The 117592-nt window shown below is 43.5% G+C and overlaps 2 protein-coding genes across 2 annotated transcripts; both read right to left on the minus strand.

The window, feature by feature from the left end:
- Window positions 1-487: 487 nt before the first annotated feature.
- Window positions 488-27075, minus strand: ahr1b (aryl hydrocarbon receptor 1b; the record flags this gene model as incomplete). The annotated part of the gene is made up of 12 exons (XM_083987539.1): window positions 488-753; window positions 8104-9036; window positions 9573-9915; window positions 10795-10936; window positions 12789-12898; window positions 13638-13864; window positions 15336-15472; window positions 17372-17498; window positions 19872-19961; window positions 22074-22213; window positions 26406-26593; window positions 27035-27075. The coding sequence occupies 12 exons, from the start codon at window positions 27073-27075 to the stop codon at window positions 598-600; spliced, it is 2634 nt and encodes an 877-aa protein (XP_083843665.1). The 3' UTR covers window positions 488-597.
- A 1189-nt stretch (window positions 27076-28264) lies between these two features.
- On the minus strand, window positions 28265-101799 carry ahr2 (aryl hydrocarbon receptor 2). The gene is made up of 12 exons (XM_083985482.1): window positions 101365-101799; window positions 91045-91232; window positions 41407-41597; window positions 40433-40522; window positions 37694-37820; window positions 36774-36913; window positions 36468-36670; window positions 35627-35736; window positions 35390-35531; window positions 34100-34922; window positions 32283-32996; window positions 28265-31529 (listed from the first exon to the last, which is right to left on the minus strand). The coding sequence occupies exons 1-12, from the start codon at window positions 101421-101423 to the stop codon at window positions 31443-31445; spliced, it is 2874 nt and encodes a 957-aa protein (XP_083841608.1). The 5' UTR covers window positions 101424-101799; the 3' UTR covers window positions 28265-31442.
- Window positions 101800-117592: the final 15793 nt, after the last annotated feature.

Here is a 117592-nt window from a genome sequence, read left to right on the forward strand (position 1 = left end):
AGAAACACGTTTGAAATACTGTGAATGAATATGTAAATGAGGTGTTTGAGCATGTTTCAGCCTGTTCACTGCATCGGTCACTGCTCTGAGCATCGCTGCAGACGTCGCCACGGCAACCTGTCCCTGTTTACGTCTGGAAAACGACTGTGAAAAGGTGCAGGAAGCTTCAGGGAACGGTCTGCAGTGATGAAACCAGTCCCACCGTCTTCACCTTAAAGCTTTCTATCATATCATATGGCACTAAAATATCTGTGACACGTCGATCGTCAGGGTTTTATCTACACATAAACGCGTTGTCTTCTCTTCTTCAGTGTATTTCTTTACACGTCAGGAGCTGGCGAGTTTTGGCAGGTTGATGTTCAGGTGAGTCAGTAAAACTGGACGTCTGACTGATGGTTCAAAACAAAACAAAACAAAACAGATCTGAAACTTTCAGTGAGCGCACGACTAGTTAGTAACATCATAACCCACAGTGTGACATAAAAAAAGAAAAAAACACACTTTCTTGTTGGTTTAACTTCTGATCATTTCACTAAAATAAAAACCCAGTCCAGTTTGTGCTCTCTCTGTCTTTCCTCCTGTACCTTCTCTGGACCCTCAGAGGAAGAAGCCGGACTTCGGCGGCTCCTGGAGAGCAGCGAGTCCTTCGGGGCCCGAGACGGCCATGTTGTCTGCCGTCACTCCGTTCCCATTGGGCAGCAGACAACCGGTCTTCATGTAGGCTGCTGCGTTCAGGAGGCAGCCGTTCTCCAGCTGGAGGGAAAACAAGAGAGAGAGGACACGGTTAAGTCGTAGAGGCACGAGATGTTTTCTGAACTGGGCTCTAGGATAGTTTCATTGGGATTGTTCCCCATAGTCATTTCTTTGTGTCTTTCCTTTTAGGTTATGGGTGACGTCCTCTTTAGTTTTGGAAAGCGACAACCTACTTAGTTGGAGAACGGGTGATTTTCTTTGTTTAGGGATTTGGTAGGTACGGTGAACATTGTAGGACATCAACCTCAGGTGTCAGGCTTTAGCGTCAGACCTTAGATGAAAAGGGATATGGTCTCAGGAAAACCTCAGAAAAGGGCATCGGAAAAAATGACATTGGACATTGGATTCCCTGTTAAAGAGGTTTTCTATGGAGTTTTTCCTCAGTGGATGTGAGGGTCTAAGGGCAGAGGATGTTGTTATGATGTCATATGAAGTAGGGCTGGGTAAAAATATCGATTCAGCAATGCATTGCAATTCTTTTCTCTGCAATTCAATATCGATTCAGCAATCTTCTGAATCGATTCAAGCCCCTGGCCAGTGGGGGCGCTGCGAGCAACACCCTCGTGTGATTCGCGCTGTACGGACGGGGGCCGCACTAGACCAAACCATAACAATATGGGAGTGAGTAGCAGCAGCAGCGTTAAGCCAGCGCCTTCAAACCTGAAAGCAGATGTGGGGATTCATTTTGTATTTATAGGCGCCGATTCCGTGGGTGCTCCGGTGCTCAAGCACCCACTGACCAGTAGAAAAAGACGGCCACCGCACACTGATAAGACTCTGCTGATATACTTTATTAATGAACAACGCGTTTCGCTTTCAGCGTCGTCAGGTTGAGCCACCAGATGCGCATTTCTCCGTGCCGCGAAAAAGCTAAAGTCAGACCGACAACTGCCCCTTGTGTTAAGCACACGTTGTTATTGATATTGTAGCGTCAGACCCGACGACAAGTCAACAACATAACACAAACTTATCTGACAGCTGCTCTCACTTCTTCCTCTGCTCCTCCTCACTCACTCACCTACACACAGACAGGACTCTGTCTTCCTCACACTCACCCCAGCCCCTCAGTTTCTCATCCCACCTGCCTGTACCATACACATTGACAGTCAGTCAGAAATCACAGAACTTAAACATCATAACAAGAACATTACTGCGGGGTCGCTACAATATTTTCAGTTGTGCAGTAGGCTATTATTAATAATATTGTTTTGTATTGTTTTATTACTCAAAATGTTATGAGTTATTTTCCAAGAGGAAAGTAACACATGGCCTAATTTAAATTTAGCTGCACTGTAGTTCAGTGTTAAAGCAGTGTCATATTTTGTTATGCTATGAGTTATACTATGGCTGTTCATAAGGCATGAAACTAAACAAATAATTATTTAAAAAAAAAAAAATCTGGTACTCTTATTTGTGTATTTCTGCTTGATACTGAATCGATATCGAAGCATTTCAATCAATATCGAATCGAATCGATATCGAATCGAATCGTGACCTAATGAATCGAAATCGAATCGAATCGTGAGATTCTCAACAATACCCAGCCCTAATATGAAGCCCTTTGAGATAAACTGTTTGTAAAAACGGGCTATACAAATAAAATTGCCTTGCCTTGTCATCAGAAAAAAAAGTCGTCAGACCAAAAAGCATCAGAAAAAAGGTAATCGGACTAAATGGCCTCAGACTATTTTTGTTTCTTCAAACTTTAATTTAAAGTTTGAAGAAACAAAAAGAGTCAGTTTTCATATGAGACTGGTTTTTCTGGGGCCGTTTAGTCTGACAACTTTTTTTCTGATGCATTTGGTCCAATTACTTTCTTTCTGATGCCATTTAACTAATAAAGAACAAACTAATTTAGCGTGATGTCTGACAGAGGTTTTCCTGAGACCTTATGCCTTTTCATCTGAAGCCTGACACCTGAGGATGTCTAAAATGTACACCGTAGGTCGGGAGCTTTTGTTCTATTTGGTTTTCGATTTGGCGTCACCCGCTGCCTATTACCTATTATTTGGGGTTTGTGTCCCAGATTGGGTCCCGGCGTCCCATTTTTTGTTGCTTCAGTTTCCCCCCTGGACGTTTTCAGGTTGTAATAAATTTAACTTCAACACCTGTGGAGTGGATGTGCCATCGCTCAGACCTGTTACTATATGTAGACGTGGAGCCGCTGCTGACCTTAATCACATGAAGCAGATCAGGTCAGGAAATAAGAAGAGGAGGAAGACGATGTACAGCATGTAGGTAGGTGTTATACTTCATCACAGTGACTGTTAATCTCCTCCAGTGAGTCTAAACAGATTAGGTGGTTTTGTCAGGAGCTCATGTGTACATCAAACCAACATCTCAGTTCAAACCACATGAAACACAGAGAGTTAAAGCTCAGTTTTGATATTCACCAGCTAATGTTTATTTAGCATTAGCTAGGATGATATTAATATCATTTGAATGATATTAATAACATTTGAAAATCCACCTGGAAATTGAGTTATGAGTTATTTGTGTTTTTTTTAATGTTTTTTTTAGACAGTTATAATATATTTGTTCAAGTTTATATTGTCAGTATAATTGTTTTCTTTTTACAATTTCAGGCTTGGGAGGCTCTGATCTTACAAGGTTGGTTTTCAGCCAAGAGACGCTACAGTAGGTGGAAGGCAGAGAGCCTCCATTCTCCCTGGAACAAGTCATTTAAGATACAAATCCTGCATAGTTCCTCTTTAAATATAGACATTTTTTTAATTGATTTTAAAAATTTTGAGTACTTTTTGCTTCGGTGTGTTTACAGTATATAGTTTGAAAAATAAATAATTTCAAATAATCAGATTGCATGGGTTGTGCTAAAAAAAGAAGAAGATATATATATAGCATATGTCTGTACTGCACATTCTTATGTGTAAAACATATATAGTAAAATAATAGGGATGGAAAAAGCAACGTCTGCAGTTTCACATCCAGACTCCCAGTTGGAGAATTATCAGATCTCCTGTGATTTGTGCAGACGCTCTTTAATGTGAGTAGATCAACCTACAGTAGTAGTCCTGCCTCTGTGAGCTGAAAATAGTCTCCTCCCCCCCTCCTCCTCCCTCCCTCCCTCCCTCCCTCTCCGTCCTGCGTTCACAGCATTAGGTAATGATGACAGTCAAATTGTAGGTCAGCAGCGCTCATGCTTGACTGCCCAGCCTGCCAGTATTTTTCTTTCAGCGACAGCCACTGACCCTGAAGAATAACAGTGGAGGCTGAATGGGGCGGATATGAATGGATGCCTGCCGGGGTCGCCCATCTCCGGGGCCGACTGCGGCCCGTCCCGACCTTATTCTATTCATTATTGTACTCTTTCTCACTGCTGCCTCTTTGCTCTCCTGTCCTCTCTCTGGCCCGTCCTCTGCTCTTTCATTACATCTCCTTTGTGATCGCCCGGTTTGTTTTTTCGCCCTAAACACCAGACATGCTCTTCGTCACCAGAGAAACAGATGGAGGACAGGTCTAATATGATATGCATATGACAGCAGAGCTTCATTATGAGTGTTTCTAACAAACAGGAAGTCTGTTAGTTTGATGAACAAGGTCGACTTGTTCTACTGGTGCAGGAGTATCAACCTCCTCAGACGCTCCTGGTTTAAATCCGGCTTCAAACTTCACTCCGCCGAGGTCTCGTTACCTCGTTATGTTTTTACGATGGGAATCTCTCTGGACCTCCGACCGAGCGCCTCTTTGTTCTCTAAATAATTCGTGATTTTAGGATGACATTCCCCAGCAGCTCACAGCTCTGTCATTAGTGGAAAGAGTTCTTGTTGGCCCTTAAAAGGTGAATTCCTGATCATTATCCAGTCTCATTAAACAACCTATTGGGAGCTGAGTTCCCACAATGCATCGCTGTATTTAAATCACTGGATCTAGCAGTGGTGTGCATCTTCACTGGCCTCACGATTCAGTTCCATTACAATTCACCGGTCAAAATTCAGTTCGATTCGATTATACGAAGCATCTCGATGCATTTTTCATTATTTAACATGAATAGTCAGATAGATATGATAACTTTTTAATGCATTTCCACAACACAGCAGCTTCCTTGGAGTCTGAACACACAAAGAAAAAGAAAAGGCCCAGCCTACTTAAAGGTGTTAAATCTTGGCATTGTGCTTTCAAATAAAATAAATCACCGTCTCTGTGTGTGAAAAACATCATCAAACTTCATCGCTGCATCTACAGTATGAAACGATTATTTTCGGCACCCCTAGTCTCTACTAGTGACGTCATGTACAAATAAGACCAAGTGTTACAGCCTCAGATTCTAGTCGACCGTATTCTCAGACTCTGCCGCTCTGACCCATCTCCCCCTTGTCTTATTTACATGGCATGTCTGGTCACATCATCACAGTTTACACTGAACCCCATGCCAGCCCTGGGCCTCTGTGTGCTGACTCGGAAGAAAATCCATTTTCACGGCGGTGAGAGAGAGATGGAGAGAGAGAAGGAGCGGTGCAGGGCTGTGGATTCTGCAGACAAACCCTTGGTCTGTTGGTGGTCACTGATATTTGAGGGCCACACATGGGCCAGAACCAACGGCTCTGGGCCCCAGAACAAACTGTTTTGAGGACAGCTGGCAGCTTTAGTTTGTTCTGAGACGAACTGAACAGATCGGACACAAGACAGAAGATCTTAGAGGGAGTTCATCTTCAGCAGGACTGTGAGACAAATTCACCCTCGGGCTCTAGTTTCCTAATATTTTAGGTCTAAAAGAATGAATCTGAACTGAGCGCATCAACTTGACACTTGCAAGATTTTGAATTACAGCTGCGTTCACAAACATGGCGGCTTTCTTGAAGTAAACAAACCCCTTGGTGTAGAGAAACAGAAAAAAGGAGTGCTGTTTTTGTCGAATGTGTGGTTTTGAAACTCTCCCAGTTTTTATTTGACTTTGATAGACTAGGTAAAACTGTAGATATGAAAAAATGTATTGGGGCGATGGGAGGGGCAGGCGTTAAAGGGGACATATTATAGAAATATCACTTTCTGAAGGCTCTTTAACATATATTTAGGGTTTTGTCTTGCCTTTCAGCCTCCAAAATGTGAGAATTGACCAAGCAATCTGTAATTTTCAGGCTCTTGAGGTTAAAATCCATGCGGTTTTATGAGCCTAACTCTAACCCTACACCTGGGAACTATTTTAATTTGTGGAAAAGGGGCAGAATATGTCTCCTTTAAAGGAAAAGTTGTCGAATCAGCTGACACTATAGACCCTTTCAGAGAGTATAAACAAAGACAGGTGTGGCTCATTAGAAAACGCTCTGGTACACTAAATGGAATGGAGCCTTAATTAGTATCCTTGGTAACACCTGTATTTGTTTATACTCTCTGAAACGGTCTATTGATAGATATCACATGACGTCACACAGCGTTCGCAGCCGGTCACAGCGCCATCTTGGGTACCGACTTCCAAAGGCAGTCTATGGGCTGTGACATCAAATCTCACAAAAATAGTGGATAAACCTTTTTTTTATTACATGGCTCTATTGAATGTCGTATTCCGATAATTTATTGATATTTCTGATATTTATTTACATCTTGATTTTGCATTTAACAGTCTGTTATTCCTGTTTAACAGATCGTTGCTAAGTAAAATACACTAGGTAGGGACGCCGCTCTGATCAGCGCAGCACAGAAAAGAGAAACTATGCAGGATATTTACTTTGTTTCATTTTTACCGTCATTAAACAGCTTGGGAGACGTACGCCAAGGGAGGCTGCCTCACTCTACTGAGTGTGAGCGGCACGTAGGCCTACGTTCACGTTGCTTTCGTGAATTGTAAACAAACAGACGGCCCCTCGGTTTTAGCGTCCAGCAGTTTAGCGGCTAATTCAACAGCAGTGATGGATAACTGTACCGGAGAGGCTCAACAACTTAATGAGCTTAATTTGAGGAATAAACGGCAGCTTTTACCTGACGGGAGACCGACGCCTGAGCTACGGTAGCTAACAGCTAGCAGCTAGCAGGTTTTACCTACTTTTTTCTCTCTCCCTCCCTCCCTTTCTTATACACGCACACACACGGCCCAGGTTGTCTGTCATATCTGTTGTAAACCTTGTAATAATAGCTTGTTGAGTACAGTTAACACTATTGTTGCCTCGGTTTGAGTGTGGATTAATTGTTAATGGTTTGTTTAATGTGAGTGGTGGTCATCGCGTCCTGATGAGTTGGGTTTTAATAACAGCTGATAACGTAACTGTGTAGATGGTGGATTGTGATGAGAAGGTGTTGCACATATTTTAAGACTTATCTGTGCAAACCATTGTGCAAAACCTGTTTGTTGTGCCTTTTTGCGTTATAAGATGATTTGCCGAATTCTTCTTCCATTCCTGCAGCCTTTTGTCTCAATGTTAACGATGGCAAAATGTCCAGATATTTTATTACTTTATGAAAATAAATGTCTGTGAGTTAAAAAGAAGTGCATTTCTGATTTGATTTGGCTTTTCGTGTATTTGGAGGAGAGAGAGAGAGAGAGAGAGAGAGAGAGAGAGAGAGAGAGAGAGAGAGAGAGAGAGAGACGAGGAGAGAGAGAGAGAGAGGTCCGCTGGGTGAGCTAGATTAACTTTTAACGGGAGAGAGAGCGGCGCACCGCGCTGTCAAAGATCGTCTCAGCAGAAATGGTGTGTGCTTTCAAGGCAAGGCCATCAAAATGAGAAATGTCCATATCCAAACTACATCAGGCAGCAGTCTTCTGGTCAGAGAGGATGTGGCTGCACTGATCTGAATAGAGGTTAACTCAGTGTTCGGTACCCAGCATGGCGGCGGCCAGGTGGAACGCATCGTGACGTCACCTACTGATAAGTATCTATACCAGAGATGCCTGACATGGTTTTTCAATTTAGATTGTATGATTTCTGTATGTGTATTTTTGGGGCCAGTGTGTTAAAGCAGAAGTAAGCGATCCGGTCGTTTTGGCTAACTTCTCGTCAGCCGATGGAGTTAGCAGTCCCCGCCCTCGTCATGGATCTATTGGTCCTCGTCCCTACGACACCACATTCACACGCATCCCTTGGCTGCACACACAGAGAGGACCGCCCCTTTATGCCGTTCTCTCTCCTCATTGGATAAAGGTTGTAGGATACAAGGAAGTATACAAGAAGTTTTCTCCTCTGCTTACAGCAGAGCAGAGTGACTGACAGACCCGTGTTTCAGACCAAACACTCTATATAAGTGATTGCTGTCGGAAGATACAACTATTTAAGACTTATATTAACACACATATTCCGCTTACTTCTGCTTTAATAAAGAAGGTTAAAGTGAAATGGGCATGCTAAACATTTTTTATGTGATGAATATACAGATAAACTCAAAAGTATTCTGGCGTCTCACCTTGCCGTGCGCCTCCTCTGCGCTGCTGTTGAACATGTTGTAGGCCTCTAGCGACGGCGTCGACGACAGACCTAGGAGCTGCTCCAGGTCCAGCGCGGCGCTCTGGGTGGGACACCGCGGCAAACACGGCGGAGGAACCTGAGTCTGCTGCAACATCTGCTGCAGCTGCAGCTGGTGGTGGTGGTGGTGGTGCTGCGGCCGCTGGTAGGAGCCGGAGCCTCCTGCAGACACCGCGGTGGAGACACCGTACTGTGTGTGGCTCAGCTCCATGTTGGGCGGAAAGGCCGTCGTGTGTCCGTTTGGGATGTAAGATCCGAGCTGGTTCTGGTAACCGGGCAACAAAGCTCCCTGCTGACACTGCTGCCACTGCTGAGCGGCTCCCAGGACAGAATCCAGATGTTTGTGTTCTCCGTTCACCTGCGAGGCTTTGACAACAGAGTGGTTGTTGAGATGATGGAGGTTCTCTGCCGCCCACTGACCGCTGGCGTCCACAGGTCCAGGCGGAGGGGCGGACTGAGCGCTGACGTGTTGCTGCATCTGTTGAGACAGCTGGACGATGGGCTGTCGGCTGCTGGGAGGAGGAGCAGGAGGAGGAGGAGGAGGAAGAGGAGGGACGGAGGCTCCGAACCCGCCGCCGCTCCCTCGCTCCTCTCCGTCGGCGTCCGTCTCCAGCGAGTCGTGGATGTAGGAGAGGATCTCGTTGTTGGTGAGCAGGTCGCTGAGGCTGGGGATGTGGTGGGGGTCCAGCTCCACCTGGATCATCCTCTCGTCCAGCAGCAGCAGCTCCAGGTCTTCGGCGTTCAGGCCCAGGTTCTCCAGAGCGCTGAACAGCTCGCTGTTGGAGCACGGCTCGTCCCCGTCCAGGGACAGCGAGTCCAGAGTGGCCAGGAGCGGGTCGTAACCGGACGTCTTTCCGTTGCACCTCCCCGTCCCCTAGGGGTGGGAGAAAAAATCCATTCACATAAGTATTGCAATATTTTTTTTGACAATTTTTAAATCGATTTTTTTATTGTGCAATGTGCATTTGTTCTTCTTTTTTACAAACAGAGAGTCCAGGTTTAAGTTCACTTTATAATGGAGTATGTTCATTTCTAGGCTCCTACGGTGTTTGTGTGCAGATAAATGTTAAAATGTAGCAGTTTACCTCAGTCTATATCTCATTTTGTCAGATTTTTGCCTCTTTTATGCAGTCCAGGCTTTTGAAAAGAGACTAAACATATATATTGCTGCTGAATAAATCTGAAAAACTGACTTACATGTGGTGTGTATTTTTTGGGGAAATATGGCTCCTGGAATAGTCTGTAGACTCATAATCATTCAACTGTTTCACTGGTGTTAAAAATGCAGACTAAAAATCGAGAAAATCGGCAATATCGTAGAATCGCAATTTAAATCGAATCGGCATCCAAAAAATCATAGAAAAATCGAATCGGGAGAAAAACATATGGTCCCAGCCCTACCGTCCCCTCCCCGTTAGAAACCACCCGCCAGCTGTCGGCGCTCAGCAGGCTGCAGTCGGCCTCGCCGTGGTACGACATCTTGGGCTCGGCGGCGTCCGGCTGGCAGACGTACACCGACTCGTCCTGGCTCATCAGCGCCCCCAGCAGCGACTTTGGGTCCAAGTCGTCGTCGTTGGCGCAGCTCTTGTCCCGTTTGCCCTTCTTGGACTTGCTGCCTTTGGCTTTGCCCTGGAAGGCGTCGGGGAAGCCGTGCAGCGGGTAGCCCGTCTGGTACAGCATGGCCTCTCCGGTGGCGAAGGTGAAAGGGAGGTGCATGGATCGCTTCCTCAGGTGCTCGCCTCCCTCCTCCTCCCTGACAGAGACAGAGAAACGTCACAGAGAGGAAATGAAACAGAGAAACGACTAGAGATGCACCGATCCGATACCCGGATCGGATACTGGCTCCAATATTGACTAATTGGCTGGATCGGATATCGGATGAATGAGGCCGATCCAGCATTCCGATCCAGTCATTTCTTTTATTAATTTTAGGGGTGGGAATCTTTTACTGTCTCACGATTAGATTCGATTCTGATTTTTGGGGCTACGATTCAATTCAAAGCGATTTGATTCCTAATGATTTCTGCTTCAGTCTATCGGTGTCAAAGGATCCTCATGATCTACTCCAGTCTGCTTTGCAAGACAGAATGACTAAAGTGTCTTTTTCACATTTATTGAGTTTTATACATTTGTCCATGCTTAGATGGAATTGTTGAAACTGTTGCATAAAAGCAATATCACATATTGCTTTAGTAACAAAATTAAAAGTGCCTCAAACAAATAGTGCAGTTAAACATGCTGCCTTTTAAATTCTAAGGAAATGGAGGCCGACAGCCAGCAGATTTGTTTCATTATTATTATTTTTTTAAATCGATTTTGGGACATTTTATATCGATTCTGAATCGTATTAAATGAGAATTGCATGTGAATCGATTTTTTGGCACAACCCTAGTTAATTTGTTACCTTTTTTTAACAAGGCTAAATGTTTCTGTCAAGCCTGATGCCTTCACTCACATGGCAAGGTATACGGTTCATTCATTCAACAGTAGTATCGGATCGGTATCAGGTATCAGGTATCAGGTATAGGCCGCTACACTCAGCCCAGGTATCGGTATCGGATTGGATCAGAAAAAACTGGATCGGTGCATCTCTAGTCTAGAAACGAGGCCGGCTCGGCTCGGCTCTACTCACGCCAAAGGCCTCTGTGTGGCGATGATGTAGTCCGGCTTGCCGTTCTTGTAGACGAGCCGGGCGTTGGCCTGGACCCACTTCCACCGGTTGTCCTTGGTGAGCAGCCTGAAGACGGTGAGGCCGCTCTCGCCCGTCTTTATCACTAGAGGAATCATATCAGACGAGACATGTTGAGCCCCCGCGGTTCAAACACACACTCACTCTGCATCTAGCTCAGCCGGCCGTGTGCTGCTGTGACGGAGGCTATACGCTGATGTTCACTTGCACATGTTACAAGTCGCTGTTTGCATACTTACACAACCCAACAGCACACACACTAACACACTGACACATCTCCAGGCTCAGTGCTTCTGTGTTTCTGTGTCGTCTGGTTTCTAAACAAGCTCCACATTGTCAGGAAGCTGCTCCCTCACAGAAACACTGATACCGACCAATCACAGCTGCCTGTTTCTATTTCTAACTATTACAAATGACATTTACTGGGTTTAAATGGAGGATTTTCACGTCCATATTTTTGCACATTCACCACGCTATGAGATAATAACACAACGTTACCAGACAGAGTTGTTTTAGAGGTAAATACAGAGACTGCTTGATGAAAAACTGCCCCCGATGAGAACACGCATCAGTGGTTTTGCATGAATTTCCCTCTAAAACAACTCTGTCTGGTAACGTTGTGTTATTATCTCATAGCGTGGTGAATGTGCAGGTCACAACTTGTCCACCAGAGCGTTGTGGAGTTGTTGGATTGTGTATTTGAGGAGTTTGATGAGGGAAAACAAAAAATCCCATGAGCCTCCGTAGTGTAGCCCTGAGCAGCTCACGGCTCTGCTCCGCCGTTCTAAAAATAGTTGCACCGACTATTAAAGGTAACGAACCTACTGCTATGACTATAGGGATTATGGCAATGGGCCAATCCCTTTAATTAAGCAGCTCCAGAGTCCTAGTGCTGGTTAAATCAATGACTTGTAACTAGTTCCAGGGAGAATAGAGGCTCTCTGCCTTCCACCTAGCGTCTCTTGGCTGAAAACCAACCTTAAGACTACACAAATATACACATGGTAACATGGTAGATGATAAATAATGTTATCCACCGCTCCATGGATTGATTTCTCACCGGCTTCTTCGTTGGAAACAAATGCACATGGAGGAGAGGAGGGTTAGAGACACAGAGGAGGAGAGACCAGACCTGGAGAGTTCATCTTTAAAAGAATAAAATCTCAGAGCAGCTTGGACTGAATCCTTCAAAATAGTTTCTGTTTTTGTGTGTCAGAGTCGTCTCTGTGTATTTTTAGCTGCTGACCTTTAGGAGGAACTACAATATTTATGTCTGAGGACAAACAGTGAAGCTGCAGAGACTCTGCCAACTCTAAACTTACTTATCACTTTCTTTTCTGTCATTTTTTATTCATCACTATCTAATTATATTTTAAAGAAACAGAGAAAAACACACATAATAACAGACCATGTGGGTTGTGCCCTCCATCTGTGTGTGTGTGCATCAGAGCGTGTTGGACATGTATGTATCTGTATTTGTGTTATACGTTTCCAAATTCATGTATTTCTGCTTCTGTATGCATGAACACATACAGCACAAACAGTGTGTGTGTGTGTGTTCAATGCCAACGTGTCTGGTAGCAGTGATGATGTGGGTGTTGAGGGAGGGGGGGGGGCATGGTTACGGCTAACCGGGTCATCCGGTACACGGGCTAAGTAGGACATCTGACTCCCGCTCAGAGATTTTCTCCATCAGCAGCAGAGACATTTGTTTGTTTGTGTGTTGCATCATGAGACCGAGGGCGACGCGCTCTGACACACTCGCCGTTTTACTGGTTTTAAGGAACGAGCGGCTGAAGCCTGAGCACCTCGGCGGGTGTTTTGTTGACGCATCCGTTCACCTACTGACATATTTTAATTCCACTCTCTCCAGTAACGTGCACTCGTGCAGCCATCTGTGGCGTGAAGCGTGTGGACAGGAAACAGCTGGGACTCACTGCGGACGTGGTTTTCGGCGCAGTACAACATGTCGGCGGCGTGGATGAACTGGTAGCCGGAGCCTCGGACTCTCAGCTCCGCCTCGGTGTAGCCCAGGACTATCTTACCCCTGCAAGACCAGACACAGACATTAGTCACAAACCCAAACACACTAGTGATTATATAATTATTATAATATATATAAATATATGAAGATTTAAAGGGATAGTTCAACATTTTTGGCAAATTGGCCCATTGCCATAATCCCTATAGTCATAGCAGTAGGTTCGTTACCTTTAATTGTCGGTGCAAGCTATTTTTAGAACGGCGGAGCAGAGCCGTGAGCTGCTCAGAGCTACGCTACGGAGGCTCATGGGATTTCTTGGTTTCCCTCATCAAACTCATCAAATACACAATCCAACAACTCCACAACGCTCTGGTGGACAAGTTGTGACCTGCACATTCACCACGCTATGAGATAATAACACGTTACCACACAGAGTTGTTTTAGAGGGAAATTCATGCAAAACCGCTGATGCACGTTCCCGTTGGGGCCCGTTTTTCATCAAGCAGTCTCTGTATTTCCCTCTAAAACAACTCTGGTAACGTTGTGTTATTATCTCATAGCGTGGTGAATGTGCAGCTCACAACTTGTCCACCAGAGCGTTGTGGAGTTGTTGGATTGTGTATTTGATGAGTTTGATGAGGGAAACCAAGAAATCCCATGAGCAGCTCACGGCTCTGCTCCGCCGTTCTAAAAACAGCTTGCACCGACAATTAAAGGTAACAAACCTACTGCTATGACTATAGGGATTACAGCAATGGGCCAATTTGCCAAAATGTTGAACTATCCCTTTAACATCACGCACTTGGCGTCGCAGGCCATGGGGGTGAAGTCGAGCTTGTGTTTGGTCCTGAAGATCATGTTCCTTGTTCTGATCTCCAGGATGGCGGGGGGCTGCAGGGGGGTGGCGATGGCAAAGAGAGCGAGCTGAGGCGGCGAGGCGCCGTCCTTGCTGTCACAGTGCTGCTGCTGCTGCTGCTGCTGGCGGCTCTGACCGTGGAGGAACTTGAGCCGGCCCTGGATGTTGAGCGCCTGCGAGGACGAGGAAGGACGATGACATATTATTTATTTGCATCATAAATAAAGAGAAGGGTGTGGATGTTTTCTTCCTCTGCTCTCTCTCTCTCCCGGACGGCGGCGTGGAGCCTCCAGAGCAGAAGAGCGAGTCTTTTCTCCCTGTCAAACACCATTAGTCTTATTTATCCTCAACACACTGGCTCCACTGGGATTTACTCCACCTCTGATCACGCTGCTAACAAACATGCAACATGCATCTGATGCATCTGGTGGATTTTTTTTCTTTTTTTTTATCCTCTGAAGAGAAATAACAGAGCAGCTTCAGGTTCAACTTTTGCATCGACCACCAGGAGAAGTCACTGGGGAAATCTTTACAAGCTCAAAAAAAAGACAAAAAAACTTGAAAACACTTTCTCCTGTCTGATGTCCTCCCACCACCCTGTGGCATCTCGTGTAAAGACCCCCCTCCTCCTCTATGTTAGCTCTGGTTAATTGACTTTGGTGGGTTTAAGAGCCTGCAGCCGTGATGTCAGGAATCTAGCCCTGAATAGCAGGAGGGATTACCAAATAACAAAGCCATAGCGACCAGTAGAGACAAGTAGAAAACCTGGCTTACTGCTCACGCAAACGCACTGGGAGGGAGGATGGAGCAGGGTTATTATCGTTAACCACAACTACAACTAGCAGGGGAATAATCATTTAGTTAACTGAAATCAAAATAAAAAGGAGAAGTAAATAAAAACTACAATGAACAATGTTAAATTAAAGTAGAGTCAGATAATATCGACTTGGAGTACGACCCACCGGGAGATAAGAGTGAATGGAACCTGATGAGGACTGATGGGAACGTTATGGGATTATGGGATGGGAACAAGTTCATCTTCAGAGGTCTGACAGAGGCTTTCTCCTAAAACCTGAAAAACTACAACTAAGACTAAATAAAAACTACATAAAAACTACAACTAAGACTAAGACTAAATAAAAACTAGTAAATTCCTCTAATATAAAAACTCAACTAAAACTGCTTCATCACTTGTTGAACTCACTAAAACTAAACTAATGAAATAAAAATAAAAACTAACTAATACGAAGGTTGTTATAGTTTTAAAATGTTCAGTAGATGCAGGTTTGATGTCCTTCATGAAGCCCGTAACGCTCCAGACCTGCTGTGTGGGCCTAACAGTGCCTTGCTCATGGGGGGGTCTGCTCCGTTTCCCTCTGCAGAGGCCGGTCAGGAGCTCCCAACCCTGACTAAGCAACTTCTCCCTGCGCTCTCTGGGATTAAAACCTTTTTTCCCCACGACCCCGAGGCTCTCTTAAGGCGGATTACAGGAGTAAATGGTGGCTTCTGATCCCCGAGGGGCTCTGAGGTGGCACGCCATACCGCCGGCCGGCAAAACCAGCAGGCCTCACAACAACACTAAAACCTTTTATGTTTCACACAAACAAAGGCACGCGGGGGGGGGAGAGTAAGTGAGTGTCTCACCAGGAAGCCGGAGGAGTTGTCCAGCAGGCAGCGGAAGCGGCAGACGAAGCCGCGCTCCAGAAAGGAGGAGTTTTCAGGCGGGAGCTGCTCGGGGTTGTAGCTCACCAGGCAGGGAGGGGTCGACGCCGAGTCGCCATCTGAGGAAACCAAGAAGAATAGTTTTGGTTTTGATTAATGAAATTTAAATAAAGTTTTGATTTCAAACTGACTGTGATGCAGAGTCTGGGGGATTCCTATGCACACTCCCTCAATACTGAGATTCTCCGACACCACCCTTGGGAGCAAGGGCTACCCAGAATGCACTATTTTCTTTGTTAATAGAGATATAAATATTAAAGGGATAGTTCACCCTAGAATGATATTTCGCTCATTATCTACTCACCCTCATGTTGACTAAGGGCTGGAAGAATTATCAGAGTCCACCGTCCCTTCTCTGAGTTACAGGGGGTCTCGGCGTAGCAGTGAATTTCAATGCCACGGTAGCAAAGGGACACCGGAGCTCTTCGTAAAAAAACACACACAAAAAAACATCCAAATACCTCCATGATGCTCGTATGTAATGTCCGTCTTGTGCTGAAGAAAAAAATTAAATAAGTCTATATTTTAAGCTTGTTTGTAGCGGAAGCTTCTCGTCTTCTTCTTCTTCTCCTCTTCCTGGTCCGTCCAAATATCGCGTGATTCGCAGTAACCGCACTGACGCCGGCGCAAATCACGCGATATTTGGACGGACCAGGAAGAGGAGAAGAAGAAGAAGACGAGAAGCTTCCGCTACAAACAAGCTTAAAATATAGACTTATTTAATTTTTTTTCGGGACAATTACGCAATTTGGGGCTTCAGCACAAGACGGACATTACATACGAGCATCATGGAGGTATTTGGATGTTTTTTTGTGTGTGTTTTTTTACGAAGAGCTCCGGTGTCCCTTTGCAACCGTTGCATTGAAATTCACTGCTACGCCGAGACCCCCTGTAACTCAGAGAAGGGACGGTGGACTCTGATAATTCTTCCAGCCCTTAGTCAACATGAGGGTGAGTAGATAATGAGCGAAATATCATTCTAGGGTGAACTATCCCTTTAAGAAAACCATTGTTTTATCTTAGTTTAGCCCCATTTTATGGATTATTTACCTCATTGTTGCGTATAATAACATTTATTTTGTATTTTACGATCTTCTGTCAATAGCCATCCGGTGCTGACACCATGTTGCTGTGGTTTAGTTACTAATGGTCATTTAATGTAGTTGTTAAGTTGTTTTATCAAGATACAGCCTACTACGTTAAATGTTTGAGCGTTTATCTAACCATAGTTCCAGCTGCTGTTTACCTTTCAATAAGCCGTGGTATGTGGAGACTTTCAGCTGAATGTGTCCCTGGTTGTGGTGTTTATACACATTATTTGTTTGAATATCAACTTAGAACTAACTCAACTAACTTATAGGCTACAAAAACAACTAATAACTGACTGACAGTCCACAACAATTTCAAAAACATGTCGATGATAGCTGCATTTGTGGTTTATGATTAAACTAAACATATCTGCATTTAAGGGGCGTCCCCTTTCTAGGTCACAGAATATCCCTTAACAGTTGGTTTTAAGGGGATACTAAGGTTAAGGGTTGAGCTTGAGGGTTAAAATAGGAATTGGAAGTGTGTACCTTGACCTTGATCTGTTGTTGGTGTGTGTGCAGTTTGTGTGTCTTGTCAACTGCTGACCCGTAACTAATTCAAAATGACAAGTGTGTGTGTGTGTGCTGGTGAAACCCACTGTGAGTTTGTTTTAGTTGCTGATGCAGTGTAATATTTAGACCGTATCTCAGGAGGCTTCAGTTAAAGGTCACCTCTTGTCGTCCGTCCACGATGCTTTTTTTCCACACTGATCGACTTGCAGAACATGATCTATAAGTCTATTGATCTCTGGTTCGGTTCACTATCAGCGACTTCTAGTAAATGTTGTAGTTTCACGGGAATCCAGAGGTTTCTGCTGCTGCAGCTGCTGCATACAGTACAGTAAGTGGACTGTTATGTAGGAAACAGACCTGTGGAGGGATCCATGGGGGGTCCGTGGCCAGCGGGGGGGTTGAGAGCCCAGTGCAGGTTCCTCCTGAACTCCTGCTGGTCTTCAGTGTGGATCAGCTCAAACACACTCTGATGCATCACATCAGTCTGGCAGCAACAACAGGACAAAACAGAGCTCAGGTTCACTTCTATCGCACATACACACCAGAGGAAGTATTCATTATTATAGAACCATCTGAATATGAGACAAGATGAGGGAAGGTGGATCAATCAATCAATCAATCAGACTTTATTTATATGGCGGACGAACAGGAAGATGTAATGGTGGTTGTTTTCGGCCTTTTACTGTCTGAAAAAACGCACACAAAAAACCAAAACGACTGTGGAAAAAGTCATCAAGACGGCGGGAATGTGAGCTGCTAGTCGCAAATATTGAATATTGAATGTTCATTATTTACGATCTCTCCTTCCGAGCGGATCGGACCGGACCGGACAATATCACTCTAAACACACCCCACGCCACGGGAACATGAGACACGATGCCGTTTGCAAACACCAGACAATCGGGGCTTTGCTGGCTTTGATCGGAAGGGGAGATCGGGACAAAAATCGGCCAATTTGCTGTGAGGAAACACCAGAGACTGGATAAAACCAAATAAATAAAAGGAACTAAAAGTAGCACAAGTGCAAAGACATGATAAAAATAACTAAAACTATACAATAAATAGTTCAAGACTAAAAAAACTAAATGATAAAAATCAATAAGTAAAAGGATAAAAAAAGGAAAATTGAATGAAAATCCAGGCTAAAAGGTGTGTTGGATGTTTAGTCGGGGCCGTTATACTGTCAGCAGCTCCTCTCGGGGGTGCGTTTGATTCAGTTTTCCTTGAAGTGGAGCCAAGAGAAATCAAGTGTCGCTGAACGTTTTATTCAAACGGCCGAGACAGAGCCAAAGACCCGCTGTGACCCCCCCTCCTCCCTCCCCGATATCTGTCGTCAGGACGCAGCATGACCTGGCCGTGGACCAGAGTGGAACCGCCTCCTCCTCCTCCTCCCACAGTGGGCGGGGTCAAAACCAGGTCACCGCCGAGGAATTTCAGCAGGCAGAGGTGTTGGGTGAAATATGTGAAGTGAATATGAAAAGGGGACGAGGGGGGTGGGGTGGGGGGATATTTTTCTCAGCCTGGACGTTAACTCCAGAGATGCTGTGCTAAGATAATCAAAGGCTGTCGTGACCCTAATTTCCAGACTTCTTGGTAAAAAAAAGTTCAAATATTTGAGCAATTACTGTAGATGTGTATCCTGTAAATAAATTATGCAGTTAATCGTTTGTTTTTATTATTCCGAATTTATATGCTATTATGTCACCAAATAATTTCCAGGAGATTGAAGCTAATAGCTCATACGAAATTAACCCAAATACCTTCAGATAAGTATTAAGATAAATATATTTCCATACAATAGTTTCCGTTTTCCATATAAAATCAAATTCCATACTTTTTCATACTTTCCATACTTGTTGCCTATTGACCCTTTGCTCGTGACGTCACGTTCCACTCGCACGAAATATGAGCGCCATGACGGACAGCAGGAGAACAGTGGACGTCAATTTAAGTAAGATACTAAATGAATGTTGTATGAAAACAAGAACTAGACGCAAAATGACAGTGACATTGATGACGTACCGTACGACTCGCATCGGCAGTAAAAGATCCGATCTGTCTGTTTGGACGTACATATCAGATTTGTATCAGATTTATTTCCACATCTAACGGGGCCTGGATCCGATCTGACAAAATCACATTTCTTGAGTTTTTATCTCGTTTACACGCTCATGTCACAGATCCGGTCTGAGCCACACACTGGCCTTTTCCATCCCTCTCCTCCCTCTGTCTGTGGGTCTGCTGTGTCTTATTTCTTGGGTGCTGTAACAGCTGTTGACACCCTCTATATGTGTGTGTGTGTGTGTTATGGTCTCCCTGGGCGTCCCACTGCGTGTGTTGTTTCCAAACACTCCCTGTGCGCAGACCGAGGCAGCTGTTTCACCAAAGATTTAGGTTTGTCTGGAAAATGAGAGGTGACGCGGCTCAGGTGGACGGGGAAATGAGGGGTGAGAGGTGATGTTCACACCCCCACCTGGATACACAAGTGTGTGAGTGTGTCTGTGTGTGTGCATTTGAGCACACAGACACAGTTTTATTGTTTTATTCAGATTCAGACTGGAGGCGGTGGATCAAACCTCTCTCTCCGTGTGTGGACGCTGACGACGATGTGTTCACTTGTTGCTCTCAGCCTGATTGATTGATTGATGATTGTGCAGCTGAGACACTGAATTTCTATCTCTCTATCTCTCTATCTATCTCTCTCTCTCTCTCTCTCTCTCTCTCTCTCTCTCTCTCTCTCTCTCTCTCTATCTATCTATCTATCTATCTATCTATCTATCTATCTATCTATCTATCTATCTATCTATCTATCTATCTATCTATCTATCTATCTATCTATCCATCTATCTCTGTTTACCTGGTGGAAGCCGAGGTAATCCTGGATGGTGTGGGAGCAGAAGAAGATGGTTCCCTCGGCCGTCACCACGACGACGAAGCCGTTCAGGGCCTGTGGAGGGAAAATATACGGTTACTTCCTGTTTATTAAGATGAAATCCTGATTATGATGCACGTTGAGAGGAAAAGGAGCCACATCCAGCTCCCATCCTCTGATTGGTAGATATTTATTTACACGGGACAACTTGAGGATGAAATCCAGCAGAGAGTAGAGGAAGGAGAGGAGGGAGAGGATAAAAGACAAAGAGGAGTAAACAACAGGGATGAGACTTCTCCCCCGGGCGGAGAGAGGAGGACGGGGAGGAAGCGAAGGAAAGGCTGGAGCCGAGGAGAAGGAGGTCACTACTGGATGACTAACACCTCCATCACTGCTGCCCCTCTCCACTCCTCTCCTCTCCACTCTTCTTCCTCTCCCTCCTCGTTTTCCCCGGGGGCTTGGCGAGGAGGTGATGACACCGAGTCCTGTCGCTGCACAGAGTCGTAATGGCATCCCGCCAGGATCCGCCCACACCTCACTGACGAGGGCAACCATGATGATGATGATGATGATGATGATCTTGCGCTGACAGACTTTTATCAGGCTCAGACTCACTTCGTCGCTGCTTTAATCAAAACCCAACTACGTGAAGTCAGATCTGCGTCAGCATCAAGCCACAACGAGGCAGCTGTTAAATGATTCACAGCTCAGAGAAACACTCACTTCACTTTTATTTCTGCTCATTTTATGTTTTTTATTGAATCCAGAAACAGGTACGGGTTTGGATTAAAGGGGTAGTTCAACATTTGGCAAACTGGCCCATTGCCATAATCCCTATAGTCATAGCAGTAGGTTCGTTACCTTTAATTGTCGGTGCAAGCTGTTTTTAGAACGGCGGAGCAGAGCCGTGAGCTGCTCAGAGCTACGCTACGGAGGCTCATGGGATTTCTTGGTTTCCCTCATCAAACTCATCAAATACACAACCCAACAACTCCACAACGCTCTGGTGGACAAGTTGTGACCTGCACATTCACCACGCTATGAGATAATAACACAACGTGGGGTTAGGGTTAGGGAAATTCATGCAAAACCACTGATGCACGTTCCCATCAGTAGCAGTTTTTCATCAAGCAGTCTCTGTATTTCCCTCTAAAACAACTCTGTCTGGTAACGTTGTGTTATTATCTCATAGCGTGGTGAATGTGCAGGTCACAACTTGTCCACCAGAGCGTTGTGGAGTTGTTGGATTGTGTATTTGATGAGTTTGATGAGGGAAACCAAGAAATCCCATGAGCCTCCGTAGCGTAGCTCTGAGCAGCTCACGGCTCTGCTCCGCCGTTCTAAAAATATCTTGCACTGACAATTAAAGGTAACGAACCTACTGCTATGACTATAGGGGTTATGGCAATGGGCCAATTTCCCCAAAATGTTGAACTATCCCTTTAACTCTGGATCCAAGCTTCAAAAACTGCAGCCTGCAGAAAGTGACCACACCCAGCGCTGTCCAACACACACACATGGACACACACACTTCACACAGTGTGCAGCAGCAGCATACAGAACATGCACTGTGTATAAATATTTACTGTAGGAGACGCATCTCGCTCTCTCTCTCGCTCATGTTTGGTGAACCGCTCTCTCTCCTGAGACTCAGTGTGTGTGTGTGTGTGTGTGTGTAGCAGAGAGAGAGAGAGGGAGAGCAGTGATGTTTGTTTTCTGTGTGTTTAAGACGACTGTGTTTCTGTCTCTGCATTTAGGATGAAAGAAAAACCTCCACAAAACATTTCGACTGCTCGTTGTGTTTCCTCGCACACAAACACACACAGACACACACAAACACACACAGTGGATGATATGAAAGCATGGTGTGTGTTTAACATGTGGTGATTTAAATGTTTCTATTTTAAATGGGCTTTTAGTTTATTTCCACAGTCACACACACACACACACACGTCCTTCATCCCTCCCTTCAATAATACATGTGTTCACCGGCTCTGTATAATTCATGGGTCTCTGTCTGTAATGGCGGAGAGCAGCCGCTGCCCCCCACCCACCCACCCACCCACTCTGACGCTGACCCACTTCCTCCTCTGGGATCCAGCGTTCAACAGGCTCCGCCCCCCTCCAGGCGCTGTGGGAGGAGCCAACAGGTGCAGCGTGTGTGTGTGTGTGTGGGCTTGGACCCACCTGCAGCAGCAGCTCCCCCTCAGGTATGTGGCCTTTGTGAACAGAGGCTGCCGTCTTGCTGTCGCCGTCGTTGTCGTTGTCGTTGCCGTGGTCGCTCCTCTTGGTGACGCCGCCGTTGGACGTCTGGTTCTTCAGAGCCACTGTGGACGGAGGACAGAGAGAGAGGACGAGTCAGTGACGACGGGGATTTAGCTCATGTTGCGTCTGATTGGAGGATAATCCAAGGAGCCCAATCAAAGTCCTTAGAGGCGAAGAAGACCAGAGCTCTATCTAAATGAATGGAGACATGGTCAAACCCACGCTTTAACGTGACAACGCCAGTGAAATTAGATCCAATCTGAAAATATCGGCAAATATCGCTACATTTTTATTTTTTTAAGACGTTAGTTTAGGCGGCAGCTCTTTCCTGTTAAGGCGGCCGCCTTAACAGGAAAGCGCTGCGGGAAACCCTGGAAGCCCATTTCCGCCACTTGATGAAAAAAAAAGATATAATAACCCAAAATAATGAGATACTAAATCAAAATGATGAGATAGTAAGTCAAAAGAATTAGATATTAAGTCAAAATTATGAGCTACTAGGTCAAAATGATGAGATACTAAGTCAAACTTATGAGATAGTAAGTCAAAAGAATGAGATATTAAGTCAAAATGATGAGTTACTAAGTCAAAATTATGAGAAACTAAGTCAAAATTATGATTGCTGATGGCTGTTGAATGAATATGCGCCATCTTTGCCGTTGTGGATCTCCCCATTCAAAATGATGCGAGTGCTCTGTCTCTACAATATAGAACATCTCTGGCCGAGTTGCATCACATAGTAAAAGAACAAAACGACCAGAGGGAGTAACACCTTCAGAGGAGGAGGAGAGGGAGGGGATCTGAGGACGGAGGATGGAGTAACACCCTAACAAGGTGAGAAGAGGGATGGAGTGCAGCCTGGAGCAACCAACTACAGTTGTAAATCACGACAGGTTTTCATATAATGTGTATCGACAGTTATTGTGAAAAAACCGTCTCTAAGGGTCCTGAGTTTGACCGCTGGGCCTGGACGGCAGCGTGCCAGCGACCCCCGAGGACAAAATCAATTTCCAATGTTTTTATTACAGAAAAGGGAACTAAGAATAATACATTTGGGATTTGGGAACGCTGTTGATTGTATATTAAGCAACATTATGGACTTTTACCTGCAAATTTGCAGAAGTATTTTGTTTTAGTTTCACAAAATGTCAGTCATAGAAGGAAATTGAATTTCAAATATCAAATGGCAAGGACCAAGGTAAAACAAATGTGCATTTCTGTGGTAGGTGTGAGGAGTTTATAGAAACATATTGTGATGGAAGGTACTAGTTGTGGATTTTATTTTCTATATTTCTTTGTATATTGTTGGCTGTAAAACTGGCATTTCATCTGATGTTAGTGTTCTTTTGTTTTAAGAAAGGAGCAGGTGTTGTAAGTTTTCTTCATCCTGCTCCATTGAAGTCCTAGGATTGGAACGAATAATAATTGAAAATGAAATCTGAGCGGGTCGACTCGAGTCTGACAGAAACAAACGCTGACGTTAATGGGAGAGGAAACCTCAGACAATACACCGGCTGAAGGTTCGACCTGTTCTTCTGATCTCAACCCAGATTCTCCACAGGGACCAGAGGAGCTGCGTCCGTCCTCAGAGGTCACTGCAAGTCTGGGGTGCAACATCATCAATTCATCACCATCATCATCATCTTCAGACGTGCAGGAAGCTGAATAAAAATAAATCTTGACTGCGCTGGCTGCTGCACCCAAACCTTTTGTCTGTTGGTGACAGAGCTCAGTGTAGTGGAAGCTCGCAGGGCCGAGAGGGAAGCAGGAAAAGCATGTCGACTATCAATAATTAAGAGCCAGGAGGGGCGGAGGCGGAGGGTTTGTGCGCTGACGTCATGACCAGGGGCCGCCGGCAAGAAAAAACACCCCGGGGCGACCGAGTGGAGGAGGAGGAGAAGGAGGAGGAGGAGGAGGAGGAGGAGGGGACATCTGTTGGCACAACGGAGGGCGATGAGGACACCAACAGCCGATAAAAACATCACAACAGACACTCCTCAGTCCTCCGAGTGGCTTTACACCGGCTCAGAGGAAACAGAAAGGCTGCAGCCGCATGACTGAGTCCACATCTAGAGGAGGAGGAGGAGGAGGAGGAGGAAAAACAACTGCAAGGCCTCTCTGAGGAAGAACTCACACAGTTTATATCATAACCGTGCTAAATCGTAACGTTCAGGATGATACTGAGTCATTACTGTAGGACCAAGCATCCACCAGACTAAATGATTATTCTATCTGTCTGAAATATTGTTTGAATCCTTTAATTTATTGGTGTAAAGGTAAATATCATAAACACACACTCATGGTAGAAGAAGATTGAGAAACACACTGCTGTTGTATTGCATAAGGAGGAGGCACTAATCTGCTCTGAGCACTGGACAGATGGCTTCATGGAGACAGATGTGGAATAACACACACACACACACACACGCACGCACGCACGCACGCACGCACGCACGCACGCACGCACGCACACGCACACACACACACACACACACACACACACACACACACACACACACACACACACACACACACACACACACACACACACACACACACACACACACACACTCTGTAATGACACCAGTCTGACCACAGTGATGCAACATTTACACAAAAACACAACTGTTCAGGTGCAGCAGCAGATTGTTGGTTTCCCCAGGCTTCCTGAACGCAGCACAGACAGACACCAAAACAAAACAAAGTGTGGACCTCTCCACATCCACAGACACATTTAGCTTCACCAGGTGGAATAATAAAACAAAACAACAGACGGTTGTAGTCCTGTGACCCCACCTGAACCTCACCTCACTCTTTCATCTTCACCCTGACACACACAGATCCTGGATTAACACTTCAAGGACTCTACGTGTGTAAAGAAAGAAATGAAAACCGGGGTTTCTCCGAGGCTGCGGGAGTCAAAAGTTGAAAAGTGGGCGCCTGTCTCCCCCCTTCCTGCTTCAAAAGGTCTGTAAAGCGTCGGTGAGTGGATTATCCCGCCGTGTTTTTATTCTCAGAGGCTTTCATCTCCTCCTCCTCCTCCTCCTCCTCCTCCTGGATGCAGCGCGGCCGTCTCCTCAGACCTACATTACTGTGCGGCTGAGACTTTGGGACAAGTGTCGCCTCATGGCCACAGGCAAGAGGAGCTGACCTACAATACGTTGCGGCTGCATGAAGACATTATGATAAGAAGGGGTCGTGGTGGGGTCAGGGCCGGGGCGTGCTGGCCTGTTTCTGCAGGGTCGGCCCGCCACACACACGTCTGATGGGTTTTTAATCACAGTTACGGTCCGTGCTGTACAGTTGGAGTCTATAATAGGCTGCTGCTGAGCTGCCTAAAGGAGGACAGTGGGTGGACTGTACGTCTGCTGACCGCTTCATTACTGTAGCCCAGAATAGTCCAGTCAGTGGAACCAGCATCGGAGGAAAGAAAAATGCAAATACTGCACATTTAGGTCCAAGCCAGGCCTTTAAAAGGGAATATTAGTATTAAAACTTAACACCAGACATCAGATTTTGTTGATTTCAGAATCTTTTTCAGCTTTAAGATGCTTGTGAGTGGTTGAAAGGTGCAGAGACTTGTGCAGGAAGCAGTTTGAGCTGTTAATTGAATCAAACGTTCCCAGTTTTCCCTGTAAACGCTGCGCTGAGCCTCCGACGTTAAACAGGGACTCAGATATTCCAGATGTGCAGCGTCGACTCGAGCTTCAAGGATTTCTTTTTTTCTGAGCAGATTTCTGAAGGCTGCTTGTTGTTTTTGGACAGACTTGCAATCAGATTTTAATAGTAAATCTGTGAACACACTGAAGCCTGCCAAACACACACACACACACACACACACACACACACACACACACACACACACACACACACACACACACACACACACACACACACACACACACACTCCTATATCCCCCCAAATCCATCTGCTATGCCTGTAAGCCTGCTAACTCCCCAACAAAGCCACCACTTCTTAAACAGAGGCTGAAGCACAGACGGGTCACCACCTCTGAAACACCGTCCAGCTCCAAATCTAAAAATATATTTACATGAACACATCTCCCTCACCCAAAAGGCACATGTTGTTTTTCCTGCCTGTGTGTCTGCAGGTCCTGTGTGTGTGAGGTGTGAAAAGCTATTTCAGTGTTTCAGCGGGCGAGAAATAAAAGGGTGAGCAGCTGCTTGGAGACATTTCCCTGCTTCTCCGTCCTTTTACCCGAGCTGTGTGCATCCCACCTGTCCTCGTCCTACCTGAGAAGAAGCTCTTGGTGCGGAGGAAGCTGACGCTGAGCCTCAGGATGGACAGTTTGTCCAGGCTGGAGATGACGTCCTCGGAGAAGGGCAGCAGGCCGGCCAGGCGGTCCAGCTCTGAGTTCAGACGGTCACGGTGGCGTTTGGACGGGTTGGACTTGGAGCCTTCAGCGGGGGTCGGTTTGACTCTGGACACGAAGGGAACGCTGTGGCATTTAAAATGACTTTTTCATCAACAATCAACAAGATTATGCAAGATATCAAACCTTCAAATATGTTCAATCAGTTATATCCTCACAGCTATTGATCAGGCTGCAACACTTCCTGCTCTATCACATGTTTTAACAGCATTTAATGCAGGTACATGCACATAAGAACATCTCAGTGTTTAGTGAACTAGTCTAACTTTTACTGACACAATGGTTTATATTATTATAGATGCATGTCCACTAACTTACAGGACAGTTATAGGTATTTGACTACTAATCTGCAAATGTCTGTTTCTAACTACTTTATTAGTCCATCATGTTTACAAGCTGCTAGATGTGTGTTATTGACTTAAGTGTCACCAGTTTGTCTTAAATAAGCTGTATAACCACTTTATTCCTATGACCCGAATAAAGACTCACCCCTTCTGCGCCGGTTTTCTTCTCTTCCGTCCAGCATACATGTTGTTATCGTTGTTGTTGTCGATGTTGTTTTATTTAATTATTCACAGTAGAAGTGCAGGACCATCCATAAACCCTGAACTGACACCAGCTCCACACAGGAGGATCCAGGTCCAGGTCCAGCAGGAAGCCAACAGAGAGCAGCAGCCGAGCTCTACGTTACCGCCAGGGCTGGCTCCGCTTGTCCCGTCCGCGGCGGTCGCTCCGCCGGCTCTTCTTCAAATGACATCCCTCCATGGAAAAACACCGTGGAAACTTCGCATCCCGCGGCGCAAATCCTTCGCAGAAAACGGCGGAATTAAACCGTTAAAGTTCGGTGTTCCTCCTCCTCCGGCCGGACGTCTCTCCTCTCTCTGCTGCTGCTGCTCCAACCCTCTCCTCCTCCTCCTCCGCTCCGTCAACAAGCCCGGAGCGCGCACAGCAACGGCAGTGATTGAGGTCGGGAGCGCGCAGCAGGGTCAAAGGTGACGTAGTAAAAAAAAAAAAAAAGGTAATGTCTGCAGTTCAGTTTGAAATAACGGTCGAAATTCAAACTAAATTCAAATTTCAGTTGTCCGATATGAACATTTAAAAAAAAACGGTCGACTTTTACATAATGGAGCATCGACAGTAAAAATAACGTTTGAATTTTAAATCTGAAGCAATTGAAATTTAAAATAACCGTCAACTTAAAATTATAAATTATATTTATGGTGGAAGATATAAGTACATTTAACTGGATATTGAAGGTGATAGAGCTACTAGTAGTAATTAGTGCAGCTCCATCTTGACAGCTACAACACATTGTTGTTTCAGTTACAATTACAGATAATTTATTTATTTGATGGTGTTGTTTTTTTTTTTTTGTTTTTTTTTACCAGCTGCAGGGATTGTTCACTTGCTTCAACAGTCATGCAGGACAGTGGAAACCATTAAAGGTTTAACTGGGAGCAGATTGTCAAACAGGAGCAGATGAGTGAAGCCATTAGCAAATACAGGCTTACACTGACATCTGGTGGACTATAGAAATCAAAACCACACAATCAGGTTATATATGCCAATTAAAATATTTGTAAGTGAGTTGTTTTTCCCCTTTTTGACTAATGTAAAAATATGTGAACTACTCTGAGACAATAAGAAACAGACAACAAACTGTGACAACAATCAAAAAACCCTATTTTTTCAAGTCTATTTATAAATAATTGCATTATGCAGCTTTTCCTTTTAACAAACAGACGTTGAAACCACAGTGTAAGCTCTGACCACCTTTAATATGGTGAGCATGAACATATTGTCTCAAACACTCAATACACTGTTAGAAGCAAAATATTGAAGGCAAATCCACAAGATATAATATGTTGATTACAAAAAAAAACATCATAACAAGAGTTTACATATGTATATGCTGTGCAGACAATGTACAAAAAAATTATAAGAGTGAGACAGGTTAAGCCAATATGATATTAAAATACACAATATATGACAATACTTTTTTTTTTTTTTGAAAAATAAAGAAGACAAATATATTTATATACATGTACACAAAGATACTGCATTTGGGGGGCTTGGGTTTGAAAAGAATATTGTAAGTAAAATGGCTTTATTTTATTCAAAATCAGAAGCAAGCAACAAGATACATTTATATTTCTTAATGCAGAATACTTTGTGAGAAAAAGGCTCTGAAAGTACTCCAGATTTAAAGAGAGGAGACGTTAAGGTGCGCTGGGAGAGAATAACACACACCTTTAATATTATGCTTCATTTTGTACTGAGTATTAAATATTCAGCCTGTTCTGTGATGATTTTTGATCTAATTTATGGTTTTTGATTAGTAACACTGTCAAATCTATCATCTTAGAATATATTATAGATATTCAGTTCATTAAAATTATTCGACCTGGAACAAGAGAGTTTGACTTTTTCATATTAGATGCTTTAAATTTGATTGAAACAATTCATTGGGTATTTATCAGCTGGAATAAAAAGGTTAAATGACTTAATAGTTGATCGTTTGAGGGCTGAAAATACTGTGTAATGATAATATAACCCCGAAATAATTACATTTGGGTTGAATTATCTCAACTGTTAATTAACATGAATGCATTAAAGTTGTAGCTTCTCCACGTCGAAGCACAGCAACAATCATTCTGGTCTGGTTTTTGGTGTCTTATGAAGAAATCATTCTTTGTGTTTCCATTTCTGAGTGGAAAATCTCCACACAACCATGAAAAATTATAAAAAATTAGCCACAAAAAACTGGGATTTTCCACCAGTGGATCTGCATTCTGACTCATCCCTTTGGTATCCTGGAGAATAAAAGCATCACAGATGGCTTCGCTGACTAGTTTTTGGTATTGAAGTCAAGTATTCAAGTTTGTCATCACTGCTTTTGTCGTTTGCCGCTTCTGCAATCTGCTGCAAATGGTTTCTTTAAAAAGAAGTGTCGTTTAAAAAAAAGTTCAGAAGTGCTAAAAATGAAAAAACTAGCCTAAGAAATAAAGCAGATTTTACGGCTCAGAACTGGATGAAGCGACTGGGTGCAACTTTCTTTTCAATCTAAGTGCTGAATTTAAGATCAACAGACAATCAAGAAGAGCTCATTTAAAGGCACTTTAAGTTTCCACCCTTTTTATTTTTATGTTGTTGTTTTTTTTACTTGTAAAGTGAAGACTTTTTTTCCATTTTTTTCCTCATTTAAAATATACAATAGCTGCCTATAACTGTTTTACTTCTGCGTTTCGCTGCGGCTCCAACAGGAGCACAGATAAATTAACCAAGAGACAGAGAGAGGAAAGAGGAAGAGGACGGAAATTTGTTGTGGAAGATATGATTTAAAATAAATCAGTACAATCAGCATCAGACTGATGAAACATTTTCAGGCTTAGTGTGAAGTTTAGATCCTGGGTAAGGCAGTGAGTACGTCTATTTATTTATTTATTTATTTTTTAATCTTACCTAAAATATATAATATTTTTTAAATTGTGGCTTCTACAAATAAGCCGTGATAATGAATTTATAAGTCATTATCTATGAACAACATTGTGCTCATTCCATCATGAACAACCTGCTTCGGGAATCTCTTGTAATAAAGCTGTTAGTGTCCTGCAAGACAAATGACTTTCTCTTCACGACGCTTTGGCAACACTTTAAAGGAATAGTGCAATAAATCTTTAGAAACTGGCTTGGTGGCGTTAAGGCAAGGGTTAAGAGTTCAGCTTTGGTTTTTATATACATCAAATATGATTTCCACTTCGCCTCGTTGCTGATATTCCTGATGGAAATGTTTAGAAAATGACAACAGACTGTCCCTTTAAAGTTTCAAACAGGTCTGTCAGTTTAAGGCACTGTCTGTAAATGTTTTTTTTCCTCTACAACAGGAAAACAACAATAAAAGAAACATTAAAGAAAAGAAAAATAAAGAGAAGAAGAAGAAGAAGAAGAAAACTGGCTCAGTGACGAAGCTCGGACTGCTTTTTAAAATATATAAGAGATGCACTAACAAGCAGCTGTTTTCACTGAATCATCTCGTGTTTAAAACAAAACATTGTCCATTAGTAGGATGACTGTGATTCCATTGTGCGTTTCTTTTTCTATATATATGTATATATGCACGTACATACATATATACATATATATAAATATATATAAACCCTGTCTACAAAGCAAATCTCCCTCAGCGGGACAGTGAGCAGTTGAAATGAACTGAATCAAGACGCAAATTTCAAAAGGCCAAAAAAAAAAAACACCAGCAAAACGTCAAAGTCGATATATTTCATCCTTCTGAGAGCTCAAAGTGGAAACAGGCGTCTGTGGATCAGGTGTGAGACGGACGGCGGAGGACACAAAGCAGCCATCTGTCCCTCAGCTCGGAGTTTAAGTCCTGTTCATGTTCAGGTGTCACTGGATCGTCCTCACAACCAACGTCCATGTTTGCTTCCTCTCCTCTCCGTTTGGGCACTCGCCACCCACAGGTCAAACTACAGACCATAATAATGTCTCCTCAGATTGCAGAGACAGAGATTTAGAGCTGCAGCTGCCAATGAGAGGAGAGAAATAAAACAAACAGGACATTTTGTTGAGACGTCAGTGATGAAGGACTGATTGGTTGTTTTAACGTCCGTCTCCATTGGTCGAATCTGGTGCCCAAACAACAAAACCACCGGCGTAGTTTCTCAGTCTTTGATATCCAAACAAACTCCACATCACAATCTGACTTTCTTTCTTTCTTTCTTTCCGCCGTCCGACACCAATCACATGAAGCTGTTTCAAATAGGAGCTCATCTCTGTTCTTCAGTCTGCTCCTCTTTCACGTTTAGAGACAGGAGTCTTTTGTTTTTTTTTTTCTCTAAAAAGCTGCTGTTTTGAGTCCACAGTCCAAGGCAGCCCGGTCCTATTTGTTCTCTGAGAAGTATACGGTCCCATCGGGCAGCGAGGGGAACGGGAAACCTCCGTTCCCGACGACTGGATGGCTGTTGATCTGTGGAACATGAACACATCCACAAGTTAGAACGTCTCACCGCACAAAGAGACTCAACTCTGACATTTATTCTCCTCATCGTTTCTGTGGAGGAAGCCAGGAAATAACTCGCCACAATCGCCCAGTCAGTGTTTAGTAGTTTACATGCAACAGGGGAAAATCGAATAATAATAATTTCTGGTGGACTTTACTGTCACCGAGTAAAAAAAATGGAAATAAATTAGAGAAAACTTAAGAGTTCTCTGAAAAAAGGGTTTTGCCTGTACAAATAACTTGGGTCAGGTCGGTCCATGGGCTTCCTTTTAAAATTATTTATTTATTTATTTGGTTATTCTGGTTGCACTGTGTGAAATGCACTCAATCGGCACTGACAACGTTTTTTTTTACTGTCTTTACTGCACACATGCATTGCCCAGTTTAACTCCAATTAAAGCGTTTATACATGCGGAAGAAAATCGATTTCCAATCACATTATCTGGGTGTCTTAGTCGGATTTTGAGAAATCCAGTACTGTATTACGGTAGTTGGACTAACGCATTTAAAACGATAGATTCTTGAACAAAAACAAATATAAACATCCACACGCTGCAGTTGGGAGTATGGATGGTATGAAATGAACTGATCGTATCTGAGGTAAACATTGATTACGACTGGAAATGCCCTTTAAGGCCATAATTTGGTTTTTCCAAGGACAAACAGCCTGAAAACAACATGGCCGCCACACCAAGCAGAAGGAAGTGTTGCTGTTTTTACCTGCGTCTGTTCACTGAAGTTGAGATACTGCTGCTGCTGCTGCGGCACCAGCAGCTGGTTCTGGTTCAGACCGGCCGTCATCTGGTAGGACAGCATCACCTCGCTGGGGGTCGGTATGGACACCATCCCCGGTATGGCCCCTCCCCCCCCTCCTCCTCCCCCGGGGAGACCCTGGTAGAGGCAGGAGGGCTTGGAGGAGATCTGGTTGGGACCGGCTGCGTTGATGCGCTGGCTGAGGTGGACGCCGTTCAGCGGCACCGAGGCCGGGCCGTTCCTGAACATGCAGCTGCTGGACGGCGCCTGAGCCGGCGGCGTCGTGTCCTGCGGGACGGGGAAGGGGACGCCGGGGGTCTCTGCAGTCCTGAACAGGGGCCGGCCGTTGGCGGCGGGCTGCGGGGGGAGGTTACCTTGGAAACCTGGCATTTGGTTGAGGCAGGTGCCGATTGGCTGGTGCAGCTGCTGCGGAGGCCACGCCCCCATCGGAGCCTCGCCGCTCTGAGTCTGAAGTGCAAAGTGTCCCTGAAGGCAGCTGGACGAGGGGGGGTCTGCGGCGGCGAAGCCCGGCTCCTTTGAAATACTCCGGGGGTACAACTGCACGAAGCCGCCGTCCACGTGGTTGGCGCTGGGGGCGGAGCCGCTCCACTGGTTACCCTGGAAACTGAACAGAGGGTTGGACTTCCTGTCGGCGGTCTGGTTCTGCATCGGGCCCGTGACCTGCGGGAGGGGGGGGGGGGGGGGGGCGTATGGATAAAAATTCATATCAGAAATAAAATCACAATTTCAATTTATCACGATGTTAAATTGAAAAAAGAAAAACAGACAGTTTAGGCCAAAAATCCTTTCTGAACTAATTTTTATCTAAATACAAACAACGTAAACATATTAAAAGGTAAACAACAACAACACCCTGATGAAGTGCACTCTTGCAACATAAAAGGTAGCTTTCAATAAACATGAAAGTAAAATATCAATGAAGACATTACTGTTTGTTTTATTCAACACAGTCATTTTTAAGAGGATTTAAAGGGATAGTTCACCCAAAATTCAAGTTTCAGAGTCCTCCGTGCCTTCTCTGAGTTACGGGGGGGGGGGCGTGCAGCAGTATTTGTCCATATAATGGTTGTGAATGGATACCAACTTTCTTCATCCAAAAAGACACACCAAAAAACATCCAAATACCTCCATACTGCTCGTCTGTAACGTCCCTCTTGTATTGAAGCCCCGACATGAGAAATTGTTCCGAAAAAAATTAAATAAGTCTATATTTTAAGCTTGTTTGTAGCGGAAGCTCCCAGTGTCTCAGTTCACTGCTCTTCCTGTGTCAGTGCAAATCCAGCGGAACAATTTCTCATGTCGGGGCTTCAATACAAGAGGGACATTACAGACGAGCACTATGGAGGTATTTGGATGTTTTTTGGTGTGTCTTTTTGGATGAAGAAAGTTGGTATCCATTGACAACCATTATTTGGACAAATACTGCTGCACGGACCCCCCCCCCGTAACTCAGAGAAGGAACAGAGGACTCTGAAAATTCTCACTGCTCTTAGTTGACGTGAGGGTGAGTAGATAATGAGTGAAATTTGAATTTTGGGTGAACTATCCCTTTAAGTATATCAAAACACTACATAGCTTATTGAAAAGGCTAAAATAAAAATGCAAACTAAAGTAACTGTGGTTAAACTTTGCAAAGGACCTTTGTTTGCGCTTTGTCATTTGGGGAAAAGCCGAAGCAATTCCATATACAATGGCAGATCAATGGCAGATGGTCTACACGCTCTAATCCTTCACCATCTAACATGGTCATGGCCCAGCCCTACCTGCAGGCTCCTCAGCTTGTTCTGCGTCTGAGCGCAGGAGTCCACCAGGGAGGGGTCGAAGCTCCCCGCGGCGACCACGTCGTCAAGGAGACCGGGAGCGGGCAGGTCCATGTGGGTCAGCTTCAAGGTGGGCAGCCCGTTGGCGAGGAGCTGCGGCTCCAGCGGCCAGCGCTCGGGGCCGTGGTTCTGCAGGTCCACGGTGAGGCACGATGGGATGTCGTCCATGTCCAGCCCGGCCGGCAGCTTGAGCCCGTCCTCCTTCTGCAGCTGCTCCTCCACGTAGGACAGGATGTCGTTGCTGAGGATGTCGTTGAGGTCGTCGCTCATCTCTCCGCTGCCGGAGCTCATCCTGAGCAGCGTGCTCTCCCAGCTCTTCAGCTCCTCCGGCCCCACGTCCACCGTCTCCACCAGGCTGTTGTCCCCCAGGATCTGCTGCAGCGTCTCCAGCACGTCCTGCACCAGCGCCTCCGACTTCACCAGCCCCGCCGCCGGCTGCTGCCTGCCGGGCGAGGCGGCGTGCTGCCAGACGTCTCCGGGGACGCTGACGGTGGCGTGGCTGTCGTCGAAGGCGGCGTCGTTGAGCGAGCTGAGCGCGTTGGCGTCGTTGTGTTGGCAGTAGATGGACTGGTCCTGCCTCAGCATGCAGCCCAGCATGGAGTCCGGGTCGATGTCGTACTCCTCCACCTTCCTCTGCTTGGGCGCCGAGCACGTGTCGGGGACCTCCACGGCCGGCGTGACGTCGTACAGCATCGCCTCGCCGTCGGCGAAGTTGAACGGCAGCTGGAGGCGTCGGAGCCGGAGCTGCTCCTCTCCTTCTTCATTTCTGAGAAAGGAGCCGTTAGATAATAAGTTCATTCATCAATCAGCTGAAAAAAAGACAATTTAGTCATTTTTCAGTCATTTATTTTGGCGTCTCTCTAAACTTTTATTTATTTATCAATAAAAATGTAAAGGAATGAAAATAATTCTTAGTTTCAGCATAAAATAATTTGGTAACTTCAATACTCGTGTATAAAATTATCTGTTGATTCCTGAATAACAATGAAGATTAGTCCACGTAACTAGTTTCTATCATCATTACCATCACTGCTCAGGTTCATTCACTCAACATAAAGTTAATTTAAAGGGATAGTTCAACATTTTTGCAAATTGGCCAATTAAGGGATTATGGCAAATGGGCCAATTTGCAAAAATGTTGAACTATCCCATTAATTTAAGGATAAAATTCAATCAAATGATGATAAACTGATTGTTTTATTGTCTATTTCTAGTTCTAGTTTCTTCACTTACGTCAGAACTCTCTGCCGGGCCACGACGAAGTCCGGTTTCCCCGCTTTGAAGACCAGCCGGGCGATGGCCTGGACCCAGACCCACGTCCTGGACTTGGTGAGTAGCCGGAAGACGGTGAAGCCGCTGTCTCCGGTCTTCATCACTGGAGAGAGACGACACAGACATTGAATCAGACACATCCGTAACTCTGCAGAAGAGGGTTAGTAGCATCGTACTCTTGTTTCCACGGTTACTGACTTCGTAGGTGGTTGTCGGCGCAGTACATCATGTCGGCGGCGTGGATGAAGCTGTAGCCCGAACCCTTCATGCACAGCTCGGTCTCCGTGTAGCCCAGGACCAGTTTACCTCTGTGGAGCAAACACACCTCATGTCACACCTCTGAGTCCAGTTCCTCTCTTAAGAACCAGAATGCAGTATTTTCTTTGTTATATATACACTGTAAATATTAAGAAAACCATTGTATTATCTTAGTTTAGGCCCATTTTATGGATTTTTTTTACCTCATTGTTGCGTATAATAACATTTATTTTTTATTTTACCATCTTTAGTCAACAGCCGGTCGGTGCAGACAAACCATGTTGCTGTGGTTTAGTTACTAAATGCTCATTTTTCTGGGTGGTGAAGTAGTTGTTAAGTTGTTTTTATCAAGATACAGCCTACTACGTTAAATGTTTGAGCGTTTATCTAACCATAGTTCCAGCTGCTGTTTACCTTTCAATAAGCCGTGGTATGTGGAGACTTTCAGCTGACTGTGTCCCTGGTTGTGGTGTTTATACACATTATTTGTTTGAATATCAACTTATAACTAACTCAACTAACTTATAGGCTACAGAAACAACTAATAACCGAAGTAATAACTGACTGATAGTCCACAACTACAAAAACATGGACCTGATGGAGCCGTCGATGATAGCTGCATTTGTGGCTCATGATTAAACTAAAGGGGTGTCCCATTTCTAGGTCACAAAATATCCCTTAACACTTGGTTTTAAGGGGATACTAAGGTTAAGGGTTAAGATAGGAACTGGAATTCACCCTTAAACAAGTCAATCATAAGTGTGTGTGTGTGTGTGTGTACCTGGTGTCGATGCCCATGGGCGTGAAGTCCAGCTTGTGTTTGCTCTGGAACAGCAGCGTCTTGGTGCGGATCTCCAGGATGGACGGCGGCTGCAGCGGCGTGGCGATGGCGAACAGAGCCAGCTGAGGGGGAACCAGCGTCCCGTCGTCCGACACCCGGCTCTGACCGTGGAGGAACTTGAGGCGTCCGCGGAAGTTCAGCGCCTGAGGAAAACCAACGAACGCACAGTCACAGAGTTTAGTTAGAGCTCTGGCTCCTTCGGATGGTCTAGAAGGAAACGAGTGGTCTGAGTGTTTGGTTTGTTACCAGGAAGCCGGAGGAGTTGTCGAGGAGGCAGCGGAAGCGACAGCAGAAGTTTCTCTCCAGGAAGGAGGAGTTCTCTGGAGGGACGGTCTGAGGGTCGTAGGTCATCACGCCGCTAGTGATGTCTGCAGAGCTCTGCTCACCTGTGGTCAAGCAAATGGTCCCATCAACACCTTTGGATCCATCCATTTATTCATGCACTTCATCTATTTAAACCTGCACTTGCACTTGAAAAACTGGCACTTTATAGAACTGTTGACATTACTGCACTTAATGTCTACGTATGAATGTTTATATGATGTGAATCACTGTTTAACTCTTTGTGTATTTTTTATTTATTCTTAACTCTTATTCCTCTGTCTGTTTGTCTATTACCTGCCAAGGGACTGCGGATGTAAATTAGCAGGCTTGCTAACTCCGACACTGCAAAAACTCAAATATCTTACCAAGAATATTTGTCTTATTTCAAAACAAATCTACTTCTACTTAAAATAAGACTCATCACATTAAAAAAAGTAGATTGTTTTTAGACACTTTTTACTTATTTCAGGGATATTTTCACTTGAAATAAGTAGAAAAATCTGATAGTGGAGCAAGTTTTTCTTCCTTATTACAAGCACAAAAAACTTGCTTTCACTGGCAGATTTTTCTACTTATTTGAAGTGAAAATTTGTTTGAAACAAGTGAAAATGATCTAAAAACAAGTTCATTTTTTAGGTGATGAGTCTTATTTGAAGTGAAAAGAGTTTAGTTTTGACTAGAAATGAGACAAATATTCTTGGAAAGATTTGGAGTTTTTGCAGTGGACACATTTACCTTTGTATACTCGTACTGATGTTCATTAATGAGTATTGTCCCTTTCAAATAAATAAATAAAATAAAATAAAAAGGACTGAACCGGTTCCTGCTGGGTGTGGACTTACTGGGGCTCTGCGCCGTGCCGTCAGGGAGCGTGGTGTCGGGCTTGAGGGCGAAGTGAAGCTGCCGTCTGAACAGAGCGCGGTCGTCCGTGTGGATCAGCTCGAACACGCTCTGATGGACGACGTCCGACTGCAAACACACACACAAACACTCTGATGTCACATCTTTTCTCTGTGAGTCTGTCGCCGCGAGAACAGGATCATAACAAATATTAAATAACGGCTGTGCAGAGCCTGTGTGTGTGTGTGTGTGTGTGTGTGTGTGTGTTGGGACAGGGAGCCGAGGCCTGGCCCCGCTCCAGCTCCAGCTCAGTCCCCGACCAAGTGTTTGTCCTGGCGAGCTGCGTTCAAGAGCGATGATGCAAGTGCAAACACACATGCGGCGCGAACAATGCTCCAGTGGATGAACGCCGCCGCAGACTGGAGGCTGGAAAACACAGAGGGGCCGTTGTGCTGCACCACACCTCTCCACACAACACCCTCCTTTGTCACAGAGGGAGCGCAAAACAAGCCTCCACTCAGGATCTGTCAGGTTGAACTTTTATTTACTTTATTTTTTTGCTGCTTCCAAGTTACTTTCACATTTCAACTCCTCAAAATAAACCCAGTCAACAAACCAATCGGCATCATCTCAATCTTCCCTATCAGGGAGAAACATAGAAGGTCATTTCAGTACCTACACACATACAGAGCTAAACAAAAACATGTATTTGGACAATTGTGTTAAAGGGATAGTTCAACATTTTTGGCAAATTGGCCCATTGCCATAATCCCTATAGTCATAGCAGGAGGTTCGTTACCTTTAATTGTCAGTGCAAGCTGTTTTTAGAACGGCGGAGCAGAGCCGTGAGCTGCTCAGAGCTACGCTACAGAGGCTCATGGGATTTCTTGGTTTCCCTCATCAAACTCATCAAATACACAATCCAACAACTCCACAACGCTCTGGTGGACAAGTTGTGACCTGCACATTCACCACGCTATGAGATAATAACACAACGTTACCAGACAGAGTTGTTTTAGAGGGAAATACATGCAAAACCGCTGATGCGCGTTGCCTTCAGGGACAGTTTTTCATCAAGCAGTCTCTGTATTTCCCTCCATAGTGTAGCTCTGAGCAGCTCACGGCTCTGCTCCGCCGTTCTAAAAATAGCTTGCACCGACAATTAAAGGTAACGAACCTACTGCTATGACTATAGGGATTATGGCAATGGGCCAATTTGCCAAAATGTTGAACTATCCCTTTAAATAGGAACATTTGAACAAAAGAAGTCACATTTACTCATTTTTCCATCAAGGTTAATAATAGACTGGTACTTCAAGCCATGTAATAGAGCTACTTAAAGCAGTTCAGGTCTCTGTGATCTTATATATCTGATCCATTTTGACCACCAACTCTTACATTTCAGTCCCTCCAGTTGTAGCTATTTCCTTGTTAGAGCTTTCTTTGCTCCAATTCATTTGCTCTCTTATCTGGTCTGGTCTGCTCTTCATCTCTTCGTCTTCTGCTCTGTGACTGTACGTGGAGCTGCTATAAATAAAGTTTATAATGGTAATAAACAGTGGGAGCAGCTGGGGCATCGTGGGCTTCAACAGCCACCGCCGCCGCCTCCACAACAAAACGTTTCCTTCCCTGATCAGCATCCTGACTTCACATCGAGTCGTTAAAAAGGCTGCGGTTCTCTGTGTGTGTGTGTGTGTGTGTGTGTGTGTGTGTGTGTGTGTGTGTGTGTGTGTGTGTGTGTGTGTGTGTGTGTGTGTGTGTGTGTGTGTGTGTGTGTGTGTGTGTGTGTGTGTGTGTGTGTGTGTGTGTGTGTGTGTGTGAGAGCTTTTTACCACGTGCACTCCCCTCCAGGCTACGTTTTTTTTTGTTGTTTAGTTTTTTTGTTTTCCTCCCTCCTCCTCCCACTGCAGACATCTCTAACCCCGGTTCAAACGGATGTGTTTACAAGTCAAGAGTTCACAGCCAACAAAGCAGTTCAGTTCTCATGCATGCACACGCACACACATGCCAAACGTGTTTCTGTGTGTGTGTGTGTCGGTCCGTTAAACGATGCACACATGGAGCAGTTTTAGAAGTGGCACGTTAAACTCAAGTATTTCAACATGATGCAGCTTTTTTTCTCTGACATAAACACCAACTCAGAGTTTGTTTGTTTTTTAACGTTTTAGCTCCAGTGTATTTCACACTTCCTGTGTTTTATTTTGAAGGGTTGATCCAAAAAAACATCTCAGTGGGAGTTTTCCATCTCCTCTCTCTGCTTCTCTCTGGAGCTCTAGTAACAACAGGTAGGGTTCAGCCAATCAGAAGACAGAACATTTCAGGTAAGGAAGTGGAAGCCTCTTCATCAATTATTTGGCCTTTTAAAAGCTGGTATTTTCTATTTTATATATGAATGAATGAATGAATGAATGAATGAATGAATGAATGAATGAATGAATGAATGAATGAATGAATGAATGGCCCATCCCGTACAGTATGGGACCTGCCACACATATATCGCTCTTCGTCTCATTGCCCAAGCCTTTTCAAGAAATAAAGAAAATGCAAATATATTCAACTGAAAAAGATGTTTTAGCTTCTCAGCATCGTCTAACCACACAAATTCGTTATTTGGTTCGACCTTACTAAACAATTTTTGTCTTGCAGAGTCATAGAAAGGACAGTCGAACACAAAATGTCAAAACGAATGTCATATCTTTTGTGTTTTGACTATTCTGCTCAGAAATCAGCCGTGCTCTCACCTGGTGGAAGCCCAGGAAGTCCTGGATGGTGGGCGAGGTGTAGAAGACGTAGCCCTCGGGCGTCACCACCAACACGAAGCCGTTGAGGGCCTGCAGACCAGAACAAACACAACAACAGCTTCACTTCCTGTTCCTTTGTTCATGATGTCATCACCCTTTTTATTATCAAAAATCAAATATTGCTTTCATAAATACGTATTTCACTGAAGTGGAATCACAGCCGCATACAAATGAAAGCTTTCTGGTTCCTTAGAATGAGTTGTTACAAGATGCACCGAACCGAGGCGGCCATGTTGCATCGCCATTTTTTTTTTTTTTTTTTTTTTTTTTAAAGTATATTTTTTGTCGTTTTTGCCTTTATTTGATAGCACAGTGAGATAGACAGGAAGGGGGAGGCAGAGAGAGGGGGAATGACATGCAGGAAAGGTCTGCCCGACGCGGGATTCGAACCGGGGACGCCTGCGTTGAGGACTGTAGCCTCTACATGGGGCGGCCGCTTTAACCACTGCACCACGCACCGCCCCATCGCCATTTTTTTTTACGTTGAGTGGCAGCGTGACCGTAAGTAACCACGGAAACTGAGCGGAGCTGTGGGCTCGGCCTGTTAAAACTGTCACCACTGTGTAGTGTGAGGAAGGACGGAGGCACTGGTGTTGCATTCAGGTGCAGTCAGACAGACGGCCGTCGGCAAACCAACCGGATGTCATTTTACTCAACGAGAGAAAGACGGTAAAACAATACCACATCACCATGACAACATATTGTCACGCCTGTATTGTTTTGCCTCGTGCTGGCGGACCACTTGTTTACATAGACGCTTGTTTATCCTGTTACATGCAGCGTCTGTTGTCTGTCTGACGGCTGCCCCATTTCACGTGAATGCAACATCAAGAATACATTCAGATATGCAACCGCACCGCTAGATGGGGGGAATTCCTACGTACTATACCTTTAAGGGTTGTTTTTTTTTTTACCTGGAGCAGCAGGTCGCCCTCCGAGAAGCTGACCCCGTCGATGGAGGTCACCGGGGAGGCGAAGGGGGAGGCGGCGTTGGTGGCGGCGGCGGCGGCGGCAGATGGAGTCAGAGCGCTGGAGACGTTTCCCCCGAACATCAAACTCCTCTCGCTGGTCCAGCTGGTGCCATTTTGGCTCTTCTTCATGGTGGCTGCAGAGGAAGAAGAAGGCAACGTTTAATTTTCAACCTTAACATTGAGATTTATTCGACTTTTATTCGACTTTCTCCTGTTGGTTTTCTTGTTTTACCCAAAACACGAAAAAAAAACAGGAAGTGGAACTAATTTGAGAAACAACAACAGCTGATTGCGTCTGAATGTACATTGTACATGTGTTGAAATATATATTTTTTTAAAAGTGAGAGAAGTGAGAGGAGGAGAAAGAGGAAGAGCAGCAACATCTCTGCCTGCGTCTATCAGGGTGGAGCTGCCTGGTGTTTCCTGTCGTCTTACAACACCGTCGCTCGGCTCTTCCTCCTCGAGCTGCTCTTATCACGGCCCAGAAAACAACCGCCCTAAAAATATCCTCTCAGGGAGGAAGCAGGTGGATGTGAGAGGAGGACAACAGTTAGAGGTGATGACTGACAGGCTGATGGACGAGGTTCAGACTTTTTATACGTCAGAGATAGATTTTGCACTATTTTCTGAACAAAAAAATGTTTAAAGAAAGAGTCCATAGTTTGTTTGAGCTTTTTGTTTTCTGCTCGGATGCAGTGAAACGCTCATATTGCTTTAGCTTTATTATGGTTCTGGTCCATCCTCTTCTTTCAGGGGTTACATCGTGAACTAAGAGTTGTTGGCGTGTGCACGTCCTCGGGGGTTAATACAGAAACATATGGAAGCATCTGAGGTGAAACTGCAGCTGTTTTAAATATTGAAGGGCAGAAAAATTAGGAAATTTAAAGTGTAGTATCATCTGAGAGTTGTAAAGTGAATGTAATACAGTTTATGATCAGAATAATAAGAAAATTCTTCTACTTCGTGTTTATTTGATAAAGAAAAACAACTAATCTGACTGTTTCTTTGTTTTTGTTTTTAGAAATACCTTTATTTATGTATTAACTTTTAATAAGCACTTTCCCCAAAATGTTAAAGTCTCTCTCTCATGACACTGTGGATGAGTCAGATGAATGAAACAACCACAGAAACTGCTTCATATCATCAAACAGACATGAAAATGCCCAGTGAGAGAGCTCGGCCATAAAAGCCAGGAAGATGCCAGCGAACAGCTAAACCAGATGGGCTGGTTCAGACCATTAAAGCACAAAGAAAAAGGCAGCACTGTGATTAAAAACTGGGAAAATCTGCCTCCAGAGTTGAAGTGCGTGAGGACGACCAGGTGGTATTATAGTTTGAAACTGTTAGAAAATGTTACAACATTTGGTAAACAAACAGAAACATGGAGGGAGCTCGAGATCTGAACCGGTGCAAACAACAAAGTACAACAGAGTCTGGTTCAAAGAGACGCAAATCACCCGGTTAAAGAGACGGAGAGAGAACTGCACAATGCCCTTGTACCTCTTCTTCTTCTGCTGATTGTCGGTGCAAGCTATTTTTAGAACGGCGGAGCAGAGCCGTGAGCTGCTCAGAGCTACACTACGGAGGCTCATGGGATTTCTTGGTTTCCCTCATCAAATTCATCAAATACACAATCCAACAACTCCAAAATGCTCTGGTGGACAAGTTGTGACCTGCACATTCACCACGCTATGAGATAATAACACAACGTTACCAGACAGAGTTGTTTTAGAGGGAAATGCAGAGACTGCTTGATGAAAAACTGCCCCCGACGGGAACGTGCATCAGCAGTTTTGCATGAATTTCCCTCTAAAACAACTCTGTCTGGTAACGTTGTGTTATTATCTCATAGCGTGGTGAATGTGCAGGTCACAACTTGTCCACCAGAGCGTTGTGGAGTTGTTGGATTGTGTATTTGATGAGTTTGATGAGGGAAACCAAGAAATCCCATGAGCCTCCGTAGCGTAGCTTTGAGCAGCTCACGGCTCTGCTCCACCGTTCTAAAAATAGCTTGCACCGACAATTAAAGGTAACAAACCTACTGCTATGACTATAGGGATTATGGCAATGGGCCAATTTGCCAAAATGTTGAACTATCCCTTTAATAGTGATAAATGGTGTCATTAATAGTCTCAGACTCTGCAGTTCACACTCCAAATATTCAAGCATTGTAACGTAACATAACATCCAGATTGGAAAACACAGTTCAGACCAAATCCTCTGACTTCAACAGACTTTTACTTCTAAATGCAAAGATATGTCACTTCCTGTCACAGACGACATCTTTTTCTCAGCAGAGACTAAATGTAAACATCCACCTCAGAGGAAAGTGACACTTCCAGTAATAAAACCAGCAGCAGTCCAAACAGAAACTGGGCAGGACGCAACTTGTCGCTGGTTGTCGACTCCATCATCAGACGCTCTGACACGTTTCCTACTGTACGACTGATGTGACGATATAGAAGCTCAAATATAAAACACAACACAACACGACGCAGACGAGACGACGTGGTGGAGCGAGGGGCTCGTTCAATCCCAAATATCAAGTAAAGATGTTTGTGACCCAAAAATGAGACGCAGGAATTTTCTTTGTCTTTGGTTTCACTGTGGTTTTAGTGTAAGTGTGTGAAGCGTGGGGGGAGAGTGGGGGGGGGGGGCGGGTGGTTGCTGTTGGGACATGCACGATCATATACACTCATAGCTGCAGGCGATGGGGTTTAGTGTCGGTCTCAGCTCGGCAACAATGAGCTATTTTAGCAGCTCAGAAGAAGAAGAGAAGGAGGAGGAGGAGTGGAAGAAAGACAGTAAGAAAGAAAGAAAGAAAGAAAGAAAGAAAGAAAGAAAGAAAGAAAGAAAGAAAGAAAGAAAGAAAGAAAGGACTCTACAAATCAATCAATAACAGAATAAGTAAGAAATGAAATAAAACCTGAGGGGACCCGTGTCGGCGCCCTGGGGAACTCCCCTCCTCTGGTTTCTAAACGCCGAGGTTTTAACGAGGAGCAGCTGAGTCCTGCTAACGAGCAGAGGCCTCGTAAAACAGGAGAAACCCCAAAACCACCACCACCACTACAGTCCCCCTCCTCCCCCGTCCCCCCTCCAGCTCCTCTTCTCCTGTGGCTTCACAGTCAAGACGAAGACGAAGAAGATGAATCTTCGTTTGATCGGGAAAACAAAGTCCAACAACTGTGATTCTACAGTGAAGTTTAATTAAAACAGAGCTCAGGTGGTTTGACGGAGACTTTATGAGGCCGTAAAGAAGCTAAAAGTGCTCAGCTGTTCTGCTGCCTCACCTTTGACCTTTGACCTGGAAAAAGTTATTTTGATTCTTTACGCCCAAAATTTTGCTGCTTCCTCTTTCTTAAAAGTGACCATTTGATGCCTTACTGCGTCATTTGTTGTAATCAACTGAAACTACATCAATATTTTTTGTTCTGTTTTCACGTTTTATGGGTCAGGATTATTATAGTTCACTAAAACTAAGACTGAAACTACAATGAACAGTGCAAATATTAGTTTTCTTAGATATGTCTAAAGATGGATTATTCTATTCTATTGGATTATTCTGCTATATGTATTTAAGTGACATTATGTATGTATGGGTTATTGAAGTTTTTAATGGTATATTTATGTTTATTTTTTGTATGTTGTCATTATTTTGAGATTGATATCCTGTATCAGATGTATTTTCATTAAATTTCATTAAACTAAAAGGGAAAAATCCCACAAATTTGGAAGTTCATCTTCAGAGGTCTAAAACCTGAAGAACTAAAACTAAGACTAAACTAAATAAAACTAGTCAAACTAAAACTAAACTGAAAAACTAAATAAAAATAAAGACTAATGAAAATTTGAAAACTATAATAACCTTGTTATGGGTGAAATAAGTAACGAAAAATAGGAAAATAATTGATAAAGGAAAGTAAATCCTTCATTCTGCGTTGGCTGCAGAGCCGGTTTTCTACATTAAGATTTTTAAAAAGAAGCTGCACTTGTTGACCCTGTAATCAAACCCACAGTACATGAAATCATTTTAGGCTGGTGCCCCCCCTTCCCTCCCTCCCTCCCTCCCTCCCCTCCTCCCTCTCCTCCTTCCTTTCCTTTCTATCATATATGCAAACACCCCCCACCCCTCCTCCTTCATCCCTCCATCCCTCAGCCTCCCACTCTGAAGCACTTTGTGGTTTCTCTCCACTTTGAAACTCGAGAGCTGAATGGAGTCATTGTTCTCCATCGCTTTGGACAGCAGGATGGAGGGAGGAGGGAGGAGGGAGGGGGAGGAGGGAGGGAGAGAGGGGGGGTGACAGGAGATCGGCATCACTGACACTCATGCTCCCTCGCATTTCATTCCCAGCAATGCTTGTTGCTCTCTCTCCCCTCTCTACGTGCGATCCTCTGGCTGCAGGTCTGGACACGACTGCTGCAGAGAGGAAGAAGAGAAAAGACCTCTGCTCTGAGAGACGAGGGGGGGGGCCGGGGGGGAGGGAATCGAACTCACAGCCACAGACACGGTCCGTGTGGTGGTGGTGGTGGTGTCTCATGTGTGCAGTTTCCTGTTGCCTGTTTGATCCAGGAGAGTTTGTTTGATTTGGCCCACAGAGCTCCGACCACATGTCACTGCAAAAAACAAACGGTGGCGGCGTCTGTCCAGCAGGGGGCGCCGTCACGGACCACCACACACCTGCACTGCATGAAAGGCACCTTAAATTTACCTTTTCTTCTCTTGTAATGTTTCTGTTTTATGTTTTGTCGTCGACTTCTGGATAATAATTCGTCTAAAATCAGGTTTGGCGTCATTTTAAAGCACATTTCTCTGAAATAACCTCATGATATTGGCAAAATATTTAATCCACAACTATACATTTCTAAATTGAAAGAGCTCTCTATATTTTGTGACTCACTTAAAAGTATAAAGTCTTAAAATGCACATCTATGTTAATATTTAGTTACCGGTAGATCTTTCCCTTCTTCAGACCCCAGAAAACTAAAATTGATTCATGTACAGTATTGTGATATTATGATTCTAATTTGTCATGTTTGTGTTTGTATTTAGTTGATTTAGTAATTTTTTTATTTTATTTTACGGCTGTGTAATATTTTACTCAAACGCTGATATGTTTTGCTTAGTTTTAAAGTGCAATTCTTATTGAAAACTACAGCATTAAAGGTGTAAATTGAAGTTGCTGTGATCCGAGTGGTAAAAATAAAACGTAATTGATGTTTTTTACGTGTTTCAGGGTGAAAGTGAAAAGGTAAACAAGCGGACCAGGCCTGGGTTTAGGTGAGTGATGATTCCTCGTGCTGTCGCTCGTTTCCTACGACGGCGCCGGTGACCTCTGACCTCTCGCTCGCTGCGATAAAGGCTGCAGAGTCTGGAGGAGACGTCTCAGCGTTTACATTCCTGTGTCTGAACGGCAGGTCGACCCACCACACCCACACACACACACACACACACACTGAGATCATACCAATCAGTCATGAAGCAGAGGGCGACTTGAGGAGTTCATGTGCAGAGCGCTCGCTGCTCCTGACTGTCCACAAACGCATCACGCTGTCGGTATTTAAATGATTTATTATCATTAATCCAACGACTAACGATTGTTTCTGGTATTTATCCACGTCATTATGAAGAAAAACTGTCGTAATAATAATAATTAATTTCAACTGATTGATTTCATTTGAGGAGATTCTGCAACTTCACTCAGCTTTTATTTTGAAAGGGTGTATTCAGATAACGTCTCTGTGCCCCGGAGCGCCGACGCAGTGAACGCAGCTCGCTGTGGTTTCTGTGGAAACAAAGGGATATTTTTTTTTATTGCTACAAGTAAAACTGTGACTGTGTGTGTGTGTGTGAAAGTGAGAGAGAGAGAGAGAGAGAGAGAGAGAGAGAGAGAGAGAGAGAGAGAGAGAGAGAGGTTGAGAACGACTGAGCAGATTTTTTCACACGAGGGAAAAACAGAAGCAGAGTTTGGCAACAGGTTGGAGAGAGAAAAAAAATGTTTACACAGAGAAAGTGCAGAGAAAGCAGAAGGTCGGTCGACATCCACACCCACAGAGAGAGAGAGAGAGAGAGAGAGAGAGAGAGAGAGGATGAGGAGGGTCGAGCATTAGACTTCAACACAACAGATGGAAATACGGCTAATTTGCTGTAGTTGCTGCTTTAATGCACACACACACACACACACACACACACTTACTCACATACACACACTTACTCACACACACACACTCAGCCTCGCGTGCGAACTTTCAACCCCCGGCATCCTGAGCCGAGAAAGGAGAGGAAGGAGGTCGGCGGAGGGAAAGACAAGGAGAGAGAGAGGGAAACATTTAGCATGATTATTATGAGAACACACACACACACACACACACACACACACACACACAGAGAGAGACACACACACAGAGACACACACACACACACACGGTGGCGGCGGCTGCCAAAGCGTCTGATGCTTCACTGTGTTTGGAACGGTTCACATGATTACATGTTCTCCACTCTGGAAACTGGTAAATGTCATTATACAGTAGAAACTGGTGAGGGAGGGGGGAGGTGAAGGGAGGGGGGAGGAAGGGGGGAGGTGAAGGGAGGTGAGAGGAGGAGGAGATGAAAGGGGGGAGGAGGAGGAAAAGAGGAGAGAAAGGAGAAAGAAATTGAGGAAGAAGAGGTGAAGAGGGACAGGAAGGGGGGAGGAGGAGGAGAAGAGGGGGAGAAAGAGGCTGGAGGTGAGGAGAAAGAGGTAATGGGAGGTGAGAGGAGGAAGAGATGAAAGGGGGGAGGAAGGAAAGGGGAGAAGGAGGTAAAGAGGAGAGTAAAGAGAAAGAAATGGAAGAGGAGGAGGTGAAGAGGGAGAGGAAGGAGGAGGTAGGAGGAAGAGAGAGGGAGAGGAAGGGGGAGGAGTAGGAGAGGGGGAGAGAGAGGCAGGAGAGGAGAGGAGGAGAAGGGGGAGAGAGAGGCAGGAGGTGAGGAGTAGGAGGTAATGGGAGGTGAGAGGAGGAGGAGATGAAGGGGGGAGGAAGGAGGTAAAGAGGAGAGAAAATATAAAGAAATGGTAAGACGGGTGAAGAGGGGGGAGAGGAAGGGGGAGGAAGAAGGGGAGAAGAGGAGGAGGAGAGGGGGGAGAGAGAAAGAAATGGAAGAGGAGGAGGTGAAGAGAGGGGGGAGGAGGAGGAGGAAGGAGCAACAGCCAGTAATCTGTAATGGAGTTTGAAGCATAATGTAGCTCCGGTGCTCTTATCGCTGTCGTGCCATGGAGCCATTGAGGACAGGAAACCCCCCCACCTCCCTCCCCTCCTCCCCTCCTCCTCCCTTCTCCTCCTCCAACACACACACACACACACACACACACAGTAATGAGCTGGGAGCAACGAGCGTCTGAACCGAACCTGCTGCAAAAACCCACAAATTTAACACCAGAGCTGCAACAATTAATCAATAACCGATAATTAACTGAGTCGTCAACTATTGTGATAATCTAATAATCAGTCTGAGTCGTTTTTTAAAGAAAAAAAAGTCCAAATTATCTGATTCCAGCTTCTTAAATGTGAATATTTCTGGTTTATTTGTTCCTTTATGACAATAAACTGAGTCTCTTTGGTTTGTGGACAGAACAAGACTTCGATTAATCGTTTAAAGAACTGATTGAATTACTGTAATCGATAATGAAATTAATGGTTATAGTTGCAGCTCTAGTGAAGACTCGGTTCTGCAGGTTGTCTGGTTGTGTGTGAGTGTGTGTGTGTGTTGTAATTTGTCTTGATGCAAAAACATGGTGACAACTTCAAGTGCTGCAGCCGTAGCAGGTTCTTATGACCGGTGGCAGCTCTGATGTTAATCCACTAAAGCTTATTAGCTGCAGGAGAAGGAGAAGGAGAAGGAGGAGGAGGAGGAGGAGGAGGAGGAGGACTTTCTAAAAGTCACTCATTCTTTTATTTATGAGGTTTTATTTATATAAAACTTTTATTTTGACAGATTTGATCATCCTTTTTTTCAACTTCCCGATGTCCTCTTCTTCTTTTTTCATATAATTTAACAATTTATTTGATTCTTCATCAGGGAAAAAAGCAACATATTTGATACAATCTCATCTAGAAAAAGTGGTTTCGGTAACACTTTACAATAAGGGTCCCTTTAATTAACCTTAGTTAGTACATTATTAAAGCAGAAGTAAGTGGTCCGGTCGTTTTCGCTAATGCTGCGTTCCAGGCAGGCTTTTGAAATCGTAAATTACAGCTTCAAGTCACAACTTACGACTTTGTAGCGTTCCAGGCAACCCACTCGTGTTTTCCCGACCTGTTTTACCGGTGAAAGTCACTATAACGGCCACTCGTAACTTCCGACCGGTGAACTCGTACCAGATCGAACTGGTACCACTTCACGGTCGGAAAAATACGAGTTTCCTTGAACGCACCATAACAGTCCTCGTCGCTACGTCACCACATTCACGGCGTTCCTTGGCTGCACACACAGCCCTGCATGCCGTTCTCTCTCCTCATTGGATAAAAACTGTAGGATACGATAAATGTTTTCTCTTCGGCTCAGAGCAGAGCAGAGGGACTGACAGACCCGTGTTTCAGTCCAAACACTCTATGTAAGTGATTGCTGTCGGAAGATACAACTATTTAAGACTTATATTAACACAAATATATCACTCACTTCTGCTTTAATGCTTACAGTAATAATGTTAACATTAATTAAGGGACCCTCATTGTAAAGTATACCGTGGTTTCACATGAACGGCTGTTAACAGGACGTACCAAAATATTATATATACAGTATTTCTTTAATTATTTGCATATTAGTCATTTGATAATTTACATAAAGCTCTTCAAGACTTTATTGAATAAAAATAGAATTTGTTTTTAGTCATTGTTCTGCATCTAGCAGCTAAAATGAAAAAACCAAACATCATCTTTATCTCTGTAAAGGTTCATGTTTGTAGTTTTAAGAAGCCGGTTCCCATCCTCTTAACGTTGTTTACAAAGCGCTTCATGAACAAGGTTGTTACCATTGTTATTATTATTATTATAAGAAGTTATTCAGGAAGTGAACCGACCAGCCAGCCAGCCAGCGAGGCAGCGAGGCAGCGAGGCCGTGGCGTGGTAAAGCTGCTGGTTATTGATTACAGCAGCAGCAGCGGTGGGCACCGTGCCCTGAGCGCTGACTGACAGGCGCTGTTAGCAGCAGCAGCAGACGACAGGCTCGGCAGGCCGCCAGCAGAGTTGCGTGTAAAGAGTTTATTTAGACAAGAGAGAGAGAGGGAAGGAGGGGGGAGAGAGGGAGGGAGAGAGGGAGAGAGGGAGAGAGGAGGAGGAGGAGGGGGAGGTGTTCAAACCTGATGGTAAAGAAACGAAAACTCAAGAACCAAACCAAACGTTAGAGCCAAAGCGAAGCAACTGAGCTCATCAGATCTGAGCTTATATAAACTCTGAGTGTGTGTGTGTGTGTGTGTGTCAGTGTGTGTAATGGAGCAACAGACACAGTTTAAACAGCACTAACACACACACACACACACACACACACACACACAACTCACTGTACAAACAGACGTTGCATCATGTGCGTCGACACAAATTGTACTAATACGCATCCGTGCACATGTATAAATTCATGCACATACAAACTGGTGTACAAATGAGTTGCACTTCTAAGAGGTGTGTGTGTGTGTGTGTGTGTGTGTGTGTGTGTGTGTGTGTGTGTGTGTGTGTGTGTGTGTGTGTGTGTGTGTGTGTGTGTGTGTGTGTGTGTGTGTGTGTGTGTGTGTGTGTGTGTGTGTGTGTGTGTGCGCGTGTGTGTGTGGGTCAGTGTGTACTTTGCTTGGAGACACTATCAGCTCCATCAGAGCAGTTGGCTGGATCTAATCAGTTTTCTTCAGTGTGTGTGTGTCTGTTCATGTCTGAGTGATACGTTTCCTCTGCCAAATGTTCTTTCTTTCTCTCGCTTTCTTCTCTTTATCTCTTTTTATCTCTCTCTCTCTCCGTCTTATTCTGTCGTTTCTTATTTGCATTCGCCCCGTTTTCTTGTCCGACTTTCCACGCGACGCAGGAACCAAGAGAGAGCGAAACACGAAACCAGAGAAGGAAGGAAACAGAAACGGAGATAAAGCTAATAAATAATCAGCAGAGTGATGAATGGATTCAGCTCTAAAAATCAATGAAACACGGCAATAAACTAAACAAGCTGCAAATCAGTGATTAAACCAGTCATTATTTTACTATTTGATTATTTATTCTATTGATTAATAATCAAAGATGCCTCCTGTCGACGAGGTTTTCACTTTATTTTTTATCGAGGACCAAGAAAAGCATCAAAAAGTTTAAACTAATCAATAATTTCGCTAATTTTGATAATCAATTAATTGTTTTAGTGATTCATCGGGGGAGAAAGTTCTTCATTTTAATTATTATATAGGTGTTGAATCATGCTGCGTTCAGGACACGTCAGAAAGTGGGAAACTACACGCTCCGACTTTGCATAAATGATCCGAACCGAATGATTTGGACTTATGGGAGGAAAGAAGGAAGGAAAGATAAATGGATGGAGGGAACAGATTGGGTCAAAAAAGAAGGAAGAGGTAAGGACGAAGGGAAAGAATGAAGGAAGGAAGGATAAAGGAATAGAAGGAAGGAAGGACAAAGGGAAGGAAAGAAAGAAGGAAGGAAGGAAGGAAGGAAGGAAGGAAGGACAAAGGGAACGATGGGAGGAAAGAAGGAAGGGAAAAAGGAAGGAAAGATAGATGGAGGGAGGGAATAGATTGGGTCAAAAAAGAAGGAAGAAGTAAGGACGAAGGGAAGGAAGGAAGGAAAGAAGCAAGGGAAAAAGGATTGTGGAAAGAAGGAAATGAGAAAGGAAGGAAAGAAGGAAGGATGGAGGAAGTGAACAGAGAGAAGGACAACAGGAGGGTTAATTATTATATAGGTGTTGAATCGTGCTGCGTTCGGGACAGGTCAGAAAGTGGGAAACTACACGCTCCGACTTTGAGTAAATGACTTAGAGAGAATGAATGATGACGATGTTTCGCGCCCCAGTGCATCATGGTAGCTGTAGTTAACGCGTGTCTCATGGTAAACCAACCAGGTGGATGAGGAACCGTCTTCCCGGTAGGAGGAGTGACGTAGCGGCTCCTCGGAGCTCTGTTCTTGCGTCACTCATGCGCGGAATGAAGTGAATCAGAGGAAAACCCAGACGACCTCAGCAGCTTCCTGCCTCGGCTCGGCGGTGGGCGGTTAAACTCAGAGCAGCTTCCTGTCTACGGCGACGTGATTCACCTGCACGTGGCCTCACACGTCGTTAAGGTGGACCGAGGAGTTCTAAAGATGGTTTCCTCTGACATGTTACACCTTTTTTTTTATCAATTAGAGTCAATATTTTGATTATTTTATTGATTACGATCCTGTTTGGACTCAAACATCTGCAGAAACTTGCTGGAATCAAGCTTTCTTTTAATTTTTTTTACAGTTTCAGTCAGTTTCTCTTCACCAGACTTGGCTGTAAGAACGCTGTTAAGAGTTAAATGACAGAATCAAGCAATAAAAACTGGTCAAATTGAGTTTTTTCAAAATAAAAGCCGGCGTTCAAACCCAAACTCCAGCCAGCGGAGGTGTCTGGTCGCTGCGCCTTTAAAACCCTCAACCGAGCCGCTCTCCTCACAGAGGACACGCCACATGTTGCGGGCGCCACGAGGCGGAAGTGGTAGTACTTGGCTGCCACTGTGGTAAAACACACACACACAAACACACACTGATACACACACATTCACATTCACTATGTAAATGTGAGTGATGGTTCATTATTTCCCCTGATGCTGCATCATGGGCGGTTTGACTCAGAGATGCGGGTTGAACATGCACCTGCTTAGAAATACTGGAAATATCCCTTTAAAATGAGGAAAATATCAGTTTTAATGTTTAAAAAAATCAAGAATCAAGTCTGAGATGTCATTAGTTCGTCTTTTTTGGTTGTTTGAGGCAGGAAAATTAAAAAAAACTTAGTGTGAAGAGTGAGTTTTTTCAGCAGACTGACTCTAGATCAGTCGCTATCACAGCACAGCTGCACATCTGCACAGCTGCACATCTGCACAGCTGTGGAGAGAAGAGGGGAATCTGATCTGTGGAGGCTTTTATTGATTTACATCAGAGACAGACAGCTGGACGCAGACGGAAACCAGATCCTGCTGCTCCGTCTTATTCACACATCGCTCATTTAAAACCATTTTCCTGCGAACAATCACAGTTTTATTCTGGAGTTAGCGTTCATTCATCAGCCTGAGGTGGAGAGTAATGAGGTAGAAGGAGTTTTCTTGAGGATCTGTACTTTACTTGAGTTTGTTTTTGTTTTTTTATCAGGACTTTTACTTTTACTCTACATTTAAAGGTTAAAAAATATACTTTTACTCAATTATTTTGACGTTTGCCACCTCGTTACTCGTTAGAAATTAGATTAGAAATAGAAGTATAATTAAACATCATGATTCCCTCACTCTACATGTTTGCTCAGGTGTTTTTTTATATTTCATTGACCTGAAAGTGGAATAAAGAGAACAAGGGGAGAAACATTTTTGGTTGTTTTGCTTCTTTTTATGCATACAGGTACTATAAAAAATGCTTTAGTACTTTACTTGTACTTTTGATACTGAAGTACATTTAATGTGAGCTACTTTAAGACTTTTACTCCAGTGATTTCATTATAGGTGAATTTAACTTTTACTAAAGTCATTTCCAGTTATGGTATTTGTACTTTTACTTTAGTGAATTGTAATGTAATAAGTTCTTTATGTGGACTCTCTGGTTGACACCACAGTTCCTCTTTCTGGACCATTTCCTTTCAAAGTTGTGGACGACTTTTTTTTTTTTTTTTTTTATGTTTTTTTTTTTCTACTTCCTGTTTCACATAAAAACGTCTTCTTGATGTATGAAACTGTCATTCCTACAGTACGCCCCTACTGTATGTGTACATGTCGTATTATGTAAATATACATCATACATGCAAATATGATGTGTGTGTCTGTGTGTGTGTGTGTTGTTGTGAAGCTGTGGGACATGTGAGGACACACTCGGCGTGACACGGCTGAATGTCGACGAACTGGTTTGTTCCAGCTCGTCTGCAGGAATGTGCAACACACACACACACACACACACACACGCTGCATTAAATATTTGCAGATAAATGTGTCTCCTACACGCTGGTTTATGGTCTGCGCTCACGTTTCACCTCCAGTCTGTTGACATGGCAACAGGAGGAATCAGGTCGATCAGTTGAACCACAGTGACCCGGTGACTGACACACAGGTTTTAATCGGTGACGTATCATGATCATTTCAATCGTTTTTCTGGCTCAGTTTTCCTGTTAAATTATTGTTTTTTTTAATTATTGCTTCTACATTATCTACTTTTACTTTATTTGTCTTCATCTCATCTTGCTTCATCTCTACGTCTTCTCTATGTATTCACACAGCTCTTGACTCCTCCCTCCATCCCCACGCTGTTGTTTTCTCCACAGGTTGTGTTGACTGTCTGATGTGTGAATAAATAAAGTTTTCTGAATTGAACTGAACTAAATGTAAATATTTCAATGTCTGAAATCAAATGATTATCAATAATTATTATTAATACGACATGTTGTGTTGGATGAGACGGTGAATGAATGTTGATCTGTTGACTTTGGGTTGTGAGTGAAGACAGTGGGAATCTCTCACCTCCCCCCTCCAACGCCGCCATGTGGTGGGGGGGGGGGCAGGTTTTATATGTCGATCCCCTATAAATACACACCACTCACCACATGGTTAAAAATATTCCTGCTGCTGCTGCTGCTGCTGCTGCTGCTGCACACGAGGGACGGACGGCGACGGCTTCAGCAGCTCCGTCAGCTGCTCCCAATAGGAAACACATGATGAGATGATGTCTACAGCTGCTCTGTAACTCAGCACCTTTACATGACAGTTGAAAAAAAAAACTAATTATGGCCTGAATGAATCTGACTATAACTGGACAACTGGTCGCGTTAGTCCGACTACAGTAATACCGGACTAAGACATCCAGATAAGATGTGATTGGAAATCGATTTTCTTCTGCACGTGTATTCGCCTTAATCGGACTGAAACCGGACGATGCATGTGCGCACGTTTCACAACAGTGAAGATGAGACAGAAGTCGGCCCGAACCCAGCAAAGAAAATTAGAAATAAAGCAGAGTCAGCGCCGATTGAGTGCATTTCACACAGTGCATTTACAAAACAATACAACATTTCACACAGTGCAACCAGCGAGAAGATGTGTTTTATAAATAAAAAATAAATACATAAATAAAAAAGCAAGTCATTTCTACAGGCTACAGCGCTTTTTTTCAGCCCGAATCTGGCACGTCCAGTCGGAAACTGGAGTTGAGAACTTCCATTTTTCTACTCGGTGACAGAAAAGTCGACTGGACAGAGGTCCGGTCCGTATTAACCCGCTGAAACGACGCATGTCGACACCGTCATGCAGGTATTAGATTTTCCCTGTTGCATGTAAACTGGGACAAGGACAAGACTCAAACTGAGCTGAGAGCAGAGCTGGACACTCTGCCTCTACATGGAGGCACTTTGCCCCTAAAATCTGAGACAGTGCAAGTCAATTTTTCATCTACTTGCACATGTGTAACCAGTAAATAAACTCTCGTCACTACAGGTGGCAGCTCAGCGTGTGTGAGGATCATGAATGGAAAGGAAAATGAGATTTTACAGTGTGCGCCTCTAAATTTTCAGCTTGCGCTCCTAAAAATTTTTTTTATCTGCTGTTTGTCATCAGACTCTGAGCTGGTGCATTTACAGAAACAGCGGCTGTGCAACGACGTGAAGAGGAAACACTGGAGAAGATGTTTCCCTCAAAGAATAAAGATTCGTTTTCATTTCAAGAGTTCAATTTGACAGTTTTTAGTGTCAGTGCTTCTAGGAACGCGTGTATGTGTGTGTGTGTGTGTGTGTGTGTGTGTGTGTGTGTGTGTGTGTGTGTGTGTGTGTGTGTGTGTGTGTGTGTGTGTGTGTGTGTGTGTGTGTGTGTGTGTGTGTGTGTGTGTGTGTGTGTACGGTTGATTTAATCAAACACACCCGAGCCGTCTCTGGCAGGACGCCCACAGCAGGTGGAACCACAAGCAGATAAATGTTTTCAGATTTTTCTGCAGCGTCAGACCTGGAAAAAATATATAAACTAAACTACCGTCACAAATTAGTTCCACTTGTTCTGCACAGAGTCTAAAGGGTTAAATCCCCTTTACACTCTGTTACACAACCAGAGCCATTGTTTTGGTGCTGGGCCCGGCGGCGGCAGCAGCGGCGAGGACGTCCAGTTCATCGACATGTCTGAACCAGCTGGAGGAGGCAGCGGCTTCTCTTTCATCTACAGCAGCAGCTCCAGTATGTAAACACACACACACACACACACACACACCTGACAACCCCACCGATCAATCACCGACTCCAATGATCGATTATTGATCAGCTCACACACACCCGCACATCTCAAATCTGAGCCGTCCGATGGAAATAAGAGCAGATTTTCAGAATAAAACAAATCCTGCACGTGTTGGATAGTTGTGGGCGGGGCTTTGTTGTGAACTTGTGACATCACAAAGTTCAGGAAGTGCCGACTGCTGTTTTTGGTGCATTTCTCTGTCGACTGCTGTGCTTTATAATCACACTACACATGGACATCTACTTATAAATAACTTTTAAATGTTTTTCTTTTCTTTTTGGTAACACTTTATAATAAGTACACACTATTAAGCTGAATTCATCATAGTTTATAAACAGTTAAAAATGTTTTACTCATCATTAAGCACTAACTGTATTTATAACTCAACTCAACTTTATTTATATAGCACTTTAAAACAAAGTGCTGTACATAGAGGCATATAACAATTAAAAGCAATAAAAGACAGTAGAACAGCTGTTTCATTGTTTTTAAAAGCAATTAGAAACAATAAAACAATAATAAGAGTCTCATGCTGAGTTGAAAGCCAGGGAGTAAAAATGGGTTTTAAATGGTTTTAAAAATGAAATACTGTACATACTAATGAGTATTTATGGGTTATAAATGAAGAATTTAGTATTTATTGATGCTTAATAGTGTGTACTTATTATAAAGTGTTACCAAAGAAATAAAAAAATGAAGAAAACCTGCAAATATTCACATTTTAAAGTACCAAAGTTTCCCCCTAAACGTGTTACATTTCATCAGATTTACAAGCGTAAATGTTAAATTCTGCCGTGCAACGTGTTGAAAAAGCAGATTTCAGGTGTGAGACGGTGACGTGCACACACACACACACACACACACACACTGACTCAGGGATAATTTATGACACAGTGGATCCTTGTTTCTATTAATCATAAGCCACTGATGTGAGGTGTTGATTTTATGTGTCATGGTCGATCCTGCAGCAACACGCCGGCACCTACAGCCAGGATTATCTACTGTAAACCATCACACACACACACCTCTACAGCTGCTTCCTGAATACCTGCAGTGTGTGTGTGTGTGTGTGTGTGTGTGTGTGTGTGTGTGTGTGTGTGTGTGTGTGTGTGTGTGTGTCAGGGTTCCTACAAGTTTCTTTAAATTAAATTTAAGACTATTTAATACCTTTTTAAGACCATTTATACATGAAATTAAGACTTTAGTCGGCCTGTTTTACAGCCATATCGGTAAAGAAGAAAAATGAAATTCTTGAATTTCACAGTGTGCGTTTATTTGAAAAACAGTTCACAGTAACCGTGCAAATGAACAGGGGGTCTTCATAAATGAAGTCTGCAGTGACGTATCTATATATCAGGGATGTGATTGGCCAAGGACAAAAAAGCAGGAAATTATACGGACCCATAGCGCGACATGGCAACAGTGCAGCCATTACACACAATGACATAATTTTGACACTTTATATTAAACAATTAATTTAAGGAGAAAAAAACCCCTCAAAAACAGCATGTCAATCAATAGGTGCAGATATTATTACAGTGTGTGTGTTGTGAATATCTCACACACTGTGACATAAACTTCATCATTTTGATCATTCAATGTGTCTTAGAGCGAGAGAGACAGGAGAGAGAGCCAGTTATGACAGGTGGAATTAGCACTTGATATTGAACTTATTTAAAAGGAAAACAAACATGCAGTAGCCTACTTAGCTCCATTTTTTTAATTAATGATGGAAAAAGAGTTCTTGAACCATTGAGACCTTCCAGCCAGATGTGTGGTACATGTCTAATAGCCTATTTTTTGTAGCTGCTTAAGTAAATAATCATTTTTAAAAAGCAGATTTAGTACTGACTGAGGTTCCTATCATTGTAATGGCAAGAACGGCTGGAGTGTATGAAACTTAAACTGAACTCAGAACTGGTCTAGTGGGGAGCTGTGGCTGCAGAGCCCCCTCAGCAGGTAGCACACGCACGCACACACGCACACACACCTGTTGCTGCGCTGTCTCTCTCTGTCCCTCGGCTCTCTGGACTGTTCTTTTGGGCTCTATAAGTAGCATGGACGGCCCAACCCGTCCGGACGCGCTGGTTCGAGCCGGGCTTTTCTTTTCTTCTTTTTTTTAACGGGTTCGGACATAGAATTAATGCTCGTCGAAACACATTAACCGCTCCAACAAACACTACCGCGGCAAAAAAAAAAGAGAGAGAGAAAACTACCGACTACCGCCGCTACGTCTTCTTGTTACTGCTCCGTGGTCGGGGCAACATCAACACCTATGGCTGTGTGGGTTAACGTCTCTGGTTAAATGGTGGATAATGGCGGTCCGGCGGTCCACCGGTCCCCACCCCCCCACACCCCCTCTCAAAAAAAAAAAAGAAGCGGATTTGCATGATTTACGAGGGTCGCATTTTCATGTCTACAAATCCGGATTTCCGGATAAATCCGGAAAAATCACATCCCTGATATATATATTGCAGTGCGGTCGAAATGATTAGTTCCGCCTCTCTGTATTTACATTATTTTTTATTAAATATTCGCGATTGACAAATAAAAACTTAAAAATAGAGAGAAGTTACAAACAGCACAATTTTTAAGACCCAAATATAAAAATTCAAGACTTTTTCAAGACTTTTTAAGGTATTATTTTCAAATTTGAAATTCAATGCTTTTAAGACTTTTTAAGACCCCGCGGGAACCCTGCTGTGTGTGTGTGTGTGTGTGTGTGTGTGTGTGTGTGTGTGTGTGTGTGTGTGTGTGTGGTTTTAATTTCCTGACATCAGAGCTCATGTTCGGTCTCAGCAGTGTCACCGCCACCGAGCTGTGTTTGGCTCCTGTTTGTGTGTGTTGCCAGTGTTTCTCTGCTCATGTGTCCCTGCACACGTTTAACATGATCGCAGGTTCGATTCCCTGCAGCTAAACATGAGCGGCGGCGATTAAAGAAGCTGATTATCGACTGAACAGGCACTAAATGTTTGTTTTTTTTCTGTTGATGGACTGAACGGTTGCAGCTCTGGCGCCCGAGGGCATTGTTTTTCTAGTTTCTAGTCTCATTTGAATAACCTTTATTTGAACCGACGGTGACAAAGCGGATTCAGAGTTAATTCAAACAGCCAGTAACGGAGTAAATTTACTTATTACTTAATACGAGTATTAGATTTCTTTGGTACTTATTACTCTTACTTGAATACATTTCCAAGACAAATATTTTTACATTTACTCAAGTTAATTTCTAGAAAGGCTGAAAAGTACTAGTTACTTTCAGGTCTGCTCTTTTTTTTCTTTTTTTTTCCTAAAATCCTATTGGACACAAGCTGTGTTTGTCAAAGAAGGAAACCCTAACCCCTAAAAGCAGCACATCAGTGCAGCTGCTTTCAAAGAGTTCATTCTCAGAAACAAGAGTTAAAAGCTCCTTAAATTCATTTAGTAAATTTAAAAGCAAGTACTTTTTTACTCTTACTGGAGTAACATGTCGACTGAGCTACTTTTACTTGTAACGGAGTAAATTTTGACCAGTAGTATTTGTACTCATACTGGGGTGGAGTACTCTGTCCATCTCTGCAGATGGATACAGAGCTGCAGCGACCTTCACGACCTTCCCTCCGACCTCGGGCCTGTTGTGTGTAAACAAACCAACATGGCTGCCGACTGTGAAGACGCTGGTTAATACGTTTCTCTCTGTTTTTTCGAGACGAGACGTTCAAAGACGCATTTTCCCGCCGTTTTCGGCCATACGCATCACGGACTGTTCCTGTGAAAACATCAAAGAGTGAAATAGAAGAAGCGAGAGGAGATAAAAGTGGATGTTTGGAGCCGTTGTGAAACTCTGCCGTGATGTCAAACGCCTCTGTGGCGATTTCACAACGACGACGGCTTCCTTTGTGTTCGTCAAAGATAAAAGTTCGTCTCACCTCACTCACACCTTTCTGCTCTGGGGGATCGTTACTTTTCATTTTCTCTTTTCTCTCTCTCTCTCTCTTCGTCCCTGGCAGCCGATCACAGTGAGTTTTTCTAACTCTGAGGCAGAAACATGACAAAACAAACAAAAAGAAGAAGGAGAAGGAGAAGAAGGAGAGAGACGGAGGAGCTGTGACGCAGGCTTGGCCCGACAGGCCTCTTCTGACTTTAAACCATCTCCCTTTGTGGCACACATGCCTATCAATTACACAACTTTGATTTCAGAGATTATAAATGTTCTCAGAACCGACCGCAGGGAGAGACGGAGGAGGAGGAGAGAGGAGGAGGAGGAGGAGGAGGAGGAGGTGGAGGAGGAAGAGGAGGCTGGATGCTCCATTAAATATGAAATATTCATCCTCTGAAGAGCCACAGCTCAGCTGAGCCGCCTAAACGTCTTGTTTCTGGATCCTTATCAACCCAGAACCAATAATATGTATTGATTCTCTTCTAATCGCCTTAAACCTTTAAAGGGGTAAATTGGCCCATTGCCATAATCCCTATAGTCTTAGCAGTAGGTTTGTTACATCAAACTCATCAAATACACAATCCAACAACTCCACAACGCTCTGGTGGACAAGTTGTGACCTGCACATTCACCACGCTATGAGATAATAACACAACGTTACCAGACAGAGTTGTTTTAGAGGGAAATTCATGCAAAACCGCTGATGCACGTTGCCTTCAGGGACAGTTTTTCATCAAGCAGTCTCTGTATTTCCCTCTAAAACAACTTGTTGGATTGTGTATTTGATGAGTTTGATGAGGGAAACCAAAAATCCCATGAGCCTCCGTAGCGTAGCTCTGAGCAGCTCACGGCTCTGCTCCGCCGTTCTAAAAATAGCTTGCACCGACAATTAAAGGTAACGAACCTGCTAAAACTATATGGATTATAGCAATGGGCCAATTTGCCAAAATGTTGAACTATCCCTTTAAAGTGACTCGTGCAAAATCAAACTGAAGTTTACAGCTGAATCTCTCAGATATTTGCAGCCGATTGCACATTAAAGTGAACTTAACTGCGAATACGTTTGAGTCAGATTTAAACCTGTGATTAAAATAAATTATCAGCGAGGAGATTAGATTCTGTCAAGTTCCTGCAGCACCGAACACGACCGACCGTGCTGCTGAAAGAGCCTCATAACTGTCAGAAAGCAGCAGCAGCAGCAGCAGCAGCAGCGTGGGATCAGAGGTGGATCAGTAATGGGAGATGAGATGAGTGGCTCTGTCTCTTTGCAGCTTGGCAGCTCCTCTGCTCCTTAATGACCCACACAGACTTCTCCTCCTCGCTGCCGCCTATGTAAACTCTCATTCATAAGGAGAGGGGCGGGGCCGCAGCCTGCCAGTAATTTTCCACCATAAAGCTCAAACCAAAACTCACTTCCCTGTCATTAGAGCCGCAGCCGCTGCAGCTCCAGACGTGCAGCGTGTGCAGTGCACCGACAACGCCATCATCCCCTGTTTACTAAACAGTGTTATTTGCATATCACAACGTAGCTGCGAGGTGTTTACAGTAGGTGGGTGAAGGGGGAGGAGCTTCTTCTCCACCTCACAACACAACTGGGCTGAGAACTGAGAGAAAAAGTCTTTACTTTTACTTCTCTCCAAAAACAAATTAAATCCGTAGAAAAATAACCAAGTTTTAAGATGTGAATCGTAATATTTAGAAACCAAGACGCTCCGTGACGAGTCGGCTTCCAGCTTCCTTCATGAGTCTATTGACTCCAATGAGAAGAAGAGAACGTGAGCTCAGATTATGGTCCATTCTTTTGCTTTACAGTCACTGAAGTAAATATTGGACTCATTTTTCACAAGACACATCTCTTCTGAGCATTTTGACACTAAAATGTCAAATGTCAGACGGACACATCAGGAGAAAATGAGCTTTGACCATCTCTAACCATGTTTCCATCCACTTGTCAATCGATGCCAGTACAGGTGCATTCAAGTTCATATTGGTGCATCGAATTGGTTTCTTGCAGTTTAAGGTGTTTCCATTCATTTTTGCGCTAAATCGTAAAACAGAAGGACGTCCATCCTTCATCTTTAACCGACCATCGGAGGTATTTGCCTGGAAACCACTGAGCCACACGCACGCCGGCCAAGATAAGTTGGTGAATAGGTAAGTTATAGGTTGGTGCAACATGCCTAAACACCGCTCGGATGCAGATGCAGATGCACCGAGTGTTAAATCCACATGAAGCCGGTCTGTCGCCTGCACACCTGCATCTTTCTTTGTTTCATCCAGCCAGGAATACATATCAGAAATGGCATAAAACATGATCACAACTCACATTTATCCAGCAAAGAACTGTTTCCATCAGCATTTAGTCGCATAAACTTTGTATCGATCAAGAGAAAATCCGATGAGATCGACCGTATTAACTTTTTATCACTTTTTATAATGCTAAATAAGACTGTTAGCTGTGTAAATATTAAATGTTATCATGACAAATACACTTTAGGAGACAGGGAGTGAAGCTGAACCATTTCATATCATTGGAGCATCTTGATATTAACAGAGCATCTTTGCTATAACGAGCTTCAGGTAGATGAAGCGTGTTGGTACCAGGATGTAAAGTCAGAGCTGTCTCCTCCGTCATGCACCTGCTGATGATGTCACTGACCATAAAAGGAGTTGTGCTGTTTGACAGCGACGTGACGCGAGGAGCGACAATCGCTTCAAGATGCTGCAGTGAAATAAAAGAAATACATCATCACGTTTGGTTTTTTTCTCCTGCTCTGAAGTCTGAGACAGTGATTTGTGGCGCGGAGCAAAATCCCGTCGGATCAAAGAAGTTCTAATTTTAATTGAAAACATTTGAGGTTTAAAAAACAAAAAAAAAGGCGGTATCAACGACACAACGAACATGTGTATAGCGTCTGAAAACTTGTTGAGGAGGCAGGAGAGAACAATCCAGACTGATAACGCGCTCCTCCTCCTCCTCCTCCTCCTCCTCCTCCTCCTCCTCCTCGTCCTGTCAGAGGCGTCCGTCAGCGGCTCGCCGATTATCTAAGGAGAGGAGATGCTAACTCCGGCCGACACATTTGGGTCGACGGAGGGGAAGTGGAGTCAGGAAGCAGCTTGTTCCTCAGAGGAAAATGAGATCATGACAGCTCAGTAACTGTATCCTGGCTCTGACAAACAGAGGGGCTGCTGGGTAATAATAAGCGGCGAGCTGCAGAGTGACGGTCCGAGGAGCCGTAATGCATCTTTTCCTCCTCAGTCAATCGCTGCTGCAGCAAAAAAAAAACTGGAACAATCGGAAAATCCCCCGAATTATCAGAGCAAAATAACAACACTGATGTTTCTGGGGTCTGTCTAATCTCTGGGAAAACAATTAACATCTTTAATTCAACCTAACTTTATTCATACGGTCATGCAACAACAAACTGAGGTTAAAGGTCCACTGTAAGTTTCCTGCCTGAAACTAGAGATTTGTAATATTGCAAAGCCAGTTTTACAGAAACAGCAGCCGACAGTTGATATTTTACATTTTAAACGAGGTAAAATATGGTTGAAGCGACTTTTCTGAATAAACTAATTTCACACGAACAGCGACGGCAGCTCAGGATTGGTGTTTTTTATTATTCAGGAACCAATAAACAGCCTTTAAAACAACTTTAACTGAGTGGAAGTCGGTGCAGAGTTTAGTGTTCACCTGCTTCTCTGCAGCAGCAAAACGCAGCGACTGGCAGTAAAACATGGAAACCCACAGCTCGGTGCACGCAGGCGGGTGGGTGGGTGTCGCGTGCAGCAGCTGGGCAGGAGCTGCTTTCATTAATTAGCCGCCGCCGCCGCTTTTTGGGCCGAAGCCACGGCGCAGATTAAAATCAGCTGCTGTCGTGTTCGATCGCTCAGACAAGCTGCAGACAGTCGGCTCAGCCCAACAACGTCCACTCGTGTTTGCAGAAAATTTGGGGTTTGTGGATAAAAAAAATCCTGCAACCTCGAGCTCGGAGCAGCACATCGTGTCCCGTGCTGCTTTATTTAAAGGGATAGTTCAACATTTTGGCAAATTGGCCCATTGCCATAATCGCTATAGTCATAGCAGTAGGTTTGTTACCTTTAATTGTCGGTGCAAGCTATTTTTAGAACGGCGGAGCAGAGCCGTGAGCTGCTCAGAGCTACGCTACGGAGGCTCATGGGATTTCTTGGTTTCCCTCATCAAACTCATCAAATACACAATCCAACAACTCCACAACGCTCTGGTGGACAAGTTGTGACCTGCACATTCACCACGCTATGAGATAATAACACAACGTTACCAGACAGAGTTGTTTTAGAGGGAAATACAGAGACTGCTTGATGAAAAACTGCCCCTGAAGGCAACGCGCATCAGCGGTTTTACATGTATTTCCCTCTAAAACAACTCTGTCTGGTAACGTTGTGTTATTTCCCATAGCGTGGTGAATGTGCAGGTCACAACTTGTCCACCAGAGCGTTGTGGAGTTGTTGGATTGTGTATTTGATGAGTTTGATGAGGGAAACCAAGAAATCCCATGAGCCTCCGTCGCGTAGCTCTGAGCAGCTCACGGCTCTGCTCCGCCGTTCTAAAAAACCACTTGCACTGACAATTAAAGGTAACAAACCTTCTGCTATGACTATAGGGATTATGGCAATGGGCCAATTTGCCAAAATGTTGAACTATCCCTTTAAACAACAGCCCCGGCCGTTGGGCCCCGGCTGTGGCTGGATCAGAGGTTAGCAGACACCTTTCTCTCCACCACCACCACTCTGCCCCGGGCGCTTCCTCCCACCCCGACTTCCTCTGACAAACACAACTTCCTGTAAGACACAGAGCAGAGATTAGTCAACGTGTTTTACAGGTTTCCCCCGGTGAACTGACTGAGCAGCACGTGGAGCCGTGTGTGTGTCGGCCGGCCGCCGCATACCAGGCCGCTGGGCGCTCATCTGCTGCACGCTGCTTCTCATTAGACTCTGGCCTCAGCGCTTCTATCTGACCTATAAACTCTTCGATTCGCAGCTTTTCTTTGTGTTTCTGCCACTCAGTGTCGTTTATTGCGAAGCCTCCGTGTCCTCTCTGTGGAGCGAGGCTCTGCGGTTTGGGGTCGTTACTTTCAGAGAAATTGAAAAAATGACTCAGTGTTGCGCGCCGGGTAAACAATTAAAAACAAAGAGCTCTGTGAGGCGTTTAGGTTCAGACTGAAATGTGACGTTTTTGAGCTGGATTTATTTCTCTCCATGTTCTGGTTTGACCTCGTAAACAACAGACGCACAAACTACAACACAACCAGATTTTACGACGCCTGCTGTAAAATAAAAAACCCAACCTGTCAGGTGCTGGACGCTCGGAGCTGAGGCTTCTGGGTAAAAAAAAAAGAAGTAAAATGGGTTTAGTCACAGATGAAAGAGACGCAGAAACAACAGCGTGGCACGAAAACACAGAGACGACACGGCATGACTGCATTACCCAGAATGCACAGCACCAGAGTCAGAAAAACACAGTTTAGGAGACGGTTTGATATTTTGTTCTGGAAGGAGAGCGATCAGCATAGGGGTGGGAATCGTTTACTATCTCACGATTAGATTCGATTCTGATTTTTGGGGCTACGATTTGATTCAAAATCGATTTTCAATTCAAAACTATTTGATTCCTAATGATTTCTGCTTCAGTCTGTCGGTGCAACGGATCCTCATGATCTACTCCAGTCTGCTTTGCAAGACAGAATGACTAAAGTGTCTTTTTCACATTTATTGAGTTTTAAACATTTATCCATGCTTAGATGGAATTGTTGAAACTGTTGCATAAAAGCAATATCACATATTGCTTAAAGCAGATATCAGCTTCACGGCCGTTTCGGCTAATGCTGCGTTCAAGGCAGGCTTTTGAAACCGTAAGTTACAGCTTCAAGTCACAACTACGACTTGGTAGCGTTCCAGGTAACCCGTAGCTCGTGTTTTTACCATCCTGTTGTCTGTGAAAGTTCCCTATAACGGCCACTCGTAACTTCCGACCCGTGAACTCGTACCAGATCGAACTGGTATGACTTCACAGGAAGGAAAAACACAAAGTACGAGTTTCTTTGAACGCACCATGAGTTAGCAGCCCCCGCCCTTGTCAGGCATCAATTGGTCCTCGTGCTACGTCACCACATTCACGCGCATCCCTTGGCTGCACACACAGCCCTTCATGCCGTTCTCTCTCCTCATTGGATAACACTTGTATCCCACAAGGAAAATTTTCTCCTCGGGTTACAGCAGAGCAGAGTGACGGAGAGACTCGTGTTTAGGCTGAAATACTTCATGTAAGTGATTGCTGACGGAAAATAGGACTATTTAGGACTTATATTAACAAAAACATTCCACTGATATCTGCTTTAAGTAACAAAATAAATAGTGCCTCTTTATTAAAAAAAATAGTGCAGTTAAACATGCTGCCTTTTAAATTCTAAGGAAATGGAGGCCGACTGAGCAGATTTGTTTCATATTATTATTTTAGGACATTTTATATCGATTCTGAATCGTATTAAATGAGAATTGCGATTCTTATGTGAATCGATTTTTTTGGCACACCCCTAGTCGCCAGGCATGACTAATCGATTCATCTGCTGAATCAGGATCAGTGTGACGTTTAAAGACATAAAATCATTTGCGGTTTGAGTCCTGTGGCGATCAGCGGGGTGGGCGGAGCCTCGTCTGCTCGCAGGGTAAAAAGTAAACCACTGATTTAGAAGCAGCAGCGCCTGCATGTTCCTGCACACACACACACACACACACACTCTCTCTCTCTGGTCTTCCCCAAATGCCTGGGCAGGTTGCTACACGCGGCCCGTCTGCCGTGTTTTGACTGCGGCGCTCGGTGCAGAGGGTCTGCAGGTCCGATGCTATTGTTGTGGTATTTTTCATCATAAATGACATGAAAGTTTGTAATAGGTTAATGCTGAAAGACAATATTATGCTACTATTAAAAAAAGACATATACTCATTATGTATCTATTAGTTTAAGATTTAATGTTGATCATCTTAAATGATCACAAATGATTATATAATGTTTTGTTCTGTATATCTAATTGAAAGGAGTATGTTTTGTGACTTAAAGATCAGCCAACTGCTTATGTGCAGCCAGAGAGAGAGAGGGGTAGGTAAGAGGTCAACTAGCAGGCAGGTTCACATTAGTATGCAGGATCTGTGAGGGAAGTTGCCATCCCCTCGTCGCCCAACGGACAGTGTTAGGTCTGTGAGGGTGAAGTTGAGAGGTATTGGAGTTCTCAGAGGACAATCGTGGTGAATCGACTTGGGAATAGACCCAGGCCTATATAAGCCTTCAACTTTTGGTAAGGAGTCAGTCACTTAACTACTCCTTGATGCATGTCTTGGGGTTGTGCTTTGCATGAAGCCTGATACTTTGTTACTTTTCTTTTCAAACTTTGTATCTGTAAGTGGCTCGGGTTGAACTTTGTTTGCTTTCTTGTTAAAGAAAATAAAAGACAACTCTACGTCGGATCCATCCTTTCCAGCGAGTTATTTTGAGTCCAGAATTTATTTTTGGTGTGAGATGTAAGATTAGTTAATTAGCGCATTTTTCTGATCTTCATCATTTTGGCGAGCCAGCCAGGAGTTTGCTGAGAGGAGAAGACAACTGAGAGTTTGATCACGCGTTCTTCAAAGTCATTGAAAAGGTAAGCGCGCAAAGTTAATTTGATTATAATTGGTAAATAATTAATGCGTGATCTGCTCTCAGGTGGTTTCAACTCTCACTCTCAAAAGAACCTTAGAATCATTAAGTGAAGCTGTTAAGGCTGGATCCGAATTCTGACTTTTCTAACCTTCACCTTTACTTTTTCTTTCTTTCTCTCTATAAATCTGACATCCTTTCAGATTGTGTAAATAAGTGACGCGTGCAGTTGCAGGAAGCAATTATTGTCGAGGGGACAAGCTTTGCAGCACGCAATCGCAGGAAGCGATGAGTAATTTGTCAGGTGGCAAATTTAAACTATAAGTGAGTGTAAGCGCACAGTCGCAGGTAGCGACCGGTTTAGGAAAAATATAGTCAAATTTAATAAGTGTAGTGCGCGTCGCGTGTGGCGACTTCTTTTGTCGTGTGGACAAATAAATCCATTAGAGGTATAATGGTCCGGTGATGCGTGTGATGATACACCTGCTCGAGTGAAGAGCCACTGGTAAGAGTCCGTCGAGGTAGACGTGAGAAAAGTGAATGCCTGCTCGAGTGAAGAGCTATTGGCAAGAGTCCGTCGAGGTAGACGTGAGAAAAGTGAAGGCCTGCTCGAGTGAAGAGCTATTGGCAATATTCCGTCGAGGTAGACGTGAGAAAAGTGAATGCCTGCTCGAGTGAAGAGCTATTGGCAAGAGTCCGTCAAGGTAGACGTGAGAAAAGTGAATGCCTGCTCGAGTGAAGAGCTATTGGCAAGAGTCCGTCAAGGTAGACGTGAGAAAAGTGAATGCCTGCTCGAGTGAAGAGCTATTGGCAAGAGTCCGTCAAGGTAGACGTGAGAAAAGTGAATGCCTGCTCGAGTGAAGAGCTATTGGCAAGAGTCCGTCAAGGTAGACGTGAGAAAAGTGAATGCCTGCTCGAGTGAAGAGCTATTGGCAAGAGTCCGTCGAGGTAGACGTGAGAAAAGTGAAGGCCTGCTCGAGTGAAGAGCTATTGGCAAGAGTCCGTCGAGGTAGACGTGAGCAAAGTGAATGCATGATCATTGTATATACGCAGAGGCCTACGATTAATCGTGTAAATATTCCATATTAATCTATCATATAATCTGAATGTGTGCGGTACCGATTAAGTGTTTGTGAACTGTTGTAAATGAAATGTGAATGAAGGGCGGAGAGAGAGAGTGAGTAGCTGCAGCGGAGCCTGTGTGGGTGTGTGTGGAGCTTCAGCGGAGAGTGTGTGTGTGGGGCTTTGTGTGTGAGAAGAAAGAGCCTGTGTGGGTAAAGCCTGTGTGTGGAAGAGATGAAAAGGGAAAGTGAGTGAGTTTGACAGAATCTGTTTGAAAAGTAGAAATATTGGGTTGTAATGTGTTACATGTGAATTTATATGTCAGTTAGGAATTTAGCCGAGTGTGAGGAGTTGTGTTTTAATAAGTAGATAGGAGAGAGGAGGATTTAGTTGAAATTTCTCAAGGATTAAGAGGATCGCTGAGTGTTGAAAGTTGTTAACTTGGCAATAAATCAGTAAAGATAAAACTTTGGATGATGTTGGTTTGAGAGGGGTGCCTATAAACTAAGTGTGATTTAGGTGCTGGAGTGAATGTGGCTCATGGGTGAATGAGTAGAAAATAAATCATTGGGTAATAGAGCTGACGAATTTGTGAAGAAAGTGATAAAAATAAAAGTTAAAAAGCAATATATAAACTAATTGAATAGTAAGTGACCAGTATTAACTTCTAATAAAGTGAATGCGAGTAAGGAATACATAAGGTTAACAATAATTTAAACTTGAGAAAATTAGTTGTAAAATTCGAAATGCAGATATGCATAACAATAAAAATTGCATTTGAATGAAGATTTGATTTGAATTATTTAATAGCAACTAATAAAAATAGCATCCTCAACGTATGGATGAAACTAATCAAACTGATGAAACCTTGATCACCCTTAACGAAGGTGAAATTGAAACTCAAGGAATCAGGACTCACTTTTGGTTAGAGAACGTGTATAGAAATAAAAAGAGGGCTATATGTTGGCAAAGTGAGCATTTAATAAGCCAGAGGTTGTGGCATTTGACAACGTTTAAAAGCTTGGATCAGGCACAAGAGGATTATCCGTTTATACTGTGGGAAGACACATTAAAAAGTATTTGGAATTCTAAAAACTTGTCCTATATATTAGATCAACTTTGTAGGAGTCCCAGATCTGGAGCTAGTGTGTATTTAACCCCGTTTCTGGCTATTCCAGAGGGGCTGACAGTTGCAGGGAAGAACAGTGGAACAGCAGATCCACGGCTGACTATATCAATTATCCCTCGACAGGTCAAGTGGGAGACAGGACAGTTTGGGATCCTTAATAAAGAAAACGCTCCTGACGAACATAATTCAATAAATGAATTAGACTTTGAACTTACTGACAAACAAAGAATAAAATACGGTATCACAGTTGGGCGAATTAATGCTTTAATAAGTATTATAAAAACAGACGAATCAACAACTAAACAACAGATAGAGACTACAACTAACTTGGACTTAACATCTGAGGCACCAGAAAGCATGGGTAATAAACCGGTGAAGGAAAACAGGATGCAATCACCAGTAGAGATGGTGATAAATCAGCATCCAGATCATGCATCTCAAATACGAAGCTGTATGAAAACGTGGCATAAAAGAATTACTGGGACTTTACAATGGCCTCTTGGGGGAACTTTCAATATTGCTTGTTGCAACGAAGTGGAAGCTAACATTAAACATTATAAATCTTTGGATAAAAGTAAAAAGCGTGAAGGGGATCGGGCCAAAGAAAGAGAGGTGTTAAGATGGTTTCGTTTGGCGGCTCGACGTCAGACCTTGGGTGCCACTCAGTTGCCTATTGTTGCGGAACAGGCTGATAAAGAAAAGGAGAAGTGCAGAAAAGAGCCTGCTGCTCCTTCAGCCCCTCCGCTGCATCTAGACCCCCCTCCATACACAGTCCATAAGGGAGGAGTCTCAGTGGGGCAGTTCCCAGCCAGAGGAACTAAAGTGGACAGGAAAGGCGGACTTAAGGGAAAATTTTCGGTGTCATGGGAGGAGCCGTCCTCTGATGAGGAAGAAGACGACAGTGATACGTCACGAGATGAGCGCATACTGAAGAGAATGCGCTCCACCCATGAAGCTGCACTGAAAAAAGAAAAACAATCAAGGCAGTCTGCATTCAGTGTGGACTCTATGGAAGAAGTGCAGAATGATATTAAAATGTATAACATACCAAGAACATCTAAACAACAGGAAGAGGAAGACAGAAGAGAGTATGAGCGAACTATAACACAATCACTGGACCAAAAGAAAAAAGAAAGAGGTGAAGCCAGTGTGAGAAGGAAATCCCTGTATGGAACAGCTGATGCATTCCAACAGGAGATTTCAGGCAAGCAGGCTCAATGGTCACCTGTAACATACCAACAACATTATCGACAAAAGACGAAAGCATGTGACACAATTTCTGAACAAATAAAACGACTAGAAGAAGAAATGAAAACTGTTGATGAGAAATTGAAAAGAAAAGTCGATTTCGATGTTAAAGACTCTCCCCCACACATGAAGATGGAGCTGACTGGTACAATGATTATGGAAGACAAAACCATAATAGAGACTCAACAAGCATACTTAAAAGAAATGCAACGTTTAAGAAGAATTCAACTGGATGGGCTACAAGAAGCTTTCGTATCTTCCAGAGATGTCAAACCAAAATCTCAAAGAGCTGAACAACAAACATGTGTTGATGTACATCAATGGGATGATGAAGAACGTGAGCAGCCACCTGAAGTTGAGCAGCAAGAATACTCAACTAGTACTTTAAAACCGGCTGCCGCCCGAGATTGTCCTGAAGAACCCATGATACTAAGGGACGGGAAATTGGTTGGACAAGCAGCGGGAAGATCCCAGCAACAAAATGTCATCTGCCCTATTGTGGTGAAGCCTCCGAACAAGCCAAGATACGTGCCCTGGTCGTTCGGTGACATGATCGGATTGGCAGGACGTCTTCCTGATCTTAACGAAGGGGCTGGCAGATTTATAACTGCTTTTGAACAAAACACTTCTGGAATAACTCTGGCTCTTGGAGATTTGAAGTCGATATTGATGTACATAGTAGGAAAACAGACAACAGAAGAAATCTTCCAAGATGCTAACTTGGAAGATGTTGTGCGTGGGAATACGTGTGATGCTATCGGGTTTAACGGTCACCGAAACAATATCTGGGCAGGACTAAGAAAACAATTTCCTGAAAGAATGGATCCATCCAAACTGGAAGGAGAAACACTGAAAGATGATGGATGTCCGTCCAAGTTCCTACGTGATTTCCAAAAAAGATGGAAAGAAGAGACGGGGAGTCCGTGGAATAAAGACGATACTACAAAAAGCCTGTTCAAAGTGATGGTTAAAAAGACTCTGCCACCTGAAGTGCAAAAACGTCTGGATGATGTGGTGGGATTCATGAAGATGGATTGGCCTCTTTTCTCAGAGCACATCATTCATCATGTACAGAACGTCAGAAAAGAAAAACAAAAGGAGAATGAAGCCAACAAAAATCTGATGACCAAACTAACTCAACTGCAGTTGAATGAGTTAAATGCCAAACAAAAGAAGGATAAAGCAAAAGTCCAGGCACCGGTGGTTACAGCCGCGACAGCTGAAGAACAAGCTAAACCGCCAAAAGAACCTGAACAATTTGTGCTGAGGCCCTATCCACTGGCTCAACAAAATCCAAGAAGACAGCAAGAAGGACAGACAATTTCTTCCTCGCGTTATGTGAACTACGACGAAGATGAATAACAGAGACTATCGTCCTAGGGGACAGCCTATGGAGAGATTCAGACCACCATTTCGTGGGAGGAGGAGAGGATCACTAATACAACAGACCACTCCCCGCAGACCAGCAAGAATGGTGCCCGACGTCATATGTTGGAGCTGTGGAGCACCTGGACACTTCCGTAATGAGTGTCAGAATGCTCCATGGTCAAACGAGATGCAGCAATAGGGCTGCCCAGAGAGGCCTACTAGAAATTTATTGGCACCCGTTGTCTCAAGACAGTCTCAGGATGAACCTATCGTTACAGTAACAATATCCGATACAAACTATGCTTTTATGATTGATACAGGGGCTAGTTATTCTTGTATAGGAAAAACAATTGAAAACATCCCTCTGTCTGACACGGCTGTTAAGACAGTGGGCTTCTCTGGGAAAAGTCAAATTATACCGATGACCCAACCAATATTAATGAAAATAGAAGGAAAAACAGTGGTTGCTCCACTACTGTACTCTAAGAACACACCTGTTAATCTTTTAGGAAGAGATATATTATGTGCGTTAAAAGCTAATATTAAGTGTACTCCAGATGGGTTATGGATGGATTTTCAAGATGAAAGTACACCGTGTAAAATTATGGCACAAATTCACCAAGAATACAATTCTGGGCAAATAGAGTGTAGATTATCTGTTGTATACTGGCTTCAGTTAAACGCTGAATCAAAATTGACGCACGAATGGGAAAAATGGAAAGCATGTTTGGAGTTGCAATTAGGAATAGGAAATGAACCTGAACTGCCACTTCACTGTACATTGCTGTATGACAAGGAACAGGAATATATAGATTATGAAGCATGCTGGAAAGCTTTGATGAATAATAAAGTTTATTATTTCTCCAGCAGTGTTATCTACCAGGGGCCTCAGGGTGTAGCTGCAGTCATAAATCTTCCAACAGAGCTGCATCCCTGGTTTCAGGTTTCATGTTCCTTGCCTCACGCGGCACTGTGGGTGAGAGGGGAGTTTCAGTCATATCAATTAGGAGAAATGGTAAAAGCTGCATCACGAATTACTGATTGGGAGTCAACGGGAAAGGAAAATGTGTATATTTCCCCTGACAAAACATATCAGAAAATAATAATAGATGTTAATGACAATGGGATCACACAGAGAGTAATAGTGCATGAGGTTGCATGTAAACAATTAACACTCTCTTTAGAACATGAGCACATGTTGAGTCAAGTTCCACAAACAATATGGTCAAAACACAAGACTGATGTGGGATTAGTAAAATCAGCTGAACCAGTACGAGTACCACTTAGGAAAAATGTTATGTTGCCATATAAAAGACAATATCCACTCAAGCAACAGGCAATTGAAGGCATCAGGCCCATTATAGCAGGTCTGGTGGAAGCAGGAGTGTTGATTAAAACTAAGAGTCCCTGCAACACGCCGATCTTCCCCATAAAGAAACCAAATTCAAATGATTATCGATTAGTACATGATCTTAGAGCTATTAATGCCATAGTGGAGGCTGAGACGCCTGTCGTTCCTGATCCACACACCCTGCTCTCCAACGTGCCTGCGGACTCCAAGTACTACACAGTCATTGATTTATGTTCTGCTTTTTTCAGTGTGCCTGTGCATCCAGACTCTCAGTATCTTTTTGCCTTTACATTTGAGAATAATCAGTACAAATATCAAAGGTTACCACAGGGCTATAAACATAGCCCAACAAAATTTAATTTAGTCTTAAGGGATGATTTGAATCATCTTGATATCAACAGTACTTTGATACAATATGTGGATGACATTCTGATATGCAGCCCAACGAAGGAGCAGTGTGAGAGGGATTCCCTGGCTGTTCTGACTGCACTTGCAAAACAGGGTCATAAGGTCAGCAAAGAGAAACTCCAGTTCTGCTGTCAGGAGGTGGAGTATCTTAGCAGGAGATTGTGTGGAGATAAGAGGCTTATAGCCCCCTCACAACTCCAAGTGATAATTAAATCACCAAAACCACGGACAGTTTCACAGATGTTAACGTTTTTGGGAATGTGTGGTTACAGCAGACCATGGATCTGTGAATATGCTCTTAAAACAGCTCCACTGCGTGCAATTATTCATGCTGCAGGACAAAAAGACAGTGGTGCTCAGTTACAATGGACGGATGAGGCCGAAGCGGCATTTGAAGCTTTAAAGAGAGATTTACAGACTGCTCCAGCACTGGGACATCCAGATTATTCTAAACCTTTTCATTTGTATGTTGCTGAGAGAAATGGATACGCTTGTGCAGTATTGATGCAGGATGCGGGTTCGGTGAAACAACCCTTGGCTTATTATAGTACAAAGATGGATACTGTTGAAGCAGGACTGCCCCCATGTTATCAGGGATTGGCAGCAGCTGCATTTGCTTTTCAAAAAGCTTCAACTTTGACTATGGGACACCCGGTGTTATTATATACAACGCATCAGTTGCATGCCCTGCTCACGAGTCCCAGATTTGTCTTAACGCAGGCCAGGAAGACTGGTTATGAAGTTATCTTGTCAGCACCAGAATTAACGATTCAACGCTGCAAGACAGCTAACCCTGCAACCCGCATAACTTTACCTGAGGAGGGATCTCCTCATGATTGTGTAGAGATAACTGACACATTTTTGAAACCTAGGAATGATCTGTATAATGAACCAATTGAGGCTGAACTAACTTTATTTGTGGATGGATCATGTTTCAGAGATGTCAGGGGTAACCACGCAGGTTATGCTGTTGTGGAACTCAAACATGATGGTACGTTCGAAAAACAACAAGCAATTAAAGTACCACAACCTTGTTCAGCACAGTTGGCAGAACTTAAAGCGCTGACTGCTGCGTGTAAGTTCAGTGAAAACAAACGTGTCAACATATATACAGACTCACAATATGCTTATGGAGTGTGTCATGTGCATGGTAGTATTTGGAAGCAAAGAGGTTTTGTCCGAGCAGATGGATCACCTGTTATGCATGCTGAGGCTATTGCTGATCTTCTAATGGCAATGCAGCTCCCTTTAGCGGTTGCTATTATAAAATGCGCTGCCCACCAGAAGGCAAACTCATTGATTGCTAAGGGTAACAACTTAGCAGATGAAATGGCTAAACAAGCAGCAGCTAGTGAAACTATAGGTCCCATGCTGATGGTTGAAGATGATCCACCTCTAGCTGATGTGGCGTCTTTAATACTTGCTCAAGACAGGGCTGGTCCATATGAGCAGTCTGTCTGGAAGAATCGAGGTGCAGTTAAAACCGCCTCTGGTCCTGAAGAGGGACTATGGAGAAGTATTCATGGACATTTTGTAATACCGAGTGCATTGTTAAAGGTAGCTATTCGTGATGCGCATGGCCCTGACCATTGCGCAAGGGGGGAGGTGATAAAAAGAATACAAAATGTCTGGTGGTCACCTTTCTTAGCGAGTACTGTGGAAAGAGTGTTGCATGAATGTGATGTGTGTGCGCGTCATAATATTAGAAAAAGTTTTTCAGCGCCAATTTCACACATGCCACCGCCGGATGGTCCTTTTCGGCATTTAGTAATGGACCATATTGACATGACAGAACGGATAAGAGGATATAGATACATCCTAGTGGTGATAGACAGATTTAGCCGATGGGTAGAAGCTGTCCCCACTAAAGGACCAGATCAAAAATCGACTGCGAAATTTTTATGTCGCGACATCTTCCCGCGGTTCGGCGTGCCAGATTTTCTTTCGTCAGATAACGGTCCAGCGTTTGTGGCTAATACCATTAGAACAGCGTGTAAAATGTTGGGAATAAATCAAAAGTTTGGCTGTGTCTATCATCCCCAATCACAGGGAATTGTGGAAAAAGCTAACGGAGTGTTAAAATCTAAGTTAGCAAAGATCATTGCTAACAGCCAGTATAGGTTGAACTGGGTAGATGCGTTACCTTTGGCACTAATGGGAATGCGAATGCAAACTAACCGAATGACACATCTAACACCGCATGAAATGCTTACTGGAAGACCAATGCTGGTCCCCTTCTTCAGGGGCCCGTATAAAGGTCCACCACTTGAACAATGTGAAAGAGAATTGACATGTTATTTACAGCAGCTGACGCAAATATACAAGGTTATATCTCAACAGGTCAAAGGAGCAGTGGAGAACAGAGAAGCTGTCATTCCAGAACCGCTCAAGAGTATTGAACCAGGAGACTGGGTCTACCTGAGGGTGTTTAAACGCAAGTGGAATCAACCAAGAAGGGAAGGCCCTTACAAAGTCATTATAGTAACACCTACTGCTTTGAAAGTAGAAGGTAAGACTCTCTGGTATCATTTGAACCACTGCTGCAAAGCAGAGAGACCACCTGGAGCCACAAGTGATCCACAGGAACCAGAAGGGGACGGCCACGCCTCCCCGCAGGGACAGATCCAATCGCAGGGGAATCTAAGGGACGGCCACGCCTCCCTGCAGGACCAGACGCAGCCCGAAGAAATAGTGAAAGAAAGACGTTCTAAGAGACTGGCACTGAAGCAAAATGCAGGAGGAACAAAGACCCTCTGACAATAATGTTAAACTAGAACAAATTAAAGCAGAAAGCCGAGAAAGACCAAAACAGGCTACTATAACTACATTAAAACAGACACAGAGCGTGATTATATGGAGGAAAAGAACAGCTGGAAGAAAGCCCAAACATAAATACATTTTATGTAGAGGAGGTGCAGTAGTAGCCCTTCTAATATTGATTTACTATATAATAATCTCTAATCATGTTGAAATTAAAACTGGACAACTAACAGCTGATTGTGCACTGGCAGCAGGATTGTTGGCTATTAAACATGAACAAATACCAGCAAATGAAGTAGTTAACTTTACTTATGTGAGAAGCTGTATGTATAATCTAACAGTGGTAAGGATATTTGGACACTCGATTGTTGAAACCCTGCCAGTTGCAAAAAGATGCCAAATTGACGCAGTAATAAACATGAGGATGAGCTGTGACAATGATTAATGCACTGATCAATTAAAGGTAGAATAGAAATGGTGTCAGTGCATTATCAGAACTCACTGTTATTCAGTACTCATGAAATCGTGTCAAGATATGGAACAGAAGCTTTTGAGATGTTAAAAAAGCCATATAAGATTAGATCTACACTTTATGAGGGATCTTGTATAGTAGCAATAGGAATGAAGGCATTAGAAGAACGGAAGAACTATCAGAATGATTCTGAAAGCTGGAAAGATGAACTAATCAATCTTTATTTGTTGTCCATATAGATTAACATGGCTGACCAAAGTGGAAGGAAGTGCCAGGCAGGGAAGTAACGAGGGTGGACAGAACCAGCCCTCCCTGCCTAGCCACTGGCCAAATACTTCACCTTATTTCAATCCAAACCAGAGAATTCAGAGCCAACCAACTAACCAACCAGGTGGCCAAGGTCGACACCTCCCACCAGATGTGATGACCACGAGTCCATTCCCGGTGCCAGGATATGCAGAGAATTGGAGTCAACTAGGATACCCGTTTTACAACATCAATGGAGAAGGGATGACTGACGTACTGGCCCCTCATTCGCCCAACACGACATCACTACTGGGTGACATTGCATCATTGTTGGAGTCATCTGATTGGGATAATGGGGGTGAAGGTACATCACATGGTATCGACGTCCAAGGAAGGGTTCAGGATCCTCAGTCTCCTAGTAATCAAGGATGTGTAAAGGAGGCTTATCTGAAGAAGGCACCTTGGGCCAGAGCTCGCCTTGAAGAAGAAACAGATGAGCAAAGATTCAGGAGAATGGAGTGTACCGATTTTAGGGATGCAGTCAAGACCCTTTCACCTGTATGCAAAGCGTACGTACGTGGAGAGAGGGAGAAGATTGTGAAGTTAAAATACAGAGAGAGAGTGAAATGGGGTTTACAGAAAGAAGAGGATATTGGTAAACATCGTGTCACCCTGATTCTTGAATGCTACCACTGTGGCACTCTTCATTTTGTCTGAATCATGTAGACAGTTCAAGGTTTGAAGGATGAATAAGTGAAGGAAACATTGCATGCTTTTATATATCTATCTTTTTCACGAGAGCACAATTTCATTTTCTTGTCACTTGAGCACTTTTTATTATATTTTGTGTTAAAGGGATTATAATCTTGTAACTAAGTTTTAAGAACCTTGAGGAGAAACATGTAATTATCATCATTTATCATGTTTTGAAGATTCTCGTATTGTGTGTATTTTATTTTTGGTTTGGGTTTGATGTCTGATGTATTACTTTTATGGACTCTGTCATTATTTTGATTTATGTTGGACTTCCTTCTGTCCCGATTTAGTTAAGGGTGGAATCCATGACTACACGTAGGTTGACATGTTGAATGCATCCATTGGGATTGTTTGTGACTTGACCAGTCACACAGGGGGGAATGTTGTGGTATTTTTCATCATAAATGACATGAAAGTTTGTAATAGGTTAATGCTGAAAGACAATATTATGCTACTATTAAAAAAAGACATATACTCATTATGTATCTATTAGTTTAAGATTTAATGTTGATCATCTTAAATGATCACAAATGATTATATAATGTTTTGTTCTGTATATCTAATTGAAAGGAGTATGTTTTGTGACTTAAAGATCAGCCAACTGCTTATGTGCAGCCAGAGAGAGAGAGGGGTAGGTAAGAGGTCAACTAGCAGGCAGGTTCACATTAGTATGCAGGATCTGTGAGGGAAGTTGCCATCCCCTCGTCGCCCAACGGACAGTGTTAGGTCTGTGAGGGTGAAGTTGAGAGGTATTGGAGTTCTCAGAGGACAATCGTGGTGAATCGACTTGGGAATAGACCCAGGCCTATATAAGCCTTCAACTTTTGGTAAGGAGTCAGTCACTTAACTACTCCTTGATGCATGTCTTGGGGTTGTGCTTTGCATGAAGCCTGATACTTTGTTACTTTTCTTTTCAAACTTTGTATCTGTAAGTGGCTCGGGTTGAACTTTGTTTGCTTTCTTGTTAAAGAAAATAAAAGACAACTCTACGTCGGATCCATCCTTTCCAGCGAGTTATTTTGAGTCCAGAATTTATTTTTGGTGTGAGATGTAAGATTAGTTAATTAGCGCATTTTTCTGATCTTCATCACTATCACACAGACATCCAGGGCCTCGCTGCAGGACTCACACAGCAGACACAGACGTGAGCTGCTCTCTGGTCTGTTCCTCACATGTCTCGCTCTGCTTTTATTTCACAGTTTTCAGAGTTGACAGAACCGGTTTGTAGCTGTTTCAAAGATCTCTCTCTCTGTCCGACTCCGTCTTTTCCTGCCAAAACAAACACTGATGCTCACACACAAACCTGCTCTCTCTCTGTCTCTCTGTCTCTCTCTGGGCTTAATCCGCTTCCTGTTCGCTGAGCGAGGCTGGATTAAGTTTTTCAGCCGCAAACAATGGATGTCAGAGAGGAAAAAGAACAACCAAAACAAATCGAGGCCCGACAACAATAAAGAAGAAAGAAAAGGCTGTGGTCCTGAACCTCCAGACAACATGGCCTCCGACAAGACTGAGAAAACACCAGAGTGACTCAAAAATAATAATAAAAATAATTCTCCACCTGCACCTGTGGCTCTAAGACGTTTACATGAGGAGTTATTGGGAGTTAAACAGGTCGTTTTCTGCAACGCGGAGGAGCAGAGGTGATAAAGAGTCCAGTTTTATAGTATTATAGTATCATCGCAGCATGAATCCTGTGATTTCACACAGAAAATAACTTTTTTTTTAAATTTTATCTTCTGCTTCCAAACGCACCAGACGCCGTTAAAAGCAGCATCTGTTTCCTGGCGACGGTTGCTCGGCTCACAGGAGGAGGAGGAGACTATAGGAGAGATTATTTGTTTGTTCTGGGCCTTCGATGTCTAAACCTCAGCGGCGACGACGAACGGTGAACTCCGACGTCGGTTCGTGTCTGTCGACGCCTCGTCTCGGCCTGTCAGTCAGAGAGCAGGGAGTCGACACTCCCCAGGATTCCTGTGTCAGACAAACACTCGATGGGCATTTTTAGGGTGGAAGAAAATCCTGCTGCAGATGCTAATGTCAATACTGTCGTCGCTGCAGGTGTTCAAACTCTCTGTTTGGTGAAGTTTAGTTTGTGTTTGCAGCTCAACGACCGACGGTTTGAGGAGGTCACATGGTTCAGAAACTGTCCACTGGAAACACATCTGGAAAATGCATGGAGGAGGAGGAGGGAGAGAAAATACTGAATGTGAAACAAAGAAGAAAAAAGTCTGTGTACATAGATGCATGTGTGTGTGTGTGTGTGTGTGTGTGTGTGTGTGTGTGTGTGTGTGTGTGTGTGTGTGTGTGTGTGTGTGTGTGTGTGTGTGTGTGTGTGTGTGTATGTGTGTGTTTCCTGAGGCCCCAGCAGAGGAGGGAAGTTCAGCCGAGCTATTATAAGACCACAAATTACGGCTCTCCACAGCCAGAGATCTCCTCTGCCGGGGCCTCAGCAGCAGCAGCAGCAGCACCAAGACTTCACTCCACAAAACCCAACACAACACAACACAACGCTGCTGCAGCCTCACAACACATCGACGCTCCGGACGCCACGACCAGGACTTCGTCCCTCCGTCCAATCAGACTGACTTTGACGCCCGTCGTCGTTACAACTCTGCACGTCGTGCTTTTATTTTGACAACTTCCTTGTTTTTTTTTACTTTGGAAATTTCAGACATCGTCAGCACATGTGGTCAGCCACGGACGGATTCTGAAAAAACAGAAACATATGAAGGAGACTTTTCTGTTCGTCTTCATTTCTGGTCATTTTGAGTCTCTGTGCTGGTTTTGCGTCCGTCTGACTGAAGAGACACTTTGACCTCTGACCCTGGACGGCCTGTTCACTACAGCTGTCAGAACCAACTCCACTGTTCAAACACAATTCTAATTATTTAAAAAATGAGATCATTCGAAGATGGAAACTGACGCTCCAACGTGTTCCTTCCTCAACAATGCAAATTAACGTTGTGCGTCCTCCTGACGTTGATAAAACAACCAATATTGCTGTTGTCGTTGTGCGATGTAGAGCTGCAGCTTCAAATATACGAGTAGAGTTTTTTTTAATTGCTGTTTATTTTTTATTTTTTTATTGATCGATCCGCGGACCATCATCGTGCCGATCAGTGGAGAGCGACTGGAACGGATCACCGCTGCACCACGACTTGAAGTTCTTCTTGAAGTTTTATATTGAGTTGGTAAAACTTAAGTGTGTTTCAAATGTTACACCAGTGGACGTGGGACGCAATAATAAGCTGGTATAGTAGGGGTGGTGAAAAAAATCGATTATTATAGCGTTTTTTTTCATGATGATGATTTTATTGTGTTAAATTTTTAAAGTTCCAGAGTTGTTCTGTAGGAAGGTGCAATAAATTTATGGTGTATTTTGATTTACTGTTACTGTCAAATGGAAAAACAATCGGCAATGATCGAAAAAATGAATCGATAATTGTTAATAATCGAAAATAAACATAATAATTCAAATATAGCTTGAATATTTAACATAAGAAAAAGAAGAAGATCCATCCATCCACTGGTCTGGTTTGGTTTGTGTCTTTATAAACAGCCTGCAGAAGAGACAGACACTCTGCTTCACTGACAGCGGTGAACAAAGCCCGTGTTGTGTTGTGCGCGGCGGCCGTGGGATCAAACCTCCGGGTGTTTTCCACTCGGCCCCGTCCCGTCCGGCGGCGCGGCCCCGGGGACGGACAAAGACGGCGTCTCTAGACTGTGGCGAGCCGGGCCTGGCCTTCCCATGAGCCTTTACACTCCCGGGTCGCCCCTTTGTTCGCTCACAGCCAGGCATGCTGGGAAAAAACTGAGAGGAGCGGCCCACAATGAGACGGATTCACCGCAGACGCTCAGCAGCAGACAGATGAACTCACTGCAAACTGTCCCACAATGCACCAGGGCCGACATGTCTGCACCAGGGATGTCACCATTACTCGTTTTCACAATCAATCAGGGTATTAAACGTCACAATTAATCCCGTCTTTGTACGCCAAAGTAACGGTAAATGCACAGTAACCGGGTTAAATTACGTTTTTTTCCATATAGCGGCTTCAGGACACTTGGGTCAGTACAGACCAGCAGTATGGAGGTATCTGGATGTTTCATTGTGTGTGTTTTTGGACCAATCAAAAGTGAACTCTGTCCACCGCCATTATATGAAAACCCGTTGCAAGCCGGACCCCCCCTGGAACTCCTAAAGAGTTTTGATTGATGACTCTGAAAGTTCTCCAAACCCTTCTTTCATTGGCATGGCGGTGAGTAGATTGGTGAATGGTATCGATTTTGGGTGAAGTATCCCTTTAAACATTCGATACAGACGACAATTAATGGACTTGAATATTTCAAACGATTCCCCTGGAGGATTAATAATTGTTTCTCTGACAATAATCGCACCAAGGAAATCCATAATGGTGACGATAATGGTCACTATTCTGCACTGATGCTAAAGCTGCTGGATGCTGCGTTCAGGCGACAGAGCAGGAAGTTGTTTTCTGTTCTCTCTCTGCTCTCTTGTGGTCCGTCATCTGAATTCCTGGTGAAGAATAATCTAATTGAGAGACTCCTGCTGCCGTCAGCATCTGGCTGCAGCGGCGGCGGCGGTGGCCAGCGGGCCACACACAGCAGAGCAGAGCAGGACGCTAACAAAGGAGATGTTCATGTCTGACAGGAGAGAGACCATACGGCGCTTTCAGACCTTTGTTTAGGGGGAGGAGGAGAGGGAGGAGGATCCACAGCTGTGTGAGCGTCCACATGTTTCTCTCCTGCGAGGGGGGAAAAAGTCGACGCTCATTTTCCCAGATGCCAAGTTGGAAAAGCTCGGCCTCGGCTCCAGGGCTAAGAATATCAAAGCCACTTCCTGTCCTGTCGCTGCTGCTGCTGCTGCAAACATGTCAGGGGAGAGGAAGGTCCTCGGAGAACGAGCCTCGCCATCCATCCATCACAAGGTTTCCACACCAGGCTCCAGGGATGCGTTCAGGGGACTGTGCGTTAAAGGGATAGTTCCCTTTAAAGTTCCATTGCCATACTCCCTATAGTCATAGCAGTAGGTTTGTTACCTTTAATTGTCGGTGCAAGATATTTTTAGAACGGTGGAGCAGAGCCGCGAGCTGCTCAGAGCTACGCTACGGAGGCTCATGGGATTTCTTGGTTTCCCTCATCAAACTCATCAAATACACAATCCAACAACTCCAAAACGTTACCAGACAGAGTTATTTTAGAGGGAAATTCATGCAAAACCGCTGATGCATGTTGCCTTCAGGGACAGTTTTTCATCAAGCAGTCTCTGCATTTCCCTCTAAAACAACTCTGTCTGGTAACGTTGTGTTATTATCTCATAGCGTGGTGAATGTGCAGATCACAACTTGTCCACCAGAGCGTTGTGGAGTTGTTGGATTGTGTATTTGATGAGTTTGATGAGGGAAACCAAGAAATCCCATGAGCCTCCGTAGTGTAGCTCTGAGCAGCTCGCGGCTCTGCTCCGCCGTTCTAAAAATATCTTGCACCGACAATTAAATTTAACAAACCTACTGCTATGACTATAGGGATTATTGCAACGGGCCAATTTGCCAAAATGTTGAACTATCCCTTTAAAAGAAGGTCAAGCAAATCAAATCTAGATCTGCACAGGAACAAGGATCAACGGTGAAATCCAAAGGTTTCCCTTCATTTCCTTTTTCTCTCCATATTCAGCTGAAACTCTGGCTGCATCATGCAGAAGTGTCAGAAATCCCACCGTAACTAAACGCACCACTTAGATCCACAAAACCCTCCTTGTAATTATCATCCACGGCCGTGTGCGCTGTGGACGGTGCATCCCTGTCTGTGAGCCACTGGGATGTCTGGTCTGGTCGGTCGGTCTGTGGTGAACCAGCGCCGTCGCTCTGGGAAACGAGACGACGTGTCGAATCGGACACGGACGCGTTTCCTGGAGCAGCTGCGTCGCATCAGCACCAGGATTTAAGATCAGCTTGTTAACTAAGCTCCACTTTATGGACTTGCTTTTTCTTTTATTGTTTTCCCCTCCGACCTCGTCCTTTCATCTCCGCTCGTTTAATCATCTGCCGACTTTGATGTCTGACTTTATGTGGCCGTTAAAACACTAAAATACGCTTTTATTCTGAAAGTTTTGAGATGAATAAGGTCGAGAGTGAAGCGATGAAAGAGAAAATCATCATTATTATGATGATTAATAAGGATTACACCTGCTCGCACCAGGTGAGAGCTCCCAGGAAACACAATGATGATGATAAAGTGGAGATAAAACAACCTCAGTTCATCAACGACTGTGTGATAAACGCTGAATGCAGCAGGTTCAGCGTGGATTCATCTCCAGGTGGACAGACAGACAGACCTGTCATTACACAGCAGAGCTCAGAAGCAGCAGGAAACAGGATGTTTTAATCCTGAAAAAGCCCCGAATGTGGATAATCACAAGCACCATGTCCTTTGAAGAAGAAGAAGAAGGTTTGGACCGGAGAAAAAACAAACGTGTGTAAACGTGAAACGTACGAGCTGGAAATGTCATTTTTGCACCAGTCTGAGTGAAAACAGCCTAAAAGTGAACAATTGTTTTCATTATCGATTAATCTGATTATGAAAACGATTAATCGATTAGTTGTTTGGTCAATAAAATGTTAAAAAATGTTGGAAAATATCAATCAGTGTCTCTCAAACTACCAGACGACGTCCTCAAATGTCTTGTTTTGTCCACAAACCAAAGAGAGACTCAGTTTATTGTCATAAAGGAGCAAAGAAACCAGAAATATTCACATTTAAGAAGCTGGAATCAGAGAATTTGGACTTTTTTTTCTTAAAGGGACAGTATGGGACTTTATTGGCTTTTTATTGACAAAAATCAAATATCGCTTTCATAAATACGTATTTCACTGAAGTGGAATCGCGCCCGCATACAAACGAGCGCTTTCTCATACCTTAGAATGAGATGTTACAAGTCGTTACAAACATACAGGGGGGGGTTCACCGAACCTTCTCTGCCATGTTGAATCGCCATGTTTTACGTTCAGTGTCACCGTGGCTGTAAGTAACCTCAAACTCGGGCCGCCGGAGCTTCTCGGCTCGGGGAGAAAGTTTTCCAGACAGCGCCTGTTAAAACTGTCACCACCGTGTAGCTAGTGTGAGGAAGGACGGAGGCACTGGTGTTGCCTTCAGGTGCAGTCAGACACCTGAATGACGCCGTGAGTGACGCCGTCGGCAAACCGACTGGATGTTATTTTACTCGACGAGAGAAAGCCGGTAAAACGTGGGTCAGGTAAACAATACGACATCACCATGACAACATATTGTCACGCCTGTATTGTTTTGCCTCGTGCTGGCGGACCGTTTGTTTACATAGAGGCTTGTTTATCCTGATACATGCAGCGTGTGTTGTTTTTCTGACTTCTGCCCGAGTTTACGTAAACGCAACAGCAAGAATACGTGCCGACATGCAACCGCACCGCTAGATGGGGGTAAATCTCACATACTGTCCCTTTAAAAAAACACTCAAACTGAAGATTAGATTATCAAAATAGTTGAGGATTCATTTAATAATCGATAAAAGTAACGACTGCATGACTTTCTGTTTGTGTTGAGCCAGATTCACCTTTTTAACTCTGTTCTTACTTCATGTTTCTGCTGCTCTTTAAATTCTGTGCAGTGTGAGAAGTTGTTGAAACTCAGTGAAGCTTAAATACAAGAAAGTTTGATGTGAAACTGTTTTTGTTTTTTTTAAATAAAGCAGCCTAATGAAGGAGGAGCTGTGAAGTTCAGATGCACGAGCCGAGGAGGAAAAGACTGAAGAGTTGAAGGAAGACGCCACAGGAAGTGGGCGTGGCTCTGTGAGGAGGACGGAGGTGCATTTGTCTGTTGGTCTGTTTGTCTGTTTGTTTGTATGCGTGTGCAGTAGTTACTATGAAAACCAGGCAGTGCATTTACCTCTATGATACTTTGATCAGTTTCTCTTCACATCTGATATTTTCCCCCTCATCCTTTCAAAATAAAATCCTCGGCCCCTTTGACAGTAACCAGACTCCCGACGCCGGCTCCAAATGTATTTGTTCGGTCGACACTGAGCGACCGCCGCTGCCAAATAATTGATGAATCCAAAGCTCTGATGTCTGTTTCCTCTGGCAGCAGGTCCACGCTGTTGGACGGAGACACACACACACACACACACATCAAAGAGCCAACGAGTCAGTCTTTACTCCCAGAGCTCCAATAGACCGTAACCCGGCTGTAGGGGGTTGATGGGCTTATTAGTCATTGATTATCCTCTCTACTCCAGCCTGAACTCTAAAGTCCTACGCTGCAGCCAGTAAAGTGAACGCTGCGCCGCTTTTTATTATTCCACCACTGGTGATATATCACCTCCGCTCGCTCGCTGGCTCGCTCGGGGGATTTACTGTTCGTGTCAATTGCAGCTGAAGTTTCAACATTCAACGTTTTATTTTATTAAGCAGAGCAGCTGTAAATATCTGCTCCTCTTAAACCGTCTGCTGCAGCGGGAACCGAAGCAGAGGCACAGCAGAGTTATTATGACGGTGTTCTGTAACAGCGGGTTATGATGCAAATTATTATTATTATTATTATTATTATTATTATTATAATAACTAACACCTGCTCTGCTGCTTCAGACAGATGTTTCCCTCAGCAGCTGGAGGAGGCCAAACACATTTTGGAAAATTGGCCCATTGCCATAATCCCTATAGTCTTAGCAGTAGGTTCGTTGCCTTTAATTGTCGGTGCAAGCTGTTTTTAGAACGGTGGAGCAGAGTTGTTTTAGAGGTAAATTCATGCAAAACCACTGATGTGCGTTGCCTTCAGGGACAGTTTTTCATCAACAGTCTCTGCATTTCCCTCTAAAACAACTCTGTCTGGTAATGTTGTGTTATTATCTCATAGCGTGGTGAATGTGCAGGTCACAACTTGTCCACCAGAGCGTTGTGGAGTTGTTGGATTGTGTATTTGAAACCAAGAAATCCCATGAGCCTCCGTAGCGTAGCTCTGAGCAGCTCACGGCTCTGCTCCGCCGTTCTAAAAACAGCTTGCACCGACAATTAAAGGTAACGAACCTACTGCTATGACTATAGGGATTATGGCAGTGGGCCAGTTTGCCAAAATGTTGAACTATCCCTTTAATGCTTCAATGAACTAGGCACGAGTAACCTAACCTGGTCTTCCTCCAGTAACCGATTACTTTAATACAAATAGAATGACTCATAAATGTGTAATGTGCTCTGTCCGTCAGACAAAATATATTGGAGTTGGTGCAGTGCTTATTCATTAGTCCACGCTACATTTTGGCGACTCCGCTCCTCTCTGCGTCGCATCGTGTCAGGAAATAACGGTGAAGGTTTCAGACTGTTTGTATTTTCTATCAGACTTGATGACATCTATCGTCTCCCTCCCTACGGCTTAACCCCGAGGGAACCTCCACACATTCTCGTAAAAGGTTTGAAAGTTTGAGGCTCGATCCAAAAATGCTTTTTACGCAGCAACAGATCATGTTGTTTGATCCAAAACACTACGAAAAACCAGAACCACGGCAGGATGATGTAGTTTGATCCGACGCTAGACTGTGATCTAACATGATGTTCATTTAATCCTCGGTAAACCGGGTAATAATTCATAACCGATTAGCCATGCCTACAATAAGCAATGTAAAATAAACAATGCAAACCAATGCTAAACTGCAGTAAAGTAAAGTAGAGGCTTAGTTGTAGTTTTCTTGTCGATGTCTAAAGCTGCAGGAAGAAAACGCCACAACAAACTAATATAAACTGAAATTTAAAAAAAAGCAAACTGAGAAACTGAATAAAAATAAAAACTAAAACCATAATAACCTTGCTACCTTGGTTACAAAACAAATCTGCAATGTAATCTAAAACAGAACCAGCTGGATGAAAACAAACCCCATGTTCACACACTGAGAACATGCATGTGCAGCACGTGAAGCTGCAGCACGACAGGTGTACAAGTACTGTAATATGTCCACACACACACATGCACGCCGTGTGTGTGTGTGTGTGTGTTTGTATATGTGTGTGTGTGTGTGTGTGTGTGTGTGTGCAGACGGTCTCCAGGACGACGCTCACAGAGAAATGCTCGCCTCTTTTTGTTCCCTTCACACCTCCTGTTGCTGAGGAGCTGCTCTCCAAATATACGGTAAGCCAGAAGGGCCACATTTCATTTGCACTGATATAACCTCTCAGCTGGTCGCACACACACACACACACATACACACACACATATATACACACATTTACTGTAAATAGGAACCTCCTCTTTCAGGCTGTCTGGATCTAATTGCTGCTATTCTCATAAGAGCTGGCTGAACAATGTGAGGAAGCTGGATGGAAACTGGAATAACCTCCTCCTCCGTGAGCATTGGGCCTCGCTGCGCCCCGTAGACAGAAATAGGGCAGAATTCACTTTTTTTTCCTTTTCTTTTTCTTTCTTTAATACTTATATAAATAAATAATCCGATTCCCAGAGGAGAGATTTGTCTTTTAAAAGGAAGTTAAACAGCCTCTTTCTTCCTCCTTCTCTTTCTTCTTCAGTCAGTCGCTGCACAGATTTACAGTAACGTTTGGGAAAGCAAACAGGAGGCGGGATTCCTGTTAACCATGCTGCTGATTCAAATGAGACCCAAATGTTGCCTTCTACTTTTCTGTTTCATCTCTTCTGAGAGGCCTTGGTCATCAGTTTAGTGTAGGAGAACGAGTGCACGAGTCTAGACGTCTGGAAGGATCGTCGAGCTGCACACAGGTGGAGGACGATGTACGAATAAACTGTTTCCACTAAACCTGAGAGCGCGTTTCTGACAGGAAACCTGGGTGAAGTATCCCTTTAATGATGCTGTTAAATAGCTTAGTTTCATTGTTTGTAAAAGTGACAAATAAATTCAATTCAGTTCAATTCTTTTACACATGTCTATATCTATAACTTATAACCAATACAGCAGCTCAAACAAAGCCAATAAGAGTCATTGATCAGAAGAAAGATAACAACAAACAGACTTATGTTCTATATTTACATTAAAAGGACCAATCTAATTGAAATACTCGCAAAAAATGTGAAGTTTTGAAGTTTTTATGGACCAAAAATAATCCCTAAATCCCTAAATGGAGGCTTTTTGCAATGTTTTTTGGTAAAACGTGGACAAAGGATCTGTAATCCGACATTACAGGTGTCAGGCCAGTGTGTGTGAGGATCATGAATGAAAAGAAAATGTGAATATTTGCTTTGAAAGTCGACTTTTTGCAGCTTGCACTCCCAAAATTGTGTGCTCCTAGAAATAAAAAGTTAGTCTGCAGTAGTTTAGTAGTATTTTCTGTTTCTGCAGTGTAGGAGTCGAGACGTTTGCCCTTTAACCGTCTGGAAAAGGATCATCGAGCTGCACACAGGTGGAGGACGATGCTGCAGGAATAAACTGTTTCCACTAAACCTGAGAGCGCGTTTCTGACAGGAAACCAGCGAGGGAGGGAGACGCCCACGGAGACAAACACAGAATCAAGACAACGAGATTCTCAGGCCGCCACGTTGAGGACGAGTCAGCATCACCTCTGTCTGCAGGATGATTCAGACACAACACCAATCCTGCACTTTGACACAATGAAGCTGAAGTGCAACAAACTCCACCGCTGCAAAACTTCCAGTAAAAACAAGCTGCAACATCGCACACAAACACACACAGCAACAGCAAGAAACAACAAGCGGTTTCACATCACAGCAGCGTGGCTCACCGTTGAAGAAGCTCTTGACCTTCAGGTAGCCGACGCTGAGGCGCAGGACGGACAGCTTGTCCAGCCGGGCGCGGACGTCCTCGCTGAAGGGCAGCAGGCTGGTGAGCTTGTCCAGCTCGCCGTTGAGACGGTCACGGTGCCGTTTGGACGGGTTGGACTTGACGCCATCGGGAGGTGGAGGTTTGGGGCTGAGAGAGAGAGAGAGAGAGACAACAACGTTAGAACAGCAGGAGAAGAAAAGAAAAACTGAGTGAAGTCCAGTCTAGGTGAATAGGGTCAAAATCTTAACAAACAGATTTCACCATGAAACTTCCCAAGTTTATCACTCACCAATATTTTTTATATTGCAAGTTTTGTCAAATGTTATGTTTAAATATGTAAATGAGGCGATATCTAATGAAATATTCGCTAATTTGCATATATTTCCAGAACAGAAATCTGAACAATGGATAAAGCTACTTTCAAAATTCTTGTTTTATTTTGTTGACATATTAGAGTCACAAGTTTTTACAGAGGAGGATTTTGGATATCTCTTTTTATCACTCTGTAAATGAGAAAAAACTGTCATCCGCCCTAAAAAAATCTAATTTCTCCATGTTTTTAGTAATAAAATGTTGTATAAATGAGGCTGTGAATGATATATCAACAACCCCCTCTGTAAAAACCTTCAGGATATAGACAGGGATCAAACTGGAAGGTTTGGTGTCTGGAAGTGCTGCTGAAGCTCAGAGTCTGAGTCTGAAAAACTCTCTGAGAAAACGGCCTTAAAGACTTGGACTGTAAAATTCCATAGATTGTTATTGTCAATCGAACTTTTACGATTGGTTGCGGATACGGAGGAAATGACCATTTTCGGAGCCTACATCATTGTTCAGGAGAGAGAGAGCTTTACAATGACATGACTGACTAACTTCTGGTGAGTTTAGGAGAAATTTACTGACGAAATGAAGTCAAATAAAAACCTCAATGTGGATTTTCTACCATTTCTTTCCACTATTCTGAAAGAAGACATGATAAGGAAGAAAAATAGCCCAAAATCTCAAAATTGATCAGTGCATGAAAAAACAGTGTTTTTGCCTGTTAGTGTCTGTGGCCTTAAGGTTTTAAAAGGTTTTTAAAGGTCAGTTTCCCTCAGAAGTCGGAGGCTCAGGAAGGTCGGGATGAGTTCAACAACAAGCTGGAGGCGAAATCTGTTCTTCATCCTGACATGTGTGTGTGTGTGCGTCAGTGCAGCAGCAGCAGCAGCAGCAGCAGCAGCTGGGATGAACTGAGATAACACACGGACTGAACACACAGCAGCAGGTGAACTCAGCAAAACACGAAAAACAAAAATGCTTCATCATTTTGTCGCCGCTTTGCAAATCGATTTCTAATCAAATGAATTAATGAAGTTGACACTAGAGCCGCAACAATTATTAAATGAATCGTCAACTATTCTGATAATCTAATAATCGGTTTGAGTCGTTTTTTAAGAAAAAAAGTCTAAATTCTCTGATTTCAGCTTCTTAAATGTGAATATTTCTGGTTTCTTTGTTCCTTTATGACAATAAACTGAGTCTCTCTTTGGTTTGTGGACAAAACAAGACATTAGAGGAAGTTTTTAACATCTTATTGACCAACAACTAATCGATTAATCGTTTACATAATGGTTAGTTGCAGCCCTATAGTTTACACGCTGCACTTGAACGTCACAGCTCTGCATCCTCACACAGTCCCACTGTCTGAGTGGAAAAACATCGGACCAGCTCCGCTCTGAGCAACGAGCCGTTTGGCCCCATCCACTGTTGCCGTGGGAACCAGGCGAGGAGCCTGATGTCATCCGCTCCCTGGTTTGTTTACCACCCGTGGACTCGGTCAGACGAGGCCCAGCTCTGACGGTCTGGAGGAGTTTCAGCTCAGTTTACAAACTGACTTCAGGAGAGGAAACGGAGGTTTTCCTTCCTGCAGCAGATTCACTCACTCACATTAGAAAAAGGTCACATTTATTTACAGAAAACACAAAACTGAAAGATTCAACTCAAGTGTGACGAAGCCAGAAACCTTAAAGCGTGGTGAATGTGCAGGTCACAACTTGTCCACCAGAGCGTTGTGGAGTTGTTGGATTGTGTATTTGATGAGTTTGATGAGGGAAACCAAGAAATCCCATGAGCCTCCGTAGTGTAGCTCTGAGCAGCTCACCGCTCTGCTCCGCCGTTCTAAAAATAGCTTGCACCGACAATTAAAGGTAACGAACCTACTGCTATGACTATAGGGATTATGGCGATGGGCCAATTTGCCAAAATGTTGAACTATCCCTTTAAGAGAAAACAAGCTGCAGCGACTCTCTGCTCTGTTTCAAACTGATCTGCTTCCTGTACGGTGGCCCTGAGAGGTCAACCCACTGCTTCCACATCACACGGTTCATCTGTGTGACCCTGGTCTGACACCATGGTTCACCTCAGTCTGACGTCTGACTGGTTCTCAAATTAAAACTGAGAGAAACGAGTCGTCTTCACTTCTGCTTTGCAGCTGAATTAAACCTGAGGCTTTTATTTCCGTCCCCTCTGCGCCAAAATCAGACTCACACCGTTTCCTCTGCGGCTGCAACGAGGAGATTTCTCATGAGCAGATACTTCTCGCCTCTCAGAGACAAGGTCAAGATGAATTTGCATCCAATCGATCCATCGCCTAAAGTTTTAATCAATCTGACTTAAGACCAGAGGGAAAAGCAGCTCCAAGTCGCTAACGGTCCGGACGCCGCCGCTGTGGGAAAAGGAACCTGTGACCTTTTGTCTCCAGGTCGGTGGCGCTCCCACACGGAGCAGCTGCACGTCGGCTGCTGCTCAGCTCTAACCAGCTTCACATGTTGCTGCTGACGACTCCTCTGGGGATTCCAGGTCAGGCCGGGCCGGTCCTGCATGACGCTCGCTCGCAGTGTGTGTGTGTTTTTGTGTGTTTGTGTGTGTGTGCACCTGCACTGCTGCATACTTTCTAGGCACTCTGACCTAGTGATTACTGGTGCCTGCAAGGGTCAAAACACACAGTTTGCAGCTTCTTCTTTGTTTTTTTGTGAACTAACTTATTTCTATCTTGTTCAGACAATTGGTGAATTATCGATTTTGGGTGAAGTATCCCTTTAATGATGCTGTTATATAGCATTTCATTGTTTTTAAAAGTGACAAATAAATTCAATTCAATTCAGTTCAATTCTTCTACACATTGTGTCTGAAATTAATATCCAATCTATAATTTATAACCAATACAGCAGCTCAAACAAAGCCAATAAGAGTCATTGATCAGACGAAATATGACAACACAAACAGACTTATATTCTACATTTACATTAAAGGGACCAATCTAATGGAAATACTCGCAAGAAATGTGAAGTATTGAAGTTTTTATGGACCAAAATAATCCCAAAATCCCTAAATGGAGGCTTTTTGCCCCTAAAATTTGGGATTTTTCATACTTGCAACCAGTAAATTTGCAATGTTTTTTGGTGAAACGTGGACAAAGACTCTGTAATCTGACATTACAGGTGTTAGGCCAATGTGTGTGAGGATCATGAATGAAAAGAAAATGTGAATATTTGCTTTGAAAGTCGACTTTTTCCAGCTTGCACTCCCAAAATTTCAAGTTAGGAGCCACTGTGCTCCTAGAAATAATCAGGTAAAATAAAAAAATCTGGATTTCAATCCGCGACTATTAAATAAATACACAATTCATCAGGTTTAACGCCTCACAAAAGAAAACTTGCATTATACACTAGTTTCCCACGTTAAAGATGGCCGCCTGCCCTGCAGACACAGGAAACTCCACTTTCTTGTAAAAGAGCCGAGCGGCGAAAGGTTGTGAGCTGCACGTCTGAGCTGTAACTGTAACATACACGTGTAAAATGTGGAGGCCCTCACCCCCTCCCCGACTCCCTCCTCTCCCTCTCCCCCCTCCTTCCCCCCCCTCACCCCTCCTGTAAATAAGACATCTGCTTCCAATAATACTCCAGAACACAACATATCTGAAATCGAGGCGAGATGGCTATCGCTGCATTCCTGACGGCACAACTCCCTGTGAGAACAATGAGCGGCCAGTGTTGTTGCTTCTCGCTTTATCTGCCCAATCTGTCCTGGAAGGGGCGTGTACGTTTACATGGGTGTGTGTGTATGTGTGTGTGAGAGAGAGTGTGTGTGTGTGGTTGTGTGTGTTAGACGTGAAGAAACACCCCCCCTGCTTTCACACAAAGGCACTTTGTCTCCGACGGGGCAACGACACCTTTGCGGAACAAAAGAAACTAAATACGATTTTGGCCTCAGTTTCCTGTCGGAGTTATGATACAAGGGGGACAAACAAAAAAAAAGAGAAATGAGAGGAGAGCGAGAGCTGAACAGATTTCTGAGTTCACATCCCAGCTGACATTCAGCTGATAGAGTGTTTAAATCAGAGCCAGAGCCGCAGCTCCAACCAATAAAAACCACTGACTCGTCCTGCTGCTGCGTCTGTTTATCTCTCCTGGCTTCGCTGCAACTTCTCAATGACCATTACAACTAACATCCTGACAGTGACAGCTTTAACAGTCACCTGACCCGTCGCCGCGTCGCGCCGCGTCGCCTAACCACCAAGAGACAACCGAGTCCTGCAGAGAAACTATCCATCAGAGATGTCACAGTTAATCCTCAATACTGTCACTTTGCAAAAAAGATTGTATCAGAACCGCGTCGGCAGATTAATAACTGGCCCTATAATAATAGATACTTTTAATATTTTGTGTACATTATAAGCAGTGGTGGACAGAAACAGAGTAAATTTACTTGAGTACTGACTGTACTTGAGTACATATCCAGAGGATTTGTACTTTACTTTTACTTTACTTTACTACTACTACGAGTATTAGATTCCTTTGGTACTTATTACTCTTACTTGAATACATTTCCAAGACAAATATTTTTGTCTAATAATGCATAATAATCGTGATGATCGTACCAAGACAATCTATAATTGTGACGTCCATATTGATCCTTCTATTGTTTTCTTGTGTTATTAAATTAAATCATTCTGATATTTAGGCTCATCTGCAAAAAACAAAACTGAGAATAAACTGATGAGGCGTCGTAAGGCCATAACGCTGCAGCTCTGATGTCGTCCACTGTCACAACACCCAGGAAGTGAAAGCTGGACACTGACGTCCATCACATGTCAGTCATGAGAGGAGCCGTACGTCGCTCTGCTGCAGGACACAACAACAACAACAACAACAGCAGCTTAGGCCAAATATATATTATATAATACATATATATCTGAGTGTTTTACTGCATTTGTCATTATCATCTGGAGCTTGAACTCATCTGCTGAGCAGAAACACACACACACACACAGACGGTCAGGACAAGAGGATTATGGGAGGAGAGACCACTTCTTCTTCTTCTTTCTTCTTTCTTTTCATCTTTTCATATTTCCCTGAAGTGCATTACACAACATGAGCTCATGGCGATCATCATCATCATCAATACTTTGACTCAGAGCAGCAGCAGCCGACCACGACAACAACACACGCTGCAGCCGTCCTCTTTTAAACCGGGTTTGACTCTGTTTGCTTATGGAATAATACGTCGATCAGCTGATAACTGATCTAATAATCAATGACCAGAGTCTGAGATCTGACAACGTGCTGCTTGGTTTGTTGATATTTGCATCTTGGATGGATCATGTGAGTGATTGTATTGATTATTATTATTGGATCCAAGAAGCGAGGACGCTCAGTCAACGCTTTAAAGGGATAGTTCAACATTTTTGACAAATTGGCCCATTGCTATAACCCCTATAGTCACAGCAGTAGGTTCGTTACCTTTAATTGTCGGTGCAAGCTATTTTTAGAACGGCGGAGCAGAGCCGTGAGCTGCTCAGAGCTATGCTACGGAGGCTCATGGGATTTCTTGGTTTCCCTCATCAAACTCATCAAATACACAATCCAACAACTCCACAACGCTCTGGTGGACAAGTTGTGACCTGCACATTCACCACACTATGAGATAATAACACAACGTCACCAGACAGAGTTGTTTTAGAGGGAAATTTATGCAAAAATTTATGCAACAGTCCAGCGTCGGAAATAAGCGGGGGCCATGGGCCATTTGGCCCCAAATTTGACCAAGAATGCCCCCAAAAATCATGATCCTGGGGCCAAAATTGCCCCCAAATTACCTCCGGGGGCATTTCCGGAGCAACGACATGCGCAGCCTGTAGCTGCTAAGCGGCAGCACCAGCAGTAGCAGTGTTGCCGCTGGCTTTCTTTTTCCTTTTTTTTTTTTTTCACCCGCGGTCGGGTTGAGAATTAATTAACGCTCATGAGTCCGGCTGTGTTGGGTCCGAGATTCAACGAGCCGGTCTGGTTTTACCGTCACTACAGGCAGTATGCCCGTTTATCACCGATAAACACAGTAGAGGAGGGTGAGTGACTGAGCTCAGGCTGTCAGGGGGTCTCTGATGCAGCGAGAGAGAGAGACCTGCCGTGCCGTGTAAAAAAACAACAAAAAGTGTCACGACTTCCTGTATCTGGCCCTTCAAAATAAAAGCCCCATAGTCTTTCATATTGATTTTGAGACACGGCTCCAAAGGTTTGTTTGTTTTTTCCTGCGACCAATCGACCAAGGCTAATTTTTGGGGGCAGCCCTAGAAGTGATTTAAATGCCATATCCAATACATACCATTCAATTTTATTTCATGACATTTATGTCAAAGATACAAGAGAGTGATAATACACACATAGAAGCCAATAAAATCTCTTGTTCAATATCTCATGACTGATGAAAAATTTGCTGTGTTGAGTGCAGTAGAATTTTGATGCATTGCAATGCATCGCAATGCATCGGAGAATCGAATCGAATCGTTACCTGCTGAATCGTAATCGAATTGAATCGTGAGGGCAGTGCCAATGCACACCCCTACTCTAAGTATTAGTAAGGGTCTTATGCAGAATAATTCAGTTATACGAAGATTAGACTACTGGGGATTTTTGTGGGCCCTACTGGGCGCTGCATGGGCCCCTAGAATTATCATCACCTTTCTCCCCTATACAACGGCCCTGGCTGCTCACCCCAGAACGACTGTTGAGTTCACAACAGCCCCCCCACATCGCCCAGCCCTACCTACCAGTGATATTCTCATATTACTGGTAATATCTAATATCTAATATTGACCAACCATAACTTTATATAACCCATTATTTATAACGTTTATATAGACTATGATAGGTGTTTATATAGCTTAGTTTATGTTTTTGTGTGTGTGTATATATATATATATATATATGAAATGGCCCCCAAATATTTTGAAAATGCCCCCACTTTTTGGACTGTGGGGGCCAAAATTGCCCCCAAAATATTTTCTTAATTTCGTACCCTGCAACAGTCTCTGTATTTCCCTCTAAAACAACTCTGTCTGGTAACGTTGTGTTATTATCTCATAGCGTGGTGAATGTGCAGGTCACAACTTGTCCACCAGAGCGTTGTGGAGTTGTTGAATTGTGTATTTGATGAGTTTGATGAGGGAAACCAAGAAATCCCATGAGCCTCCGTAGCGTAGCTCTGAGCAGCTCACGGCTCTGCTCCACCGTTCTAAAACAGCTTGCACCGACAATTAAAGGTAACAAAGCTACTGCTATGACTATAGGGATTATGGCAATGGGCCAATTTGCCAAAATGTTGAACTATCCCTTTAACCCTCACTGCTAATTTTACCCTCAGAGCCAGAATCCACTTCCTTTTATACATCCATGGTTAGAGCCGAGCCCTGACCTCAACAACCTCAACACACACAGTCCACACATTAACCACTGCGGTTCTGGAGCGTCCACATACTTCTGGCCACTTCTATCTATTCTCTCATGTCACACACATTTAAATGTTCTGCTTTCCCAGTGCAGAGTAAACACAAAGGTAGACGCCGGCCTCGGGGTCGACACTCCTGACTCACTTCAATAACATTTCCCTAATAGAAAAAAAAAAAAAAAAACTCCAAAAGAAAAAAGAAAGATAAACTCCCGGAGAGGAACTTTTCCTGAAAACCACGGCGAGCAAGCAAGCGAGTGAACATGGCAGCCTTACGTAACCGTTTGCGTGACACAGAACTATGTTAATTTGAGTCGAGGGAGGGAGGAAAAAAACAACCCCCCCAAAAAAACACACAGAGACAGAAGGAAAGACAGGAAAAAAGTATGTTGTGGCATTCGGAGGAGGAGGAGAAAAAAAACAGAGCGAGTCTCAGATTACGCCATCCTCCCTCCCTCCCTCCCTCCCTCGTGGAAACATTGCGTGAGAGCGCTCTCGCTCCACGTCCTGATTATGATTAATGCAGGTAGTACCACACACACAGTGAAACCACGGTTCTGGCAGGGTTCTGGTCCTCTGCTCGGGCCTGCGGTTCTGTATGAGGCCGTTAACGCTCTGTCTGGCTCCTTCAAAACCTCCAAAACTCACAATCTGGTCCAATCACAGCGAGCAGGACGGAGCAGCACACACGTCCTGCAAGGGCTCTTCACGCCACTACGAAGGTAATGATGAGATAATTATGAGATGAGTTTGGTGGATTAAGAACCTCTTTAAAGTTCTTCACAGCACCATGAGGAAGATCCTTCTGGAGGAAGCTGCTGCTCCAGAGAGAGAACGGTTCTTTGCAGCAACATGAAGTCAGATGAACTCTCTGACCCCGGTGCTAAAGAGAGCATCCCTTCATATATATAAATAAAGCACAATTAGACGTAGAACCTAAAGTTTTTTGATTGGACCGTTTGCACTCAAAGGTTCTTCACAGCACCACTTAAAGGGATAGTTCAACATTTTGGCAAATTGGCCCATTGCCATAATCCCTATAGTCATAGCAGTAGGTTCGTTACCTTTAATTGTCGGTGCAAGCTGTTTTCAGAACGGCGGAGCAGAGCCGTGAGCTGCTCAGAGCTACGCTATGGAGGCTCATGGGATTTCTTGGTTTCAAATACACAATCCAACAACTCCACAACGCTCTGGTGGACAAGTTGTGACCTGCACATTCACCACGCTATGAGATAATAACACAACGTTACCAGACAGAGTTGTTTTAGAGGTGAATTCATGCAAAACCGCTGATGCACGTTCCCGTCGGGGGCAGTTTTTCATCAAGCAGTCTCTGTATTTCCCTCTAAAACAACTCTGTCTGGTAACGTTGTGTTATTATCTCATAGCATGGTGAATGTGCAGGTCACAACTTGTCCACCAGAGCGTTGTGGAGTTGTTGGATTGTGTATTTGATGAGTCTGATGAGGGAAACCAAGAAATCCCACGTGCCTTCATAGCAGCTTGCGGCTCTGCTCCGCCGTTCTAAAAATAGCTTGCACCGACAATTAAAGGTAACGAACCTACTCCTAATGCTATAAGGATTATGGCAATGGGCCAATTTGCCAAAAATGTTGAACTATCCCTTTAAAAACCATAAAAGTACAGTGCTGAGCAGAAGTTTTATGAATGGTTCCTTACAGCTGGATTAATTAAAGCGAGAGGAACCATGAGAAGGTGCTGCTGGTTGAAGAACGACCTTCTGCTCAGATTGTGGTTTGGGGCCCTGCAGGGGAAACCAGCACCGGCCAAGAGAGAGAGAATAAGAAGAAGAAGGTGTCATGAGGAGGTTATTGATGTGGGGTTTCACTCTCTCCTTCGTCCTACAAAACACACACACACATGCACACACACCAAACAATGAAAATAACACATGCAGTCAGTCAGGGGGAGAAGTGAGAGGTGTTTGAAAGCAGCGAGAGCATTTGCATGAATCAGAGTGGAAGCCCAGCTGTCTCCCATGGTATAATTAGATTTAAATAATACTGAAGCAACAGTTGTCTTTATTTTCCGGGCTGCAGAGCTGCACATCATCACGTCTACTCTGCACCAGCAGCAGCAGCACAGCGGGCGAAATATGACAGACTTTTTTTTACTGCCTCACAGACAATGTCTCCACTATTACAACCTATAATAACCTGACTACATACAGCCTGCACCATGTCAGAGTATGGACTATAACATACATGTTTACACAGCTGGAACCGACCCTGCTCTGCTTTATAATACAAGATGTGGAGCTACATGAGATCAATAACACATACTAATCAGGTTTAAGTGACATAAAGCACCAATAATCATCAATATGTGGAGTTTCTATGGAGATATTACAACGTATAATAGCCTATGTGTCATGTTTACTACAGGAGAAGTACAATACAGGTCATGAGGTCAGTGAACACATCACGGTCAGTTATTGTGTGTGATTATTGATTATTCCTATATATTAAAAAAAAACGCTGGTTCTTTGAACGCCACTCACATTTTCTGCACCGGCTTCTTCCGTTTCTTGGCCGCGTACAGCGTCGTATTCGGCAGCATGGTGGCCGACCGAGGGGCGGAGGAAGTCGGCTAGAGAGCGGCTCTGTCCCCCGGTGTTGCGTTCACGGCACCAGCGGCTCCAGATGTGGTCGGTGCAGGCAGATTCCGGTAAGAAGAAAGTGGTTTCACCGTTAAAAGAATAAGAAGTAACTTAGAAATCCCCCAGACTCCTCGGCGGCGGCCGTTGAGAAAGAAAAAAAAAAGAAAAAAAAACTCGACTTTTACTTTGTTGACGTTCACAAACCGACGCTACGTTTCATGTCGAGGCCGTTCACGTTACTTCCACAGCGGTTTACCGACGGTTGCGTGAGTTTTTAGACGTTAAAAAGGAGCTCGTGAAGTCCTCGGAGGAGTTTTATGTAAGTCCCTCCGTCTGCGCGCCACCTCCGTTGTGATTTGACAGGGTTTGTGCTGCTGCTGCGCGCTCCCGCCGCGGTTTCTGTGTGTATGTGTGTGTGTGTGTGTGTCACTGTAACGCGAGAGCAGAAATATTTAAGGTGGACCGAATGTGGGCCAAGCGAGACTGACGGCGTAGACGAGGAATGACTGGAAAACCGCATTCCAACCAGGAAGACCTTAAGGAGGAACTTTGTTACAGTTAGTACAGTGTTAGTTATTAGTTTGTTATCAAAACAACACAATAACAGTTCATACAACTACATCTGTCAACATATTAACAGATCTAATAAATACCTGCTTTATTTATATAGCTACACATTGTTTTCATTTACCATTCACGAATAAACAATAAAATATATTACTGAATATTGGCTACTGCTATTATAATTATTATATATTAGATGTTGCCCTATGTATAACATATTATTGTATATTATGTATATTTACATACATATTATTGTATGCCACTATGTTATCAATTAAAATTGAAAATAAATCTACTAATATGACATTAAATCTAAAAAACAGAATTTTTATGGTGTTAATAAATAATTTTAATGTATAAATATCATAATATTTTCATATTGAACTTAATTTTATTACCAACATTTTAAAGTTATAGTTAGTTAGTTAGTTAGTTAGTTAGTTAGTTAGTTAGTTAGTTAGTTAGTTAGTTAGTTAGTCCCTCATGGGCATGGGTTAGCCCTCATGGGCTTACAAGACACTTAAACCATGAATACATACAGGAGCCATACAACAAACAAAACAGACAAAAGGAAAGTACAGGGAATGATTCTCCTAAATATGCTTCCATATACATATATACATACATAATGCATATGTATATAGTTATTTAATATACTCTAATAAATACGCACAGACTGTATTGTAAATAGATACAGTTACAGTACATAAATTAACATGAAAAACATCGCAATTTATATCAATAAATGTTTTAATCTTGCACATATTATCATTATTATCAATCACTCCACCAGCAGCAGCCACCAGTCAGTGTAAATGTCCCTCACAGGCCTCTGTCCTGTATGAAATAAAGAATAACCATGTGGTGTTACAGACACGTTGAAGCTCTCAGCTCAGACTCTGAAACTCGTCTTGTGTTTGTTCAGCCTGAAATACGTGGTGGTCGAGCTGGAAACAACAGCTTTTGCTGAAAAGTCGACATTTGGGAGCTCTTCCCAGGATTATGCCGTCACGTCTGGGGAGAAACAACACGGAGCATCGGTCAGGTTTAGGACCTGGCTGCACAGCGTGGCTCTGGCTCTGGCTCTGGCTAGGTGGTTATCTGCAGGTGAAGGTTCACTCTCTCTCCCCCTGTTGCGTCACTGTTGCCTGTACTGACAAATGTTTGTAGTTACAACATGAGTGGGCCAAGGTGCATGTGCATGTATCGAGTGTGTAGGTCGTTTGCTCCACCCTGTCAGAGGGAGCCGAGCCGAGCCTCATGGATCTGTATTGTTCATTGTGTGGACAGCAGTCAGTGTCAGTGTGATACATCCCAGTGTGCAGCAGCAGGACGTGCTGCAGCATGCCGTACACTTCATTTCAAACAAACAAAAGAAAATTAAAAAGCTGAGGAGCTTCGATATTTGTTGTCCAACATCTGTCGGGTTGAGACTGAGAGGAATTTGTTGGGTTGTGACTTCTTGGAGCTGTCACGCCTCACGATCCTTCTTCTGCATTAAAAAAAATCACAATAAATGACATGAAACACAAGCTGTTCTTTTATTTGTTGAGCTGTGAAGCAGAAAATTAATTTCAGGCTTTTTACTAAAAGATTCACACACAAAATCCACTGGATGTGTGGAGATATAAGTTTATAACATACTATATATATATAGGCATTGTAAAATTAGTTATAAACATAGATATTATCCAGACATATGCTACTGTATTAGACAATTAATCGAACAGAAGTCGATTATTATGTTAATCGTCAACTATTTTGATAATCTATTAATCAGTTTGAGTAATTTTTTAAGAAAAAAAAGTCTAAATTCTCTGATTGCAGCTTCTTAAACGTGAATATTTCTGGTTTCTTTGTTGATTTATGACAATAAACTGAGTCTCTCTTTGGTTTGTGGATAAAACAAGACATTTGAGGACTTTGAGAAACACTGATTGATATTTTTTGACATTTTATTGATCAAACAACTATTGTAATCAATTAATCGTTTACATAATCAACAGATTAATCGATATTGAAAATAATCAGTATTGCAGCCCTATACTGTATGACATTGCTTCAATTTCTAGTATTTCATGTATATTTTCTATATTATTGCATAATATGACATGTTTTTACATTACATTCATATAGAAGTTCAATATATGTATATTACATGGTATCGTAAAGTAGCTTTCATGTTAACATTTGTTAATTATTGCTGAACCAAGTCAGTGTGAGGATGATGGGACAGTCTTCTTTAGTTCTGCAGCTGCAAAATGAATAGTATAAATTATTGTAGACAGTGACGGTTTGGAAAAACCTCACAACAATCCTCCATCATGTCACCATAGAAACAGCAGCAGTGTCTTGTGAGGATGGTGATGAAGATGAGGTTGACCGTTATTCTTCCTCATAATTAAAGTAGCCTACTTCTCATTTGTGACCACTTTGCATATTAACCAGTTCCAGGTTGGCTGGCAGCTCGGGAGGCAGCAGCTCTTGGCATCCCAGCGTTGCCATGGCAGGACGTTGTGTTTAGCGTTAAACACAGCAGTTAAAAGCCAGCGAGCAGCTATCGAACAATGTGCCGCCCTCTGGCCCTGTTAAAATGCAACCTTTGTTTTAAAACACACCGTGTTTGAACCGAACGCAGCTTGGCAGCCGCCGCGGCCCGCTCACTTTTTTAACTGCTCTTTATGGGATGCTTTTAAAGAGCCACAGAGGTTTTTTTCTGTCTCTGTTCCTGCTCCTCTGTCTCTAACAGTGTGTGACTTTGACGAGGATGACAGCTCTGATTTGTGGCTGCAGAGCTCAGAGTTAATCACTCTGTGATCTGCTAGACGCTAATTGAGCTCAGCGGTTGTTGCTCTTAATTGAGACATCCACAAAGTGATTTATGGAGGGTAATTAAAACTAATTATAGTGCTTTTTAAAGGATAATAGGTGACTGAGATCTTTGGCTGACAACATGACGCAGAACCAGGAGTTTCTGTGTGTTTTATTTCAGCTGCAGCAAAAAAAGAAAAAAGGCCTGCTGCTTCAGTGTTTTTATGTTTTTAATGTTTCTATGATGAGCCACAGCCAGAAGCTGTTGTTCCTCATCATTAGCATTCTCCATGACTAAACTCCACCAGTTTATATATCTGGCAAAACCAAAGCAGGCCGGAGAGGCCGCGGTAACTTTCCACTGATCCGGCGCGGCCGCAGACTGCTGCAGCAGGCGGAGGTGGTGGCATTTACACAGCGGTCCAGTCCGACGACAACCCTAAGATTGATTTTCTCAGCCCTCGACTGTTCATTCACAGTCGCTGGTCATGGAAAAGGCAAAGCAACAGAAAAGAGGTCAACGTCCAGCAGAGAAAGAGATCATCTTGAACTCTCTAACATCGTGTTTTATGGCCCGTTGTGTTATTTGGCTCTAATAATAAGGAACAATCTTAAAAGAAAAGCTCAATTAAAACCCCGTTTTCATCCATTACTCGTTTATTATTGGAAACTTTGTTCTTTATCAAAGTTTTATTTCATTTCTCCCTGAAGACAAATGTCTCATCTCATCTCGCTCAGCTGATCCACTGAAGAACTCTGTCACTTCCAATTAAGTGAAAATGAACCAGTGGAAGAATATTTATTTTCTCTGTGATTTAAACCACATTAGCTCTTTGTTGGGAGTTGTTGCACAGTAAAATAAAGGTCATGTAAATAAAAGAGGATTTAGAAATGAAGAAAACACACAGAGCGCAGTCAGAGGAAGTCACAGATGTCACCGGGCCCTCGGCTCGGCAGCGTTGTCTCACACAGGTCAAAGGTCACCGCTTCAATCCACTGTTTGTCGGTTTTCATGTGTGACATTTGTCTAAATGAAGGAGATGAAGTCGTCTCATGTTGCAGATGTGGATCAACGAGTCCGTGGAGCTTCAGAGGGGAATGGAGCCAGTTCTCTGGGGTTTTATTGTGAAATTCTACTTTGGTTGGACTCCATCTTCACAATAAAAGCCAGGATGATGAAAACAGAAACAGAGAGACTCCAGGTAAACGTGTTGCACAGGCCAGTTTAGTTTTGATGGAAATATTTTTGTCTTTAAGGAAAACAGGACAATGTCAGCAAACCACAAATTATGGGACATGTTTTTCCTTGTTTTTTTTGCAGGTGGCATTGATTAATAACACTGATCTTCTCCCTGCAGGTCAGGTGGTTTCTCCTCACAGTTAAAGGTGTTCAGAAATGACCGTTTGTCCTGTTTGTCGCACCGAGTTGTCACGAGTTGCCGCACGAGTTTACCCGAGTAAGGAAAACAAATTTGATTGGTCGTTATCGAGCGGGCGGGATATTCAAAGCTCGGGGCGAGACTGAGCTCCGTGTGTGTGTGTGTGTCTCAGACGTTTGATTGACGGATGATGGATCCAATATCAGTAGCTGGTGAATCGTGGGCAGCGTGACGTATAATCCGTGCGCCTGCATTATCCAATGCGGAAAAAAACTACCACACTTTCATCCCGGATTTAATCAAAAACAGAATTTTGCACAAAGTTTGGCCTACATCGTCTGATAGATGAGTTATTACACTAATGTTAAGACCCAGAGTGGAATCAAATTATTTTTCTTTTCTGTACAGCTTTAAAGCCCATCCATGTGGAAGTGTCCACATACTTCTGTTCTGCCACAGAGCTGCAGGATGATTTAATCCCATAACTCCACAGGTGAAATATAAAAACCGACCTTTCTGACTCATGTTCCTGCGTCAGCGTGTGTTCCCATCTGGCCGCTCTTGGCTCTTCGACACAGACGCAGAATAATGAAACCAAACATCAGGTTCGAAAACTCTCAGACATCTGACGTCTCAAATTAGCTGCGGGCCACCGGCGCGAGCGAGAGCGCGGGGATGAAGGATGTAGATCAAGATATGATTAAAGGTCACAGCCACTGGAAATTACAGGCCTGCTGCAGTCGTGTCATTTCCACGTCAGGCCGGTCTGGAAGGACTCGAACCTGTGGCTCGTGCCGGGACGAGACGCTGCCGCTCCGGTTAATAGCCCTATCCGGGACAGGCGTGTTCTGGTAAATTGGTGGCAGATGTTGGCGAGTTTGGAGGCGAACGGGGGCTTTTTCAGAAGAGGAGAGGAGATTTCATTACTGGAAGTCAGGAGTTTCTCTGTTGGAACTTGTACCTATCCCACATTCCCACTTCTGTTCGCTGCCTTAATCTTATTTGTTTTGTCTGTGTACAAACCTAAAGCACTTTAAATCCAACTCCTTCTCCCTGACAGAGCACAGCAGCACTGAGGCCAGAGGCTGCAGCAGCAAATCTGAATATCTACAGCTTCAACTCATCAAATCATGTGATTTCACAAACTATCAGGCCAAAGTCTGACTCTGACTTTCAGAAATTGTGCAGAGGTTTCTGTAATACACCAACAGACAGAGGTCAAATGTCAATATTACGGTGGCCCTGAAGGTTTGTGTTGAATTTTAGGTGCCAGTTATTCAAATGCACATCTGTCACATTTCAGAAAGCAGAAACAACGCGTCAGAGAGGCGTCGTCGTCTCACTCTGAGTCTGCAGAACAGACTCTGGATAGATTCTCTAATGTTGCTGTTTTGGTCACGGTTCATGGAGGAGACCAAAACCTGAGACTAAAACCATGTGTTCGGCTGAGCTGAGCTCTGCTGACTCCTGTTTGAGTGTTTTAAAGCCTCTTCCACTTTGATCCTCATGTCTGTGTATCATGTATAATACGGAGGAACTGACTCTTTAAGTGAAGCTTTACATTTATCTCCAGATTTCAGACTTTTTCTGTGAATGTGAAATAGCGACTTCAGAGATTTTGAACAATTTTCCAAGATGTGACTTGGAGAAGATGAGACTGAATGAAAAAAAATGGAAAGTTTTATTATTTAATAGAATTTACTGTGTGAGTTAAGTGGCCAGCTGGGCTCAGGCCTGAGGCCCCGAGATCCAAAGCAACCAAAAATTAACTCAAAGTAACCACAGAGAAATGCAAAGTGACTTCAAAGAGATGCAAAATGGCTGCCGAGAGATGGGACACAACCACAAAGAGGCACAAGGCGACTGCCGAGGACGTGGCTCCATCATTTGTCGTCTGTTTCTGCCTCCTCCTCCGTCTGTGCCCAGAGTTTCTCAACCAGTCGGAGCCTGAAGCTGAAGTTTACAGAGAGCTTTTAATCCTCTGTTTGATTAGTGTCTTACTCATCAGCCTGACCTTCTCTCCAGGTGTCGTGTTTCCTCACATCTGAGTCAGACAAACCTCCAGAGTTATTCCTGCACACCGCTCAGATCTGATATGGATGGGCAGCGGGGAGCGTGGGTGTTTGATATCCAAGGAATGAAGTGCATTAAGAAAATATGTTGCTCTCCATCATATTCCTCATATTTCTCCCTCCTTTTTTTTTTGTTGTTTTGGTCTTTCCAGAGCTGGCGGAGGAACTGAAGCTCTCAGGCAGAGTTAATCTCTCAGGCGTCAGTGTGCGGACGCTCGTCTTCAACCAGACAGAGCTGAGATAACCTCTGGACGTTTGATGTGCTGAGTGTTTCTGAATGGGGCCGTCTGAGAGGTGCGTTTAGAGAGAGAGAGAGATGTTTGTGAAATGTTTCATGAGGCAGCTCCAGTATCTCAAACGTGCCATCGTGAATTCCAGGAGTCTATCAGATGCTGCAATCACCAAACAAGTCCAAAGTTAGCAGCAATTTTCTCTCACTGTAACTTAGCTTGTAGCACACAGCAGAACAACAGGGCAGTGAATGCAACACAAACTTCAGCTACAACCCTCTTTTATCCCACTAAACAGCAGGTTTTGTCTTTTTCCTCTGTGTCACTGTTGCAACAACTATAAACAGGACTACAAGGTGCAGGTCTGACTCCACAGGACTCAACTAAAATGACACCGAATCAAATTTTAAGCTTCAAATGTCCATTTTCTTTTGGTGCAAACTCTGAATTCCCACAATTTGCATGGCTAACAAACACATCAGTGAGTCACACTGTTGCACTGACATGTTCCTTCATCACTCTGAACACACACACTGTAGTTTATTTAGACTCAGTCCCACACACACACACACACACACACACCCTCCTGCTGCCTCAAATACTCACTCAGACCACCAAATGTGGATTCATCCGCAACTGGAAATAATCCCCCAATGAATCAATCCACTATCAACAGGTTGGGAATAAGGCTGCAGAAACTAACGATTATTTTCATTATCGATTAATCAATTAGTTGTTTGATCAATAAAATGTTAAAAAATGTTGGAAAATATCAATCAGTGTTTCCCAAACCACCAGATGACGTCCTCAAATGTCTTGTTTTGACCAGAAACCAAAGAGAGACTCAGTTTATTGTCATAAAGGAACAAAGAAACCAGAAATATTCACATTTAAGAAGCTGAAATCTGAGAATTTGGATTTTTACTCTTAAAAAACTACTCAAACCGATTATTAGGTTTTCAAAATAGTTGAGGATTCATTTACTGTAATAATCGATTATTGTTCGATTAATGAAAAAGTAAGAAGATTGCAAAGGGAAAGTTGTGTTTCTGCATAGACAAGGCCTCAGATGAGCGTTCATGTGGGTTGTAATCGGTTGTAATGAACCTAGGACCTTTGGCCGACTTCCTGTTGATGTTGTGGAAAAGTAAAGGAAGAAGGAAACAAGTAGGAATCTGTCAACATGTTGCTAATGGTTGATAAACACTGACTGGAGTGTGTGAAGTGGCAGATCAAAGTGGTTTATGTTTTCTAATAGCCAATCACAGCGCTGGTCCGCAGCACCGTTACAGAGCGCAACGTAACGTAACGTAACGTCAACGTTTGACGCTGTAGCTTGTCGGCTAACGAAGTGTAGCCAAAGATAGCTACTGCGAATATGTCACACACAGATAAAACACGACAACAACAACAACCGTGAGTAGCTCTTTTATATTCAGTCTATGGAGCGTTACACAGTGTGTAGTGTGTAATTAACAAAGTGAGTGTGTGTTCAGTGACAGCGTGAGAGAGCAACTGCTGAACTACAGTAAGTTATGAATGTGTAATATGTGCTAAGCTAACAAGCTAAGCTAACAACCGTTAGTGACGTAAAACTGCTCAAAACCAGTCAAAACTCAACTGTAGTTTACAAAAATATTTTTCCTGTTGCTGGTTAAACTGCTGGAGTAAAAACGTTGAATACTTTGATATAGTTAGTGTATTTAAAGACATATATTGTTCATATTATGTTTTATTTAATGTATTTATATGAGTTGACATATAATCAATTGATTAACTGTACTTCTGTCTATGTCAGTGAATGCAGCATGAAGAGGTTGATGGTGAATGAACCCAGCTCCAGTCCTCTTGCACAGTCAGGTAGGATTAAATATCTCTATATATCTTTATATTAGGCCTAAATATTATAAGCTGGAATGGTTTCATCACAGTGTAAAGTCCATTGGCTGAAAGTTTTGTCCGCTGCTTTGTGTGTTTGTCTTTATCCTGCTGTTTGATTGAGGCCTGAGTTCACTCCTCACATTTCAGCACAGGCAAAAACAGCCACTCTTACATGATAGTCCCGTACAGCGTGCGCTCACTGACAAGCACTTAGACACACAGAAACATATGAATGTTGGTTGTCTCTGAGGCAGCTGAGGAGGAAGTTTATTTCTTTCTCCTCCTGATTTGTCATCTCTTTGAACGTGGCTGCTGACAGGACGGCAGAAAAACGGCCCCACTTCAAACGGCTGGAGAGGCCGCAGAGCCGCCGGCCGCCGGCAAATCATCTCTCTTCTGAAGCCTTAACCTCGACGTGTAAAGTCAAACCGACAAATTAGGAGTCTCGCTCCAGCTCGAGGCGTCCGCAGCTTGAAAGATGCAACACTTGCCTTTATCAAAGACAGGAACATGAGGACATTTGTGCGAGGCAGCGCGGTGAACTTGTCTTTTTTCCATTACAGCAGCTGCTGCTCACTTGTTATTGGTGCAGCTCTTTTAATCTTGTCCCAATTTCCACTGAAAAAAAAATCTACCTCCAAAACATTTAAGATAACAATAAGGGAACTCCAAATCATCAGTGCTGAAGCTTCACTAATACAAAAGTGATGCTGTGTGATAAGATTTCACTGTTTACTTGGACACATGTGACTTCAATTTCTCTGACCTGGGTTCAATTCCCGACTCATGAAAACAAGTTTTCTACTCAGAGGAACAATAACATTTTTGGCAGCGTCATGGATAAAGCTTTTTAACCAAACTTTACCCAAACTTCCATCTGACAGTCCCCCGAAAAAAAACAAAAGTCTCCGGTTGCTGCGTTATTCACATAATCTCAATTACTGAGTTGGAATAAATCTGCAAACTGCAAACGATCTGCGCTTCTCAATCTGCAAGAGTCTTACTTGAAGTTTTATGAGACTTTTGCATCAGCTCGAGAGCACGGAGAGACGTGTTCTTCGTCCATCTCTCTTTGTAGTGGTCGTGGTTTTGCACCTCTGTGGTTGTCGTACAGAAGCCTGCGTCATTTATTCATCGACTTTACTGCCACCAGATGTAAAAAGAAGAAGAAAGACGTTTAGTCCATAAAAAGACACAAAAACAAACCTGAATCTGTCCTGATGTAACCTTCAGTTGTCTATTTATTTCATTTAAAGAAAAACCAAACATCGTCTTTGGGTTTTAACATTTAAAATGTAGTGTTTTCCAGCTGGTGATCTACCTGATGGATTTCGCTCTTGTTTACAGGAGCTCATCAGCAGGAGGGTCATTTTCAATCAAATATAAACCTTAAATATCCAAAGTAAATCCAGTAATCAGCTCAGTGTTGGCGACGTCGATACGACACGGAGAGCCGAACTGTCGGACAAACAACACACTGGATCTCTCTGCTCCGGAGTTATTACAGACGGTTTTGAATATCTTGCGAGCGGGATTTGCATGCAGCGAGCATCAAAGGGACGTCCGAGCTCGCCGCCTGATAACTCCCCCCTCTAAAAACAAATTGCTAACAAGCTCGCCGCGCACCGCAAGAGCTGCTTTAACGAGCGGTAATGTCGGGCTGTGGTATAAATAGGAGCAGAGGCTTCCAGAGTCAAAGTACAGGGTAGGAGGCGCTGAGGTCAGAGGTCCAGACGACTGGCAGCGCTACAAACTGATCTGATTTAGACTGAAACAAGCAAACAAACTGCACTCGTTTCTACTGCAAATCCACTTTTTACAACCTGGAGATGTTCTGGTTCTGAAAGCTGCAAGAAAACATCATGTTCAAGCTCAGGAGCCAAACGATCACAGGTCGGAGTTATACTCGCATAAGAGGGGCTTTGATTCTTGGCAGATAATCCAATGATGGACTGTTATAATGTTCAACATGTGCAGGAACCTTTTGAGGAGCCAGGGTTCAGATTTAGTCCTGGACTAATTGACCCCCAAAAAGTCCCTGTTTGAGAATAAACACAAGTTTCACGTTGTTTCTGTATCACTTCCTTCAGTTCTGATGGATTTTGTGACTGTTCAGACTGACTCAGAGTCAACAATGATTATAAAAATGGAAATGAACAGAGGCGTGGTGCATCCTCTGGATCTTAAAAAAATCTAGTTACATTTATCTGATCAATTTCGTCAAACTGACTTTGATGAAGATGCATCAGAGCGTCATCGTCAGGTGGTTTTAACCACTCAGCAGCAGCCTCGGGCGAAGTCCAGACTGTAGAATAAAACATTAAGTCTATTTTAATACCTGATGTTATTAAAACACCTGGTTGTTTAAAGCCGCAGCTATTTAAGGATCGTCAAAACTTTTTCTGTGCTCCGTATCTGCGGCCTCTTCCTGTAAACAATGACTAATCTGAAGGTCATGACAAACAAAGATCTCCAACAGCTCACAGTGACTCACCGTTATCTGACACTGGGCTGCAAAAAGACAAATGAGACGCTGTCATCGCGCTGTTTTTCTCCTGGTGAATGAATTTATTCTCCATTTCCCAGAACTTGAGCGAATCGAGAGACTTTTTCAGGTCACAGAAGGTGGAATTAGGTGATTCTACATCAGCTCCTCTGAGAAAATGAAGATTTAAAGTTTCCACAGTTTGGGTTTGCATCATTTTCTGACTCATTAACAGAAGTAACAACCAGACAGAGAAAGTTTTATATTAAAATCCACTTCCCTTCCTGTGGAAATTCAATTAACCTCCAGACCAGATGTGAGATTTTCACACACGACGAGGATTACTTCACCTGAGATGGAAACTCCGCTCTGTAATCTGTTAAAAATTCACTTCACACTGTTTTACCGTCAGGAGTTTCCAGGCGTGGTGAAAGAATCCACTGTAAATAAACTGTAAACAATGAAAACAGGGCACAGGCTCGACCTCAAAATATCAGAATGAAAAGAAAATAGCAAAAAGAGAAGAAGAAATAAGAGCAATGTTGAGACTTTAGATTTTATTTTTCCTCTTTAAAAGAAAAAAGAAGGCTGTTTTTAATAAAAATGGTGAAAACCTTGATGATTTTCTCAGTTTAAGCTCAGTTTAATGATCAAAGACGACACAACAAGCTCCTATTTCTGTCCCATTAGAGCAAAGAAAACATAGTGTCCAGGCCAAAAACCAACATCGGTTTTCTTTAAATTCCAGGACGTGTCATCCTCAAAAATAAATCACAGATTGACTGAGACGATTCAGCGCCTTCTGCCGACCGCACGTTTAACAGACTCAACGTTTAACATGCTACTGACAACACGTGGTCTAATAAAGTCACCACAGAGAAACCGCTGCTCGCTGCCTTCAAGGGGACGCTGGGAATTAAAGCCTCTGCTGCAGCATCAGCTCGTGCAATTTAAAGCAATAAAATGTAAAACATACATATTCATAATCTTCACTGAAAGAGAAAATTCAAAAAAGAAAATCAAAATATCCAATTAATACAAACCTCTTTCCTGTTCGCCTCCACTGCAGCTGTAAAACTAATCACTGATCAATATCATAAGCCCAGATCAATGCTATAAACAGGATGTGTCTGTCGAAGCACCTGGACTTCTTTGAGTCTGGTCCTGGAAAGTTCTGGAGAAGTTTGGGCAAATGAAAACAAGCAGAGAAAGTCCCAAAGCTGGGATTTTATTTTGAAGGGGTGAGTGAGTTCATGGGAAACAGTGTGTGTGTGTGTGTGTGTGTGTGTGTGTGTGTGTGTGTGTGTGTGTGTGTGTGTGTCTGTGTCTGTGTGTGTCCGTGTATGTGTGTGTGTGTGTAGTCATAGAGACCCCCCACTTCCCACCCACCCACCCATCTGTCCAAACCTCACACACACACACACACACACACACACACACACACACACACACACACACACACACACACACACACACACACACACACACACACACACACACACACACACTTCAACACACACACACACACAATTTACACAGTCATACACCACAGCTCATGTCAGTGTGTGTGTAGGGAAGTGGTGACGTTAATCAAGCCCAGATGAGCGGGGAGGCCAGACGAGCCAAGTCACTGTGTGTGTGTCTGTATGTGTGTGTGTGTGTGTGTGTAACAGTCTAGGCTGGCTGAATTCGTCCCAAAACACACACACACACACACACACTCTGAAGTCACCACCTGAGAATGTCGGTCCAAAGAGGCCGAAGCAGCAGCACCTTTATATGTGTGTTGGTGTGTTATTGTGTGTGTGTGTGTGTGTGTGTGTGTGTGTGTGTGTTTGACTGACAGCCTCGGTTTCCTCGACGTCTCATCTCCTTGTCAAGACTTCGCAAAACATGTCTCCTCTTACACCGACACAAAAACAAACCAAAAGCAATCAGTGAGTCACGCTGCGTTCGAGGTCAGTCGGGACAAAACCGCCGCCACGAGCTGGTAGGAGAAAGTTAAGAGCCCTGTGTCATTAAAACTCCATGTTTGTAGTCTTTTTTTTTCATTGCAGAGATGTGGACGTCGTATAATTCACATTTCAACACATATTTGGACTCGACCAAAGACGTGTTTTTGTTGTAATATCAACAAATGAAGAGCCAGTGAGTCATAATTTATCAAATCCAACAGGAATGATGACAAAACCGCCAAAACAATGGAGTTTTCCATGATGGTTGTGTCACTTCCCGCCACCCAGAGGCCGACCGACAGAAATATATCACGATTAAATTTGTATTTTATTCTGAAAATAAACAAAATCCTGCAGGATTTTTAACGTCCGCGGCTCGAAAACTGACAAAAGAGCACGAGGTTTGACAAAAATTAGATTGGATTAGGTTTTGTTAAAAATCTGTGCAGCACCTCTGTGTGTGTGTGTTTTTTAAATTTTTTCATTCCCTTTGGATTCATGAAACACTTTCATTTCATCGCCTACCAATGAAAAAAAAAAAAAAATGCCGCTTTCATTTTCCAGACGGTTTTATTGTTGGCCAGGAATGAGTCATCAAAACTTAAGGGTCTGGAAAGGATAGCCACTGACGAAAACATTTCCCAGCATGCTCGGTTAGTCACATAGCAGGATGATGGATTGAAAGGCTTCTTCCAAATAAATACATGAAAACAAAATCTCTACTTCCCAGGTCAGCGCTGAGGTTTTTATTCACCCCCTATTTATCCGGGGGAGGTTCGCTCTTTCTCAACAATGCCGTGATTCACGTCCATAAAGCTGCACACATTATCATTTCGAGCGCGGCCCAGTGCCACCACAGCCTCCTGGTGTGAGCTACTGGGAGCTGCCCAGTGCACCACCACAGCCGCACAGCTAATTGGAGGCTAAGTGTCCTGTTCAAGGACAAATCTGCCGTCACTGCTTCGTCTAAAGGCTCAGTTCACACAATATAACAGAGTCTGTCCCTTTTGATTCAGGGCTCGATCTGCAGAGCAATAAAAAAGACAGTCCATATGTTTGTAGTAAAAATAAATGCTTAAAGGTCCAGTGTGTAATATGGGGGGAAACCATGACATCTAGCGCTCATCTCTAAAGCAAAACCCTTGCTAAATATATAAAAGAATAATTATAAGGCTACGAAAACCAAACTCATTTTATTTTATAGTGATAATACACTGATACAAATGTATTCATGGGTAGTATATTCAGATTTTGCCAATAAACCTTGACAATTATTACACACTGGACCTTTAAATTTATGTATTTGTCGGTAAAAAAAAGTTCCACTTTCTGCCACAATGTGGGTTTCAATGACAGAGTGGCGCTGTAAGTGTTCGCATTTCAACTCGTCGACTCTGCTCAAAGAAACAAGAGAAACATTTTGCTAGCTCTTCATTTTTAGGTTTAAATTCAGTCTTTTTAAAAGTTTTGGTGCAAATGAATCGGATTCTAAGTTAACTTATGGCAAAATCTGGTTTAAAAGTCAATGCTAAGCTAACACCCTGGTCATGACAGAAGCTGGAAAACCATGGACAGTGATGGGAAGCACAGGGAGGCTGCAGGAAAAGGAGCGGAGCCTCCAATCACACTGGAGTCATCTCCTCAGCCTCAACACCAGTTTAAATAAATTGCTTGTTAAAACTGATCTCTTCTCACATTCCTGTAACGATCCTGAGGGACCGGCGGGTGGGAAACCCGTTCCCTGCCAAACCTCCGCTTCTCTGGAAACGGCCACGTTGCTGTCGAGAAGTTACGCGTCTCTCCTGGGAGTTATAGTCTCACACTTGTGTTTTATCTCTTTGATTTCTCTCGGCTCATTCTTTCCTTGGCCACCGCCGCTCCGTTGTTATTGAGAGACATTGTTATATTTCAGCTCAAATTGATTTGACAAACAGCAAAAAAATCGTGTGAGTCACAGATGAAACTTCCCACCTTGGCGAAGCCCCGTTGTTCTGGGTGGTAATGAAGCCGGGAAAGAACCCAAACGCTCCTTAAATGTCTTCACCTGCTCTGTGTTGCCGCTAACGGAGGCGTTGTCGTGCGCGAGGCCTCGTTAAATCTCGACGTTAATCAACCATCACACGGTGATCTCTGAACCTGTGTGAGCTTCGGCTAAAACAAACACCAGCTCCTCTCCAGCTCTGAAGACCCAAGCTGGAAAATCCCGAGTGAAATTAAAGCAGAGAGAACAAACAGAGGCTCAAATGGAAAAAATATAAATCAATTCAATTGTGAAAATCAGGTTTTTGTTGATGCATTTTGAATTTCTGGCTGGTCTGAAGTGATTTTCCTCTCTCCGGTGGAAGACACTGAGATCCTTTGTGCAGGAGCCCTTCGGTTATTGAGGCTGATTAAGAAGCTCTGCTGCAAATCAGACAATTAAGTCTCTCAAACTTTAAAGTTATTGTTACATTCACAAACTACCTGTCACATCATAACACAGCGACACATCTGGCTTAGTTAACAGGTTAAAAGGTCATTTTATGCAGAGGAGGATCAAATAACCAACAGGAAATGAACAAGTTGTTTGAAATAGTGATAGTACAAGATACGAGACTAAATAGACAAAAAAAATTATATTCTACTCAGTTTGCATGTTATTTACAGTAAATTAGATTCCGTTTTTTAGCCTCTATTTGTTTAATTTGTTTACATTTTGCACCGTTTACAGTTCATACCATCAGACGTCAGTGGTTTATTCTGATACTGAACA

This window comes from Trachurus trachurus, assembly GCF_905171665.1.
Source record: "Trachurus trachurus genome assembly, chromosome: 2".
Lineage (NCBI taxonomy): Eukaryota > Metazoa > Chordata > Actinopteri > Carangiformes > Carangidae > Trachurus > Trachurus trachurus.

Excerpts from the sequence above, each read along its gene's own strand:
- ahr2 (XM_083985482.1), bottom strand. The coding sequence starts at position 101,423 with ATGCTGCCGAATACGACGCTGTACGCGGCCAAGAAACGGAAGAAGCCG. Across the intron at positions 91,233-101,364 it reads AAGAAGCCGGTGCAGAAAAT|CCCCAAACCTCCACCTCCCG; the intron begins GTGAGTGGCGTT and ends TCTCTCTCTCAG. Across the intron at positions 35,737-36,467 it reads CCCATGGGCATCGACACCAG|AGGTAAACTGGTCCTGGGCT; the intron begins GTACACACACAC and ends TTTGCTCCACAG.